Source organism: Dromaius novaehollandiae, chromosome Z (genome assembly GCF_036370855.1).
Source record: "Dromaius novaehollandiae isolate bDroNov1 chromosome Z, bDroNov1.hap1, whole genome shotgun sequence".
NCBI classification, from domain to species: domain Eukaryota; kingdom Metazoa; phylum Chordata; class Aves; order Casuariiformes; family Dromaiidae; genus Dromaius; species Dromaius novaehollandiae.
This window is the reverse complement of record NC_088132.1, coordinates 38,423,271-38,541,041: the sequence shown is the minus strand read 5'-3', so window position 1 is coordinate 38,541,041 and position 117,771 is coordinate 38,423,271. Positions and strand designations below refer to the sequence as shown.

The window sequence follows — 117,771 nt, the reverse complement described above, 5'->3', positions numbered from 1 at the left end:
CTTCTAGTCAGGAAACTAGTCATTTGGAGAGTCCTTGAATAGTGAGGATTACTTACTGGGAAGTGTCATTTGAGAGTTGCTAATGTCTGTTCCTCTCTTCCTCTCCCATGATTCTTTTTTTTCTTCTTTAATTTCAGGACTCCGCAATCTTAGGCAAAGGAAATAAGATGAAACACTTGAGGAAAGGAGGATATGTGTGAGGAGGGCACAGGGAGAAGAGTTACTATTAGGATAGTTGTCATCTATAATCTCTTCATCCTAGCATTAAGATGCCAAATTTGCCTAGGGGGAATTGCACGGAGACAACAGGAGAACAGAGGAAAAGAAAAAGCTAGGGTGGGGGGCAGAGAGAGAATAGAAGTGGCCAAAAAAGCTTTTTTTTTTTTTTTCTTCTTTCTTCAAAGACATGTTTAGTTTTAGATAGACTGAAATCTGATTGTGAAAATAACATTCTCATTCAATCATTTATTCAAAGTGTGGCCTGCTTTACTGATTAGAACTTGTTCTAAGCAGTCGTCATTCTTGTTGCTGTCGTCTCTGTGATAGTGAAAGACTAAGATGGAGTCTGGCAACTACAAGTCAGAGTAGGAGTATATTTATTTATTAACTTATTTTAGCTTCTGGATCAAATTAACTTAAGAATACAACCCAAGACACTGATACCTGTAATTAAAAACAAAACAAAACTAAAACAAACAAAAAAAACAGATGAAAACCTACAGTTCCTAGAGGACCTTTCTGGGTCTGCTTAATAGATGAATTGGAAGGCAGCCTATGTAACTGTTACCAGTATAGCTCAACCCTTTCACTGTTTTGCTGTTAAGATTACTAACGTGATTTTAATGGAAGTCTACCCCAGCTAAAATCTAGCTACATTGAAACTATATTCTATTCTCTTTGCTGCTTTTGTTTTGGGAATCATTGTGTCATTTGTGCAATTAGCTTTGAAGAACAAGAATCCTGGGTAGTACTCCTGTTCACTTCAGGCTATCTGTGATTTGCACGGATGTTGATTTGTGTTTTAGGAATTAATGTTCTTAAGGGTTGTCATTGTTGTTGTTGTCCCTAAAGGTGTGAGAAAGAAAAGAAGATCCTTGGTCTGTCAGCCATGTGGAGAAATCCTAATTTTTCTTTAGCTGTAACTTTCAAGATTAGCTAACTAACGATGATACATTGTGCAAATTAAGTATTTAACATTCCAAAACTTATTGATGTATTTGAATTCAGCTCAGCCTGTAATCTGCCTTGTTCCTCTTGGCTGATGCACAGTCAAAAGTTCCATTATGTACTATTGAATTTGAAACCAGATTAATGTCTCAAACTTTTCTTTGTTAATAAGTTATACTACATTAGGGAGGAAAAGTAGCTTTTGGAAATTATTGGTTATTTAGATTACCAACAACCGCAAATAGTGCAAATTTTTTCCACTGGCTTCTTGTCAGCATAAATGTATTATGGTGTAAATAGTGTCATTCTTATTGTCTGTCCTTTTTATATTAGGTGAAGAACAGAAATTAAGCATAGAGATTGGTGTCTTCACCAGAAGCTAACATTTATGATAGCATGAAAATTATCCTTTTGTGTGCCTACAGTTAACACACTACTTAAACCACAACTTTCTGTTATTATGTGGGCTGACTTTCTATGGGAAAAGATGTCTAGCAGAGCATGCTTTGGGGAAAAATGGGATTGCTTATTCAAGCCCTTTAGTCTTCACTGCATTTTAAAGATTTGATATGTACAGCTAAAGCACTATCAAACAGTGCGCTGGGCCTGGGAACCAAAACCCGTTTGCTCTCATTGCCCCTGCCCTCAGGCAGCGCTGGAGCTGGCCTGGAGCCGCTGGCTGTCAGCAGCTGCTGACGCTGGCTGAGGAGCAGTGTGGGGCAGGAATGGGAACCTCAGACTGCCTAGCTTTGGTTTCGGGTTGATTTTTATTATGTATAGCTGTTACAGTGTTTTAGTTTTGTTTTTTGTTTTTTGTTTTTTGTTTTTTGTTTTAAGTCAAAAGTATTCTGTTTTGTATCAAATTCTCCAGGTCTTTGCCTAGAGCAAAATATAGCTAAGTATAGCCAGCAGTAAAACAAAAACAGGGGGTGGGGGGAGGGAGGAAGAGGGCTTGTAACACTCTTTTCCTCTTGATGTTTCTAGGCTAAGAAGGAATGAGATTAGTTTTCAGAAGGCACTTCAAAAAAATGCTCTTTGAGACACTGAGCATAATCATGGAGGTATGATATAAGTAAGACATAAGAAGTCATTTATTTTGATTCATGTCTGTTTTTAAGCTATGCTGTTTATACTTGAATCTGCTTATACAAGATTAAACCCTTTATGAGCAGGAATTTATAGCAGTAGCTGCTCTTTTAAAGATCTGTGAGAGATAGTGAACTTCTCCATCTGACCACTGAAAAACTGTCCCAGCATTTATAAAACCTTATAAGGTGAAGTTTTAAAGTATGGACATCTAGCTAATACAGCTGTGGTTTGTTGTCCTCTTGTGGTGTATCTAAGTGGTTTGAAACTTGGGGGCTGCAAATTCGTGTGAGGCCTGGAGTACGGTATTCCGCTTTTGTTTCAGCTTTCAGCGCTTTCGAGTCATCAACATAGCTGCTTTGGGCAAGCGAGAAGTTTTATCTAACCTCCCAACGAACCATCTCTGTGATCTCTGAAGCGGTTTGGTTTGCTCTGCTAAGTAAGGAATTAAGAGACATTTCCCCGGGAATCCTCACAGTACAGCCAGTTTTCCTCGGCTCTGGACAAAACGTGAACGTCAGGGGTTTCCCAGCAGGAAGCATCACAGGAGACTGGCACTGTGGTCAGGGACTGGTTCTCCAAGTGGTTTGAGCTGGGTGAACTTAACACTACGAATTCATCCCTTTTTGAAGCTAAATGATGAAGCTGTTCTGGATTTTTTTTTTTTTTTTTTTTAAATCCTTCCTCTCCTCGTTTGCGGCTGGGCCCTCCTGGTCCTAAAAACCGCGCCGCGCCGGCGGCACTGGCCGCCTCACGGCCGTTGCTCCGCGGCGGGTGTGGCACCCCGTGACGCACGCGCCGCCCGCCGCTCCCGCCCTCAGGCCCCGCCCGGCGACACGTGGGTGGTGTCACGTGCCGGCCAGCCGATGGCTGCGGCGGCGCCGCTGGCGCGGCTGCGGCGGGGGCTGTAGGGGGAGCGGGCGGGACCCCTCCCCTCCCCAACCCCCTCCGCGCCCGGCCCGGCCCGCCGCCGCCATGGAGGTGTTCATCCCGTCCTTCCGCTACGAGGAGAGCGAGCTGGAGCGGGGCTACACGGTGAGCGCGGCCGGGCGCGAGACCCCCGCGCCTGGCGGCGCGGGCAGCGCCGGGGCCTGCCGGCCGCAGCGGACGGGCCGGGTCTGCCCCTCCCCCGGGCGGCCGCTGTCGCGCGCGGGCCGTTATAACAACCGCAGTAGCGGTGGCGGCGGCCCGTCCCTGCGCGGCGCCGGGTCCGGGCTCCCGGCGCAGCACCGGGCCTGCGGGAGGGACACGGCGGCGGGGCCGGGGGAGGCTGGGACGTGGCCCCGGGCGTCTCGGCAGCGCGCACGCAGACACCCGGAGGAGGGTGCGAAGAGCGCGGGGACGGGCTCTCCTCAGCCGGGCCCGCGACAGCGCCCGGGGTGCTGGGCGCGAGTCAGAGCACGGCGAACTGTGCCTACCTGGAAGACGACACTTGTCCTGTGAGGGTCGCTGAGCAGGCTGCCCAGGGGGGTCGGGGGGCCTCCATCCTCGGGGACCTCCAAAACCCACCTGGACGCGGTCCTGGGCAGCCCAAGCTGGGGGGCGGACCAGAGGCCTCCGAGAGTCCTGTCCGACCCCAGCGATCCTGCAGCCCCATGGAGCTGTTGGGATGAAACGCTTTTTCATGTGTTTCTTGGTGGATGTATGGGATGTGCTGACCCAAAGGCCAGGGCACTTGGCTAAAGGTGGATGTTCAAAGATAGCTTATTATATTAAATGTATTCAGTAGTTCTGAGCTGTTGAGAAATGCCAGGGCAAGTCTGATATTACAGCATAGACAAAAGATTGCTCACTGTAGGGCATGGTTGTTTAGAGTCCAGCTGCATTTCTCCATTGCACCTTTCAGAGGAAGGCAGCCCAGTGATAAGCTCATCTACCTCATGCTGATGCTGTATATAGTTCGTTCTTCTTCTGTATTGGTAAAACCATGCTAGTCTGCATAGATATTTTCAAGTGCGCCATGGGCAGTTTGCCTTTGCTCATGTGGTGGAAGTTTGTACCTCTACGTGCACAGGAGTTGTAGGTTAAGTCAAAGGTGAGCCAAATGTGAGGGCGTTGTTCTGCTTCAACCTCTCTGACCTCTAGGTCATTCATTGGTGTCAGAGCTACAAACTGAACTAGTGAATTTTAGTAGTAGTGAATTGATATTTTTATAGCAATATGTATTTTTAGTATTTATTTTTAGTGTTTGTATTTATTATTTATTCTTAACAGTAATTCTGTCTGTGAATCCTGTTGTCCAAAGGATTTGTTTCAAATTTTATAAATGTTACATGGATGCCTGATGTGTAAGGCCCTGTTGACTAAGCTTCAAAGAGATTAGACTTGAAACTGTATCTTTCTAGAAAACAGATTTTAATCTTGAAAGTGAAACAATGTGCTTAATACAGCACTGGTTGTCTCAGGTCACTGGTGATGAGTGACTGTCATGCATTTGAAACTTGCCAGTATGAATGTGGTCTGGTTCCATAGAGACTAATAATTGTTCTTGTGTTGATGAATTGTGTTGCCTCTTCAGTCAGCTGAGTGCATTGAATCTCCATTTTACACCCCATGCGAACCATGATGCTTTAGACTATCAGATGCATTAGTTCAAGGATTTCACTGAGCATGAAACAGTGATAGCAGTCACAGCTAAAGTTCCTCTGGGTCAGGCATCCTTGTGGGAGAGGATATGGAAGTCTCTTCTGATAATAATAGGGGGGGGTTGGTTTTAAAGGGTTTATTGACTATAGGTGATCAAGGCATACTTTAATGCAATTGAGAATATGCTACATTATTTAATAATTTGCATAAATCTTGTACCAAGCAAAGGAGTTCGTGACTGATGCAAATGGATGTGCTGTAAGCATTCCCTCCAGCAAAACAACGGCTCGTGAGAGCTTGACATTGCTTACTGTTGCTGTGTACTAGCTAGGAAGATACTGTGTGGAAAGAGATGTTTACATAAGAAAAGCATTGACATAAGAATTATTTTGTATTGAGCCAAAAGATGATTTAGCTTGATGAGTTTTTTGAATAAATGTTTCAGTGTCCAGACCATACCTGCTCTCCTTTTGGGCTTCTCTATGTGGGAGTTAATGGTCAGAAGAAGCTGTAGTTTCAGTAGATACCGCTATAAACTAGAGTGTTGCAGGGTGTTGAAGATAAAAGATCTTGTGATTAATTAGTCCATTTAACCTCTGTGGGGCTATTTGTACATGCTGAATTTTAAAAGTTGTGGTAAGAATAGAAGGTGACTCTGTGGAAGTATTGAATCTCTTTGAAATGTAACCTCTGAGTTTAAGGGATAGGTAGAATCCAGGAGTGCTGTAATACAACAAAGTGTGTTATTTCTATGAAACAGTATAAGTAATTCTATTTCAATTATTTTATATCATGCAGCTTATGTACAGTGTTAACATTTAAAACAAGGTATGGTGATGGTCATAGGAGTGCAACTTACCACACTTTTTACCATTCTCTTTCCTGCAAGTGATTATTTACTACTTAGTGTATCCAAGCTCCAAATGAAAATGTTTGCTCAGAGTGACTGAACCAAGGAAATATTAGAGATGATGTGATTAATGGTATAAAGGGATGATGGTGCTTGGGCTGCACAGAAGTTTGCTAGTGTGTCAGTTCCACGCAAGCCGAGTAGCGTGCCAGGAGGTCATGAAGACTGGTCTTCCCCTCTGAGTGTGAGGGGTTGTTACAGAGAAAGTGGGCTGAAGGAGGGGTTTTAAGAAGCACGGTAACAGGTTTTGTAGTTTGTTTGCTAGAAACAGTGCCAGCCATCTCCTGTGTTAAGTGAGAGAATGGAAGAAGAGTGACTGGAGATCCTCTCTGCAGTGGCTCCACACAGCTGAGAAAACACGCTTTCCTGTTTCCTTGGGCGTCAGGTTGTCTTGGGGAGGACGGGGTGCCTGCTGAAGGGAGCAGCTCCAGTTCCCCTCGTGTTCATCCTGCCACAGCTTATTCTCGCTGGCTGGAAAGAAAAGGTGGAAAGGGTGCTTGTCCTCTTCTTTAAGGAAGCCTGTTAGCACCTTGCTGGTTGTTCAGCTTGATTCCACAATGCCTGTTGCTTTGGATGGTTTCCTTTTTCTCCTTGGTACCTGTAGACAGCAGTGGGAAAGTGGAATAGGCAAAGAGCTTTCAACACTAGCTAGCTATAGAAGCACAATACACTTTTGGAGAGAGGGTGGAAGTAACTTGCCACAGAAACCGCTCCCTAGCTCCAAAGGGAAACCTAGGGAGAAATTAAGAAGTAAAAGAAGCTGGGTCTTGTCCAGTGAGAAGGTTGGTCAAAGGAAAGAAATGATTAGGAAGAAAAAAGATGGAAGTGTCTGCAATGCAACACTTGAGTTAATGCTCTGTCAAAGAAGTATACGGGGAACTTGTTTCCTCCTGACTTTCTTCTGGGAGCACAGCTTTACCAAACCTCTCTTCATCTGGTGTAAAACTCTGAAAACTTTTTTTCTCCAGAATAGTCAAGACTATAGTTGCACTTGCTCCAGTTTTGTTTGGGGTATACCTAAAAGGGTAAAAAAGAGAACAGGGAATATGTCTGTTTTCCTTTTGGCAATTAGATTTCATTGTCAGTTTAAATTGATGACACTAGCTTCCAAACTATTGAGCCTGTGCTAATAAATGCAACAGTTGTTCGTAATTTGGCAGTGAATGACCTTTAAATGTAGACGCTTACTAAGGGTATCCCTAGGGAACAATTTAACTTCAAAATGACACCCATGTGTTCTTGTTATCATTTAAATATGCTCCTTTTGTCAATAACAGAATAATAAATACTAGTTAGATTTCTAAAGTTGATTCAGAGGCTGGGAAACTTGCTGCATAAATTAGTGTACACTTGATTTATATTGACCAAAAAAATTTTACAATGGTATGTTGCAGGTCAAGGTGACATACATTTAAATGTGTTGTAGAGCAGAGGTTGTGCTTGACTGACACATGTGCTTACTGCGTTTTTAATTAACACTTTAATACTATTCCTCAAATTGCTTCCAAACTTTCAAATGTTGTGGAAGTAAGATGTGACCTGTAAGATTCTCAAGTACTGTGGTTTTTGGAAAGTTGATAGGCTTTATCTCATCTGTAGAAGCAACAGTGTAATTACTAGGCTATACTCCTGCTTATGGAAGTGCAGAAGTACAATGACTTGAAGTTTTTTATAGCTTATATATTCAGGCATTCCTTAATGTTGAAGTCCATGTGCATAGAGTCAAAAGGGGAATTTGTTAGGTGTTCTTCCATATGAAACCAAAGAGTGAGCTACTATAGCATATGATAAATGTAAGAGATTATAGATGGAAGGCTAGTGCTATTTTATAAGTACTGATGATATAAAACATGGAGGGAGTAATTATGTGAATGAGTTTATGTAAAAATAACTTGAGGTATTGCTGTTATAACCCTTTCACTGACTCTCTGGACTGTGCGAACTTGGTAGTTTTAAAAATCTGAACAGGCTCTGTATGTCTAAAGTGAGTAGGAAATTTGCAAGTATTAAGGCTTCTTACTTACCAGTCTGATTTGTGAGAGCTCAACAAGTGTTACGTTGTGTCCCAAATTCTGTTGCAGTCAGTGATAGAGCAGTTGCTCCAACACAGTTCACCGGATTTTCAAGAAATTTAAACAGAAAAATTAGACCCATTTTAGCAACAGTTGGACTCTTTCTGTTGCCTTCACAGAGAGCTTTGAAATGTTGTGATTTCCCTGCAGAGATGCCACAGCAGCTCTGTACAGATATTTTCTCTCCTGCATGGGAACATGAAGAGTGTAAAGATGATTTGACAGACGCCATTGGTTTTGTAATGTTAGAAAAATGCTATATGAGACAATTGGTTTTTCAATTCTAATGAAAAAAAAGCATTAGTAGATTAAATAAAGCTGGTGACTTAGGCTAAAGATTGCTGTGGTTGAAAATACTTTTTGTTGTTGTTGTTAACTTTTGTATTTGGCAGCACTTTGGTATTGGTGATGAAATTTCTTCTCTCCAGTTAGTTTTCCTACTGACAGACTTCAGGTCAGTGGTATAAAACTGACTATTTTGTATGCAACAGGAACTTAGAGTATAAAGTAGGACAGAGAATTTCGCAGTGTGCGAAGAAGGCAGCTAAGTCAGACACTGGAAAAAAGTACAACCAAAGTGAAAAACTGACTGACTGAATGTATCCATCGCAATCAGTTAAAGCCATTTCTGTGTGTATGTTTAATCTGGTTTGGGATGTTGATGGATTAGACAGACATGTAGCTCCTGTGAGCTCTGTAATTGTGCATATGCTCAAAAAAGCCCTCATTCATAGTCACAAAATCCTGGTGGAAAGGGCCACGTAAAATTCCTTTGAGCGAGCAGTCACTTTCAATGGTTTCTGTAGGGTGTTCAGAAGCAGGATAAACAGCAGCAAAATGATTACCTATATGAATTTACGTCTTGAAGGAGCAAGAGTTACCACATATTCTGCCAGGAAAGCATAACTGCAGAACGTCCATTTCCCACTTCTCTCCCAAGGCTTACTGATTTGTGTTTTGATGAGGAAGTGATGTGTTCAGAAAGATCGGGCGTAACAGAGCATTCAAACGTGTCACAATAAAGATATATTTGAATGTCATTGAATCTTTGAGAGGTAGTAGTAGTAGTAAAATGTTGTTAGTATGGCACAACTAATCAAATTATTTCATCAGAAGAATTCTTGCTTAACTGCCTGTGCTGGTGTTTTCTGCCCATGTAGCATAAAGTTATGATACTTGTAAAATCTAATGAACAGAGCTAGTGTTAAGCATACATACATTCTTTGCTTCCTGGGAGGAGTGAGGACAGGCTGACCTTACAAATACAGCAAGAGGGAAAATGTAATAAGTCTCTCCCTTTTTTGTTATTGTAACAAACATTGTAATTGACCTTTGAACTTTTTATTGACAAACACAATTGCATTTCAGGTTTAATTAATAATTAGTCATCATTGTAGTGGCGTTTATGAAGTTATCTTGGAATTTTAGTATTTAATGATACCAGTTTTACATAAGGTAGTTAAAAAGCTGAAGATGTGTGTTTCACCTACGGTACTGACTAAGTTATTAAACTAATTAAGCTGATACTGCAGGATCAATTTCAGAAAATTGTGTTTTTAATAACAAGTATACATTTTTGGAAATACTGGAAATTTTAAATGACAATTCTTCAAAATTCAATTCAAAATTATCAGTTGGAAAATACCATCAGATACCCATCTGCTTATGGATATTAATTTTTGCAGTCTTTGTGAAGAACGTTATCTGTGCTATTAATTTCCATGAATGGACTCTTCTTAACCTTAAGTGACTCTCTTTTTAAGTAACTTTTTGAGATTTTTATATGAAAGAATTTAAAGGTTGCTTATGTGGAGGCTGAATGTGTATATAGATCCATCTTAGTGGTTCACTGATGATTCTCTTGGAATTCACAAGAAAAAGAAAAGAAAAGAAAATGATGGATTTTTATAGTGCAGCCTAGTGACCTTACTAGGAATAAGGACAAAATTTAGTCAGAGTCTTGATCCAGTTCCCCTTAAGTCAAGAAAGGTCTTCCTGGCACACTGGGAATGATGAGGCTGTGGAGAAGATGGGTTTGTAAAGCAGATGGCTTGGTGTTTAAAATTCCTGTGCTGCATTTGGCTATGGTGGAGGCGATGGAAGTAGTTCTGTTGGGCATGCACCGTGGGAGCGTGCTAAGGGAGTCTTTCCAGGTACTGTACTCTTAATGTTTTTGCTGGGAATATCGATTATTTTTAATTGCTTTAGAAGAGCTAGAAGAGGAGTTATATCAAATTTTCATTTTCAAGTTTTGGTAAGACTTAACTTTCTGTGGTTTGGAGAAGACTAAAATAGCATTTTGTAGAGAATTTTGAAAGAGGATTTTTGATGACAAAGCGGAAATGTTGTCATTTACTTTGAAAATGGCACTCTATTTTTTATGGGAAACGAAAGGATAAGTGTAAGTACTCTGTTAAAGGACTGTTTATTTTTAGGTTTCCTGATGATAAATATCTGGTAGTTACAGCATGACTACTCTCTTTCCTGGAACAGTTATACCTAAATATAATGTTATAAGCATGTCACATTTCGTAAACCATTAAACATACTGTTTTGTTTTGTTTTAACAGATTATTTGATGTGCAACAGTGATGCTTGGATATTTTGAGGAGTTAAAATAAGATGGGACAGAAAGAGCATATTATGAGAAAGTAGCACTATCTCCATTTCCTGTTCTAAAACATGTATCATTGCCCCTCATTTTTCCTCTGCTGGTGCAGTGAGAGCTCCCCCTCCTGTTCAAAACAACTTTCAGCACTAAAAACCTGTAAATAGGAAATCTTGCCAAGACATTTTTGGATGCCAAGCACCACCTGTCTAGATGGAAAGAAATACTTATCAGAAATGACAATAAAACCTCTGTTGCATCTTCCATTTCAAGTATTATAGACATTTGAATATCATATCTGTGGGTCTGGATTAAGACCAGGGCCTCTAGGTGAGAGTTGTTAAATTGTGTGTATAGTACACATTTTCTTGGCATGAGAGTTTTACAGCTTGCTTTCAAAAGACATTGCCTGCATTGGTAATGCTTTTCTGCCTGATGAGTTGTCGTGACAATTAATGACTATTCTTTACCGTATTATCATTGTTCGAGTACTGGGTTCTTTAATATAGTGAAAATGGTACAAGACTTCTATTTTAATCTTTTCTCCCACTAATGCCCCTTGAAAACTCTGAGCTAAGAATTACTCATCTATCTTCATTGTTTTATTTTTTATACTCATTGTCCCCTGCTATGTTTGATTCCTTTTTTAAAAATAGGTTCTGTTTTTATACTAGGGCAGGAAAGTATTCATATGCAGCAGTATCCCCCGATTGGAAAGTAATGAAATCTGAAGCTTTCCCATCATCTCTTACATAAGGACAAATTAAGAATCTTGATTATGTGGTGAAGCAATCAATTGTTCAGCAGCAAGTTTGTATTGATTGCAGGCTACTGCTTTTATGAAAAGTGGTCACTTTAGTGAGCATTTCAGCTAACTGGAGTTTACTTCTGGTCTTGCACAAGACTGTTTCTTTGCATTTAGATTGTCTTCTTTACCCTTTTTATTTAGTAATCAAGCCTCTTCCATGAACAGGAGTCCCTGGTCGTGCTTTTTCCTTGCAGTCAAGCTGTGATGGTAATACATTCTAACTTTCTTGTTCCTCTGAGATGAGGAAACATAAGGAACATATCTTCATTTTAATTGGTGATTAATGGACTAATAGATTTATAATAATGTCATGGAATGTTACAAAAATATTTACTTTGATTAAAAGTTGTGAGAGGGTATTCAAAAAAAATGAATACAAGTTTGAAGACCGTCATTATAGAATCAGAAAATATATTGGCCTATTGTTTTTCTGATTTCTTCCACCTTCTAAGAAAAATTGTATCCTGGGATGACATACACTGGCTGAAATTCCAAGAGACTTGATTCTTAAAAGTAAGTTAGAGAACATTTAAAAGCTAGATTTTAATTAAGGATCCATTCTCTCTCCAAAATATAAGAGCTTAGCTTCATTTTCTATGTCATAATGAGGAAGCAAAAAAGGCAGTAAATAGCTAAAACAGTCTATTTTTGATATTGAGTAGAAAATACCAAACACCTTTCATTTTGCTGATCACTCACAATGTGGATGTGTGACTGGCAACAACATAATCCATTTTTTGCACTGTTTCCTGTGAGTGTTTTAAAATTCCTGTTTGACACAGATTGCAAAGCTCAAGTAGTTACGCAAGTATTGCTGAATATGCTGCATTTTTTTCCTTCCGTGTTTTGCCTCCATGTCAAAATCTGTTCCTTCGGTAGTTTCAAGTTTTGCCTGCCTTTGGCAGAAATGTTGCAGTGTCAGACTTCCAGGTTCTGCCATAAATTCTTTGTGCCAGTTAGGAAGAGGGAAAGAATACGTGTAGATGCATTTTAAAACGAGTAGCTTGGTAGTGACTTGTTAGGAGCGTTAGTGGGGATAGCAGTTCTCTCCTCTTAAATCAGACGATCCTTATGTTGAGCTGAACTAGAGACAAAATAGGGGAATATATTCCAAGTTCAGTACTTTCAGTTAAGAAAAGTCCTTTAACATTTTCTTCTTACCTTTCGGTCTGTGATTGCTATTATATAGTTGTCTGGAAAATAAGCATACAGAGAAATAGGAGTCAGAAGCAGTTGAATGTTCTGTAAACTAAGAAAAAATGACTGCCATGAAACCATGAAAGCCAGCTCTGATTCTTTTGCTGCTTTTTTTATGTGAATGCTGTGATATCATCCCTTTTCTATTAATTCAGTGGCTAACATGACATCCACAAAAGCAAAGCTTACCCTGACTGCCTAAGTGTTTGAATAATACATTTTGTGAACTGGTGTAAAAAATGCAGTTACTGTGGCTTTGAAGAAGATTTGGTGTCTGGGAAAGTACTGGCAACATGCTGCACATTCGAAACTATTTTTTGCTACTTGCTAAATAAATTGTCAAAAATCACTGATTTGAAAGGGGGTAAAAACCTGCTTAAAGTAATCACAGATATAACTGTTATCTGTTAAGGGCTAAGAACTTAATGCCCCATTTCTCAAATGAGTTTTTACAATAACAAGATAGCTATATCACACTCTTAAGTGAAAAGCTCATGAACTTGCCTGCATGGTTATTTCCAACCTCTACTCTTCTAACAAGCTCCCAAAGTTGTTGTTGCTAATAAAAGTGGAAAATGGACCTGATAAAAATGTTTAGTCTGCAGGGCTGTGTTTTATTTATCATATCACAAAAGAACAATGTTTTGTTGCATCGTGGTCAAAATAGAAGCGACCTTGCTTGTTCGCGAGTGCTCAAAGCCTAGAGATAAGAGAGGCAAAATAATAGAGTACAATAGCAAGAGTGTAGTGTAATTATTTGTGGCTTGTCAAGTGAAGCCCTCTCAGGCCCCAAGTGATTCAAATCTGGGAACTCTGCACAATTCCGTACACTCACCGTAGCCAGCATCAGAGAAATCTCGCCTAGCTTCTGCGACAGTACTGAAATTGCATCAGTTTGTCATGCACTGAGCATGCCAGCTTCACACAATATCATTTGCTTGCAAATGGGTCTGGCCCCAAAGCCCTGAGACGCATTCTTTGGTATCTGACTCTTGGCCTGTGATTTGTCATGTCTCTAGCGCTATCAGCGTAAAGTAATTTTAATAGATTCTGATGGTTTGCTTGTGGAAGGTAAAGAATGCACTACAGATTGTGTCAGGTAGCTTTCTATGGCATGTAACATGGTAGAGGCCCTCATGATGGTGATAGCCAAACAAAGAGTATGGAGAAACGAGAACCCTATTTTGAGTGGTATTTAATGCCCCCCTTCTCAACACCCTGCTGCGGGCATCTTTGCTAACTCAGCAGGTTCAAGAGCTTAGCTGTTTAACAAAGCAGTGTTATTTGTGCTTAATAGTTGTTTACAGGTGGAATATATGGAAGAAAATCAGTGGCATTGTTTCTCCTTATTCAAAAAGAAAAATGCTTCAGTAAGAGGTGTTAAGTAATTTCCTGGGACTAGTCTTTTTTTTTTTTCTTGGTATTTAAGTCCGTGTTAATTATTTGTCGATTTAGTGTTCTCTACATAAAATCCCTGTATTTTTTAACAGTTGTGTTCTTTAATGCTGTAAGAGAGAAGCTTGAACAATTTACAAATAGTCTCTGGAATATAGATTTATGAAAAGATACTTGGTTGGTTTTGATTACAATAGTTACTTGGGAATTGTTGAATAACAATCTTTTGACTTGTTAGGTAGCTTACCTGCATATTATGGAATAAGCATATGACATTTTTTACTCTTCTTTTGACACCACTGAGATGAGATTATTTTACCATTGACAACTCTGATCTTTGCATCATTTTTTTTCAGCTGACTTCCTTAATTGATTACTGCTTTGGTGTTGGAGCCTGCAGCATAGCTCTCCTGAATTCTGCTGACACCAATCGATTAATGTGAAGGTGTTACTGTTAGTGATTTCATCTAAGAAACATTCAGAACCATGTCAGTAATCTGTTTTTAAAAACTGCCAGGTCATTGAATCTTGCAATTTGGAACATGTTAGTTTGGGTTAACAAGGATTTCTCTGGAGAGCAAAAAGAAGAGCAGATTTTTATTCAATTGTTCTACATCAGTGTGGCATACATGCTCATGCTTAAATATTTAACTGACTGTTTTAAAAATGTTCTTATCAATATTCATGGTATCTCTGAGGAATTTATTAAAATGCTTGAGCAGAAAACCATTTCTTTTTACTTTTACCTAGGGAATTTCTGACAGCAGTGTAACTCTGAGCACCCCGCTAGCAAGTCTGCGCAAGTCTGCCAGTTTCTTTCCCACTTCGCCTTCCACATTTGCTTAGCAGTTTTCCTTAGCTAAGCAAAATGTTGAAATGAGCTTGCATTTTTTTCCTCTTTCTGTTCTAAATATATTCAAAAAGATACTATCATGTTATACAATTCCTCAGGGAAATTCTATATTAGGATCAGAACTCACTGTTCAATATTGTAAATGAAAAGAGAAGGAAAGTTTCTTTTAAAGATTGAGGTAGATCAACTGTTGGAAATATGTTTTGTTTTTATTGGTGAGTTTTTTGTAGCATGATTTCTTAAAACAGTGTGGATTTTTTGCAATTTGATAACTGGTGTGTGTTATACATGCATCAATAAAACAGCTGTGCTGTATTTTCTAGTTAAAACATGCTGTCAGTTGAAAGTACAAGGTGGTTGATTCTTGTGCAAATGCTATTTACAGTTATGAATTTTTCTTGTATTAGAAGCAAACTAAATGGTTAGCGACTAACCAAGCACCAAAACCAACTAATTATGTTGATCAATGTCATCCTCTCATGTTCAGATGGAGGCAGAAAGTAGATGTGCATGCACACACGTGTTTGTAAAACATGGGTCACTAACGTCATGCTGTTGCAAAAAAGACAAATCCATATCAGGATTTTTTAAAGAGGAACATAAAGTATGAGAGAGAAGTAGTCCTTACCAATGCCAAGTGGAATGTAACCCAAGCTGGGAGACTGTGTCCAATTCTAGGTACTGCAATCCAAGAAAAAATGCAAGTCAATTGGAAAGGGTGTCCCCAGGCGAAAGCAGAGTAGGAGAAGGTATGACACTGCTTTCTAGACATTTGATCAGTCAGAAGTGCAGAACAAACTGGGGGTGGTTTAGCTCTAAAACAGAATATGCTGAACAGGAACTTTGTAAAAAATCCTCAATAACGTAAAAGGCTGTTGCAAAGAGGAAGTAATCAGTCTGTGGATTGGAGATGCTGCACAGTTATGCCCTGCAATTTCTTGTCCTATCTACCAGAAGCAAGAAATATTCTTAAGAGACGGTCTTGAATAACAAAGATACTGCACCGTGGGAATAGGATATAGAATCTTTGTCTTTGCAGGGCTTAGATGTTTCTGTCCAGGGTAAGAAATGTGGTTGATCTTGCCTGGAGAGAGCAGTTTGAGCTAGATAACTCTCAGAAATGGAGGACTAGAATAGAGCTGAGGGGATTATCGGGTTAGTCAGCACTGGCAAAGCAAAAAGTCTGTTGCATATGCAGAAAACTTGCGTAAGCAAAGTCTGTGGAAGTTCTGAAGTCCAATTGGCCATGTCCCAGCAAAGTCTTCCTAAACCTTTCATCTTCCTCCCCCCAGTAAGCCTCCACTTATAACTTAGTGATTTGTTCTTTGCATTATTTCAACAACTTGAATTCTATCCATTGACTAATTTTTTCCTCGCTTACCAGTTCTGAAGCTTTCTAAAACTTTTGAGAGTTCACCCAAAGTAACTCTGTTCTCTTCTCCTGTTCCAGCAGTGGTTCTTGCTGCTGTTCCCCACCTTGTTTGTAAAAAGATTAGATTAGAGTCCTAGTTCCTTCTGAGTTGACAGTTCTTGTGGTTTTTGTTGGTGTCTCATCTCTGGTCATGGAAGATAAAGTAACAGATAATAACAAAGAACCTGAAACTGAAAGCTAGACAAGCTTGGCATTGCTTTCTTTCATGCTTGGCCACTCTCCTGGACCAGGATCATAATGCATGACTTGTACACAGTCCAGTGCAATTAAGAGGGTTTTCCTCCTCCTTGGGACTGTTAAAGCATATCTTGCTGGCATGGCTGCTGAAACAGTCATGAGCTTCTCTATCTCTACCTGGCTGTAGAAGAAGAAATGTCTCTTGTTCAGTTTGCTCAAGGGACCCTTTTGCAAGGTGGTCCTCTTGCTGAGAGCTGCTTTCCTGCTCCCAAGGAATTTTAAGTTTTGAGATAAGAGGAGTGCTTGGAGCAGACTTGTGTATCCAGATTTTTTTTTCTTGTTTAAACACTGCTAATACTGTTCAGTAAAGCATTTGTATTCAGTATGTTCCTGATCTAGTACTTCACATTTGCAAACAGCAACAGTGAAGAATTGGACCAGCTGTATCTGTTTCCATAACTGTACATATACATAGCAATAAAGCCCATAAGGAGGTTCAACACTTTGGGGAAAACTTCCTCTGTGTAAGGCAGACTAGAAATTAGGAAAACTCAGTGCCACTGTTACCTCTGCACACCCCTTTCTGTGTATAATTTCTGCCATAAAATACGTGTTTTCTAAATGTTTAAATTACTAGATGGGTGGCTTATAGAGAGGCGGCTAGATTGGTGGCTTATCTGTGAAGCAGAAAGCAATTCAGGGACAGGAATGACTTTGGACACCATCTGATCAGAGCTCCAATTTCTCAGCCCTAGCCCAGCCCTGTGTCCTCATCTGCCTGCTATGAAAGGAGACAAGCGTGATTTTATAGAAGAGAAAAGCTGTGCAGCAGCCTTTTTGCTAGAGTTAGCATCTTAAAAGCAAAAATGTATTCTGCTTGAATCCTGACTCATCTGAAGAGGCATGAAGGTAGACTATGTGAACTTGGGAGGCTGGAAGTCGCTTCAGGTTTACTAATAACAGAAATCACAGAGCAGAGACCATGCAATTTGTGTCAGTTACTGCCAAACAATTGAGGAGCTGATCAGAGAACTGTATTTTGAGGAAGAGAGGAGTATGTAAGGGGGATTTGTAGGGCAGCCATTGGTGCTGTGTTACAGCCTTTGTCTGCAGAACTTACTGTAGGTATCATAAAATCTTGTGTTTGGTTAAAGAATTATCAAGTATGTATTTTTAACTTTGTGGGGTGAGCAGCTTCTTGCCAATGTGTGCTCTGGTATTCAAAGATCAGTGTCATCTTTTTTTTTTTTTTCCCCTGTTGTTTCTTACATATCCACTGCTAGTGTGGACACCTTTCTGACCTAATGTAAGAGACATTTTGTAATAAATTTCAGGAAAGTTCTTGTATGCTTGTTCCCATGTGCATTCTCTTGAGTGCTAATCTATCTACTCCATTGCATCTCAGACCACATACTTTGTCAGAAGTCACAGATGGAGCAAGGCAATAAAATAGTGCTGCATCACCTGCCATTCTTGTTCTCTCTTGCTGCTCTTAGTCTGAGACATCCGCAAATAGCTTAGCTCCACTTTATACTCAGCATAACTCATGTATTATGTTTAGACTTAGCCTACATTTGACTTGTCATGTTTAGACTTAGCTTTTTGCCCTTAAAGAAAGGTTCAAAGAACCTTCTGTGGTTCCTGCAAGAGTAATACTTAAAAACAGAGGCTTTGGTGTAAAATGTTGCGTGTACAGAGGTATAGTGATGTGCCTTTGTCCTCAACACTGATTATAGACCCCTTGTATTTCACTGCTGTCCATTAATGGGGCGTGTGGTACTAACTGAATCAAAAATCCCTAGTCTGCAATAATTGTGGTTATTAACAAGGGATGTGATTAAGGTGAAAGAAGATTTTTATTCCTCACAGCTCAAGCAGATAATATCTATATTTCTCAAGGCAAAAGGGTTGTGAGCTTATAGTGGGTAATGTGAGAAATAGGTGACAACAGTCAACATTTACTCAGTCCCCAATTACAGAATTTATAGATTTGTTTGACAAAAGCCCCCTTTTTACCTCCTGCATTGTAATAGTTCTCAACGTCTAGTGGATAGTGAAATATGATTCCATTAACAAATCATCAACAGACTTCCAGAAGATACTGGGGACCAATTTATCAGCTCCTCTAGAAAGCAAGTTAGTAGCTAGATAACTTTGTGTAGCAGCTGACAGCCTTTGACTATCAGCCTTTCGGAGGCACCAATGCTGGGTCACCCCAGCACTTAACTAGAATGGTTAAATTTCTTTTCTTCCCTTAGGTATAATTTCAGTACAGCCTTATCTAGAGAGAGTTAGCAGGAGACAGAAGCTTTAGCTGTGATTGCTGACTTGCATCCAGGCCTCACGAGTGGCTTTTATCTGAGAGTTCAGTGTGTGCACAGACTGTCCAGCCAGACGTGGAGAGGGGGTTTTGGACACTGTGGAGTAGTTTCGGATGCTCTGAGGCACCTACTCTCTTCTGCGGCCTGAGAGCACTCTCTGAAAAGGAGGTAAGTGCAGAAAGCTGCAAGTCACCTACGTATGCTCTTATATCCATGCAGTCACAGCGTGGCTTTGCACTGCTGTACAGAGATCAGGGCTTGGAAACCAGTGTAGATTTGAGACAGTAGTTTGATCAGAGCAGCCTGCTGGCACAGTAATGATTCTGGGACTGGAGCTGGCTTGATGGAAGCTTTGACATCTCTGCACTACTCTACTGCTGTCGGGGTTTCTGGTAGACCCAGGGCCCTTCCTTTGGTGGAAGACAGCTTAGAAACTTCAAAAGTCCCCGTTCCTGATATACTGGCACCTGTTTTGCCAAGCAGACTGTGCTGGGGCCAGAGGTCTGGAAATCCCTCAACTTTGGGCAGGGTCTGGGAAGGTTGGGCCCTCACTTCTGCAAGAGGAGGTTGTAGCCCAGCAGGGCTCTATCCTGTAGGTTTGTCCCAGAGCGGGAAACGTGATGTCCCTGGCCTCAGAGACCTCTCGCGACTTGGGGCAGTATTTCTGGGGAGACCCAGCTGGAAATGGTTTCCCAGCCATTTTGAATGGAACATCTCAGGTTTGATAAGTCACGTCATAGGGAAGCTTTCTGCCAGATTTAGTAGCGAGTATCACAAGTTGGGTGGCTGGAATTAGCAAATGTTTTTGATATTTTTTGAATAAAACTTTTTCAGTGCTTTGTTTCCACATTCATGGACTAGGATGGTAACGTTGCCTACTTGTACTATAATGCTCATTTTTGTGAAGTGCCGGGATAATCTGGTGAGGGTGCAACAGAAGAATTGTTCATAAGGAAGTTGGTAATTGGTTCAGGTTAGGAATTAGCTGGCACTTACGAGGCCTGGGGTCAGACATGAGTCAGGCAGACCACAAAGACCATAGGATGCCTGTTTCTCAGCATCTCAGCATCATTCAGAGGACAAGTATTCGATTATCCCTAAGGTATTAAGTGCTAAGGAATTAAGTTGTGCGCGGACAGCTTGGTTTCTTGAATTTCCTAATTTTGGAGTGATTGACTTTTCACCTCAGTGTTCTTTTGCTATATATTTTTTGACATAACAATGTCTAAACTTACACTTTTACAATGGGTGTTGCAGTACTCTGTGTATTTTAGTGAAAACAATAGCAAAGTTCACTGTATAATTTTGAAAAAAATGTTGTTACAGACTTCTTAAATGTTTTATAGCATGTCATTGTTTTTTCTCTTATTCTTCTTTGTGTAACATTGTAAATATTTAAATATGGCTCCCAAAAATAAAAACTCTATAAAATGTTGAGCTGCTGTTGAAGGCTCTAGGGATTGGATGTGCTAAGTTAGAACTGGTTGAATGCATTTTAAAAATAACTTTCAGCTGTACTTGTTCGCTTCAACAGCTTTGACTGGTGGTCAGAAATTTCAAGGCAGCATATAGGCCAAACTGCTTGTGACCACTATAAAGTTCAGAGGTCCAGACTCTGCCTTCATCCAGCTGCTCTTGAATAGTTGGAGTTAATGAGGTTATTTGCAAGCTCCTGGTATGAACAAGTGCAGTGGAACACTGGTCTGCCTTGGTTTAGGCGTAGTGGAAACTTGCAGTAACTACAGAATAATCTTTGCTTTTAATTTTCAGGAATTTGAAAGCGGAGACAAGAGGTTGGATTTCTGCCCTGTTACTTAGGCTTTCTAAGTGAAGGTTTCCTTTCAAGTTGAAAACAGTACTGCTTTCTCTTACTAGATTCTTAGAATTAATCCTGGCCAAAATGAAGTCCAAGGCAAACGTTCTTTTCATTTGGTCCATCTCCTGCACACTTTTACTCTGTAATTTTGTGTGTGTGTGCTATTAAAAAGCCTGATGTTTGAAGAAATGCCCTTAGAATACATGCTTAGCATAAGTGTTGCTATTTTCTAATTTTTATTGATCCTAGTTGGATACTGATTTTTATGTAAAAGTGTGTGTGTGTGTATGCATATAAAATGGGGGAACATTCAGTATTGTGAATAACCTTACTCTTTATTAATCTGTGAATGTACTCATATTAGTGTTAAAATCTTGAACTGTCTTGCAATTATTTAAATCAATAGTTTTAAAATTAATGAAATAGTATAATAGATGATAAAGTATGTGTATTACAGAGCACATTATTGGTCACCTGGCTTACTAATTACTTGTGTGTTAGACCAGATGGTATTTAGATAAATAATTAGACATGTCTGTGACCTTTTTATGTATGACATAAACAGTAGCAAGCTTAGTATGATTCACTGGGGCTTATTGTAGTAGTTGCTATTCTTGTTAAATAGGAATTTGAAAAGTGTAATAGACCAAAGTTTGTTTCTCCAGGTGATTTTTTTTTCTTTTAAGAAAACTTCCTGGAGAATTTTAAAATCTCCATAATATTGTGGCTCTTGGCCAAAGATATTGGTATATCGTATGCTTTATTTACAAGCCATTTACTTGATGTATTTTATTTTAGTTAACAAGAAGAATGAATTTTTAAAAGCCCGTAGGAATCACTGAGGTACTTCTGCCTCTAATGAGCTATTAGTATCAGTCATTCTGTAACTTGAATAAAGTAGGCAAAGGCTATGTCTGAAAAGTTACTGGGTACTGGTGACTGGATACGAGTTAACTGAGGTTCATTGTGCGGAGTGACTGTATTGCCAGTTTTCAGCTTTGCTCAGATGCTTAGTGGACCAGTAGGGGTCACTGTGTGCATTGAATTTAGGAACTATATAAGACATTTTAATTTTTTTAATTAAATATTCTAGCACACTTAAATCAGAAATCCTGGAGAAAAATATGCTCATTATTTATTATGTTCTTCTCTTGTCTTTGAGTTGGGAGTGTCTGTACCAAGCATATGTAATAGTTAAAATTTTATGAGCTACCTGCGAAGCGTGGCCGTGTCAGAGACTGGATGTCTAACTTGATACAGTTTTGGAAGGGTCTGACTTTGAGTGAGTCAGTCTTCAAAGCCTGCTGAAAAGCTGAGTGGTCACAAAGTGGCTCTCGCTAGAGCTGCCATATTTCCATACTTAAACGTACTAAAATGCCTTATGGCTGAAAAGAAGATGAAAGGTTGGTGAGACAGGTAGTGGGCCACATAAATGCTTCAGCGATGTTTTCTTCCATTTCACTCAAAAAGCAAACCCATTTTTAACAAGTCTGGTGGAAACATGCCAAGAATGTTTTTGCTTTTAAAATGCATATCTTTTAAGTGAAATAGATCTGTTCTCTCCCTTTAAGTCAGGTGGTTAATAGTTCAACTAGCTGATAATCAATGTGGTAAGTTCAAACCAATGTATAAGAACCATCTGTTTCCACAGATTTTCTGTGATGTTAATGTTGAGAAATCTTCCCCTCTCCCTTCCCCCCATTTGTAGATAAGTATTTAAAGTATTTTCTATATAAAGGTGAATATGTACAAACATACGTATCTTATTCCTTTCATAAGTGGTGCATTCATCCAGTATTGAAGGAAATATGAAGACCAGGAGTTGTTGTTTGTAAGATTTTGGGCACCTAGATTTCTTAAGGAGGGATACATTGCACCTAATTGGATGCAATTAGCTATGCTGTTTGTTTTCTTATCCTTCAGATGATTTTTTCTTCCCCTCTTACTGCAGTAGTTTCTGTGCATGTGTTATTCTGTGCTGCATTTGTGCCTTCTAGAGCTTGCATACAGAGCTCAAGCCTTATTTCAAAATATGTTGAAGCTAATAAGAACCTTCATCTTAAGTGGTCTGTGGATGAGCTCCCCCTGTTTTCCAGGAAAGCCAGCCAAGCCTGATGCCCCAGCTGAGATCCAGGAGCTGAGAGCTCAGTTTCTGATTCAGGCAAGTCACTGGGATCTGGCAGCTCACTGCAGGAAAGCATGGAGAACCATACTGAATCAGCTGAAACTGAGATAAAGAATAGGAACATATTTTTACTTTTCTCTGTAACAGTAATATTAATACTTTTTGCCGCAGAAGCTGCCTATAAATTGGTTAGTTTCTGTAATACTCCCTAATACAGCAGCAGATGGGAGCAGAAAGAAGCAATAGCAAGATATTAGGCAACAGCGTTGCTTGTTTTTCTGTGTCTGCTGGGATTTGCTTCATTTGATTTCACGGGCAGTAGCTGAAAACTTGTGCTGATCACTTTTACACATATGCCACTCCAAGAAGAGAACCAAAGATCTGCACAAGGGTGTGTCTCTAGGTTTAAAAAAAAAAAGGTTTTTTGAAATTTTAGTTATATTACTAATATGCATTAGAGTGAAGAATATCTTTGTTTCTTCCTTTCTGTAATTGTCATCTTGTTACTAAGAATTGTATAGCAGTGAGGGAAGAAAAGGAGTGAAGAACATCAATTTTTTTTGTTGTTTTTTTAATGAACTTTTTATTTTACTAGGTAAAGTATTCTAAAAAGTCTTAAGCACAGAAGGGTCTTCAAAAGACTATGATAAATTTTGATTGGAATAAAATAAAAACTTTAGCGATCCTATAACAAAGTTGTGAGCATCTTTTCAGTAATGTTACTTGAATTCATTAACAAAATTACTTCACTTCAGTCTAGATATTTCTAAAGTAGCATGAGAATATTTGTTTTTCTTTCTTCTAATGCTTGGTCTTTGCATCTCCAGTAAAGTCATTATAGTTTAAATAAATTGCAGCTATACTTTATTCCCTCTGCTCCCAAGTATGAGAGTTGTTTTGGTCATTTAAAACCTAGCATATCTTGACACCTTTATATGTAGCCTTTATGTCCTCAGAACTTGTCTTCAAAATGAAAGCTTGCTCTTATTTTTCATTTCTATTAATTTTCCTCTTTTAAAAGGAAATCTGGTGTTCAGGTATAATTGTAAACCCATCCAACATAAGTGAAAAGTTAAGTTATTAAAAACCCAATCTCTAGACCCAAACATTTTGTAATACAGTTGACAGCTGACAACACTGAAGCCACTTAGGTGAAGAGGAAAGGCTGTTACATCTTGCAGTACTAAACCTCTTACTGGTTTTAGGGGTTATTAGTTGTACACTGATCTGTGTATAGAAAATAAATTAATAATTTTGCAAGGAGCACAGTAAGAAAGTTGAAACTGGAGGAGGGAGCAGAAAGCAGCATGGGACGGCACTGCTGGAGCTGTCCTGGATCTGCTACCTGGGAGCCAGGGGTGGGACCCCTCTGAGTTAGGTGCCTTCGGGCCCATGCTCAAGGAGCCTTCCTGCAGGACATGTTTTCAAATGGAAAGATCCAGTTATGTGATACAGGTTGTAGTGTCTCATGCTTTGGGATTCAAGACGCTAGAGAGAACTGTAAATTACCGTAAATAGGTAAATCACGTTGTCAGTGTTTGTAACTACGTGCATTTGTTTTCTTTAGTGTTTTAGGATTCCTTTTTAAAAAGTGTTAAGTACTTGTTTTTTTGTAAACCTTTTGTAAGACAACAGCCTATGGCACTAAAATTTATGCCTTTCCACTGACAAAATAAGAAGTCTCTGATGCATGATGAATTCAAATATTAGTTTTTCTTTTGACTTTGACTTAAACTCCATAGAGTTTAGCTAGGAAAACAGAAAAGTCATTGCTTCAGCTAGTGTGCCTGTCTGGAAAGAAATGATGATACTGCTACAGGCATGCTTTGAGCAATGGCTCGGGCATTTACCCAGTTCATATATCCCCGTCATAAAGATTCAGTCTCTGTTCTTTTGAAGCCAGGTGCAGTGATGTAAGCTTTCTGTGAATCATTCACAGGGAAAACAAGTCTTTTGACTCTTCTAAAATAGAACAAATGCCTGTGATGTATGTTTCCCTGTAATGAAATAAAAGAATATTAAAATAATGCCCCTAAATGTGAGCAAGTCATTTTGATTATCGCTTGCTGCTGTTAGAAAGGTTGATAATTGATTTAGGAAAGTAGAAGTTGAATGTAAAAGGATTTAAGTAATAACATTATCAGGTGTGGCAATCGTTGTATATTATCAAGAAATTGAAGTAGCAAAGTGTGTTTATTATACCTCACTTTCAAATTCTGCATATCCTCTATGTATCCATGCAACAGCCTGTCATGCAGTCTCTGCTTCCAGTCCACTTAATTCCCTTTCCGTTACAGTGGAAATATGTGGCTTCTTGCTTTTCCTGTGAGAACTGACTCCAAGGTATGTCCAGCAAAATTTGGGAATAATTAGTACTGAATAGTACTTGATTTTTAGGGTGGCTCAGAACAGATTAACTTTATTGAATGAAGAGAGAGAGATTTCTCATACTTTGGATGGCTACTTTGTACTCCAGATGGAGCATACAGCTCTAGACCCAGGGTTCATCTAAAAGTAAGTTCACTTTGGTTTGGGGTTTTTATTTTTTTGCTAATCAGTTATGAATTGCCACCGTCATCAGTATCAGTGTCAAGGCTTTGAGCCCAGATATTTATGCATATCAGACGACTGAGATGAAGAGAATTTCCTGTTTTCTCTATAAGCATGAAGTGCAAGAACAGACTTGGAAAGGACAAAATGTAACTTGTCTGCAACTTCTTGTCTAAAGATATTCTTCTTGATAATTTTGAGTTCTTATGAATAAAAGCTTACGCGGTAAAAAAGACTTTATGGCAGGAATGCAGAAAATCTTTGTTTTCTTTGCTTTTAAAAAAAGTAAGTAACTGCTAAAATAAGTTTCTTAAATACACATAAAATAGCATCTTATTTAAACTGTCCATTGTCTGGAATGCTTCCTCTTCCCCTCCCACTAACTACAAGAAGATTACAGAGTTTTCAGACGTTTGGCATTACACACGTTGAATGTTTTTATCTTCCTTTTTCCCCTTAGATCTGTACATGTTAAATATGTATGTTTTTGTGAATGTGCAAGCAAATGATGACAGCTAACCATAGTATCTGAGATGACACAGTTACTACTAGTTATAGACAGAGCTGGTTGTGGAAAAATATTGAGGAGAGATTTAAAAGCCAGTTGGTAACTTGATTAATTCCTTATTTTCTTTTTTCTGTACTTGTTGCAAACATCAGCTTCTGGGCTGAAATTTTCAATCAAAGGTGACTGGTACACACTGAAGTTTTTACATTTCGGTAGGATCAGTTTGTCTGCTTCTGAGAAAAAAACAAATAGAAAAGGTGTTTTGCAAGGGTTAATAAAATAAGTTCAGTCTTGTAACTGTTGTGCCAAGGAACTGTAGCGCTTCCCCACCCCCCCCCCTTTGGAGGAGAAACAGCGAAGTTGTATTAGAGTGGGAAAAGTCCTTTGCTATCTACCTGAAATTTGATCCAAACTTTGCCAGGTGTTCTCTGAAAAATCTCGATTTACTCCAAGATTTTTCTCATAGTAAAATTCTTCTACATTGTTTACATTAACTGTGTTACAAGAACGCTGGGAAATGAACAAAGCTTTTCTTAGAGTTGCTGTTTTGGTCCGAAAGAAGTGTCTGTGATGCAACAGTTGAACAGAGGATAGCATTGTTGCCATCTTTTTGCTTGTACTTTCATGTATAGGATAGTCCATGTTGTTTCTACCAAGAAATAGCAGAAAGATGTAGAGCCCCTCTGGTGTTTTTAAAGCTTGGATTTCTCTAGTTCTATAGGTCTTGGGTGCAGTCTGAACATCTGGTCTCATGCTTCTTGTCTAAGTGAAGCAATAGCAAATGCCTTCTCTGAGAGCTGAGTCTCTTATTGCTTTCCATTTTAAAATGGAAAGAAATTTCCAAGTGTCTGAGGTGGGCAATAGTTTTGTTTTGAATCTGAAAGCCCTTTTTGATTATAAGCAGTTGGCCTGAATGCCAGGCTTAGCTTAGGGAGGCTGGGCAGCACTTACCCATTGTGAAGAGCGACTCTTGAACCATCGGCATCTTTTTGCCCCCTGGATTTTCTTTTCTTTAAAACAAAGCCCTGCTCACTTCTCTCTGCCGAAAGATATGAAATGGAGGACGAGTTCTTCTGAGGTCTGTGCTGTCCTTTGTGTTCCTCCAGAAGTTTCATGATTTCAGGTTTGGCAGGTACTTGTTTTAATGTGCTGATTTTTTTGGAATCATTGCAGTTTACTTTGTGCTCATACTGCTTTGGGTCTTTCACTTAGACTAGTGGTAATGTTAGATTGCGTAAGGAGTGTTATCAGAGTGGTTGTATGTTATGATTACGTACTTACAGGTTACTCTGGGGAAAATGATTATACAATAACATGATTTTCTGTGTGCTAAGATAATAAGATAACAAAAAGACGAAAGTAATAAAAATAAGAAAATGAGCACTTTAGCTGTAGGAGAGTTTGCATGGGGAGCCTGTGCCCAAGTACTGTTTAGCATTTAAATCAATATGGTTTGAAAGACTCTCATGCAAGTTGATATAATAACCTCTGAAATACTAATGATCAGTTATCACTTCCGTTGGGAAACTGTACCAGTCCCAAGCATAAAAATGGTCATTTAAAATGTCTTTACTAAGCAGGACAGAATTCTGCAGAACTAAATCTTTAGTAGATGTGGCTCCCTAAATGGTAATTCCATCTTTTTTTAAAAGGTCAGCTCAATTAGATTTTGGCAAGATTGAGTCTTCAGTGTCGCTTAGTATATTCGTCAGGACACATTGGCTGGTAGTTTGCAAGTGTTCACAAGCACATCGGGTTAGTAATACATTGGTAGCAGTACAAATAGATTGTCCTCATCACCGCATAGACAAAACACTCATGAGAACTGTGCGATTCTTTAAGCACTAGTGGCATGATATAATGAAGTTGTATTCCATTAAGCACTCGTATACTGGGGAGCAAAATGTCATCACCTGAGTGTGGCTGCATTTCTGTGATACAACCTCATCTGTTCCGTCAACTAGTTTTGCTGTGATCAATAAGCAGTTTTCTGTGGCCTTTCACTACTGTCAGATATCATTGAATGATGTAAATACGCGTCAGAAACTAGAAACTTGACAGCTCACCTAGACTGGAGAGAGAAGCGTGGGGGGGGGAACTGCTGGAATAGACAGAAATGACAGCTGATGTCTGCTGTGTATAAATGATTTGATATTGCTGTGGACAAGACTTTTCATTTTCCACAAACATGCAACAAAATGATTGTGGCTTGTACATGAGTCATTCATCATTCAAAAAGGCTTTTTGTATTATAGGAGGACACTGGTCCCCATGTTTTAAATGGCCTACTTACAAGTTAGGTCTTATTTTATTCTTCTCTTTTGAGATCAACTTGTGGGTTCTACTTGCAGTCTACTGGCATCTGTTGAAATAAAGGAAAATTAAGTAAATACTGAAAGTATTCTTCTGGGCAGTATACAGTGGGATTAATTTCTGGCCGTGCTAACATACTCTTTGAAAGCATCAAAGAATTCACTTTTTCCATATTTAGTTGCGGGATCAAAAGACTGAGTGGTATTTAATTGTAAAGTGATTTAAAACAACTTTTAAAAACTGACAAGGTAGGGGACTATGAGAAGAAGAGAGTTATTTTCCACAAGGGTGAATGCTAGCTGCAATGTAGTTTTATTCTCATTTCCATTGATTGATTATACTTGATAATTCCAACAATGTATCAACTGCTGTTGGTGTTGCACAAGGAGAGAGCTCTCTGCACTGTTCAGTGTGTTGCTTTGTAGTTGCTGCGTTGTGGGTATTGCACTGTGGAGCAGACTCTTGCTCTAGTTTTAACGCAAGTTAATTTACAATACAAGTCCCAGACCAAGTTTTTTTGTGAGGAGAGGAAGTTTCTGTGATGGATGGTTGGAGCTAGATAAACATTTAAGCTGTCCTAATAGGAGGATGGTACTTGGCTTTCTGTCTTAGGGTTGATTAATCCTTCCTGTGCAGCGTACACAGCTACCATATTTGCTAGCACATAAGAAGGAAAACGTGGAAGTTGTGAATCAGAAGAGAAAGTAAATGCATTAGTAAAATGAAATCTATTTTTAAAAAGTCCTTGGTTTTAACAATCTAAAGTAATACCTGCTTATGTATAACAGACACCTGTACTCTAACCTCCTCCCAACAGCAATCTGCTCTGCTGCCTTGGGTCACTTGGTTGCCCTCCACCTCTGCTCTTGCAGCTGCTGGCAAAAGCGCTTGCAAGATGAGGACTTTATCATTGTGTGATTGTGCGTGTGTGTGGGTAGCAAAGCTAACTATCTAGCATATCTAGCTGAGGCTTCGCTACCTTAATAAAAATCATCACCCACTGATGTTCTTCACGCAAATCAGATTTTTGTATGGTAAGAGGAGGAGCTCAGGAGCCCTTTGAGTTCAGTGCTGTGCTTCGCTGTTGCAGGCTTTGAGTGACCGCCATGTGGCTGCTGCTCATATCGCTGAGATTTGACCTTCACTGGTCCTTTGCTGGGCTGCCACCACGGTGTGTCTGATGATGTCTCAGCCGAAAGGCCTCAGCGCAGCCTGGGCGTCAGAGCGCCCCTGAACGTTCAGGCTCCTGGGTCAGCCATCGTCACTACAGCTCTGCAGGTCTTCCTACAGGGCTTTCAAAAACTGCTCTTCTGCTAGCCTACTCCTTAGCTTAGTTTCCTCCACGTGATGTACATGGACCTTTCCTGAAGGAAAGGATATTACTGGAAAGCCTCTGTGCAGGCTGATTGTTATTTTAAATTGGAAAATAATTTTGAGCTGATTTCTAGCCTGCTTATCAACTGACTTGGAGGCAATATTGTTCCTTTGCAAATGAGAGACGGTGATAAGTCTCTTATCTTTCTGGTAAGTAAAATGACCAAAATGATTTAAATAACGGCAGTGTGCGTAGCTTGCGTGTCGCAAAAACACAGAGTGGGATCCAGGTCTCTATAGAGCTGTTAAATGGGACTTTTGTCATTGACCTCATTTTGGCCAGGATTTTACCTGCTTTTTGAGGGGGAGAAAGGGAGCTGATTAACTTCACAGGGAGGGGGGCAAAATCATTATGTAGTAAGATAATATTCTAGCTGCTGTGTCTTGTGTCTCTCCACGCAAGTGTCAGGTGAGGATGGTTATTGTAATTCTCTAGAAGCTAGCAAAAGGGCTCTGCTGCAACTTTTAGTGCTTTTCTATGCTTTCGGATACTTTTTAGGTTTAAACCAGTCTACTGTATATTGTCTTCCTGTTAAGTTTTTTGACAAAAATCACTTTTATTTCCAATATTTGGTTGCTAGTACTGACAAGTGAGATTAGATATCTCATAGTCCGTTATAACACCTCCAAATATTCTGACCTCCAGAATACCTTGAAAATCCCCAAATGAAGAGGGTAAAATGTCACTTTCCTATTGCTCACAATCCCACTCTTGATGCAATGTTATGCTTTAGAAATACTTTTTAAATCTATTTTTGCAGTTCTGAACTAACCGTGCACCCTAAATAGACAGCACAATGATGTAAAGATTAAAACTCATTTGAGATAACAGGGAGTGGTGTGGTCAACCCAAACATACTATCAAAACAATTTTCCATGCTATTCTGTTGTGTAGTCTCTCTGTGTTTCTTGTATATTAAAATAAATGCATGGACAGGTGGTTGTGGTTTTTTTTTTTTTTTTTTTTTTTTTTTTACAGGTTTTGCAGTGTTTCTGTCAGTTCAACTTCTTGTTCCTTATTAAGACTTCGGAGATACAAAGATACAAACCAGTAGCTCAGTAATTGCTTTCTTGAATCTGCCTTTAATAATTACATTTAGTAAAGCTGTATCGAAAATTAGAAAGGCAGAGACTAATGGAAAACTAGATTTTTCACTGAATTAGAAAGCAAGACAATCCATATATTGACAACATTTCAAGTTGAAACAGATCAGGAAAACTGTTTTGGACTGTCTGTGCAAAGAGGCAAACAGAGGCCTGATGTGCAGTGGCATCTGCATTTTATACAGGCAGAGAAACTATAAGAGATTTCATGTAAATAGGTGTCTTGAGAGGGGACATTACAAATGTGATTTGGGAGCAAGTCGTTTGAGGTTTTTTTTGGTCGGAGGACCTTTTTTCTTAGCATTAACAAAAAGTCTCAGAAGTACAACTTTGGACTAATTAAAATACCTTGAGAATGGGAGGGAGAGGAAAGAGGAAACGTTTGCAGTTCTTATTTTAGACTGGACCATAATCTGCAGAAGAATGTTTGTCAAGGTTTTATGACAGCGCTACGAGCCACTCCGCATGAAGTGGGTAGAAGAAAAAGAAGGTATTTGATCATCGTTCAGTCATTACTGAGACTTTCCACTTTCCACCAAAAAATTCAAGGCATTTCAATTCCCTTTTTAAGAACAAGCAAAAACATCAAAACTATTTCCAGACTTCTATTTCTGATATGTTAACTATTTTAAATGCCTCTTATTGCAAGCAGTCTATCTTTTTTCTTTTTTTCTATTTTTTTAAGACAGTATGTTCATTAATAAATGGATACTTGTGCCAGTTGTGGTACTTTGAAAAAAAAAAAACAAAACTCTTTAAAACGTAAACAGATCTTATGGTGTAAATAGATCACCCTGAATCTGTCTGGTATTGGTTGGATGTAAAAGCTTGTGCTTATAAGATTTGTATTTTAAAAATAAGTTTATTTTCTGTTCCATTTCCATATACTTCCCCTTTTCATGTAATGTCTGAACTGTTTTGATAAAGGTCATGCAGGTACTTTTATGTCTTCTGTAGTGTTTTTGAATTGGGTCTTATTTCAGTTATCCTTTTAATAGACACTGCTCCTGAGGAAGATTATTTTAATACCTTCAGCTTTTTTGCAGATCATCATTTTTACCCAGCAGTATAGTCCTATTTACCTCATACACATTTAATGATAGTTTGTTTTAGCAGTGTAATGCTTTCTTCTGCCGCTTTCTGGGAGCATTTTCAGAATTGAGCCCAACACTTCTTACCTGAGTCTTTGCGACGTTTGCATCAATGTGTCCTCAGTAGAATGCAGGGATTTTATGACACCTTGGATCGATTTCAGATAAACACAGAATAATAATATTTTGCTTATGTAAATGTGTACAGTTCATTCATTGGATGTTAAATTCAATTTACCTTAAACTGCTGCTGAATTTTCAATTTTCAGTATGTTCATAGAACATAGGTGGTTGCCTTTGAATGCCTCTGAAAATGGAGAGGCATGGATCTTCTTTTACTGGAAACTTTGCTTTAAATCCTAATCACACAGCATGTTTTTAATAACATTTGTCGTATTATTTACCTGTATTAATCAGTATGTGCTGTGTGTTTGCAATCTGATAAGCTTCTCCATTAACCTAGCGACTTTTATGGTGGGCTGAGAAAAGCAATTGTTGCTAGTTAACATCTGAACCTTTGTTAAGGCAGCGTGTTAAACTGTTAGGCGATAACAATGAAGAAGACGTAATTATTAGATCGCCACCAATCTGGGAAATTTCACCCTTGTATATACAAGCTATTGAAACAGCACGCTAGTATTAGCCTCATGTGGAGTGGAAGTAAGGAATGTGTAAGAAAACAATGCTGAAGTTACAGAGGGATGAAAAAGAGCTACAAAGGTGAGACATGCTTAGGATTGTAGTCTGATTGTCAGCTAATGTCTTGAATTTTTTTTTGAGCAAAGCAGTTATTTGTAACTTAAAAAAAGATTTTGTAGATTGTGAATAAATTACCAAGTGTCTTTTGGACTTGACATTTTCTTCCATGCCTGGTGGAAAAGGTGAAAGACTCTTACTTAAGAAGAATAATGTGAAGTTAATGGGAATATATACAATCTCTCCATCCTACCACCCTCCTTCAAAATGTTGCAACAGGATTTTCACAGATACAGCGGACTTGGGATATGAGTGGATAAGCTGGAAAAGAAAAAACTTTTCAAGGTAGTTACTTTCAACAGCTGAAGTGCTGAGAGCTGCTTGATAACACAGAAATGTGGGAAGCAGCTGAATTGCATACACCGAGCATGTACGAATTTGTGACAAATGTTTTGAGAAGTGCTCTTTTAAATACTACTGTGGGCAAGAAAAAAAAATTTGTGAATGTATAACTAGATCCTCTAACTGTCTTAAAATAAGCATAGAAAAGGAAATGAAAATTCTTATCTCTTCACTTTGTCCCTGACATGGGAAGACCTTTCATAGAATCAGTAGTTTAGGTTGGCAGGGACCCCTGGAGGTTGCCTGGTCCAGCCCCCTGCTCAACACAGGCCCAGCTAGAGCAGGTTGCTCGTGATCCTGTCCTGCCACGGTTTGACTTTCTTCATAACCTCTCTGGGCCCCTGCTCCAGCGTTTCTTTCTGACACGGCTATTAAATAGGCCGTATTTGACATTAGATCTTGTGACAGGCATATTTTTCTAGAAACACTGAGATTTACATGCAGTAATTTTCTATCAGTTCTTGTAAGTAATTGGACAGAATGAAAGTTGATAGAAAACATGTGTGCATGGGGGGGGTCAGTATGAAGAATAAAACACTGCTGTTTTATGATGTTTGAAAAAAATTATGTAGATTTGTTTTTGTCTGTATTTTCTGTGGAATAAAAATAGTTCTGTCTATTTTTAGCTGAGATCATCTATCTCATTAGAGGCACTAAGATTTTTTTCAATATTATTCCGGGAAGAAATGTGTGGTCTAGAAATTAGATTATGCAGTTTGTGGCAATTCTCTCTGTTCCTGATAGGTAGAGTTTTGCAAGCTATTTATTTTGCAGAGTGATGTGGTGACACATTTCAGGGGAAGATTTTTTTAGACACCGAACATATTGGGTAATAGTTATACAATGCAACAACTGTCCAAAGCCTTTCAAGTCCTAGGATTTTCTGAAATCATTTTGTAACTATTATCTTGTCATTTTAAACTACAGTAATACATCATAGCTTCCTTTAAGACCGTTACAAATAGTATCAGTCTTTACTGTCAGAAATGTTATGTTCACTTTTACAAGGTGTTACAATTTTATGTAATATTAATGGTCAGTATTTTTTAAAAAGCATATATCTCTGAAAGCTATTATGTAATACAGAAAGAAGAAAATAGCACCCTTTTAACTCTGTAGCAGTTTTTTACCCATATATCTTAATGAACTAGGTCACACTGTTTTCTGTGAGTTTAAAGGATAATGTGAAGCATTTGTTCCAGTTAAAAATCCTCCATTGGATTCTTTTAGTATTTGCCAGCAAGTGCAGTGGTTAAGAAGTTTTGAGAAAAATGGCATTTTCCCTGGTAAATATTTCAAGAATGTCTTAAGTTTGAGTACTACTTGTTGATTTCTTTTTCCATTTATGTAGCGTCCACATATCCCAAAAGCACTAGCTAAAGCAAAATTATGCAGTGGCTCATGGTTTTGCAGGTCAATGTCTTTTTTTTCTTTTTTTGAGACTTTCCTCTCATGAGGTAGAGGAGCAGAGAGATGATTCTGACAGTCTCCTTCCCCAGGTAGAAAAATCAATACCGCATTTTGTGCAAAAGCCCTGCTACGTCCTCCTCTACCTCTTTAATATACTCTGGGAGGAGCTGAGAAATACCAAATCTACATGTAGAACAACAGTAATTCCTGCAGCAATGCAACTTCTGATGTTAAATCAGCTAGGGTCCAGCACTGACAGTGCGTGTGGAGGAGACGATTTTAGGGGATCTTTGGGCTTGTGTGTACACTGTTCTTCTTTTTCTTCTTCTTCAGATTTTACATGCAGCTCTTATTAGAGGCCCTTCCATGTTAGAGTACTGTGGAAATGACAAAATCAGGAAGATCAGCAAGTACCAAAGTTAGTTTCTCATGTGCCAAAATAGGCACCAATAAAATAGTATGTATAGGAGAATGTGCAGTCTGTGTAGGTGTACGCACATCATGTGTCTGTGCTTTGAGTCCATTAATTCTGTGAGGAGTTTGGGCTTTTAACCTTGGGCCTCTGAATCATGCCTAGGTTGGGATGCTGAAAGTAGGGTATCCTAGGGAAAAGCCTTAATTAAATTGTTCAGCTTAGTTGGAACTGCTTGGATTTTAGGTCTAAAATTCCCAAAGTGCTCATGGTGTTACCGTTTGCCTTCATCAATACAGAAAGCAAGGTCTCATGATTGTTTTCCTGCCTTTTTTTATGTATTAGTTATTGCACAAATTGGCAATGAGGTCTAGAGACGTTAAGCCCTTTGCTCTGAGGCTCATGTTCCCACAAGACTCGGTCGTGCGTGCTGAGCAAAGCAGGTGCTCTGCAGGGAAAAGCAGCGTGTGTCTAACCACCACAAATGTATATGCGCAAGGACACTGGATTGTGGTTGTGTGAAAAACTTAACTGACACGTCTGATGTTTGAGTACTTGCCCTCACGGCCATTGCTGCTTAAGGGTTTCCCCATTCTCACCTTTCTTCTTTCTACCCTGGGGAAGGCCACTGGGAGCAAAGGGAAGGGATTGCATCTTCTGGACAGGTACTGATCCCATATGCAACCAATGGATATGGAGCCTTCAGGGCCCTGATATAGAGCTCTAGAATAGGAGACACCTGGATTTTTAACATCTAGCTGTTTTTCTAATAGTGGAGGGAGGGAGAGGATTTTCATACCAAGGAAGAAATGCAGCAATTTAAATTTCTGACATGATAAAATCACAGATTCCCTTCCAGGTTACAGGAGAGGGAATGCTTCAATGAGAGCCCTTATTCCTGCTATTCTCTGCTTAATTTAATGCAGTATCATCTTTTCAGGTATTGTTTGCATATGCCAAAGCTTAGATTCCTGTCCTGCATCTCTCATAAAAATTTAGAATATCTCCTGCTCTGCTGCTACCTAATACCATAACAGCTCCTGGTATTGATGTAACCACAGAAAAATAGCTGCTGTTGTTTCTGTAGGTCTGAAACTTGTGGTAACTTTCTGGAGATGCCATAAAATGAGTTCAGTCAGCATGTAGGCCCTGTAGAGCAAGAGAGCACTAGCAGTGCAGTTGCCATTGGAGAACCTACTTTTCGCACATACTCTGAAGGTTTGTTAGCATTAGGCCTTTCTCCAGAAGTTTATAGGCTGGCCAAAATTGCTTCCCAGCTGTCTTCCTGGCTTCCTTGTCTACATCTTGGAGAACTTTGTGTAAAAATGCTTGGGTTATTTTTGTTGTTGTTGTTGAGTTGGCTTGTTTTTTGGCACGAGTAAAATAAAATTTATTTTTCTTTAAATATGTGCTTGGACTGTCTTAGCTGAAGCTTTCTGAAAATATTTTCTGCCTGAATCACATACCTGGTATGGAAAAATCCAAGTCCAAAAATTAAAGGTTGGCAAAACTCTAAGTAACTGAGAACAGAGTCCTGGAAAATATTAGATTAGTCTAATTACTTGTATCACTGCCAGTAACTCACATAAAATATTTTATTAAATTAACTCTATCTCAGTTCCTCTTGAAATGTTATTAAAATATTAATTAAAAATAGCAATAGTGTGTGTGAGCTGCAGCGAAACAGGAAGGCAAGAATCAGCTGACAGTAGGTAAGTGTCGTTTCTCTACCCTTTAAAATTTCTTACCCGTGAAAAACGTGTGGGTGAAAGGAGAAGTAAGCAGGGAGAGGGACTGCTTGGAATGGTGCATAGTTGCTTGCCGAGACAGTTGGAGATAAAGTGGCAATGTATAGGATAAGGTAAGTTGTATTTTCTCTGCCCTCTAAGTAGAGAAGTTGCGCTTTCTGTAAACATGTAGAAGAATCAACTTTCACTGCAGCAAAGAAGTTAAAGTAAACCGAGCAAAGTTTACATTCCTTCTGCAGAGGGACACTGGAGGCACACCATAATAGAGTGTTTGTAAGAAAAAATATTTGACAAGTTATTTATGGCAGTGTTTTATGTGGATAGAAACTACAAAAGTTTTTATATTCTTTACAAAAGGTGAGAATCAGGAAAATACCAAGATTCAGGTAAAGTTGGCATAGGAGAGTAAGTTCACAATAAGGCAAAAGGAAACCCTGAAGCATGAAAATCAGGGAAGAAATGATACTTAAAGTTGTTTGTACTTTTTTCTTGATAGTATGTTTAAGTTTGTGTGCCAGAATTTAGGATTTTAAATGTGTATTTTTTATTTAAACAGGTGACTTGATGTCTGCAGGTGATGAACATTCAAAATTTTCCACTAGAGTATAGTAAGGATTTCTTTTACATCCTATAAGTAGGGCATGATAGGTGAACTCAGACTCCTAGAAATGGCAATGTGGATGTTGCTTTCTCAGTGTGTGCTATGTTTAGGAATCTCAGTTTTTATTATTGAAGTATCCAAGCCAAGTGGGTTGTTTTTTTTTCTTTCTCCTCTCTGTAGTTTGTACTTGGCTCCTGTCTTCAGTTTTATTTCTCCTTTGAGGAAAAGGCAGGCAGGCATAGATTTCAGACCTGGGAGTGATACTTTTTGAGTCAGACACTTTTAGTTAGCACTTGGAGATTGGTGTGTTGTATTATCTTCAGTTCAAACAACAGTCAGTTAATAGAACATTTAGCACTGTTTTCAGTTGCCTGTTGCCTGTCACTTTGTTTGCAGTACGCATGCTTTTATTTGCATGTTTCCAGCATCAGATTCAATTTATAACTTAAGGTCTTTCCGAAATGTGTTGGATATAAAATACTTTAATCTGGGTGAATATATACGTACAGGCATGTAATTACTCAATATTTGCCTTACTAACTTCAAGTGATTGAGAGGCCAATTAGAAATTAACATAATTCTCACTGAATCAATTTTAATTGTCTTTGAAATGATAAATATTTAATTGTATAACCAGTGTTCTCTGATAGGTTATTCAATCTTGTATCACAAAATTGCTAATAGGATACTGGAATTCCATACCTTATCCTGGGTATTGATTTTTTTATTAGTATTTCCTCTGCTTTCGAACCTGTGCAACATGTTGACGTAATTGCTCTGCACGTGGTCTCTCTGAGCAGGGCAGACTCTCCCTTTTCTCAGGCATTGGTGGTTGAGTCAAATTCTGCGCCACCTTAGCTCTCCCACCAATGCCAGCGTAGTTCTGACTGAAGTGCCTTTGACTGAGCTACTTCCTGGCTACTGACTTCCTATAGTGTTATACTATAACCCTAAGGAGAGCCAATGAGAAAATATTTTTCGCTCGTCTGCGTTCTTCCATTGTGCTCAAGTCGGGATTTGTACTCGAGCCTGAATCCCTCCAAACTCCTGGCACAAGCTGTGCAGCTGGTGCTGGCCTCATCGCTGCGCTGCTAGCAGTGCCCCAGCTAGGTTACCTCCGGCCTGGGAGTATCTGCGTTTGTGGTGCCCATCACACCGGAAGCAGTCCGTTAGTCACGGCGTGCAAATTCCAAAGTGTAAAAACTTGAATTTTGATTTTGGCTCTATTTATGATTTATTTGTTTGTGATAGCTGACCTCGTAGCTGCTTCAGTGCTTGAGCCTTGGCAATGGTATCGTCAGTGCTGTCGATGTTTTGAGTTTGTTGTTTCCATTCTCCCCGCTTGCCATCTGCATAAAGAACCGCCTTGTTTTCTGAAGTTGGATGTGTCGGTGGACACATCCTGGTAACCTATTTCAGGTCTTCTCTCAGTAGTAGCAGGCGTATTTCCAGTAAGAAATGAAACTACCTTATGGCTTTTGGAGCTTGTTTCTTCATCCCACTTTGAATTTTTGTTCAAAAGGAGATTAACCTGGCAAAGGGAATCTTTCAGTGGGATGGCATTCTTTGGTAAATGGATATAATGGCTCTTTTCAGAAACAGATACTGATGTTTGCACTAGAGCTCTCAGTTGTTTGCAAGAATAATCCAGTAACATGCAATAGCGGAGATTAGTTTTCTATTTCTGAAGGCAGACCAATGTTAATTTAGTGGAAGTTGGTATGAGTTAACGTCTGGAAAGCAGGTGCCTGAAAATGTTGTGTACATCCTGTCTACTCATCTTCATTATGGACAAAGTTGCATTGGAATCCTCCATTTCGGGGCTGAAGACAGGCTAATCCCAATATTTAAATGTAATATATGGAGGCTCTTTGCTAAGCTGCACAGGCATTTGGGAAAGCAACCTTCTTTGACTATTTTGACTACTGCTTTTGAAAAATGATTTGGATGAACTATTTATGTTGGCAGGTAAAGAGGAATAGGGAGAAAAATGCTTCCGAGGTAGATTATCACAGAGGCCCTAAAAAGGAAAGATGCAAGGATAGGGTATACAATATTTTTTTGCCCTGGTATTTCACTCACTGTGAAGAATGTGGAGTTGATTTTTAATCGTTTGTGTACACTGTATCTTGACTAAATACTGTTGTGTGTTACATTCCTCTGTGTTCAGTTAGTCCCTAGCAGAGAAAAGGGCTAAATTCACATATAGTGGCAGACATGTAACAGAGTATGAGATGCTCCAAAGCCAACTCCTTTGAAGCGTAATGCTGATCACCCTGCTTTGGGCTGTTTGAGTTTATTTCTGACTGAAGAGTGAAGATCTTGGGTTAGATGGAAGGTGTTTCACTACATGTAGTCTTTGACAGCTGTTCAGCTGTTCTCAGAAATAGGTGTTTGTACTGAAGGCAGGCTTAGTTCTGTCATTAATGCCTTGTGTCAAAGCTTGGAGGAATAGGACGTGGTATCTTCCTCCTGCCTACAGCTCTGCTCGCACGTGACCCTCAGCCCTGTTGGGCATGCACAGAAGTGTCTGGACTTGGTATTAGCTGGGCCATTAAGCATTCACCAAAAGTTATAAGCTTCTCAAAGGGATGTTTGAAGAGGCCGATCACTGTTCCCTGTCAGCACAAAGGATGCTGCGCTTCAGTCTAGCGGTGCCAGAGGCTTGTTGGTAACTGAAGAAGCAAGTGGTAGAAGCTGGAGGGGGCTGGGTTATTAAAGGTTATGTGCTGTCTCATTGTATATTTCGTTAATGTGCTCTTTGACACCATTTGACATTTTTGTTTGTAAACCTTCAATATCTGTGCTTTGAAGGCTCTTACAGCACCTGGAAGTTTTCCAGCAGGCAATTACAAATGGAAACAAAGTAACACAGACTTCAAACTTCTAGAAAAACTGGGTCTTGTGTCTAGTTTCCTGCAAAACGGAGTTTCTTGCAGCTAACTGGGTGCTGTATGGAGCACTTTGGTTTTAGTCAGGAGTTATGTTTTGCTTTGTAAAGTGAGAGGATTCTTTGTAGACTGTCCAGATTAAACAGTAAAGGATTTTGTGACAAAACGGAAGAGTCCCTACATTTCATCAAACTTTGAATTCATCAATATCATATAAATATTTTTTTGTCGCCAGATTTTTTGTAGTATTCAATTTTTTTGTCCCAGTGAATTATTTCTATTAGAAAATGAATCTCTTCCATTAGAAAGAAAAGCTCATGGATGTTCTACCACTGGAATACTTCTGATAAGAGACATTAAGATGATTCAGTGCACAATAAATAGAGCAGGCTAATTTTCTTCTGTGAAAATGTAGGCATTAGAATATGTTAGGATCTTTCTTCTGTAAAAGATCAACATCTTTTGCCTTAAGTTTGGCTCTGTGGATGTTAATCAAGTTAGGTGACCACAGTAACAACCAGTTTTTAAAAGGATGACATCTGTGCAACAGTTGTGTTCTGCAGGATTAATGAAGAAAAAATATCAAGAGCAAGTCAGCTCTTGTAGCTTCTTGGTTTGGTTACAAATTAGATTTCCATAAGTCGGTGTTCCACTGGCAAGGGAGAGGCTTTTTCGCTTACAAAGCCAAGTTAGTTATTTTTCAGGAAATGACAGAGAAGTTCCTATGGGAATTTATGAACCATGTGTTTGGAAGAGATTGGTTTAAAGTGAGCTGAAAAAATCAGAAGAGTACTTACACTTATATGTCAGCTACTCTCTCATTCAGCAACAGTGACAGTTCCATAGAAAACCTTCCCAGAGCTTCCTATTTGGTAGGATTTACTGTCTCACCAGGTTCCAGTGCACATGGTTTTACTCTCTGTTCCTCTAATCCCTAAGGCATGTGACGTACATGTCTCAAAGGCCGTCTCCAGAAAGGAGTCCCAGAGTCCTGTGCATGTCTTTTGTATGTAATTCCTACCAATAACCATCTGTTTTATGGGTGGAGAAGGCTCATACTGCAAAAGAGCACAGGATAGGGTATATCCGTAGTTGTTTTGTGGTATCTGTGGGGAAGACAAACATATTAAAAGGTGCTTGCTGTGAAGAGGCTACCATTTGGTTTAGGTAGGATACAGTAACCCAGGTGAGTGTTAGTGAGAAGGCAGATTTTTCAGTAAATAAATGATGGAAAGCTAAATAAAGTTAATAAGGAGAAATTTGAAGGCAGAACAGCATTTGCAAGAACAACATATGCTTGTGAATATTCTTAAGTGCAGAATTTTGTTCAGTAATGACAGTCCATGGTAGATTGTAATAACATGAAATTTAACAGAGCAATTCAGTGAAACAACATAGTTGTCTTCTCAGTAGATTTGAGGGTAACAGTAGCAAATTTATTTCCTATATTGTAAAAATTAGTAAGGCTGTTTCTTCAGGCCTAGTAATGTCAATTAACTGCTTCATTTAGTCTGGAACTATCTGGATACATGCTTAAAATCCTTGAATTAATGGTGTATTTTCCTGTGGTGACCTTTCTCTTTCATGGACTCTGGACAAAGCAATATCATAATTGCATAATGTCAAGTCTTGATTTCCGTAGTTAATAAAACTAGGTACTATTTTCTTGTGATCTAACTTAATGAAGTAGATGGTAATTGGGACTAAGTGGAATGATCTGATTTCAGATCACAGTAGCTACTGGAGTGTTTGGGTGAGGGAGAGGGGCAGTGTGTAAATCCAGCCCAGCTTTTGGGCTGACTTTAGGTAAGACAGAGTATGCAGAAGCATAACAGATCTGAGTGTCTTTGGAGCCCTTGTTTGTTAGGGAAATGCTGATGTTGCATAGAGCTGCACTGTCAGAAATCCTGGCACTGGCACAAGGAGCAGCTGCCTGGGCCCTTTGCAGAGGATGAAGTCAGAATAAGTTTATTTGTTTTTATTTTGGGGATTGCATGGTTCAGTTTTACCAAGGCTGCTGTGAAGTTTGAGTCAGCTCTGAATGCCGCCCTCATCCTGGCTGCTACTCTGGAGAGACTTCTGAAGTATGGAGCATGGCCATGACGTGTTTAAACCCCTGAGATACCAAGTTGTTGCTGAACCTACTTGCAGCTGTGTGCTAGAGCAGGCATTCAGGTATTCCTCCTGACTGAGGACCCTCATTTTCCCCTGCATCGGTAGGATGAAAACAGGTTTGAAGTCACCTTTTGATCTTTACCATATGCTATGGTCTTGTTCTAGTCATAGCACAACTGAGACAGAAAATGTGCCGTTGTCTGAGCAATAATGAAACACTAAACGTGTGGAAATCCTATTAGTGTTTCACAGACCGGAGCTGTCATTTCATTTGTTCTGGAATTCCTTTGATATGGCTATGACAAAGGTTTAAGGTTGAGTTTCTTGACACTTGAATGCATTAGCTATTTCTCAGTCAAAAGTCTGTCAAGTACACTGAAGCATCTAAAGGGATGTATTTATTTCTGTAAGTAATATATTAAATAGTATTGGTAAGCTTGGTCTTAAGAGAGAAAAGCATATTGACAGAATTCTGTGGGTTTTTCTTTCCTGGTGAATATTAGACAAATGTGTCTGTTTTCTGTAAGCTTCTCGTTTTCTGCTTCTGGTTTTTGTATCTCCTCATTCTAAACAAGACTGCTACAAATCTTTCTCTCAACTGTAAGTTTCCAGAAACTTATATACTTTGTAATTAATTTTCCCTATATAATTATGCACAATCTGATAGTATTAATTTACCATTAATTATAAGCTGTGTAGTTTATGGAATTTCCGTGAGTGAATATAAAAGTATCATCTGTGTATTTCTCATGTAATAGAAAACTGGGCTGAAAAGTAAATCCCTTTTCTATTTAGTCTCCCTCCTTGTCCTGGCCATGTTTGTCATTCTTTTCTGTTTTTGATTAAACTGACAGAATTACTAGAACTGCATATTTGTACATCAGATTAGCTGATAATAAGATGTCTATCTGCATTAAGTCAAAGCATTTAACATTTGTAGGACCTGAAGGAAGGTAGTAAGATTGTGATTCTACACAGTTCTTTATATGTATTTAAATATCTGTGGGCATATAGGGAAGCATGAATGGTTGTTGTTTGTCTTATTTGTTCCTATTTTCTTCCACTTAGGTTTTCTGTCTTGGAAATTCACCACGATGCATACCAATTATTTGTTTGTATTTAATACATTTTAGTTATTATGTAGTACCATTCAAGTGCTGCAGTTTCTGCAGCAAAAAAAGAGAAATACAAGACCAGATGTTATTCCCCTTGAAAAAAGTGAAAAAGGGCAATTCACTTAGAGGTTTGATAACAATCAAAAATCAATAAATACAGGAAATTTGCAAAATTAAGCATATTCACTGCCAATAAGATATGAAAGGAATGATTTCCAGTATCTATATGTGTTCAATTTCATTGGAATAAAATGGAAGGGAAGAAAAGCAAGAATAGGGTTTCTTTTTAAAAAATAAATAATAAAATTATATATGTATACACACACATATACACACACACGGAAAGTTTTTGAAATATCTCATTAAAAAACACCTTAGGAGCTCTTCTTAAAGAGTTTTCTTCACAGTTTTAATGACTATGACTTTGGAGTGAGAGTTTGCAATTTTGATAGAAAAAAGATCAGCATTATTCAAACTGATTACTGATGCAAAGATATTTGTCTCATACCTCATTTATGTGGGTTAAACTCTGTTAGAAGAATGCTTTAAATCGCTAGTGATCTTCTGGCGCTGTGCAACCGTCATTGATAAGTGTTTTAGTAACCAAGAAAGGTGAGTCAGGGTTTTAGAATACTTGTAAAGAGAGCTTTCCAATTGACGTATTCATATCTGTGATACTTTCTGTCCTGGTGAAGATGAAGTGCAAATCTTTCAGTGAGGCATAATTTCTGGTATTTCGGCAACTGTGGGAAAAGTGTTTTACTTGTCCTATTCAGTGATTAATTATTGCATTTTTCATTTAACTAACCGTCACTTATAGAAAGCCATACCTCTTTTCAGAGTTATCTGTTTGCAGAACACGAACATTTTTACAAGGAAAGTAATTTCCTTGCAGTGTTACTTTTTTTCCATAGTTCTTCCTTCTTTATTTTGGCACTTTCACCAGTTTCCTTGCATTGTTTTTCTGTCAGGGTCTGCAGTTGCTCAGTCAAATTTGTGTGAGATTTGTGCATAGCTATTTTTAATCCACAGAGAGATCCCACTTCTCTTGTATGCAAGGGTATCTTTCTGTCTTTCCCACACAGCCGTGTTCTTGTGGTGAAACGGTGACGCAGAAACTCACTTCTGTGCCTTGAGGTTGCTCTTGTGAATGGTAATCTGGTAAACTTTGAGTCTGTGCTGTCTAAATGAAGCCATTAACAGTATGAAGCTCATAAGCACAATGTGGGCTATTTCACTTAGCTCTGTTTCTGCTTTATAAGTTACTCTGTAAATCAGTTAAGTATTTGGAAGCATTTTAATTGAAAGCATTGAGAGGTTGTCCAGTTAATACATTTATCACAATTACTTTAAATTTCAGAAATACAGGTGCCACAGTGCATAGATTAGAAACTTGGAAAAAGTGGTTTCTATCTTTACTTCATGTGCAGTAGACCTGTTGTCTGGCTTTGCAAATGCTAAGACTGCTGCCGAAGCAGAAGCCCTGCACTCTGGGCTGTAGGAGGCAATGTCAAAGCCAGGATATCAATACAACCAGTTGATGATATGAGGGCGCAATCTAAGCGGTATCAGTGCGTATGGAAAGCTGAGAGTCTGTGTTCTCCTGTCTTCTGTGGAAATGACCACCAGATACATTCTTTAGTTTATTGGACCTGTCTCCTTGCTACCAAACGTTGTGTAAACAGGTATTAAAACTTTGCTGAGATTAAAAAGGAGTTTGAATAAATGGACACATTTTGGTGTCTTCAAGCCATTTGTGTAATTCATAAGCAAATGCTGAAACACAGAATAAAATAGATATCTGCTTTGAAACATAAGTCAACAGGGAGACTTGTATTTCCTTTTGTCCGCTATTCCAACCCTTCTCCGTTATAAAGTGAGGCTGACTGACTTCGGAGGGAAAGACATGTCTCTGAAGTTGCACATGTACGGCTAAAACCAGAACGGGACTGTGTAAGGCAAGCTGTAGCTCCCGAGGGAGCCCCTGCGGCTGAGGCGGGAGCCTCGTGGCCTGCCCCGAGCCACGGGGCCAACCCTGTGCCTGCCAGAAGCGCCAAACGAACAGCGGTGCTGAGGCCCCTGCCCGACTCGGGTAACGGGGGTGTATGAGTTGCCAGTAATTGCTGGATATTAAATATCAAGTTAATTCAAAACCATCACAGCACCTTAACAAGGGTGACTCCAGGTCACTGCCAACTTAACTAGCTTCGTATTCTGCTATCCAGCCTTCCCACCATTTTGTCTGTGAGGCTCCTTCGATGCTACGTATTTCCTATGCCATGGAAAGCATTTTGTTCCTCGCAGAACACTTTGAAAAAATATTACTTTCATACAGCGTGTGGAATATAAGATGTGTATAGTGTTTTCACCTCATATAATTAGAATGTTAAGTCTCAACTCAAGAAATAAGTCTCTATTGATTTTTTCCCCCCTTCCCTCCCCCCTTGCATGTGATCCTATTTACAGCTCTGAAACTACAAAATATTCCTAAAGGTGTCTTGGAACTTTCGCAAGTGTAACTAATTTCTGGAGAGAAATTGTTTAATAGCCAATAGCTGTTCTCCCAAAATAGTCTAAATAGATTAGGAGGGGAAAAAATCAATACACCCAAATAAGGTGATCTGCTCCCAGTGATTAGGACAGAGAAATAGTCCTTTTCAAAGAAGCAGAATGTAGCACAAGTTATTTTGATGGATTACAAAGATCCAAACTAATTTCGGTAGTGTAAACACTGGTGCAAGATGACTGTGGTCCCATCCATACCACATTTGAACAAAAGTAGACATGTTTCAGTCTGGATTAAATAAAATGCTGTCTGTTTCTAATATGGTTTGGCTAGCCAGTAAGAACCATAGCATTTTTGACCTGTGTTTAAAAGCAGGTTCTAGTGGACAATCAAAAGCGTTTATTCAAATGATTTCTGTATGTTTGCTCTGATCAATGCTAGCTGGACATATTGTGACAGAAACCCTTTTTTTCTGCATTCAGGCATAAACACCATTTGCAAATTTATTTAAAGGACTTTTGATATGGCCTAAGACTCGGGTCTTGATGTAATCATCTGTCCTGAGCGTGGCTCCTCACTGTCCTGGAAATAATTATTTCCAGCATTTGCTGAGCAAACCAGAAAACAAAGAACTCCTGGATAGACCAGGCATCTTTCTTATATGGCTTTTCTGCTGCTCTTGTCTTCATTTAATAGACTATGTTTTCCCGAGTACTTCAAAATATTTCTCATCGCTTGCCCTCAGCACTGACCCTGCGACCTGAGAATCAAGCAAATGTCATGTTAGTGACTACTAATTAGTGAATCCGGCAAGCTGCTTCTCCTGCCCTTTCAACCTTCCCCAGCAGCAGCTAAAGCTGTCACATGTATCATACAAAGAAAACAAGCCTTTGCCATGGTGTGTTTTTTTTTCTTTTCTTTTCCCCTCCCCTCCCAGAAAGTAAATGGTAGTACAAGCTTGACTTAGACCACAGAGGAATATGCAGGTTAGGAAGAAGTTAACCTACAATGCAAAGTTTGCATTTATTTCTTTTTTTTTTTTTTTTTCCTCTGTACAAAACATACTGCTTTGTTTATCAGGGACTTACTGAACGTGTGCATTTGTTGGCATGCAGTGTTGTAGGAGGCAAAAAGAATGAATACTTATTTCTTTTCTCTCTTGTCTTTTTGTTCGTACCATCTTTTTTTCCCCCACTTCCAATCATATTAGGTATTCTTGAAAGGGAATATTTTAATTTTTTAGATCTTAATATACAATAAACAGTCCAAACTTAACTGCCTTTTTGTATGTTTGCTGAACAAACTTGTTAGTAGGATTTAGCCATAGTACTCATTAATTATTATTGTGCTTCTATGCCTCTTGAGTCGTCATGGTTTTTTGGGACCAACTACTGTAATTAAAGGAGTAAGATGCAGTATAGTCACAAGCATGTCACAGAATTGTTTGCGCAAATAAGGTTAATCTTATTTTTATTATTTGCAATTTTATAGGTCTTTAAGATAGAGGTGCTAATGAGTGGAAGAAAACATTTTGTTGAGAAGAGGTATAGTGAATTCCATGCTCTTCATAAAAAGGTAATTGTCTCTTTCTTTAGTAGATGTAGCTTCGTTTTTCCTTAGTTGATACCTTTCCTCTCACTTGAAATTGTTACTATCTTAAATATGTCTTGTGATAGATGTCTTCCCAAAAGAGCTGACAACTTTGTTTCTTCTGTATTTCCTTGAAGGAGTGGAGGACTTCTCAGAGGTTTCTTACTGTCCTTTTCTTTTTGTTTATTGTTTATACACTGTATTCCTAAAATGTTCTGCCTGTGGTATTTTTTTTCTTGTAAAATCATGAAATAAGGCACATTCCTATAGTGAATAAATATGGTTTTGGTTTTTATCTAATTAGGCAAATAGTTTGTTAGTTCTTAAAATGTGTGTTGCTAACCTGCTAACTGTTGCTAACTTGTATACACCCGGAAGCTGGAAATGAAAAAGACCAAGCAGACTTTCTTATTCCACTGCTCTTTATAGAATGAATGTGATATAAAATAGCTGCTGAGTTTATCTACAGACTTGTCTTATTAAAGGAAACTAACTCCTGACTGCCTTCAAAATTGGGTAGCCACTAACTATTCTTTAAATTATTTTGATCCATGTTAAAGTATCATTTTTCCCCTCCAGGCTGCACTGGATGTTGCTTTTACAGCTGTGTACCTGTAGCGCAAGTTTTACATCTATTCTGCCTTATAGGGGGCCTAGTAATGTGAATGAGACTTCTGAAAAAGCAGCAGCTTACCGAATGTGGGGCAAGGATGAAAAGCGTGTGGGCAGTCCTCCGTGCCTAGGACCTGGGTCACAGGACATTTGTGTGCACACTCAGCTGTTTTCGCTGGTGCCGCTTGCCTTTGCTATGAAAAAGCTGTGTCCGCAAAAGGCAGCGAGAGATGCGGGGAAGAGCCCCAGGACACAGCACCTGATGTCGCAGTGTTGCAAAAGCTCACCCACGGCAGCAAGGTTGCTGGTGGCCTTGAGTCATTCAGGGGGGTGGCTTTATCCAGGTAGCAGAGAAGGTGGGTGTTGCCATCTTGTATGGGAGCATGGATAAATGTAAATGTGGGGCAGCAAAAGGCAACTCCTGTTGACTCAACTGTGCGTTGGCCCTTGGAAGTTCAAAGAGCAAGAATATATTTTGCTTTATGGCACAGTAATTGGTACGTGCATGTATTTCTCAACTTTTTGCACCTAGCCCCCATTGTGATGTTAGCTGCCTCATTTTAATATACATTTTCTTGTTTGTTGTTTTAATTCAGATATCTCTCAGGTATTTTTTCCCTGTTGTGTTCATATTGAATACAATACCTGATGAGCAATAGTGTCAGAATCAGAAATACCACTGCCCAGTTACCCACGACCCAGTCCTGCAGCACATTACATACATGTTTTACTTCATGTATGAGAACAGTCCTGTACTTGAAAGTAAAGCAGGTGAGTAGAGATTACTGGAGCAAATAAGCTAGGAAACACTAAGAGGGGAGAATCAGGGTTTATATCACTAGAACACACCTACACAAGTATACTGTGTCCTCTAGTTGTCTAATTTCTCTGTAATTTTTGAAATTGCACAATTTAGTTCCTGTCTATCTCTCGTTTTATGCTTTACTTGGACGTTTCCCTCACTGCTCCACATAAATGTTGTGAGTGACTGCGGTCCTACTCTAAGCTTCGTCTCCTTGCAATTCATCTCCTTCATTCCTGTGCAATAGCTCCTTTCTTTAAAGATTTCTCCTTAGAACAACAGGAAAACCATAAATGATGGCCTTTTTCTCTCTCCTCAGAAATAGTAGCAAAATAAACAAACCTGAAAAATGGGAATTCTGACAGGAAGTTCTTTGCAGCACTGTTCAATTGGTTACATCTTACTCCTCATCTGCTTGTTATCTGTTTGAAATACTCTACAGGCTTGGCTGGCTTTTTCTTGCTTGTTTTCTGTACAGTTGCAAAGCACCCAGCATATTTTGGTACAACATACTTATTGCTTAAGTCTTATTTTTAGTTGTAGTAAATTTTTCAGTAAACAAAGTGGTTGAACAGCTCCTGTTCTGAGACTGTTTTTTTGTTTCCAGAGTTGCAAAAATACTGCAGAAGGTCTCCTATAGTAATACGCCAGGCAGTTTCACCTTTGTTTTTTCTCTTTTTGTTTTCTGTTAGAAGAAGTGGAAAATCTCAAAGCTCTATTAAGAAAGTATATTTGTCTTTTCTACAATGGCATAATGTGTATTCAAACAGTTTTTACTGAAGAATATTTTGAATTTGTATCTCACTCGTGCACAGTTTACATCATATGGCACAGTCTACACTGGTCTCTATATACCAAATGTGCTTTCAGCATCCCAGCAGAGCATTTTATTGTCTGTTCCTATTTTCCACTTTAATTTACAGTACAAGTTTCACTGTAAAGAGCTGTGAGTACATGGCATTTGGGAAGGTATCTTTAAACTTACTTGCGTATTCAAGGTGTACTTAGTATTGGAGATGTCTCACAGTGAGTAGTAGAAGTAAAGCCTTTGTTGGGAACAAAAGTGGTAGAAAAATGGAATAGAGGCTATAGGAGAGGTGGTTCCATTTGCCTGATAAGAACATACTACACTGGCATTGTATGCAGGAAGGACTCCATTATTCATATAAGATAAGAGATTATTCATTCATCAGAATACCAATTAATGGTTTGATACACTTTTTTTTTTTAACAAAGCGGTTTCCAGAAACAAGGCTTGCTTTGTCTCCTTTCTGTGTTCACCTTTTCCTACATTCCAGTTAAGTAGAAAAGTTAAATCCTACTTCCTCTGCGATCTGGCTATAGTGAAAAAGGTTTAAAATCTTTTCAAGCCTGGTATGATACATTGGGAGTACCAGTTACTGCTTTGATAGAAAGCATCCGCTGCCATTAGCTTTCGTTCTATAGTTTGCATAGGCCGTTACTTTTGGCCTGGTTATGAATGGCAAGGTAGGCTTTTCAGTCTCTTCACCTTTCACGTTACAATACTGTTTTCAAATCTGCACAAAATTTTTGTTATTTTTGCTCAAACAGATCTTTAGAAAGAGTAAAACCCTTTCTGTCTGTAAAATGTAGCTGAAAATACAACTGTGTATTTATATTTATTCCTTATTTTCTTTTATATATTTTTTCCATTTAAAATACTGGTAGTTCTCTTTTAGTACCAGAATGTTAGAAGGTGACAGTGTTATGACAACTGCAGTGGAATCTGCAAAAATATTGTTTTACATCTTTGTTTGCAGGTTATTTATAATTTTAAAACAATTACTATATACTCTAAATTGTGTTGACTTTTCACACTTGGACAAATAGTTCTTTAATTGACAATTTGAGCCATCTTTTAAGCTTGAGAAAAATAGAGAGAGACAACAGTATTTCAGTTAGGCATTAGGTCAGTGTTACAGACGGGGAGGTATTACAGACAATAATTGTCCTCAGATAAATAAGTATTTCATGAGTAGTGGACAGGTCTGGAGCAATATGACTAACATAAGCATATTATGCAAATCTCCTTAGGTATTATAGTAATCATTATTATTTTATAATGTATTATTGGATTATTATAAGCTTAAGAAAGTGTGCTTATCACTTTGTACATCTGTATAGTATGGACATTATACCTATGCACAGTACGTATGCCTGCACATTTTAGCCCTTGTTTATTGGATGCTTTATATCACAGGGTCACAGAGCAAAAAAGGACTGTTGATCATCAGCTGAAGTGTCAGCCACAGAGTATTTATCTTGTAAGCAGCTAAGCTGTGGTGGAAGCCTGTATTGTTTTGGATTTGTCTCTCCTCATCTGAAGCAATTTGTTACTCATCTGCAAGCGCTGTCATGGTTTGCAACAGCTATGATTGTAGCTTCTTCAACATTCCTGATAAATTTAGAGTTTTAGAGGAAATAATGGGTTTTTATACTTCAACTTTCAGATCAGTCAGTAAAAGCACACATTTGGGGTATTTTTTTCATTTCATGTTTAATTGTAATGTAGCGCACTTAAGAAATAAGGAAGTTGAAAAACTTTTCCAGAGCAATTGAGGTTTCCTTGTTGGAGCTTCGTTACTTGTGATTGTAGAGACGTTGATATGTTGGCACTGCTTTTTCCCATAGTGACATCTCAGCAAGCTCAAAGATGAAATGTAAATTCTCAGTCTCCCATGGGTATGCATGTCAAAGTCAATTTTCAGTTTCTTTTCTTGCATTCCTTGCCTCGTGTTTACTCAGAGGCAATATCCAACAGAAAGACTGTCTAATGTCACCTTCTATTAAAATGCAATGGAGTCAGTTCCAGTTATTGTTTTTGCCCTTTAGTTTTGAGGAAGATGTTAATTTTTATTGGTTTCGAAAATATTTCTCTCTAGAAAGAGGATTTTTAGTGTTGTCAGAATATATGTTTGTGTGTGTTTACAGGGACACATGTATGCACATACACACACATTTCCTGATATATCTGTAAAAGCTTTCCCCGTGGGAATTTTTAGAGAAACAGTTGTGGAGCTCTTAGAAATATATTCAGTAGCAATCTTGCTATTGGTCTGTATAAACTATTCAACATAAATGTCAATTTATTGCTGCAGCTTGGGAGGGAGGGTTATTTTGCTCTCTTGGTTGCTAGCTCTGCAGAAGACCGGTTAGCTCTCTGCGCTATACTTCTCCCAGCTGTTCATAAATGCTGAAACATGGAGTAAGAAATTATTGCAGTGGTGCTTTGTCACTGTCCTTATCAAGGTAATGTCCCAGCACTTCACAGTGACATTGCAAGGCGTGATCCCAGGTTAATAAATGGGGAACCGAAGCACAAGACAGGCTGATGCTACATCTCCAGGGCGTTCATGGCTGAGCTGGGCATTGAATCCCCCTCTCTCGTATGTTCTGGATGCACCTGCCTCCTCAGCTTCTTCCTCGCCGTGGCTGTGAGTCGAGCTCAAGCCACTGTGCCACAGCCTCTGCAGCTCCTGGGTGACTTCCCGAGGTTCAGCCTCGTACATTACTGGTGTCTCCCGGAGTCTGAGGTTGTCACTACTTTGTTTCAGTTTGAGCCGAGGCTCTCCTCTATGGCATGGGGTCCTCATTTTCAAGTATTTTCACCTAGCTGCTGCAGTTTTGTTGTAAAATTTCTGAAAATTTGTCAGGATTCTTCTTCACTGAGAAGGGCAGCTGGGCAGGAGAATTTTTGTCTGCAGCCTGTAGGTGTGAAGAGGTATAATCAAGTCTGTTGCTTATTTCACTGAGCTTGATGGTGGGTAGCGTGATTGCAGTACTGTTGTCCTTTATGTGCAGTTATTTTACCTGTTCTGTCTCATTTTGGCCATAAATGTGTTCAGGGGTTTGTCTGGATTTCTTTCTCTTTCTTTGTCTGCAGCTCAAGAAGTTCATAAGAACGCCAGAGATTCCCTCAAAGCATGTCAGGAACTGGGTCCCAAAGGTCCTGGAGCAGCGACGGCAAGGCCTGGAGTTGTACTTGCAGGTGGGTGTCTCCTTTCATCAGTGTGATGGTGAAAGCTCTGTCCGCATTCAGAGTGGTAGTAGGCAGAGCACTTTGAAGATACTGCGGGTATTAGGTGGGTCTTTTATTGAAAAGCAATTTTAGGTGTGGGAAGTGAGTTACATGCTTAGCAGCGGTGATAATTTTTGTTCACTTAGGATGAGTTCAGCAGCTGGAAAACTGGACTGCTTCTATTTTGTTTCTTGTTCTGCCATTGGCTGCTGTCTAACTTTGGACAACCTACTAGTACCTCATTTTCCTGTGCTTAAAATGGGGAGAATGTTATTCTTACCAAAATTGTTTTGACTGTACCAGTGAAAAGTGCTGCAGAAGAGGAATCAGGCAGCTTTATTACTCGTCTCTGTTTAAAGGAAAGAATCAGCTCGACAAATTCACATCCCTGTACTGTATGTGCCTGTGTCTGAATTACTCATCTAGTGGAACTAGGCACCTGTCATCTCATATTCGTCTCATTCTGTTTGATCACTTGCATTTAAAGGGCCAAATTCTACCTGTTTGGCTTAAAATTTTGCCACAAACCATTAAAGGAGTTTTCAGGAATGACTTGGGCGTATAGATACCTAAATACAGAGGTGATAAATCCCTTGCTTTTTAGTAGATGGAATTTCTACTCTCACCATGATTGTTTCAAACACTTTCCTCTTAAAAATTGGAGAAGCCTGGTGGTGTGGTTCCACAGCCATTTCTCTGGTGATAAAGCCAGATTAAGGTATTTCCATGCACGTTTCCAGTTCACTGCACCTTCAGCTGTACTGATGCAAGTGTTGTTTTATTAAAGGGAATCATGGAAATGATCTGAGCCAAAAGATAATTATTTAGGGAGGAGGGTAAGAGTGAGAGTAGAGCTTTTTTATTTGTACTCAGATCATTTCAGAGGTCTGATTTATGTCATCATCCACAGTTGCAGTGGCACAGCTGGAGGAGTGGTGAACTGCAACATAATGGACAGTGAATTGCCATCAAAGAAAATGGATGTTGGCCTGCACTGCTCAGGAACCTCCCTGATTCTCAGGAAGGTTTGTAAAAGAAAACAGATTGAGGAGGAGGAAAGAATTGTAACGTGATGTTAGAAAGTATTGCCTCTGACATTAAACTTCTAAAAAGAAGTTTGGAAATACAGAGAAAAATACAGTTTAAAATTTCTTCCAAGATATGGGGACAGTTTCAGGCAACTTAGTTTATTTTTAATATCACTTTTTATTTTTAAATATTTCATTACTATTGCTATATTGAAACATGTAGCCCTTTTTTTCCTTCCTGCTCTGAGTTTTATTGTATTAGTGGCATCTAAAAAATTACATGTATTACGTGAGTGGAAAAAACTGGTCTTGGAAAGACTTGCGTTTGGAAAAGGAGTACGGCCCTTTTGTTGGTGGTGGCTATCAGCACATCTTGCTCAGTTGTTGGTAGGTTTTTCTCTTAGACATTTGCTGTGACTTTTTCCTTTTTTCTGATTTGCATAAAACTATCTTTTGAAGAATATCATTACTAAGGCACTTGTATTTATTTCTATTATGAGGTTGATTTTGTTGCAAAGGTATAGAGGCAGATTGGTTAGCACTTTTTAATTGCTGATAAACTGTAAAAGAACATCCCCCTCTACTGGAGGAGTTGATTAACGTACATTCTTGTAAATTTAATTAACTTTTTCCATGTTGTATCACTAGTGGCTACCGTAGAAACACAGAATAGCTTAGGTTGTAAGAGACTGCTGGAGGTCATCTGGTCTAACACCCCATTCAAAGCAAGGCCAGCCTCTAAGCTAAATCCATACTAATGTGCATAATAAATTAAAAAAGAAAAAAAATATCTTGCAAGCGGTCATTAATTTTAAATTTGCTAACAGAAAACAAAACTAATCTACAATGAAATTTTAAAATATAAAATAATGAGGTTCAGATTTTAGGAAGCTGTAGGTTCATATCAAAGCATTGGAGTTGTCAGGTCTTTAAAAGTGCCAAGCATTTTCTAGGACACAATGTAGGAACGTGTTACCACTTCAGAAGATGTATGGTCAGATTTCAATTTAACATCATGTATATAAAATATTGCAAACATTTTCAGATGATACTAAGGAGAGTTAGTCTTTACAAGCAGTTTGATTAGTACCATGGTACTGCTAGCTACCCATTTCTGTAGCTACTAAACCATTATGGTAATTGGTTTGTTATTGTTTTTTCAGAAACAACTGGGATCTTATGCAGAGGTTGAGCATTTATGCAGATGTTACTTCCAAATGATTTGTTTAGTGCAATATATATTCATTTCTTATTATATATTTTGCATCTTGAAAACCTGTATAGGCATCAAGTGATGTGCCATGAAGCTTGCAGACAAATACAGACCTGTATCAGACATGGTCTGATCATGCTGTTTTTTTAATATAATTTTAACCAAGTAAGTATAGTCCTCTATAGTTGAAATTTGGATGAAAATTATTATATCAAATTTATAATTGGTGTCAAGGAAAGCAACAAATTCCATTGTTGTAAGATGGAAAGTACTGCAATTGTCAGTACACTGTCATATCTTTGAGGTCTTTTCATGATGAAACCACCCTCTTCATTTCTTTTTTTTTTTTTTTTCTGAATAGCAAAACTATGAATAAGCCAAATATTAGATTGTGCTATACAAAAGTTCATTTTCTTAAATTTATTTCCATCCATTGTCAGCAAACATACATCAGATGGCTTTTGTGGTTTTGAAAGACAAATGGGTTTTTTTTTCTTTTTATAATGGATTGATTTTCTGCATAGAATTATGAAAGACTGGTTTATATATTTAAGTGATTTTCATATTTTACAAGTTTGATTGGAACTTACAACTTTCATTTTTAATACTGTGGAACAGTTGACTAGTAAGGACTAATGTATTTATTCAAGAATATGTATAGTAATTCAACAGCACACACAGTAATATAGATTGCTTGTGAACAATCAACTGACAAATGGAAAAGAGGATTGTTCAATTTATAAGTGGGGAAAGAGATGCAAATAAGTGAAAGACAGAACAGGGGCCCAGACACTCGAGCAAACTAGTATGAAGCAGTACGCTATTGCTCCTCTGCTGATCCATGGTAACTGTCCCCATGCATGATCTTAACCTATAGCAGGTAGGACTTGATTTGAGCTGGTTTTGTCTCCACTAAAAAGCAATCACTTGTTACTGACATGGGAGGAGGGCTAAACCCATGCTGATTACCTTGTGGCGCTGTCAACTAAGAGCGCTCTCACAGTCACCCCAAATCAATTACTGTGTGATACAAATTTTGATCTCATAGAAACTTATTTCTGTATCTGAGCTTGTAACTTGTAACAGAGCAGAGATTAGCATCCAGCTGTTTCTGATATAAAATTTTTTAAATAAATCATTGGATTACACTATCGCTGACAAAAATCTCTCTGAAAATAGTATTAGATTGAGCTAAAACTTTTAATTTAGCTATAATTTTTTTATGGTTATGAAACTTCTTCTATTGATAGATTCCTTGAGGAGTTTGATGTTGCGAAGAGATGGAACATACAAATTTCAAGAAGGTGGTTGTATAGGGAGCCTCCGATTTGAGACGGGCTGCCAGTTGGACTTGCATTAAAAGTCTGTGATTGCTGATATTACTTCTGTGAGTTTGGTGAAATGTTTGTTTACTTGAAAGTAGTAGAAGTTAGAGACGAATGTGGAAGATGACAGGACAGACTGTCAATCAATATTGTAGCTTTTGGGTCTTTTTTAAAATCTACTGTGTGATCTCAGACTGACTGTTTATCACAAAGTAATACAGAAATATGGTCTCCTCTGATAGTGTATTTCAAGAAGATACAGATCACTTGATATGCTCCCTCTTGCACAGATACTGGTGTGCAACAACAGTCAGTCATTTGGATGGAGCAACTGAACAGGTAGCTGGGTTTATCTTGGACTTTGGAGACATGATAGGAATTCCTAAGGACAGCCCTGAGGGACCTTATTTAACTGGTTATTGAAGCCACTGCAGCTGTGCTGTCAATCTGATCAGTATTTGTTGCAAGTAGGTTTTATGATTTTATATGATTTAGTCTTGGAAGAGCAGGTTTTTTGGACCTTATTCCCAGTGAATTGATAGCAGGGAGGAATCTGATCTAACCACCTGCCCTCTTCTGATCTGGAGTTAGGTCATTTCCTCATGCCAGTAAGCTGATACTGGACATTACTGCCATCCAGTCTCTCTACCCTAGGGAGTTGCCCTTTGACAGGTCTGCCTTTTAGAGTTCAATGGAATAGATATTTTGTAGCCCTTCTGGGCAGAAGAAATCCGCTCATTTGCCTATATCATCAGTCCAACAAGATAACAGACACAGTCAACAGAATCCACCCTGAAGTGGCACCTACATCTCAGGATGGGACTGTATAGCCACTAGTGTTTGCTGAAATGATTTGGTTATGCAGAGGGGTTTCGGAGAAGGTACTTATTTCTGATGAGCTTCAGGATGCTAACTCATTTCTTGTGGTATAAGTGATCTGAAGAAATTGTTCTTGTGACTGGCAAGATTCTAGTATATAACAGTGTTGTAAACCTTCTGAACTGCTCTGTCTGTCTGTAACTAGAGATAATACGTAGAGCTAATCTTTCTCCCTCATTTGGGGTCAAGAAAACATACTTGGCTTTTATTTAGTCTTGAACTTTTACAAAGAGAACAGTCCTGATTCCTGGAGATAAGATTGGTTAAAGTGGTGCTTGGCTGTGAGACTTGAAAATTTGGTAAACTTCAACATTCCAGCAGTTTCAGGAATCCAGATCTTCAGAATGAATTATGGAGTTTATGCAACTGGACTACAGATTTGTTTTCCATTTAAGGAAATAATCTCGTGATCTGAGAAGTACTTTGACCTATATTTCAGTATTCTCCAAAATGTAACTCCCTTAAAGAAAGAAAGAAAGAAAGAAAGAAACCTACCAATCCTTCCTAAAAAGATAAATAAAACAGTATCTGTTATGATTTCTGCTGTTAAGAAAGTAGAATACAATCTTATCCTCCTTAACTGTCTTCATTTCCAGCAGGGTGGAGTTAGGAAAACAGAGAATATAGTGATGAATACTGTGTAGTTGCTTCATGAATAAGTTCATCAGAAGTATAAAGGAGATAATCACCCATTATTATATTCATTTTCTTACCCTGTTTTGCGGAGCAGTTCAATAGCTGAAAAAGTGAAGATGAATGAGATATTTCTACAATTGGTGACTGCAGAAGGAAAATGATCTTACTGAAAATTTGGCCCAAAATGTCCTTTCAACTGATTTTCTTTAATTGCTTCAATAAATGTTGATATTAAAGTCCTTGTGATAACGTTTGGAATAAATAGTCTTTTCTAATTGGACAATGAGCATGAGCAAATTAATAAATGTGGATGAAAGGTTTAAATAACCTCCCCTGGGCCCAGAAAAATACCTTTTTAGTCATCAATCTGAATTTTTGCATTCTAAAGCTATTGAACTATCTTGATTTAAGTTGATCTAGCTGTGTGCTGTTACTTTGAGAAAATTTTGAGTTCAATTAAAAAAAAATTTAATTAAAGTACTGAGGGGAAGTTTTTGCTGATTTGGAAAATATGTTCTGGAGCTCTGCAGAATGAACGCAGCATTTCATATTACAACAAAGGATAAGACTCTTTCACCTTCCTTGGCTGCCTGTTGTTGCCCCTTTTCACTGTCATTCTGAGAAGTGAGATACTTTGATTTCTCAGGGTTTTTTTCTCTAATTGTGAAGAACAAAGAGATTTCCATCACTTAGTGAGAAGTTTAATTAGTTCTTCACTGCTTGAATGATTTCATTTCTGTTGGCCACTCGCTCTTTTAACAAGGAAGAAAGCGAACCCAGTTGTTTATAACCTTGGTGATCCTCGGGAAGAGTGAAGCAGTCTGGTCTCTGCACTCAGAAAAGCTATCTAGACTCCTGATGCCCAGGTGCAAGTACTCCACATTGTACATTGGCTAGAGCTTTGCCTCTCAGGAGCAGAATACTCCTCTGTTAACTGCAGCTGAAATCCTGCTTCAGTGCTGTCCCAGTTGGAGGAGAATCAGATGATGTGTGAACGTGGGGAAAATGAAATCCTAGTGATGCACAGTTTTATGCTATTTTCTCTTCTCTCTGTGATGTAAATGAAAGAATGTCTTACAGTAGTACCTAAAGTCAACCTGAATTCTGCTAGACAGAACCAAAGCTGGGATATCATATAAAATGAAGGGGATTTTGATTTGTGGGTTATTTGAGGCTGATGTGGGCCTCTGGGATCAGAAGCAATCTACAAGTGCTTTCTAATGGAAACAGTTCTTGGCTTTGTGTTATCAATATTTAAAAAGAAAAAAATATTATAATTTGTAGGAACAGAAGTTTTTGAACGTGTGCTGTTCCTGAGCCTTTCAAAAATATTGAGGTCTCTGTATTTAATTTGTATACTTTCATGAGGAATTCCTTTGCTTTTGCCAAGTAAAAATAAATCAAGTTGGTTGCTATTTAATTCTGGAAGTATAACAGCAAAGTGATCATTGAACAGTTAAGCTATTCAAATTTTATTTCTGTGCAGTTCACATTCATCACATTTATCCATTTGTCAATTTTAATATTCATTACTATTGTTCTTTCTCCTTAATAGTCTCAGAAATGTATTAAGAATTTAGTTATTCCTGTAGACCTATGTGTCTTTGCCAAAGGGTGTTGTAAAGGCAAGAAGTTTAAATTGGTTCAAGGAAAGACTGGAAAGGCTCGTGGAAGAGCAGTTTACATCTGGCATAGAAAATTCCTGAGCTGAAAATAACTTTGGAAACTGGTAAAGTATTAAAGGAAAATATCTCATATACTTGTCTTGCTCATACTCTTCCTTGGTATCTACTTATGGCTGCTTTTGGAGATGGGTTACAGTGCTAACTGGACCTTTGGTCTGAGGCAGTACAGCCTTTCTTAAATAGTCCTAAAAATAATTAAACACACCCTTCTGTTTCGTCTTGTTATTAAATTAAACATAAATGTGTTTTCATGAATTGAGGCTCGTATGTATGGTGAGCACTAACCTTAAAAAAGGTTGCCACCATTCCCGCGTGGTTGAGTCATAGTGATACAGCGAAAAGGTGCACAAGTCAGATGCCACTGTGCAGAACCTCTTGTAAAGCTGTCTTGTAAGCCTAAATGCTTAATGTGCAGGAGGTAGTGGGCTGTATATTTAAAAGCTGAACTCACAGGAAGACATTTTAAGCTCTAACAACTTTTGGGCAAAATGTGAACCTTTTTTTTTTTTTTCTTCTTCTGCACCTTATTCTGTGCATTTCTGACCTGTAGGTGTTTTCTCACAAGGCTTCTATTTAACCATTCACCGTATCTGAGAGAGAGAGACAGATAAAAATCACTTCGACTTCCTGGTGTCATTCATTAACCACCACAAAGATGTCTGGAGAAACAGTCCTTTGCTTTGTCTTGTGTGCACAGACTTTAGTATCTATTTTTAACTAATTTAACACCAAAGAGGCTTATTTACAGCAAAAAATTCCCATCAAGCACAGAGCAGATATTTATCTTCCTGATTGCTGTTTCTGGAAAGGAGTTTTGTTTTAAGTGCAGGTAAGTACAGTGAAAATAATGAATCTAGCTTTGTGAAGATGCAAGTGAAAGTTGAATATAGTGAAATAAGATTTAACTGATGTTTTGCTGAAAAGTCTGTTGAATCACCCACATGTATTAATGGCCTTGAAAATTCTTTGTTATCCAAAAGTATTCCGAATGTTCCTCCTCCAACTCTATTTAGTGTGCAGTAATCAAGGTTGAACTGTAGCTATAAGGAGCTCTAGAAGCAATGGTATGATAAGTATAAAAAGACAAAATGTTCTTTGTCCTCATTAAAGATTGTGAGCAGAGTGTTAAATAATATTAATGGCTGGGATTGTCAGTACTTAACAGTACTTTCCTAGTACAAGTGATTTTATTGATCGATACAGTCTCAATGTAACAGGGCAGATTATTCTACTGATTTTATCGAAACCTTAACTAAGTATGTTAGTGCACCACATATCTTTAAATAGATCTAGATGATGATGTAGATTAAGAAAAGCAGACCACCATCCATCTTTTTTTGATCGGTTAATAACTTAAATCCATCATTGCTGCAACCAGCTGTTTAAAGATTCTGTTGTGCATACATGTTTCTTTGGTGGTGCGGATACGTAGCTGGTTTTAGATGGCTGTTGGTTTTAAAGTGTGTTTGACGGATGTAGGCTTGCATATGTGCTAACAGGAGGTAGAAAGCAAGGGAAAAGAGGAAAGCAAAATAATTTTGCAGATAATCTAAAGGAGAACCACTTATTAAGAGTGCCTTTTTGCAAAGGTGTTTCCTGTGGAAATATTTCAGGCTTTTTTTCAAGCATGCCTAGGAAATTTAACTAGTTTGTGTTTGTTTTAAAAGTTACAATTTGCTTCATAAGTGGTGCTACTCTGTGTTCTACAATTCAGGTTTTTTCCTTTATCTTCAAAAATCTGCTTCTTTGCTGATAGAATTGTGCTGCATGAACCTCACTCTTGTTTTGCTCTTACATATCAGAACTGATCAAAGTAAATATTATTCAATTAAAAGCATAATTTACATTAAAAATCATGACAGGTTTAGAAGCCATTTGTAAGTGCTCATTCTCTTTTAATTGTTCTGTATATCATAACACTGTAGTGTCACAAGCTTTTGCCCCAGCTAAATTGAACATCAGACTATACTAACTGTGTCTTTATACACAGCAAGAAATGCTTCCTGTCATGACCTGCATATGCTCTAAATAACTATAAGATATTTTGAGATGGGAGACAAAGAAATGAAGTTCTTTGCTTAAGATGTCACAGACAGTTAAAGCTGAACTAGAAATATTAAAACTTGATTTCACATTTTCTGGCTCACTGCTGTTGTCACTGTAGTCTGCTGCCTGTCAATCATTCTAGGATCTGTGATTCCCTCTAGAGCAATACAAAGTTTGGGGATACTTCTTTTATTTAGTCATGATAAAAGGAAGAGTGGTCACCTTCCTGGTCTAGGAGGCAACTCCCCATTTAACATGCAGACAATAATTTATCTTTTTCTCTTAATGAATATTTAATAGGTTTTCATGAGCTTGTCTGTTAAAAAAAAAAAAAAAAGTCAAACAATTTTTGTTCATTATAGTAAAGGAAGGAGAGAGCTTCAGTTCTTGCAAAGGATCTTTATTATCCTGATCTGTATTATAGTAGAATGACTCAGTTTCCCCCATCTTTTGAATCAGTCCGTATCATTCTAAACGCATTTTCCTTTCCAACTGTGTGCTGTTTTACATAAGCTAATTCTTATTCTGTAACATACAAATGGTGATTGCAAGTTAAATCTTAAGGTCTTTTTCTTCAAAACTCTTCTGTAAAGATACTTGATAAATTAATTGCCAGTGAAGGGAAAATTTTGTTCTCCAGTGAAAGTGTGTTCTGGTACTGCATGCCTAACTATTCTGTTACGATTGTTCAGTAACGCGGAGCCTAAATTATCAGGTGGTTTAGACGTAGATCTGCCAAATGGTTGCATTTATGCAATTTGATAGGGTTCTACTGCCTTCACTCTTTGTGTGAGGGAGGATCAATTGTTAATATTCTTAAATCATTTATAAACAGCCCATGATGACTGAGGAAAAGTTAATGAGGAAGTGGATAACTGAGGAAAAAAGTTCATGAGGAAATCCTTTATAGCAGGATTTGAATTTGCACAGAAGACACAGGCCACATCAGGAGGTGAGAGGAAGAAAACAAATATTGAATACTTTGAAGTATCCCATGAAAACTTTAGTGTTTTTTATTTGCATTTGTGTGTGTTATTTAGTGCAGTATGTATATTGTAGTTTTCAATGTACTGCAGACCATTCTGAAGGACCCGCCATTGAGAAACTTCTAACAGGGTTTTACCTGAAAGATACTGAATTAAATGAGCAAGAATTTTTAAGCATCTGCTTTAAGGGTGTTGCATGGAAAGAGCACAGGAGCAAAAAAAAATTCTCTGTAAAATTCTTTGGCTGCCTAAACAAGAGGTACGAACTGGTCTGGGAGTAGTTCAGAGAAGTAAGCAGACAGGGAGGCGACTGGTCATCTTCAAGCAGGTCATGGGAAGGTGGTCGGTGAGCCTTCTGCTTTGGTCCTGCAGTAAACAAGGCTTTCCTGCTTTAGAAATAGTTCTCTTCTGTGTGTTGCCTTTTCTTGGCATTTATGCAGTCTTCCATGTGTTTTCTGAAGGATACGCTGAAGAATTTCAGGGTAAATTAAGGGGAGGAGGTCTTATGTTCATAAGGTAGCACAGGAAAATTGCAAATACTTGTTATGTTGTGATAACACTGTTGTCTTCCACACATACCAGCACTGCTCGCCACTGTATTTCTCTCTTCACCTGCTCGTTGTCTCTGTAATCCAATATAATGTGGATTTAATTCAGAGTAAAAAATGCTCGTTTTACTGAAGCTGTTGATTGTAGGACATCTTGATTGAGGCAGACTTGACTTTAACTGCATGATATTTAGGAATAAATGCGCATTACTAAATGATGCCTAAACTTATACGTTCTGATACAGGTTTTTCCTGTTGCTGTTCCATGAACATTAAAATCAAATTTTTGTAGTTTCTTGTTCTGATAAATATTATGATTTGTATACAGCAAAATCTTCAAATAGTATCAATATAAAAATTGAGTTTTGTGATGCAGTTTCTTTTTCATTTCTCGCAACTATTGTTGTCTTTAATATACTTTTTCTTGTTCTATAGGTGAAAAAAGTTTGCAGAAACAACGAGGGAAGTAGAAGTAGACCCTTTAATTTCATTAAGCACATTGTAACTGGTGAAGATTAATGTATATATCTCTTGCTAATTCTTTTCAATTACTTAGTTCATATAAATTCCCAAACCTTGTTAATTATGCTGATGTCAAGTGGTAATTTTTAACAGTGTTTCCACAGCAAGGGAATTTTCCTGGTGTAACCTTGCCCTCTTGTAGAAACTCTCAGCAGATTAGGCATTCCGCCTCTAGTCCTTGCATTTTCAGCACAAGCCCAATTGCTGCCGACTGCCTGCCACAGGTACCCTGGTTATCGTACGTTTAAGGGATGCAGGTTCTTCTGAGAACAAATAAGGAAAGATTAATTGTTTGTTTTGTTTCATCCCAAGAGAAATGCAGGAGCTTAATCAAGAAAAATAATTTCTTCTGTTGATTTGGCTTATTTGTGGAAAGGGATAATTGTGTAAAGGCAGGCATAGAGCTATGCATTTTGAAAGAAATTTTGCCATTTACCTACTTGGAAAGCAAGGATACAGCAAAATGAATGTAACACAGCATTGGAATTGATGGGGATGGTTCACATTTCTCATAGTAAGTAATTTGGCTGCTGGGCTTTTATTTGCACCAATATTGCTAGGTGGTATTGTCATTTGTTTTGTCTGCTTCTTTGGAAATTTAATCAAGGAGACAATAGTAGGGGGAAAAACGCTTTTCCAAATTGTCCTTAATTGCTAGAGCACGAAGTGAGCTAAACACTCTGGTGTTTCCAATTAAAGAACTTGTTTTCAGCAAGCACCATTAAATCTATCTTTCTCAATCTGATAAATAAGCTATCAAAGAGTGGAACAGATTAATTGAGAGCAATTAGTTCAAAGCTTAATATAAGAGTCAGAGTAAACCGACGTTGTCAATGAATGCAAATTTTACATAAAGCAATAAGAAACACTGAAGCAACAAAATAGGGTTGAGAGTAGCCACTAAAAACAAAGGGAAATTTTATTTGTGGTACAGAAATTAGCCTTGTTTCTCTCCACAACAAAAGCACTAAAAGACATTTATTTTCAAGGCCTCTGTTTCAGGAATGTCAAATCATATTTGACACCTTTGCTACATACATATCTTCTTCAAGGAAATAAAAGAGACGGGAAAATCACAGATATCACAGTTCAGGGCCGGTCGCAGAATTTACTTCCAATTGTATCTAAAACTCAGACCTACAGCACATCAGTTTGTTACTGTATAGTAAACATAGTAATATCTAAGTGTGGTTTGTTTATGGTTTACATTAATAACCGGTAACCCCTAAGTTTGCTGGAGACATCCGATTTTGATGCCTTTTCCTTCTTTTCATGTTCCCTCTTTAATCCAGGGGGGTCTCCCTAGTGACGTGCACCTGGGCAGTTGTGGCGAGTGTTTCTTTCTCCCAGCTGTCTGTGCATCCCAGCTAGCATCGACCCACTTGCTGCAAGTAGCTTCCTCCACGTGGGTCCTCCGGATATTTCCCTTAGTGACAAGCTGTAGGAAACGGCCTGGGTTTTCCCCCCAGAGTGGCAGCCTTTAGCTTGTTGAGAATGGACATGTCAGCATGAAGGTCCTGCAGCAGCAGAGAAGAAAGCCTCTCTGTCATGTAATGTTGAAATAAATGTATAGACTTTGAGTATTAATATGGTCAAAGGAAGTATTCCGCATTGGTTCAGCTGATGATGTTTGTTCCGTTTGTAAGGCTTTCGAATAAAGTGCTTGTAGATCATTTCATCAAGAGGAAAGTAGGAGAGCATATGCCTGATCTGTTACACACTAAATACACTTTCATTTCTAAATCAGTGTTTATAGAACTATTTTAGCTAGGTCAGTTGCACTGCTAGTGCAGCTTGCCTAAACTGACGGCACAAGTATACCAGCTACTGCAGCTCTTAAAGCTGTTTTCCCAGAACAGGAGTTTCTATGGTGTATTTGTGGCCTTTAGAGCAAATATGTGGCGGGAGTCTACTTTTGTAGAAGTACAGTTTTAAAATGGTTGGACAAAATTCTTTCTTCTTGTGCTGTTGCAGCCCACTGGGTATGTCTATTCTAAGAAAATCAAAATGTCAAAGATAACTTTCCGCATAGGTGTTCTGTGAAAATGTCATTTCACTTGCAAGTACCTTACTGAGGGAGGAGTTCTTCCATTTTTTCAGTGTGTTATATTTCTCATCTCCTGAATATCATCATCAGTAGGGAAATACAGTGTTCATAACTGTGATAGTGTGGTGTCATTTACTGCGATAATAGACATATCATAGACATGGCATTTGAGCACAGATCAGTTACAGTATTTTTCTTTGTATCCTTGCCAGCAAGACGGTGGGAGATGGTAGTTGTATTCTGAGTAACTGTGGTTTTCTGACCAGTTCCCTGTAACTTTGGCTTCTGGATAATTTTTAGTATGCCTCCAAGAAATCTTGAGAAAGTGAGAAGAGGGCAACCTCCCTCAGTTTCTTCGGATGTCAGGGCATCCAGATTTCCAAGTGCTCTTTTTGGCATGGGAGCTGGCCTCTCACACCTCGTTCGGTGGGGAAAATTTCTTAATGTAACGTTTCAAAAGCGCTTGTGTAGCAATAACATGGCTGTAAAGCTACAGAGGAACAAAGACCATAAATTCACAGGATTCATAATCAACAGTCTTGTAGCCACCAGCATTTTAGTAACTCACTAAATGATGATACCTTCAGGTGTTTCTCTGAGCATTTGGAAGCTCAGTCAAGGTCACAAAGTGATACAGGCTAATTGTTTTGAACAACAGTAGTTGTTCAAAGATATGTAACTTCAGGATTAGGAAGCAGTTTGCTGTTTTTGTAATGACATTGTATTTATATGCTTTGTAATGGTGCCTATCTGCTTTACTGGTGGATCTCTATAATTGCTAATTTGCAATTAAATCCGGACAAGTTTAATTATATGACCCTAATTTGTTATCCAACTTTATTGCAAGAGTAGGTTACTGTAGCATATTGCGTATTTTTAGTAGTGGAAATAAAGGTTAGTGGGTTTTATGATGAATTTGTGCTCTAATGATGCAAGAGGTTGTCAATAACTGTGGTGTAGTGTTGATATTCAAGAACAGTATTACTCATGTAAGAGTATGAACAACATTTCAGTGAAGAGGTCTAGCAGCCAGATATACCCTTAAAAAAAAAAAAAGTGAGTATGACCAAAAAAACATGGAGCCCAGTTGCGTCTAGTTTGGACTATTATTTTTGCCTGATTTAACAAAGAGTGAGATTTACAAATGAAACCAGAGGGAAATCCAGCATCAGATACTGATGCTGAAATATTAGACAGGTGGAGAAGCTTACACTTGTTAATGTGTGGATGGAGACATCTAAATTATTTTGCCTGTAGTAAATTTGCCATTTTCCTAAGTCTCCATGCTACCATTTTTGTATCTGTAGTTGATTCCTTTACGTTTGTATGTCACTACCCATCCTTCCACCTTTTTGGTTCTTTTCTGAAATTTCCTTTTGTTGTCTTGACTAATTCATTGGATCTAAATATCAGTCACAGTGTTACATATTGATGATCACGTGTTAAAGGTCAGCCCAGTGTTCAATCAACAGAGAAGGCAAATTTTTCTGTAGATTTACAGGTTTTTTTATGACTCTCTTCTGAACCCTTGATACTTTATCCACATCCTGCTTTGATTTCTGGGCACTGCTACTCCAGACACATTTGCGCTGATGGCATATTCCTCTTTTATTTGCTTATCTTTCTGTCCAAAGCCTGACTAAGCTTTCTGTACCATAGGATTGTAGTACTGCTCTTGAGACACCAGGCAATGTGACTAAAAATAATAATTTATGCTTAGCTTCAGATGACAAAGCTGACTTGTAAATTAAACCAGAGCCTTCAGAGGCAGAATAACCACTGGAGAGGGTGCAACCCAGCCTCTTTGCAAATTTTTCTTGCGTGGGAAACCCAGAGGCCGCCACTGTGCATCAAAAATGAACAATAAACGTAAAGAAGGTAGCTGACTAAAAAACTCAGAGTATGTGGTGGTCATGATTCCCAGCTTCAACCTCACTTGGGAGCTTTACTGGTCAAAATTAAACAGTTCTCTGCTGAGTAAGGAGCAGGAGCACTTGCTAAATGTGAAAGTAACATTGGAAACAGGAGATTTCTAGAGAGTAGCTTGATGTTCTTGCAGTGTTTTAATGTTACAGTAATTTTTAACGGAAATCCAGGTGGTTAAGTTAGATCTGTTAAAGGGCTAACCAGGAATTTTGTTTCTCCTTTTGGGAGAAATAATCTCTCTTTCAATAACAAGAAAGTGGAGAGTTTTAGCCAAGTCAGAGCGTTAGCTATAGGATTGCTTTGCTGTGATAAATGTAATCCTTTGACTGATGCTGCTCATTTGTCTTCAGCACAGAAGAGGTTAATAGGCATTCACTGACCAAGGAAGGTTGGTCTTTTTTTCACAGGTAATTGCATAGTTCCTTGTCTTCATCGAGGAGCGCCTTGCTAGTGAGTTTTGGGAGGGACAAGTGTCAAGGAGCAGAAGCCACAATGAAGTACCTGTGATTGAGCAAGGATTACATTGCTCCGTTAATTCTGTAAAAACTTGTCAGTTTGCCACCCAAATAAATGCCTAGAGTGCGTAAAACATGGAGCAGAATGACCTCTAGAAGAAAAATCAATGGCAATTCATATTTCATATGTCTATAATTGCTTGTGAGAGCATGGCAGCAGTTTGTTTATAAAGCACCTCTTTCTGCCAGGGACTGTTTCGTGACTTTTTTTTTTGTCTTTGTGGTGGTGATGCCTTTCACGGATTGTGAATTACAGCCATATGTAGCACCAGACGAGTTTTGGAAGTTGATTTTTATTATTGTTTTCACATTACCATCCTCAAAATTGCTGCACTGGGCTCTGTTTGGACCAGTGCGCTAATCTAGAGTCACAAGCAAACTGTGCTCTAAAACACAGCCATTTCTTTGCAAGACTCCTGAAGCTGTTTTTTGCGTTCTTTTTATAGGCAAGGATTTATCCTCTGTGAAGTTATCCATTTGTTAGTATTTTAACCATCAAACTGAATCCATTGTGTGGCTTTCATTTTGAAACAATTTCTCGGAGAAACAGGGAATTCTCACACAGTCTGCTAATTTGAAGACAGAATTTTGAAAATATCCTCCCCCCACCCCGCTTTGCTTTGCTTTGTTTTTCCATTTTTTTAAAGATGCTGCTGTAAGATTTGTATCTCCACTGAGGACTGAGATGTCATAGGGATAGAGAAAATGCCGCTCACTTTATGGATTACTGTTAGGTCAACAAAACTTTGGCAGCATTGATTAACTTGACAGTGAGTACAGCAGTACATTTATCACTTATGGCTGTGCTGTAGAAAATCTAATAAGAGGCAAACAATTCCCTTTAGAGCAGTAACAGGTTCACTGTGGCTAACGGTGCATGCACTGGAAATTTCTGACTTTAAATTATACCCTTGCTGCTAGTTGGGTCATTGACTCAAAGCTACTGCACTTTCTTTACCATGTTCTGTATTATTAATTTGATCAAAACTGTTTTGGTTTCTATAAATGTGATTAAATATTGAGGTTCGTATGGGCTTATATGCTTTTGTGTAGAAGGCAGACAGAAAGAGCTTGATCCAAGCTCAGGAAATAGAACAGGGGGCTGCCAGATATAGCTACAAATGTTTGAATTTGTGCAGAATTATAAGAGAGAAAATTTGAAATGTTGCTCACAAATCAGCTGTAATTCTCAGATTTAAACGAACCTTACACTCAGTCTTGCATTAAATTTGGTTGGTTGGTCAGTCAGGTGACGTTTAAGAAAGTCTGTTTTCATATCTGCAAATATTGGCTTTATTAATTACCAGTTAATTACCAATTAAAAATTCTATACAAGTTGATTTATAGATGGGTCCATCCAGTTGTCTTGTTTTTGTAAGAATTATGAGAACTGAACAACTGATGAGAGATTTTCTTTCTCTCCTATATATGAGTGCTGCTTTTTGAATGAAAGTTAGTGTTTGGTTCTAACAGTTTCATTTTGATTACGAATTTCTTTTTTTTATGCAGTATTGTTTAGGTTGCTTGTCGTAAATCTTTCCTGGAAAGTTCATGGCCAGTGCATTGGGAAGTGTCTCTGCTTTGCAAATATATAGAAAATACATTCTTTAATTAAAAAAAAAAAAAAAAGCCTTGTTAATTCTCTTAAATGGAAACTCCACATAAAATATCCTTTTACAGAAGTGTGCCAAAGCTTTCTTGCAGTTCAGGGAACCAAAAGTGAATGAAAGCCGGAAACCTGGATAATTGTGCTTCTGTAAACAAGCAGGAAAAAAGAATGAATAAAATTTGATATAAATGGGGATCAGAGCATACAGTGTGCAACTCATTTTGCAGCTTTATTTTTGTGGTATATTTTGCAAATATTTTTCTCATCTAAACAGTTTTTTTGTTTTTTTTAATATTAGGATATATAGTCCACTAGATTAGAGAGCCTTTGTTGAGTCATTTTAAGTACTTTGTATTATTTTAGGAACCAGTTTGAATTGGAGGGTTTGTTCTGCAATATCTATAAAATGATGTTGTTTTCTTTGTTGGGAGAGAAGTATTCTACTTGAATCAATTGTCAGGAGGCTTAATGTAATAAGGCAGTTTGTGGTCTGACTAAAAGAAACACTGTGCAAAAGAAATTCCCATAGCAGTTTGTTTTTAACAGAAAAACTGAGTTCACCTGAAACATGAATACATTGCAAACCAAGACTTAATAAGGTAGAGTGGCTTTTTAGAAAGAAACAGAGTGGGTTGCTGTCCAAAGCATGCCTTGTAATGGCTATGATTTAACTAAATAGCTGTGTTAAATGATAGTATAGCTCTATCAACAGCATTACAGCAGGTTCTTTGTTGCAGCAAATTATTGGACGCGCTGACACAATACCCTTTGCACAGCGAAGGAAAAAATTGTAATTAAAATAATGCATCCTGTTTCATTCTCCTTTTTTAATTTGCAGGATAAAAGTTGTGTTTCTCACTCTCCTATTGTATTTTAGAGGCAACAAGACACATTTCCACACATTTCCAGGGTTCATACAATAGAGAGTTACCCTACTGCCTGCCTTACTGAACAGAGACCTGATATTGATTAACTATCACACTGGCATCAGAACTACTCTTAGGATTCAATTTTTTTGTTGTTTTGCATATTTTATTGATCAAAAGTGGTAAATGAGCATCAAGCGTGCAAGAAGACGATGAATTGTTTACTTGCATAAAATAACCTTTCAATAAGGGAAGATGCATTGCTCACACTTTTGGTGCTGTTCTGCTGCCCGAAGCAGATGGCATTCAGCTGCTATTGATTTGCTCCTATAGTTACAGAGCAGCTTGTAACAAGGCGTGCTCATTTTGCTGAAAGAGAGGAGAGTTTTTTTGCTGGGGTGGTGGGAGTGAAAAAGGAAGGACAGTTTCTTCATAATTTTTTTAAAGGGAAAACAAGGAAAACCTTCCAACTTATGCTACTGGCCCTGTGCAAACAAAAAGCAGGGTCTGTATGCTTGCAGAGGAAGGGAGAGTTACTTTCCCTAGTTTTGGCATTTCTGAAAGCATTAATTCCTACTAAAAATGATATCCACTGCAGATTGAATTCATGAACAGGCAACTACTTAGGACTGTAGAAAGCATCCAGAACTCGGTGTCACAGAATTTACACCACAGCTCTTAGCTACTTTAATTTTTATCTATTCATAGTTTTTCCTACATGTGTAAAGACAGTTGACTCCTGAGCAGGACAAAATCACACTGCAGTATGCTGGGCTGGACTCTGCAAACAGCTGGTTTCACTGATGAGTGAGAAATTTGATCATTCTCCATCTGATCTCTCCTGTAACGTTGGGGGGAGATGAAAAGAGCCTTTTCTGAAAGTTTGCTCAGAAGGGTATTTGATGCAGCATTTTGGCACTAAAATACTACTGAGAGAAATCTTCAATCACTTAACAGATTTTAGTGAAATGTAGGTAAGCAAAAATACATTGTAAAAGAGGCAGTTCCAGTAAAAAGAGCACAGGAATACAGGGATGGTTGTTTTAGAAGAAAGCACTTTATCTAGCTACTCGAAAGGCTTGCTTCCAGCAGGAGTGGTAGGTACAGTGCTGCAGCTACAAAGTGCAGAGCAGTCTTCCATCAGGCTGCTCTAACACAGAAATGACTCATCCCACAAGATCCGCAAGTGTGGTAGCATGAGGGTTAACAAACTCAGCTTCTGGCTGGCAAAATTGGACCAGCTAAATATTTTGAGAACGTGAATATCAAATATTAAAATCTTCCTTGTCCCTCTGAGTGTTCTGCAGTGGCTTCTATTGCTGGAAGGGTTTGCTGCTCATTTTGTATTGGTTACTGTTCTGTCTTGAGTATCTCCCTGCTCTGATAGTGTTTGGAAAAACAAAATAATTTACTCCGTTATAACTGTCTTGCTCTCCTTTGTGTCATTTATATTCTGTTCCTTTTCAGTGTAAATAATCAGTGAATTATGACTCCTGACAATTCTCACAGCATACTTACATATCAAAAATTTAATTTGAATGTGCATGTTACTGTTAAAATATGTCCTGCTTCATCTGTTTGAGCTTCTGTTGTTCTTTGATATAGCTTCCAACTTACTTGTTTAATTTGTGAAATGCTAAGTTTTTATAATGCCCAAATAGTAAGATGTCACTAACTCTCAGACACTTGTTTCAAATACTTCTGTAGCATAAAGAAGTATGAAGAGATTGTCTGATTCTTTGCTTGAATCCAAAGTAGAAAATTGTAAAATAAATAAATAAAAATTTGAAGAGAACAAACCTTGGTGATTTTTTTCAGAAAACAGATGTGTTTGAATCAATGGCTAATACTGTCAGAGCAGCATTACTGCATTGTTATAATTTGTTTGTGTCTTACTCTCCTGTGGGGCTAGGGAAATGTTTTAAACATAAGGATTATTATAAACAGAAGTTAATTTATTAAGATCTGAAAAAGCTGTATGTTTCTAAAGGGGATTTTCTGTGTTATGATGGTTCTACGAGAAAATCAGTTGTTTTCACAAATTAAATATATTTTTGTTCCATTCCTGTGATGTCTGTCTATACTGTTACAACTGACTTCTGTTTTCCTCAAACTATCTATTTCTCTCATTTCTGAGTTTACAAGTGATTGAAACTTATTTTGTGCTGCTTTGCCCTTGGGTAAGCAGCCACCTCATTTAACTCCAGAATTAGGGTATCACAGAGTAAATTGTTAAGATACTAATTATTCAGCAAAAAATAAAACAGATTTTTTCCTTGGTTTTGCTGCTAAAGATAAGTAAGTGTCTTGTAGATGCAACATGTATTAGTGTATTTTCTTTTAAAAGCCAATTAAATTTGATGTGAGCTTCCATGTTTGTAAAGTTAATCATAGACATTTCCTTACCATTACTCTTCCAACATTGCAGATTCTAACAAAATAGCCTAGAGTTCTTGTTTGAGAACACATTTTTTGCTGAATGGGCTACCGTGTCTCCAAAAAGTTTTTTTTTTTTTTTGATGCGTGCAAGTCTAAATATATTTGGTCAGTTAGGTTGCCCCTTCTTTACCTCTGCAAAAATGACACAATGAGTTCGTTAACCCCAAGTGCCGTGAAGTCCCTGTGCTTTTTGCATTCTCCCGTTCGGACTCTGGAGTGGGTACCTGCTGCTTAGTCTAATTAGTTTCAAAGGGAACATCGGATCATTTCTCAAGAGTTTACTCTGACCCAGAACCTCTGACAAGAAAATATCAGGGAGACAAAACAAGAAAAGTTATTGTAAAGTCGAATAGCATTTTTGTTACAGTGCCTTACACGAACAACGTACGTGAGGAAATCGTCTTTGGAAGAGGATGGTTTCTAGATTTTTGACATGACATTTGCATGAAACTGTCATTCTTGCAGAGAGCAAGACTGTTTTCATAGCTCACTTCATCAGTCTTAATCCACCGCCTGGCCCTTTCCTTGTTCCCAGCAAAACCAACAATATGAATTAGAGCTCTGAGACATCTTTCTTGAGGAGTAAAAAAACAAATAGAAATGCTATTTCAGGGCTGTTCTTAAGTCTTTCTTGGGGCTTTAAATGCTTTAGGATTTTTGTGGGCTTCTTCAGTTTGTTTGAAGCTGTTTTATTTGACCAAAACCATGTTGTTCGGCCAAAAAATCCAACACCCAGTCCAACATCCGCCTCTTAACAGAGTGGGCTGGGTTGTAGCGCACTCAAATGGGCTCGCCCAGAGGGTGCCTCCGGGGGGGTCGGAGCGGGTCGGGGCGCTGCAGAGCGGCTCCTCTTGCTCTGAGTGCTGGCGGAGCCCTCGGCTGCACTTGCCTCTCTGCTCTGCAAATAGTGAGGTGCAGCGTCCTTCTTTAAGTGTAGCGGTTTCTTCACGCTTATTCATAGGTTTCCTCTTTGTTAACGATCATTTACAGGCACTGTAAATGTAGTACAAAGGAAATATGTCAGTGGAGGAAAAAAACATTCTGTACAAAAACAGGTGACAATTTTTGCAAACCCCTCTTTGAAGTGCAGCATAATTATGAGCAAGAAAGAGAGTGATATTCTGAATATATTTTAATGTCTAAAAGTTAAACATGAAAATACTTACAAAACACTGTAGTTATTCTGCAGCTAAAATATTCTCTACGGAATTGTGTTTTTCAATGAAGTGTGAATTATTTTAACATATGGTACAGCCTGTCTACTTAAAACATTTAGTAAATTTAAAAAAACCCTTTTCTTTCACTTTTAGTTCCCATGCAGAGGTGTATTTTCTCTCAGATAATTTTTATTCAATACAGCTTAAAGAAAATGAGTGCTATTTGTTTCAAAGTGATGTTTTAAGATCTCTTAAAATATTTGTTGCCTTCCATTAACTCCCTTCTGTTTTATCTTCACTTTGTGATAATTTTATTTGGCTTTACACATCTTTAATGGGCCTGTTTCTAAAGTGAGACTTCTCACAGCCGAGAGTGAGGGAGAAGGGTTGGATCATCATCCCTGTATCGCCCCTGCCGCTTCAGTGCCTGCAGCCAGGACTGCTGCCTGCTCACAGGGCCTGAAATACATCTCTCCTCTCCTCCAGCCATCTTTTTCAGCCTGAAAAGCTCTCACTTATTTTTGTTGTTGTTTTTTTTTTAATCTGGAACTCGTCCCGTGCTTTGGGTAGTCCTCGTTGTCCTTCTTTGAACCTGTTCCAGCTCCACGGTATCCTTTTTTAAGGATTGGAATGACACATGTTGTTCAAAGTAGTGAGCAAACCAGGAAATTAGAGAACAGCGTTATGTTCTCCCTTTTATTTTGATTTCCTTTTTAACAATTTCTAATCTTTTTTTAATAATAGTTAATAACATTTTTCTAATAACTTCTAATAACTTATTGATTCCTTTTCTAATAATTTCTAATAACCTTTTTGTTTGCTTTTTTAATTGCTGCTAAGTTTATATTTTCATGGATCTATTGAAACCCTCAGCGCTTCAGTCCTCTGATCACTAATGCTCAGCCCAGAACCCATCACTGCATATGTTACTTTTTTCGGTATATGCATCACTTTACACTTGTCTCACTGAATTTCAAGTACCATTCCATCTCCCATTATTGAGTCTTGTAAGATGTTTCTGCATTTCTTCACAGTTGACCTTTCTCTTTACAATACTAAATAGTTGGTATTGTTGGCAAATTTTGTTACCTCATTGCTAAGTTCATTTTCCATGTTGTTTGTTAATGCATTGAACAGCATCAGTCCCACACAGATCTGTGAGCAGTGCCACTGGTAACATCACTCTGCTGCAAGCATGGGCTGTGTACTCCTATGCTATGCTTCACTTCTAACTAGTTTTTTTTACCTTTGGAAGCACCATGTCTGCCTGGTTTCCCTTAAAGCCTTGGGTGAGGGACTTTGTTAAAATAAGCCTGCTGGAAATGCAGATCGGCTCAATCAACAGGGTCACCTTTATCTGTGAGCTTGGTTGTCTCTTCAGGGGTTTCAGTACTAATTTGCCCAGTACCAACTTGCCAGGTTGTAAATCCCCAGATCTCTCCTGGTAGTCTTTTTCAAAATCAGTGTTTGCTGTGGTTCAGTCCTCAGGTTTGGAAGCAGCCATGAGCAATGCGTTACACAACGCTTTGCTTCCGCAGTTTCTTCTGCAAGGTCCTTTGGAGGAGTATTGTGTGGTCCTGCTGACTTGTTACTGAGCGAATGAAGCAAACGCCCTTCTGTGTATTTCATGACTTCAATTAGAGACATCCTCTGATGAGGATCCCCCCCCCCCCCCCCCAAAAAAAAAGGAGTATGTGATTTAATGCTGAGGATTCAGAGTTTAAATCTGGCAGTGAGAAATGCTGCAAGGGTTACCACTTACTGGAAAAACAGGAACAGGCACTAAACCCCCAAATTTAGAGCAACATTCTTAGGATTAAAAAAAAAAAAAAACCTTGAAAGTTTGGAAAATCTAGTACTGACATTTCCAGTAACAGCTTTATTTGCATTAGAGTATGCATTTATGAGGGTGTCTTTAATTACCTGCTCAGATACTGCTGCATAGTTTTGTTTTCCAGTTAGACCTCCGCCTAATGCACAAAGATCAACATGGGAAGAGAGCAGTATCTGATTGCGTGAGAACCACAAACGCACTGGTTTCCAGACTTTCCGGGTGTCCTAATTTGCAACCTGAATAATTTTCTTTTATTACCACTTATTTGTATGTGCTTATATGTTTAGCTCCTTTAAGATTAGAAAATAGTGCTGCAAGTTTAAATTTCTTCTGCTTTTACCTATGGGGTTTTTTTTACTTTGTTTGTTTCTTTAGACTTAACGCAGTAGCTTTCTTCCAAACTGTTTCTCCCTGTACTCTAAGACCTTTCAGGCGTAACTACCTAATTTCTTTCACATCCTAGAATGTGTATCTGCTGGATCTACTGATTTGTATGTATTATTGTCTAAAGCACTCCTCCACCTGCTTGGTATCAGCAGCATTATTGACGTAGTCTTAATTACCTGTTAATTGTTCATTGTCCTAGTGGTCCACTGACTTTTAAAAACCACTTCTGTTCAGCCATTTTAAAATCAACGTTTATTTTGGTGTCTTTGTCATTAATGGATCTGCTTCCTTAGTGTACTGCCTTTTCCTGTTAATTATTTTTAAAAGCCTTTCTTGTTCCTGCCAAGTTTCTTGCATAGCATTAATTCATACTGCCTTTCTGCTTCTCTTCTTTTCCTTTGGCTCTGTTGATTTTTTTCATTTTGGTTGCAGCTTTGTCTTATCCTCCAATCCTTTGAGCAGTGTCTCAGGAAACTGTATTGACTGCCTCTGCCTTTAATTCTTGTTTTGCAAAGGAAATGTGGTCTCTTGCACTTTGTTTCTAATCTCTCAAGGGCTAGTTTCCCACTTTTCTATGAAGAGAGATTCACTGTTTGCTTCCACCTCATTATGTTCACGGTTTTCCAAATTTTTTTTGTAATATTTTGTTGAATTTTGTTGTTTTGTTCTATTTTTCACATCTGATGGGTTATAGTTGGCCTCAAATCAATCCACTTAGTTAAGCGTAAAATGGAACTGTAAATCTGTAATTAAGTAACCCTCTAACTAAAGTACTTACTACCTCAAAACTTAATTGGTAGTATTTTTAAATCGAAGTGAGTCAAGTGCTCTAAAATTAGGTTAGGTAAGGCTTAAGTGAAAATGGTAATCGCTTATAGTCACTGCCATCAACTTTTATGCATATCTTTAAATGACTGCTGGACCATCATTATTCTCTGTGGAGCTTGAGAATGGTATGAAAGAAGTATTTGTCACACAGGAGGTATCTGGTGAGCTCAAGTTCACCAAAAGTATAATAAATTGGTTTGATAGTTGATGTGGGAATTTTTCTACTATTCTCCAGTCTTGAGGTTTGGGGGTGCAGATTCCTTCAATTTATTTACTTATTTTACATTTGCGACTTTACACAAAGTCCAGCCTTTCATTTCTATTGCTATTATTGCTGTCATTAACTTTCAGGTAATATCTTATGGATCTTTGTTGAGAGTGTTTTGGCATATAATACTGTCAACATCTTGTTTCTTTTGAAGCTCCCCTGTATGGATGATACCCCCCACACATACACTCTGTTGACTTTCCCCTGGTGTGTGATCTGGCGGCATTAGCTAGCTGGTACTTTTTGTATGGCATCATATCTGTTTTACTGTGTGTGTATTTTCATACTTCATGTGTCCATATGCAGAGTTTAGTTGATACTTCTTTTGTTCTTACAAATTCATGTGTCGGCCAACCTTTCCGGTGGTAATGGAAAGTGGAGAGCCCTTACTGTGATAATTTAAGTGATATATTTAGAAATACTCCTTGTTGATAATGTGCCAACATTCTCACTGAAGAAGAAGAGCAAGTTTCTTCATTGTTCCTCGCACTGAGTAATATAAAGCATTATACTGTATCTGCTATTACTTTTTTAGAAAAAGGAAAGCTTGCTCTCAAAAGTCTGCTACCTTCATTTACTCTACTTGGATTTTAGTTAATATGTTCTTTTGCTAACCTTTTTATCATTTCCTGGGACTGTGTAAAGCAGCAGCAGGAAAGCAGGTTAATAGAAGAATATAGACTCTAAAGCGTTCTAAAAGATGTGGGTTTTGGTCCCGGTGGAGACTGACACTCCAGCCTACTTACTGTAGCTGGAACGTATTGATTTTCTTCTCCCCCATTTTTAGCTGCACCATTGAATTAGGTATTGTGAAGCATCTTTCCCTCTGAAGAGAGGAAAAACTGTCATGAACTTTTTCACCCTAACAGTACGGCATTTCAAACTGAACCAGATTGAATGGAAAAGGCTGCAAGGACTCTTAAAAAAAAAAAAACAAAAAAAAACAAAAAAAAAAAACTTATAACTTAGCTCCCCACTCTCATTTCTCTCCCTCACTGACGGGTGTTCCAGTAGCCTTGAGAAAGTATGATAGATGATCATAAGAAAGGAATTTTTAAATCATTTTTTAAAAAAACAACAATAATAAAAAGAATTCCCTGAAAACAAGGCATTCCTGTGGCATGATCTCCTAAGGTTAGCAAAGTAGTCTTGCTCAAGTTTTCAGCAAGATGTTCAGTTACTGTTATAATTGGCTGATGAGTAGGTTTGGACCTAACTAGAATGCCAGTGTTCGATTTCGCAGTGTCCTCTGTGAAGATATGTCACCATTTACCCTGGCTTTAGTGACAATTTTCTAAAAAGGAAACTCGTGGGAAATCATTATGCTGTTTATATGTCTCCCTTGTTGGAGAGCATTATCCTGTGATATTTTAGCACTGTTTTCCACTGCATGATGGCATCTAGCTAAGGTTAAGGCAGAACAAGTCCCTTTGCAATTTTGCGGCTATATTTTACTGGCTGAAGGAGAAAAGATAACCTACAATTAAGTATTTCGGATGTCACTGAAAGAACATGTGCAACTAATCAATGACATCCTTAGGGAACATGATTTTATGAAACTGATAAGGTAGAAAAATTGGGATTTTAGTGATTTGTGTTACATAATAATAATTGCACCCTTTCAATGAAAAAGACATTTCTGCTGATGTAAACATCAGGCGTTCCCTTGTGGTTTCTTTTTTCTGAAGCATGCAGTAGTTCATTAAAGTGTGACAGTAACGGATAAACACCCTTTACGATTTTTTAAGAAAATATGGTGCTTATGCTCTTAGTTCAGCTGAAATCAATGAGTTTGAAAAATGTGTTTCTGGAGTCACTTCCCAAATCACTTGCTAGGGGCTGTGTTAGGTGTTTTAGTTCTTTTTTTTATTTTAGGAAGGAAATATGCATGCTATGTTCTTTTTTCTTAAATTAGCCTATTTAGCACTCTGGGGACCCGCATTTGAAACTCATTACTATGATCTTGGTAGAATTCAGATGCACTGGAAAAACACGTTACTAATAGGCTAACTGTGAGTTTTCATTTCTTGGAAAATATATCTTCTAAGTTCCTTGCTGCAGAACATTGTAGGCAGTAGTCGTGTTTACAAGGCAATGTCATTTTTTCACTTGAACAAAGGCTACGTTTGAGCGCACTGCATCACAAGTAATAGATAGCGGCTTAGAGATTCACCTGCTGGTTCATTTTCTGCTCAGCTGTTATTTAAAGATGGAGTTTGCAAAATATGCGTTTCTTCAAGTTTTTAGTCAGTGGTCAAAAATCTGTGGTGATATCCCTTGTTCTAAGTAAATTAAACCAGTTATGATCGCTTTTCTTTCTAATTTAAGAGTATTTATTGAATGAAAGAATATGAATTTGAGATTACTTCTGTTTTTCCCCTCATGTCCACTTTGGGCCACTACTAGAGGTAGGAAATGTGGCTAGACATACACAACTAATGCAGTGTGACTGTTCTTTTGTTGTCCCCAAGTGTTTTCTCTTTTCCTTCATTTTCTAGTGTGTAAATTGAAGGGCTGGATTATCTGCTGGCCCTTTTCCATTGAAGCCTATGGAGGCAGATAATTTGACCCTGAATTAGTATAATTAACCTGTGGCTTCATTTATTTTTTTTAATTCCTTAAAATGAACATCACATTACATTAATGGGAAAATCTTCCTATGTTCAATGCAATCATACCTCCCTTCATGAAATTCTGGAAATGACAGAATTCCACATTAGCAGAGGCAGGGTGCAAAATACAGTGCTGTGCAAAATTGCTTTTGCTTTTTTGCAAACTCTACATTTTCAAGTTTACTGATCGCCACGTAGAGGTATTAACAATTAACAAGCTACTTAAAGAGGACCCTGAAATAAATGCTATTTCCTTAAATCTTTTATTAAAATTTCTCTGCTAAAATCAGGGCAGGCCTTATAGCTGGTTAGTGGGGGATTGGGTTGACTTGGTGCACAGCATAATGAGATATTCATCTGGAGTGAGTGGAAGTAGCAACAAATAGGTTTGTTAGCATTGTCAGGGCTATTTCTTTTTATACAGTGATGTATCTTTCTGTTCTTCCCCCATCATCGCTATTCTGCTCAGCAGCCTCAGCCAGCAACTCAGTTTTTGGAAGAAGCTGTCAAGAAGTATGAGGTTGCACACAAGTGTGGGATGCCCTTAAACATCTTTATACAACTTTTTAGTGGTTCTCCATTGCATATTATTAGTGAGGTGGTTTTGTTTGAACAAATCATTCGTGTTGTTATGCGATTCACACACCCTCTGAATATGCATCCCCCTCTATCCTTCCTTTTATGCATATCTTGAATGCAGAACAAGATGAATTTTGCAGCAGCGGAGTGCTGATTTTACAGAATGCAAATGAGGTGGCATGTAATGCAGCATCCTCATATAGAGGGGAACTGAAAGGCTTAACACTTGCCAACATTTCAGACCTTCCCGTTTCTTCCGTAGGAGCTGATGTAGCCTTTAAAATCTACAGTAGAACAGTTGAGAAGCTGCACTCTTTTGCCTGTTCTTTCTTTTTTCAACTTGTTAGTGATGACCTCAGCTGTTGTTGAAGAAATGTCAACCCTGAATTCAGAGCTGGGAACACAGCATAAAAAAAAGAAACTGAATCCCAAATATCTTTGTTTTAAAATGTATTTCTCTCTCTAATTCTGTCTATATTTTAGGTAATTGGCACACTAACTGGGTTTTAAATATGCAAATAACCAAGCTGTTTGCTACTGAACCTTGGAGTTAGACTGATTTGAACAGATTGGACTAGGTTACCTCTACAGGTCTCTTCCAACCTAAATATTTTTGTGATTCTATTATCCTCCACATACTACTGCATCTTCCTAGCGATGCTACGATGTGAAAGAATACGCATGCAGGAATAAGTTATCTCCTGAATGTAAGCAGAGGAACTATTACCAGTCTTGCTGCTTCTTTATGTGGATAGTTTTACTTGTGCAAGCAGTTTTGTTTAATCAGTTATTTATGAATTTAGTAAAGCTTCTTCCATACATATGTTCAGTCTAAGATCAGGCCTGTATGAAGGAAAGCTATTCAGGGAAGAGCTTGTGGCTTTCATTTGTCTGTGAAGCACTGTACTCAACTACATAGATCTAACGTGTGCTATCAGACTGTATAGCAGCATGAACAAGTAAATAGGGGCTGAATCTCTCAGATGAGTCATTGGTTGAATTTATGAACTGTTTAGTCTGTCTTCTGTGAAAATTAAAGATCAGCAATGATTCTGGAGCTGCTTCTGTAAAACTGTCAGAGATCTATCTTTTTCTTTAAAACTCATTCTTTCATGACAGATATGTGCCTAATCATCTCGTTTACTTGCTATGTATTTTTAAGTAAGGGTACTGCTAATTAATTTACTCAAAATTATAAAATCATCTCATCAGTAAAAAAAGAAACGAGAATGGAGTCTAGCTATTATTGCTATGGAAGAACGTGGCGGGTCTAGAGAGACAGCGGCTCCTTGGTGAGAGCTTTGTTGTTAGGGATCACAGCGTAGGTGTAAGGAGTACATTGTAAGCTGATCTGTCAAGCCAAGCAAGCAGTTTGCCTTGTTAGCATTTACTAAGGCATGCATTAATAAAATTGTACAAACTGGAGACTTCCTTTCTCCCCTGATGTGCCAGACAGGAATCTTCTGGGAGGTGTATGTGAAAGCACTGAACTGTAGGTGCTTTATTTTATGTTTTACACAAACAGAATTTTATTCACAAATGACTGTGCCAGTACCTTAGTTTCAGAATCAGACACCTCTGCTTGAGATGCATCAAACTTGTCACTGGTGATGTAGGTGAAAATATCTCCCATGGTCTAAGAATGTAGTAGCATGAGCCGAATGGTTTTATGTGATTCATTAAGAATTGGGGTTTCCCAATTGAAATGAAGCAGTCCATAATAAGTAAAAAAAAGACTGGAGAAGAATTGAACAGTGTTGCAAGTGAGAAGTGTTTTAGTAGGTTGAGAACTGTGTGATATTTAAAATATGAAAAAATCTTGGTTTTCTTATTGTCCCTTTTCTTTATTACAGACAGTCATTTTAGAAAATGAAGAACTCCCTAAAATATTTCTTGATTTCCTAAATGTTCGCCATGTACCTACCCTGCCAAAAGCAGAAAGTTGTGGGTAAGCTCTCATTTACTGAAAAACATATTGAGGCCAAAAGGCCCATATCCATTCAGTGCTGATGCAATTGCATTGACTTAAAATGGTCTTGCTGCCAACTCTTACACAGTAAAATAAATGGGCATTAGGTTCATGTTAAGTATGTTTATATATCCCCAAAAGGTGGTAAAATAAATTCAGTCTGTTCAAAGAGAGAAGTGAGATTTAATGTAATATTCTTGGAAAGCAAAGGAGAGTTTAGATGAGGAGAATACATTTTTTTTGTAGATCTTGAGAGTATCTATTGAAAGGAATTTTCAAAGATATTCATAAACACTCACTACAATTGCATGAAAAGCATTTGTGTGTGTGTGTTTTCTGGTTATTAGTATTTGGATGAGGGAAATTTATTCTGTGACCATCTTTATGACCCCCCCCCCCCCCACGTATGTTTGGAAATGGTGTCTTTCATCTCTTTGTTGGCATCTGCCTCAATGGCCATGTTGCCCTTCCCCTGGGAAGGGTTCTTGATCAGGGCGGAAGAAAGGAAACCGAGTATGGTTATGATTAGTGTAAGGATAACAGAAATTCCCAAAATAGTGTAACCAGAAACTCCTGTATTCTGCAGGTGTAACGTTTGTAAGGAGAACAATCTCTTTTACTAGACAAGCTGACATAGTTGGGAAGTCCAGCAGTGTTGTCAGAACTTGTTCCCAAGAAAGCGATGTGGCCCTTTCCTGCTTTGGGGGAGTTTCTGGGCATTAACAGCAGAGAACTCGCACTCAGGAGGAGAGCTGAAGACGCTGTAAGTGATTTTGAGGCCCTCCTTAACTTAGAGCTGTCTAGGGCCCAGAGTGGTCCCTCCACCATTGTGCTTCTGGTCTGGCGTACAGAGAACTGAGAACAGGTTGGAGGGAAGGTCTGGTTTTTCTCACATGGGAGTACATCTGCATTTGCCTTTCGGTAGGATGCAAGAATGCAAAAAAAATTCAGCACAGTTTTAAGTTATTTTCTACCTCCTTAAATGGGTAGCCTTGCAAAGGGTAATTTAGGTCTACATCACAGGCCATGATTTTTCCGCAGACTTTTGGCATTGTTGTTTCAAAAGTGGGTTGTAAGATCAAGTTTGGAAATTATTGTTCACTTTTAGGACAGCTAATGTTAAAGATCTGCAGGAATTATTCTACTTACAACACCCTTATACAATGGCTTTGAGAGTGTTCATATCATAGCAAATATACACCATGTGCAGTCTGTGTAATATTGTCAGTCATGCCATTCTCAGCAGTTGAATGAAACTATAAATGTTCAGTCCTTACTGTCCAAAAAACCCCAAATTTAAATATTCAATTTTTAGTGATCTAGGGACAAGCTAGCAGACTTGTAGTTTTCGCTTGTAGTTAATGATGTCAACCAATACCCTTAGTGGAATTGTATCCTATCACTGCATATATAGATAGATATGTATGCATGCAAATTTATTATAGTGAAATGGATTGCTGAATGTCACTTCCAAGCAGTGGTTGCAAAATGATAAGGTCTCCCACATTCATTTAATCATGTTGCATTATGCAGTCACTGACCAGAAAAAGGATGCTCCCTTTGGTGGTTGTTAAAGGACTTTTTTTTTTCCTTATGAAGTTAATTTTATTGTAATCAAAGTTTCCTCTCACTTTAATTGCAGCTCTTTTGATGAAACAGAATCAGAAGAATCAAGGTGAGCTTGATTTCTATTCTTTCTAGGTTGTTAGGTTAATAAACTACTTGAAATTATTGGTGTTTCCTGTATTCGTTCCTTGCAGTTGTCAAAATATCAATAGTTTAGCCTTAAAACTAGATATCTTTGTTAAATATTGTGGCTGATTTCATCAGCTTAATAGATCCATTTGTAGTATGAAGTGAGCGTGCATCTTGTATCGAGAAAGTTCTTACAAAACCGTAGTAGGACAGTGTCCCTGAGCGTTTCTACTCGTTGTAGTGTATTGTTTGTAGCAAGATTTATCAGAAGGAATTAGGGGTTTGGGTTTTCTCCTACGCATTTGGTAGAGCTCTGTATGTATTTGGTCGCATGACTTTGCAAGCGTATGTAGACAGCGGAGCAGAAAGAGCTGAGGGTTCCCGTTGCCCAAGCCCCATGGGAGACAGCTGTGTAACGCGCTGCCAAGGGCTTCCTCCCACTGGGTCAGGTGTGCGACAGGCAGATGGAAGAACAGCATGAAATTTCCAGTCTGTTCAATGGCCTGGAGACTGTGGACACTGGTCTTAAATAGCCTTGTGAGGTAGCCTGCATTACGCTGTGTACCACAGCGCAGACGGGGTGAGGAAGACCCAGAGCTGGCTGCAGGCTGCCCCTCCAACGACGCGACCTGTTTACCTCAGATTTCACATTGATGGTTTCACTTTGGGGCTGAGGAGCGGCGAGCATTGCTCCCTGGAAATGGGGTCTGCTCCTCTTGACAGCCGCGGCATGCTGAGACGCGCTGACACTACTCTCGAGCAGCTTGATCACCTCGCTTTATCAAAGCTAGTTTGTAGAATATTCTGTTTACTGTCCCTTGATACTGACATCCCTGTTCTTGACCTTTCCAGCAAACTGTCCCACCAGCCTGTGCTGCTGTTCCTAAGGGATCCATATGTCTTGCCTAAAGCCAACGGTAATCAAACCTGTCATCTGTTAACAGTGCTTTACTGATCTGACCCTGCACCACATAAACCACATTATTATTAATACGGGCCTAGTAAAACGACACCGGTTCAAAATCTAATAACATGTCAATAAAGCAATAGTTCTTACGTAAGAGACTGTTAAAACCCTAAGTGGGATGGATGATTTATAAAAGGATGGAATTTTTCCCCCAGTTGTTTTCTCAGTCAAATCTACTGAGAATTCAAATCAAAAGACTAAGAACATTGCTTTTCTTTTTTTTGTTGTTGACCCTCTGGGCTGTTTTGCCTGAAGCATTTGAACTAAGAGGCCCAGTCCTTTGTAAGTGCTTTTTCCCTAAACACCAGTCGATCTACTGTGAGTGTGTTTGTATTTCCATTTCTATTATTACTATTTCTTATCATTTATAACCTCTAGAGTGCTTTAGAAAAAAAAAAGAATGTATACTTTAATTGATGAGTTCACTGGATATTTATACTTTTAATACATGCTTCAAAAGAGTGTTTGAAATAGCTTATTATCAACCTTTTTTCTTTTCTTTTTTTTAAAAAAGTTCTCCTTTCTTTGCATTATTAATTCAGAGAGCTTATTTTCTGTCTTCTTTCTAGAATTAAATATGTGGAGAAAATACTATTTCTAGTAGTGCTTTCTACCTGGATTTGTCATTTTACTTGGTAGAACTGTTACTTCTACTACATTTTGTGTTAAAAATGTTTGGTTTTAGGTTTTTTATATGTTCAAATACAATTCCATAGGAAAATTTTCTCCCAGAACTGTAAATTAAGATGTTTAAATGTGCGGTTTTGCTTGATTTTACAAAATGCTGTGGGTTGAAATCGAGAGTCAGGTTCTTGAGCTGCCTTGAAAATCATGGCACTTCTGAGAGTAATTTGGGGAAAGGACAGGTGTTTGCTTTTAGTTTCTGAGCCAGTGATGTGTACTTCCTCCACGTTTTCAAGGTTTCCATCAAAGCCACAGGGACTGGGATCATGTATTTTGAGAAGGTTAGCCTTTCTTGCAGGCTCTGTCCTCATTAGCAAGCAATGTGGCCCAACAGGATCGAGCCCTGGAGTCCTACTGAACCTGAAGTCCCAGGTCTAGAGTGAAACAGTCGGTGCAGAGGTCCTGCTTCACCGAGGTCCACGCTAGATACATTCCAGGGTTTTTTGCTTGTTCACTTGTTTTTACACTTTGGATTAGCTCTAGTCTGGCCAGGTGGCTGAATGCCCCTTTGAGGCTGGAGGGCAGAACACGAGACCAAAGCCCAGTGAGCAGAGTCACCTCACAAGGTCACTGCTGACCCAAACTACACCACTAACGTAGGCACATCTGTGCAGTTACTTCTGTCTAAAAGTTTGCACTGTGCTGTGATGCTAATACTTAGAGTTAGTAACGTTGTGTGCCTCACTCTTAATAAAGTTTAACATCCCTTTTAATTACTAACTTGGATTCCTCCAGAGTAGGATGTAAATGGTCAACATCATTTCATTTCATGCTATTCCTCTCTATTCTAGAGAGAGAAAAAGTGGAATTTATGTACAGTTAGCCTGAAGCATGAAGATAGTGCTTAGTTTCCAACACACACGTAAGGTTTTTCTGTATGACGACTTTTCAAGATTTGGCAGTTCTGCGACAGTATTTCTTTCTTCCCTAATGTGTACTCTGAGCATGCCTAAGCTTCCTTATATTGAATTCGTTAGGAACTTTATAATGAATTTTATAACTGCTCCTTTTAAGCAGTGCTTTACTTTGGATCAAAGATAAATGCCACTTGTAATGCGTGACATGTTTAAATATTAAACAACTTTAGTTAATGACATCTAAAACAAAGGGCTTTTCAGGCCTTTGCCAAGGCTTTTTTTGGCTTTGACACATAGCGTTTAGAATTTCATACAGCAGGTGAATATTTTTCCTTGTATTTGGAAGACCCTAAAAAAACCAAATTCACTTGCAAGTTATTTTTTTTTAACTTTTATGAATCAATATAAATTAGAATGTGAGTTTAAGTCTTAAAAAACAAAATAAAAAGGTGGGGGGGAAATCAAGCCATAAGTATGGAGGTTATTCTGTGTTGGCTCAGTCTGGTTATAAAGAAGCAAAGCTTTTACACTGCCTTGGCTTTTTGCATTTTAGCATTGGCTTGAATTTTGCTTCCTTTCCCCCCCCCCTCCAGTTTACAGCACAGAGAAAACATAAAGGAGCTTTCTAAAATTTTCTCTGATAGACTTTGATAGATTGAGATTCCTTTTTAAAAAGTAGTCATGGTTGTTCAAACCATGACCGAAAGCACCTGTCCATTATCAAATAACTGTTCATTGTATTTACTCTTTGAAGAAGTTGAATTATGACAGTTGTTTATGTCAGAAGTGGAGTTAAGTCTCTCCTGGACACAGGAATGCCTGTGTTAACATTTTCCAATAAAATAGGAAATGGTGTAATTGTGGGTTTTGTAATTAAAAAAAAAAGCTGTTTCTGGGACATAATACTCAAAGAATTAAAATTTTTCCTCATTGTACTGTTATTTGTCTTTATAAAATATTGTGCTGCCATTATTTTAGCATTGTTGTGTTGCAACATAATTTTTCAAAAATAACATTCACAGTTACAAATATCATTGATTTTTCAGACTCACTTTTCTCATAACAGCTGTGCACTTGAATACATCTTTTTTTGTGTAAGGTAGCCGCTTCTTTCTAAATAAAATGCAAAAGACCAATTATATCCTGTTTTGAAGAAAAATGAAGGAAAAATCTAAAATGATGCCTCAGGAGTTGAAAATTGTTCTGGTGATTCTTTAAGCCATGTAGGGGATCTGTGAGACTGCATTTCAGGGTACTTGTACATTAAAATTAAATTAATATGCTTGATTTTTTTTTAAGCAACAAAGCCTCACAGTAAATCTGGTGCTGTAAACTTGTATCATTTTTTTTAATCAATATTCATTTTCCCGTATATACTGTTTGTCCTATATATTATAGAAGAACCAGTAAAAAATGGTTTCTGAAACTTCAGCATATAATTTAGCATGAAATCATCAGACTGCTCTTACAAAGTGTATTTTTAATACCACTAATGACAATGGCATAGGGTTAGTCTAGCAGAGCTATTTGGGTTAGCTGAGCTTGCAGGACTTCAGAAATCATTACTGAATTCAAAATATTAATGAGTAATTTATAATGATGACTGACTATCAGAAATTGGGAAGAATTATGCATGTATTGTTTGTGGTGGAGATTCAGTCATAATAACATCCTTAAAATCTGTTTGTAAAATCTTTAATACTGTAGAATCACCTTATTAATACCTGCTAGTTTTAATACCTATAAGCCAATAAGAATTTTTTCTTTTTGAGTCCTGATCTACTTATTGCTCAATGTTTTTATTTTGTTTTTTTTTTCTTTTTTTTAACCTTCAAAGTGATTTTAGCAGAAGGACTAGAGGCAAAAAATAATTCTCACCCATATTAGGTGATCTAATTTATCAAGTATATTATGATTTTAATGGAAGCTGCATCTCACTCTTTTCAACTATCTTGTAGGTTGGTAGCTGAAGGAAATATTTGGTTGGAGAGGGAAACTGTTTATTCTGATACATCTTCTGGGCAAACCCATTTCTTTGGCTGTTTTAAGATCATAAGATAAGATCAGAAATTCTTGCTCTTAATGCCCAGTGATTAAAGTAACCCCTTAATTAAGAAGGCAGGAGTTGGTGCATTTGAAAAATGTTTTCACTTCAGTAATGTACATCCTGCCTTTCCTCTGTGTGAATCTACTGCTGTCTTTCATTGGATAATCCTTTCATGGTAAATTTAAAATGAAAAGTAAGTGTCAGTTACCACTACATCTGTGGTAAGAATATAGTGTTTTTTCTCCTTCAGATATTATAGGATGACTTTATGTAACATATGTGACATTTTATGTTGATTAGACAGCCTAAAATTTTCCTGTCTCAAATAATCATCTCTGATGGTATAGGCATCCTCAAGTCTGTTCAGTCTAAACGTTGCTGTAAGCCACAATGGAAAAACAGCTCTGAAGTATTCCCAGTAGCAATCTTGGAATTCCTTCAAGTATATTGAGATTTTGTTAGAAATTGAATTGCCAGTGTAATCCATCTTCCTTGTGAGAAAAGATTCAGATAAAGAGCTGGAGCCTAGCAGCATTAAGTATTAGAACATCCCTTTAAATCAATAAGCTACAAATCTGGCAGCGCATTCATGCAATGCCCAGTGCTATACTAAAGTGGCTTTAGTGCTGAAACAGCATTACTAATAGCACATCCCCAACATGGATAAACAGTTGAGTGATGCAATAACCTAAATTATACTAGGCCTTACCTTGTTAAGTTCTACAAAAACATTTATATTGTATTGAGGTAGATAAGAAAGCAAGGGTTTTTTTGTTTTTGTTTTGTTTTCTTTTTCAGATGACTTTCCAAATGTAGTTATAGAAGGCATTCTGCATGGAATATTTTATCCTCATCTACTGCCCAGGTAGAAGTGGCATGTGGCTAGAAGAAGCTGAAGCAAGTCTCTAAGTCATGTTCAATGGAATTAATGGGAATAAAATTCTGGAATGTGATAATCATGCTCAGAAGCAAGAGGGACAGCCTCAGTTTAAGTTCAAGCATTATATCTTTTTAAATAAAATCTATGTCATAACTGCTGCTTTAAAAAAAAAGATATGGAAACAACAGTATTGAAGTTATTTAAACCTTATATGCTCTATTTAACACTAAAAGCTGAAAGTCATACACTGAATTACACTAAACTTTGAAAAGAATTGAAAGTTTTACTAATTATTTCTGGATTTCTATCATAAATTACACTAAACCTTTTTGCACCAGGATTTTTCCCAGCACGTTACCCATTGCTGGCAGTGGATGGATTGAAAGTGCTGGCACTGAAGAGAGAGTGCAAAAAAGTGATTTTAAAAGCAAGAAGAAATGGAAGTAACTTAAAAGTATTTTGTTCATTTTCTTAAGTTATTTTAAAACTCCTCCTTAATATTAGGTTGGAAAAGAGCCAACGCATGTATATGGAGAATTTCTATTAGAAAACATGCTTATACATTTTGAAATACGTTGCTCTCTTCCAGGAAGTTTTCTAGATTTCAGTCTAAAGGATTTTATCTACCAGATTTAACATGGCATTTATGAATCTCATTCAGTTATGACATCTCATGTATGTGTATGTTTACTTTTCAAGTCAACTCGCAGATTGTATTCCATATCTTAACATTTTATGAATCAGTGCATACGTCTTTGTGGTAAGCTGAAGCAAGAATATGATTAAGTAGTAAAATAAACTAAAATGTGTGTGTATATATATATATATATGTTCAGATTTAACTGGAAATTTTTGTGTTACTGGACATTACAAAATAAATTACTAGAACATGAATGTACTTTGTGCATATCTGTTCAAATAAGACATTTCTCAGAGCTTGTGCCATCAGAGGTGGTACTTACTTCTCCACATGAAGCATGACAAAATACTTGGGTGTCTGCTGATTTAAAACTCTCAGCACGATGCTATCTCAAGATTTATAAAGCTGTATGTCTTGGAAAAAAAGAAAAACATTTTTCAGTATATCTGGATAGCCAGTAATTCATTGTGTTAAGCAGAGGAAGGGAATGTTGCACAAAAACAATAATGGCAAAACTAGGCACTAACGCAGTGGAGAAGCAAGGGTTGCCTCCTGCTGACTATGCAATCTATTTTAAAGCTGCTTGGGGCTGGTGAAAAGTTCGGACTTACTTAAAAAGGACACCTGTGATTAGAGCCCTTGTCCAAGTAGCAGAACTTTCTCTACTGTCTGAGGGATCAACCTCCAGGAAAGTGTTTTTAGCTACTAGGGCAAAGCTATTTGGATGAGGAAGAACAAGGCATTCCTGCTCTTACTTCCAAACACTGCTTCTCAGTGCAGCTTTTTAGTGACTTTTTACATTGAACCTTAGTAGGGGGAAAAAAACACACAGCACAACCTGAATAGGGGTAAAATTGAAGCCTGATTGCCTAGTACTAGACAAATTCAGAGGCTTTCTTCATTCCTCTGGCTCCCTTTTGAAGAGGAGAATAATCCTTCCACAGGTCTTTGCAAAAAGCGTCAGTACTTACCTTCAGAAGAGGCCCTGGGGCTGTGGATGGTGAACCAGCAGAAGCAGTGCTGCAACTACGAATCATGTGTCAGGGTGCAGGACACCAGGTAAATCCCTGCCCCCAGTGTTTTCCTGTTCCCTTGGGGGGGGGGGGGGGCGGGGGGCGGCAGGAGGTACTTGCAAGCTGTGGGCTGGGTGATTGGGGCCCCCTCTGTGCACTGCTCACTTCCCTCCCAGACCTCAATGTATGGGCATCTCACGCAAGCTGCAGGACACTGTCCACTTAAAGGTAAGTGTCATGCTACCCAGTTTGTAGGTGGGTAAATCCATTACCAGATCTAGGCATCAGCTCTTCTATCTTAAATTTTAAAACACTGCAAACTCAAGGGAAAATATCCACATCTCTTTCCTGGAAAATATTAACATGTTAAAAAAAATAGTAGTACAGTTGTCTAAGTGGTATCTTATACTGAACTTGTTTAAAAGCTACCAATTAAGCAGTAAGGTTAAGGGTATTTAAGTAGCATTACAAAAATAATGAACTTAAAGATGCATCTCCAGCATACAGCAAAACTTTTAGTGTTTTGAAGCTGTATCTTAGATGACATGATTAGTTATGTGTTATAAAATCCATCGTGCTGTAAAATAAGGGCTTTTTAATCAGTTTCTAACCAATAATTTTATTTAACAATAAACTTAGCTGCTCTATCTCAATTACAGTATTGTATCTGAATACAATCTTTTATTGAAAGACTAGGGACTTTATCGGACACATTAAGGAGATTAGAGAGATTTACCACCCCTGCTCTTTTATTTCTTGGAAAGCAGCACCCCTGCATCATTTATTGAAATCAACTGAGATTAGAGAAAAGGCCTTTTGCAAAAAAAGCAGCTCTTTATTAAGTATTTGTTTGAAATCAGTTTATTTTTTCAAAACATTTCAATATTTTACTTTACAGGAATCTTAAAAAAATGCAGATATTCTCACAGAAAATGTTTTCAAATAAAATGGCAGTAACAAATATTGTAAAATTTCTAAAGACAATGATTTCATTTCAAACCTTTGAAAAAACAGAAGTATTTTGAAATTTCTCATGAAAGAATTTTTCTGTGAGTTCTAGGATTTAGTGGGATATGCCCTGAATTTCAAGGAGTAAAGCTTCCATGAAATTGTTATAGAAATAGCCATAATTTTATGTATCTGGCAAATATTAAGTATTGTCTACATATGGCCTCATAAGTTTTGAGGAGAAAAGTCAGTGGATAATTGAGATCAGTCAAAACTTAGGCCTGAAAGAAAAATGATTACATTTTATTTCCTAGTCTGGTTGTTAGTCTCACCAGTCACCTGCTTCAACTACAAATGGTTCCTTTACAGCTATTTTGCCACTGTTCACAATCACGCAGTCTTGAAGGGGGCGATCATGTTCATCTGTCTGCTGAAGCTCTATCGAGTGCACCACAGACTGTTTAAAAAAAAAAAAAAAAACCTCAGTTTAGCCAAGAAAACGCCAGTGGCTGAAGTCCAGTATCAGGTAAATAACTAAATGCTCTTAGCATTATTTATTTATTTATTTTAAAGCAACTTCTGAACAAAGACCTTTGCCATGTTGAGTTCTCCCAGACACTCTCTTTCCCCACTGTCAATTGTACCATTCTGCAACTCGCATACAGTTGACAGCACCAACATGGAAGGCTGTGTGCCCTTCTATAAAAACTCCTAGCCAGCAAAAACATTAGAAAGGAGCAATTGAAAATATCCTTTCACATGACTTACCTAGCAAACACAAAGTCTATCTGTGGTCTGTGAGCAGCAACTGCATGTAGAGATCATGACGGATGAGCAGTAGTTTTTTTCCTGATCATACAGCATAATTGTGCTTGTAAAAGTCCGATGACTCCTGTTACTCTCCTATAACCTACGCCCAGACGTTAAGAGTGGGCACCATGCTCTCCAGTATCTGGCTTTAGAGAGTTGCCAATTAATGTACCTCTGGCTTCAAACCCTAAAACTCTCCTCAAAATTTTTAAATTACTGCTGTAGCTGAAGGGAATTGAATTCAATATGAAGGATGTGGGGCAGGGGAGAAGTGTTTTGATGAGGCTTTCAGACTCTACATAGATTTGATTAATGCAACAGGTCATATTTTCCCCATTCATTTCAAAACTGATTAAGGGAGTAAAAGTTAAAGGGAAAACCAGATTAGTAGAAGTATAGTCAGTTGGAAGTACCATTTCTTAAACTGAAATTCTACTTGTCCATTGCAATCAGATATTTGATCAGTTTTGCAGCTGTACATTCTGAGGGTGCTGGTTATAAATCTTTTTTTCTTTTTAAGTAGATCTGTATATATATGTTTGCATACTTCACATTCACATCTTCTAAAAGCCTGAACAGTGGAAGTGTTACCCACAACTAGCACATGTTACAAAATTAGATTTTAGCTTGTGGAAATACAATTATTTCATGGTTAACAGGCTTAGTGAAAGAGGGACCTGAATTTATCCAATTTGTAGTATGTAAAGGTGTCAGTGTTGATTTTGATGGTTAGTGGTCTAAAACAAGAAATCTGACAGCCAAAGGGATGATTTCAGTTTCCATTTCTGTAATCACCACGTGCAATTTCAGTTCCAGTTTAAGCACTTCACATACATTTTCTACCTTGTCCACATTAGATAACAAACAATAAATTGTTTTGAATGACAATGGTATGATAAATTACACCCACACAGACATAATGCCCTGAGATTGGTCCCAATTTTCCTGGAGTAATCTTACCACTATTTTTTAACTTACCATTCCATCAAGGACTTTGCCAAATACTACGTGTTTTCCATCCAGCCAGGAAGGCTTTGTCACACTGATGAAGAACTGTGATCCGTTAGTATCTGGGCCAGAATTAGCCATGCTAACCCATCCAATTCCGTAGTGTTTGAGTTTAAAGTTTTCATCTGGAAATTTTTCTCCATAGATGCTTCTTCCTATGACACAAAATAAGAAATCGAACTTAAATATTTTTTTCCATTTTTGAACAAAAAGGGGATTTCTTAAGTATAAATTCAGGACTTGAGAAGATTCAGAGGTTGAGTAAATGCAGCACCATCATTGCTACGTCATCAGCGATCCATAACTAAAAGTACTTTGTACGTATAGGAAAGAAAAAGGAAAGCTAAAACACCAGCTATAGTGAGAGAATATACAAAGCTGATCATCCTTTAGCCTCTGAATTTAACAAGTAAGCTAAGTATCTTCAAAGGTCCTGCTTATATACACCACTAAATAATACTATACCCTGTCCAGCAAATTTAAATTAGGTAATTATGGCCATTCAAATAAGGTAACTCTGCTTTGTGACAATTTTAATATTTAGTTTTACAACTTTTTTCCCTAGTACATGAAATTGCTTTAGACATGTTTAGAAATACAGAGACCACATGAAAGTTAGCTTAAAAGAGTCAGTATGGAATTGTATAAATATTACGTAAGGATTTTGATGTTCCTAAAATAGTTTAGAAGAAAAAACATGAGTCATGTTTAAACCACTGTAATTTTGAAAAGAGAAGGTTGTCTTATTCTTTATTTGTACAGCGCCTAACAGTAAGACACTGTTCCCAACACACCGCCAGATACCATCCCAATAAACGGTATTAGCAGGCAAACAAACACTGCCTACCTTTAACGCTAAACTGTGTCTTTAGTGTTTTAGCCTTCCCCCTTGTTCAAATTGCAAGGAAAAGCATATGTCGTGTATGTTTTCCGTTCTGTCCCAGTGGGGAAGTCGCTAACATTGTACGCAGAAAGTTCAAATCGTAGCACCTGAAGAACGTGGTTGTAAAGGAAGAGAAGAAATCAGAAGCCAGAACGCATGCAACGCAAGAGATGCTGCACTGGGACTGCCCTCCGAAGCACCTACTGGCTGAACTGGTTTTCTGGAAGCTCAAGAGAGAGAAGTGATATAGATGGCCAGAGCCTACATATACAGGGCCACACCAAAGGTAAATTTATGGTTTTAAATTTGCTAAGAGAAAAAAGGGGAGGGGCACAACCCTCATTTTCTAATTTCTCTATAGCTGCTTTGAAATTGCTTCCCTTAGCACACTTCAGAGCGCTCCACCGAGCTGGGTGAGCCAAAGGGAGAGGACGGCCCGTGCCCTTCACGTACATCACCGTTTCCTTCCAGATTAGTTTTCTGCTGGATGACTCGACTTGGTTCATGCATAGATGCAATGAGTACTGGGGGCAAGGAGCAGAAGCACACAGCCAGAGCAGAAACAGACAGAAAAGATCTGCACAAATTGAGGACAGGGGAAGCCCTAAGCATACGAATAATCTGGTAATCCAAATATTTGCAGCTAACGTGGCAAAATGCTTAGGACTGTTTTGGATGCTTCTAAAAGAAATGTTTTCTTCATTTATTTTAGTTGCAAAAGAGAAGCAATGCTGTTTCACCCATCTATTCAGTAAACATTCAAAGGTGTAACAGAAAGGGAAGCTGGAAGATACTGAGCGTGTTACCTCCTGATCCATCTCCAACTGTAAAGTCCCCTCCTTGAATCATGAAGTCTTTGATCACACGATGAAATTTACTTCCTTTGTATCCATATCCTCTCTAAGAAAAGGAAATAATGCTTTAAGTGAATATAACATCCAGTCCTACACAGTCATAGGGGAATAGGCATATGCTGTGAATGGTCAGGTCCACAGGATATAGTGCAACCTGAGACAAACACTGACAGGAACAAATTAAACTGAAATGCAGGTGAGCTGTGCTGGCATAGAGCAGGTATCACTCAGGTAAAAAAAGCAAGCATCTTCCTTTGACTGATGTACTACTGATCATGGCACTTCTGCCTGCTACATCTGCAAGCTAGCGGTGGTAGACTAAGGTGGTGTCCAACATCTAATATTCACATTTTGCAAATAGAGCTGCAAGGCTTTAGGGATATGCACAAGACAGCACGGCCTCTGGGATGGCTCTCTCCCTCACCGATTCCACTGAATTAAGATGGACAGTTCACACTTGAAACAGCATTTAACAAATATTTACTTCCCAGCCCAAACTTAAGTACACGGTCAAAGAAAGCCACAGACATACTTCTCCAGTTGCCAGCACAATGAAGTTCTCCACTGTCTTTGGGACAACTTTTCCAAACAATCCAATTACAATTCTGCCAACATCTCTGTCTCCAATCTTCACGTCAAAGAACACCTGGACGTTTTTGCGAAGAAAACAAAAGTGATACAAATATGAGCGCAACAAAAAGGCCAAGCTTCTGAAAGCATAAAAGGGTAGGAAACAGCCTTTGCTGGTCTATGTTAATCGAATCCTTCAATTGCTGAGGGTGCTGTTTAAGAAAAATCTTCTCAGAGCTACCGACTTCAGATTATGCACAATACTGTGTGTGACCTGGTGATTATACATTTTAATTCTTATCTATTTTAAGTGCTTGGTGGGACTGCTCTGTCACAGGTTTGAAGGTAAGGTATCAAGAAGCTTTTTTCCAAATATGCATGTGTTTAGAAGGCACTGTAAGGAAACCGTATGGAAAAAATGAAATATGAAAGTAAGGAAGAACAATGCTGCTATTCCAGCGACATGAACAATTTCAAGGAACTATAGTACAGACACTTCCCCAAAAAGACACTTTGCTATGCACTCTTAATCTTCACTGCTCCAGGAATTAGTGTGTATGTGATTAAGTATACACAAAAGCCTAAACTTCATTCAATTGTCAAATAATGGGAATAAAACGTTCCTGCCAAAGCAAGGAGTTGTTTTCCTAAATACGAATTCAGAACTGCCCAGAGGAATAGCCAAGCTACACTAGAAAGCTCATTGCCTAAAAACTTTAATGTAGACATCGCTAAAAAGAATACTTTAAAAAGACAAATGAGTTAAAAAGCATTTTAATATAGTTCAGAATATATCAATGCATATTTGAACATGCAAAAATGTTCCAATGATTCCTGAAAATAGGAGCAGCTGTCAGGAAGAGGCATTTTGAAGCAGAGAAAAAGTCACATAAAGACTATTAAAACTTCTAGGAAACAGCAATGTGTATTCCTATGATGTGGTATTTGTTGTCCTTTGTGGCACTCAACCAAACATTACTTGCCCACAGCTCTAAGAAATTGGTCCGGTAACGATAATAAATGACCACAGCCTCTCTCCAGTGAATGTCTCTTTCATGCTCTCCTGCTAAACATTTCTACCATTTCTTGATCTCCCACATGGCTTTGACTGTTGAACTTTTGGATAATTTTATAATGATATATAAAGAAAATAAAATTCCTTTTGCTACACCTCATGCACTTCCTTGGCACCAGACAACATACTTCTGTAATGTGTGACTCCCAAAGTATTAAGAGCAAGTTTTCATTAATTTCTTAATGTGTTTGTAGACATACCTCGCTGAATTTTGCGGCCAGGCCTATCTAGGCAAGGGCTACTGTATGCATAGGCTTTCTAAACACAACTTGTTCCCTCTAGGCAGAAGGACTGCCTGCGATACATGAGCCTCTGGCAATGCAACTGGGGCTACTCTACACTATTCCTGGGCAGTAACATCAAATGCTTCTACAGAGCGCAGAGAGATCCAGTCGCTCACACGGGGAGACCTGGCCCAAGCAAAACGCTTCACGCGTGGCAGAGCTATGCACATAAGCAGCCAGCTTAGTGTTTCCAAGCAGCATTGCTTCGCTTATTCTGCATTTGTGAACAAAAAGTGAGTTCCTGGCCTCCCGCTAGCACTCCACATTCCTATGCTACGTGTTCGGTGCTCTGGGAAAGCACTGCGCTTCCTGGTTATGCACCACATAATGTGCCTGTGCGTATTTCTGGCCAGGAAATCCTACATGGAAATATGGTAGCCCTAGATGTCATTTTTGCAGAGAGAAGCCATCTTCTTTTAAGCCATCTTTTAACGTTCTCCGAAAAGTCAATGAGTATGCAGATACTAGCGAGCTGGTCAACACAGCAGGCTGGAATTTCCAAAATTGTCTGGCCAGATTCTTCACCAAAGCTGCTTAAAGAAAAGTTATTATATTTATATAAACATTTAATCTTATTTACAATGTGCAATAATAACCTCATAACTGGAAAAAAAAAAAAAAGGAAGTTGACTGTGAAAGAAAGATATCAGGATTCTTAGTGACCAGTGATAATATAATGACAAATGAAATAAAGTCCATATATACAAAGTACTGAATATTAAAAAGAGACTTTACATCTACAGTGAGGGGTCCTACCTAAATAAGCTACCACTGAGAAACAACATCTGGGGTCACCTGGAGCAGTTTGATGGAAAGTTTGACTCACTGCTCATGAAGGTCAGAGAAAGAAACTGGATATTAGAGGTTATTAGAACGGGAGGACGCCCAAAGACAGATGTAATTACGCACTGGTGCACATCTGCACCGTGCACTCGCACCTCGAGCACTGCATGTAATCCTGGCTTCTCCATCTCACACTGATACAACAGACCTGGAAAAGGTACAGAAAAGGGCAGTGCAGATGCACCTTCCACACGAGGAAAGATTAAATAAAACCGTGCACCTTGGAAGAGTGAAGAGTGAAATGATCTGACGAGAACATAAAGCTACAAGCGGCTTGGAGAAGGGAAACTGGGAGCAGTAATTCCCCATTTCCCGCAACGTAAGAATCAGAGGCGGGCGTAAAATGAAATCGGGGACAGCAGGTCTGAGCAAGCAACGTGCTTTACGCACAGCTCAACGGTGCGACGTATCGCTAGGAGATGGTGCGGAGGCCCGAGCGCACCAGACGTACAAGAAGAAGTTAAACCTCTGGACTGGAAGCCCATCGGCGGCAACGAAACTCAGAGGTGCGGGTACAGGCTACAGCCCGCGAAGCCGTGGCCGTGCCAGAGGGGTTTTTTAAGCCTGTCACGGTTAGGTATGAACCAGGCGGCAGAAAACAAGGTCGCGATAAGACGGCTCGAGTTTTAGGAGAGGAGGAAAAAGGAAAAGAAAAGAAAAAAAGCACCGCATGAGTTAAGGAACGGAGCCGAGTTAAAAAAGCCCAAGCGCCGCCACAAGCCGGCTGCCCGCCAGCGCTCCGAGGCGGGTCCCAGCCGCAGGGCGCCGCGCACCGCGCAGCGGGGCCCCGGCACAGCCCCGGGCCCGAGGCCGCTCCGCGCACCGCCGCCCGCACCCGCCCGGCGGGGACCCGCCGCGGCGCCGCACGCACGCACACACGGAGCGGCCGCGCCGCGACCCGCCGCCCCGGGCGGACGAGCGGCTCCAGCCCCGGCGCCCCGCCGGCTCCGCTGAGGCCCGGGCGGGCGGCGGGAGTCACCTTGGCCGTCACGCTGGGTCCCCTCTTCTTGAAGCCCGCAGCCGCCGGGGCCCGCGCCAGCAGGCAGAGGCAGAGGCAGGCGAGGGCGCCGAGCAGCGCCGCCGGGCGCGGCCCCCCACCGGCCATGGCGCTGCGGCCACCGCTGCGCCTGCGCCCGCGGCTCGGCCCGGCCCGGCCGGGCGGCTCCGCCCGCGCCATGTGGCGCGGCGGGGGGAGGGGCAGCCGCGGCGGACGGGCGTCGCCGCGCGGGTCTCCGCTCCCCTCCCCTCCCCTCCCCTCCCCTCCGCGCCGCGGCCGGCCCCGGCCCTGCTTAGCTTCCGCGCGGGGGGAGGCGGAGCGGGGCGCGCGCGGGCGGCCGTTACCGCCTTTTCGTGAGGGGGCCGCGGGGAGCCCCGGGGTGGCCGGGCGGAGCGGGCGTCTCGGGCAGGGGCCGGTACGCAGGGCTGCCCCGCGGCGACCCCCGGTGTGGGTGGAGTAGCCAAAAGGGGGGACCGGCAGGGGGGCTCGGAAATGGACCGTTATTCCGTTATCCCTGAGGTACTTAACGTGCTGCGGGGCGCCTGGGAGAAGTGGAAACTGGAATAACAAGCCTTTTTTTTGTTTCCTTTGCACTAGCAGTAAGGGGGCACAGCTCGGGGCCCACGTTTCTACCCTTTGCTTTAATCAGGAAAGAGCTGCACCAAAATGAATTCATCAAACGTGAACCGTTGCCTTTCCCGAACCATTGCCTGCCACAACAGGGTAAAGGGACCTTAGCCTAGCAAATGAGTTTAGCTTTAGCCCTGTTTCCTTCTCTACTTAAAAGCTGTTTGCGTTTGGGATCTATCGTAAATGGTGTTGCTGCTACAGTCCCTGGAAAGCTTGCAAATTTTAATTCCCACTGAAATTTGTGGCCTCCCAAGTTACAGAATAGGAAAGAAAAATAATTAGTAGATATTCAGACACTGCAAGCAAAAGGGTGACAAAGGCATATGACAGGTATATTCAGGACTAAACTGTGTAACTCCGTGGCTCAGGCAGGGTAGATGGCGCAGCACGTAGGCAGAGTTTGGTGCGGGCTGCAAAGCCAGCCTGGAGCTCAGGTGGAGCGAGGATGGGCGCAGTGCTGCTGCAGCTGCGCGGTTACAGCCACTGAACCTGACAGCTTAAGTCTGTGTCTGCATTAGCAAGTAGTAGGGGGAGATTTGTAGGACAAAGCACTTGGTGCTGAGAAGTTATGTCCGCACTGTATGCTTTTCAGGTGGTCTGTGTGTAGACCAAATGTCCGTCAGCAGTTGACGCGTGTTGGGTGTGCTGCTGGAGCATGTCTTCTGGTTTCACTTCACCCGGAAGGGATCCAGTTTCTGCACACCAAGGCCTCTCGGCACTGGGAATCGCAGCACAGTAAGTGGGGGTGCTCGAAAGCTCCGGTTCAAAAGTGCACTCCTGATCCAAGCCAAAATGTACCACGTGCATGGCCCCCTGTGCCTTTGACTACAGGCTGGTCGTAGACTCGGTTTTTCACATGTAATGTAACTTCTTTGCTGTTACTCATTCTGCCCCACTTGCTGCCTGCACTAGTACCTCTGATAGCAATGAGATTTTTCATCGGGTGACTCTAGTAAAAACTCAGTTATCAGACACAGCAGAGGATGGTGGTTAGTGATTCCCCATTGCCTGGCACCGGAGCTGAAAGGCGAAGTTTAACTCTTGTTTAGCTGATCTTGTTTAGCATCTCATTTAGCCATCAGACTGACTCTAACAGATCTCTGCTTTTCAAGAGCTGTAAAATACCCATAGTTGGAACTCATGGGTCAAAAAACCACCTGGGCTAATCTGGGCCTTAATTTTGGCACCTGACCTATGCAGTGGGTCCTGGCATTCTGTAAAACTAGGGACTTTTTGCACTGACTCACTCTTAGTGTTGAGAGCTACAGGGCTTCAGGGTATAATTCAAGACATTTACCTAGTTGCTCTTTAGCTAATTAGATCTGTTTATTTCAGAGCTAAAACCAAACTAGTTAATGTCCTGTGGGTATGGGAGTCTTTCTTTGATCCTCCCGTTAGTGGTTGATATATTTCACTCTCATGGTCTTCCTTAAATATCAGAGCAGAACTGAAACTTTACTGTTTCTTATGTTAGATTCTTTTATGTGTCAGTGCAGTTTCAGTGAACTGGGTATGTGTATATTTTCTCTGTTGGTATAATATGATTCAGCTGCCTTCTTTGCATTGCATCATCACATACTAATGGTATTTGACTTGCTAACTGAATTAAGATTTATTGTAGAAATACAGCAAAATCCAAAGATATGCTGATTTGTTGTAGTAGTTAGACATAAACTGCAGAAAACTGTATCACTGTAGCTGTGTTACAAAGTAGTTCATGTCTTTACCTAAATAATGAGGGAAAAAAAATTGCAACCTACGAATGTACCCCACCACACAGATTTCAAGCAGTTAAAAACCAGGAGATTTTGAAAACTTACTGTAGCATTTCCCCCATCTTAATCACTATAATCCACCTTTGTTATAGCTACCTGTTCAGTATTTATCTGCTCTTAAATTGCATTTACTATGCTTATACCAATGAAGACATGTAAGATGTTCATGAAGACTGTAAGGTGTTCAGAGGCATATGATAAAAATGGAAAAAGGTTCCTCTTAAAGCATATATAAGAGCATGTTAGTACTCCCCAGCACTCTGAAGGTAATATTTTTAGGCTTTGAAATGAGTGGGAAGAGACCTATAAGGGATGGAGTTTTTTTTCTATTCCGGATGGATGCAAGTCACGAGGAGATTGTTGACAGAAATGTAGGAAAAGATGGAGCAGTATCTAATTCTAAGTTCTGAATTTGAAAGAAGAAAAATATTACCCATAAGACTTTATTTTCTCAGAGCAATTCAGTTCAAGTAGTACACTTTTTCAAATCATGAGGTGCAGAGCGACATGCAATGGGTTGGAAGGACAGTAAAGAAAAGATGGTCTGACTCAGTGACTCCTTTTAATACTTTTAATATAGAAGAGTTTATTCACTGCAGATATGCTGATCGTCACTACCTACTGTACTGTCCAGAGTTTTCTTTACACTCATTCACTCTCTCTCAATAGAAATGTTGGGGCTAGGGGAGTGGCTTCTCTTTTTGGAAATGTGAGTGTGTTTTATCCATGTACAAGATGCTAGTATGGGCAGGGGGGGAAGAGGAAGAAATGAGATGTGGACTCTTATTAGCACTGAAGAGATTTAAAAACAGCAAGAAGAGACAGGATCTGTTTTATGTTACCTTGGAAAGGTTATGCATAGTGGTGATGCTGCTAAATACTTTTTGGAAGAAGATTACGTGATATTTAAAGAGAAAAATCTCTAACAGAGACAGAAATTTAATATGTTCATGAAAATTAAGTTTTACACAGGAAATCTTTTTCTGACTCTAATGGAACAACTGCATGTTCTTTCCCCTGGGAATTTGATGTCATGACTATCAAATTGAAAGTAGACAAAAGTTAGACAAACGATAGGGTTTGTACTAACTGAAAAGAAAGAAATCCTTATAATGAGACTAGAGGATAATATGTTGAAAATTTTGTGGTCTTCTTGTATTTTCCTGATTTAATTATTCACAACTACCGTGAAGATTTTGAAGGTCTCTGCAAACTGTTTATACAGGCAGACTGAATATGGTCTACTGAAAACCACACTGAATTCACTGTGGATTTGCGCAGGCAGTTTCCTTATAGTAGAAAAAAAATTGCAAAATTGGGGAGGATCTGCAAGAGAAGACCATTATTTCCTGTTCCTTCCTCCCCAGGCATGAACAATTTGTTCCCCTCTTCACTGCTGCTGATTTGAAGACTGTTATCATTTCTCCCCTCAATCTTGTTTTCTCTAGACTAAACAACCCCAATTCCTTCAATCTTTCCATATGGGTCAAATATTAGAGTAGGCGTCATCTGGCTGTGTAGTTTTTAGTTGAAATATTACCGTTATCCTTAAATGTGTGTAGAAGTACAGATAAGCACATTTTGTCATTTCTCAGAGTTTTGTAAATGGATCAAGTGATGTGAGGCTATTGTGACAAAAATATTAAAATACATTTGAACTATCTTGTGTTTGTAGTATGGTTCACAGAACATTCTGCATTTTAGTTCTAGCAGACATGCATTATTTTGGTGCTCATTGCCTTCTGAAGTAATCAAGCCTTTAAAAGAATAATTTGCCACTGTTTGACATCCTTCAATTTAAGTAATAGTATCTGTAATGAGGTGTTTCATTGCTTCTGATGGCCTTTTTACAATTTAAAGTGGGTATGGAAGAGAGATATATTAAGCGTATAGCATCTGACAGATTTTGATTTCTAGTAGTACTAGCGTTGGCAGTAATTCTAGCACTTCCTTTCAGCACTGGCATTTTAGTGAGCTGTGATTTATTGTAGTGATATAGAAATATTTCATATCCAAACTGCTCTAGTATATCATGTTATACAGGTAAAAAGAATTCTGGGCATGACATACGTAATAATAATGCTTTATAGTTCTGTAGGCACTTTCATCAGTGTTAACTGCTTGACAACTGCCAGGATAAAACTTGGAGTAAGCACTGTGTTCTGTAAGGTTGCTGTACTGAGCTTTTATTTTTGTATTTCCTCACTTTGATATGCATTTAATTCTCAAACCTGAAGGCATCAAAAGAGTATCGTCTTTACCACACATAATCTTGGCCCATATTATTTCACAGTGCCATAGTATTACTTGTCTTCTTTTTTTAATATATTGTTGGCAGAATATAATCATATGGTTAAAGCCCAGTTTTAATCCTGTAATGATTGAGAAATGACATTGCTTTATCTTATATATAGTCTGTATTATAATAAGAATAAAAGATACAAAGTATCAGGACCATTGTGACTGTATATAATGCTAAGAAACCACAGTTAAAACCAGCTTAAGGTACAAAAAGTGTAAGTCATGATATATGGCCTTCATGAATAATGAAGAAAGAAGTTTATGGGGAGTTTTGTTTGTATTTTTTTGTCTTTTCCTTTATGTGACTTCAGAAAGATGGAGTGTATCATATGTGCTGTCTCGTCTATTAAATCACTTGTAAAATGGCTTAGACTCCTCCTGTCATCTAGTGCACTTATGGAAAATAAATGTGTCCTATGCTCTGGATAAGTGTCTTCCTTTTGGTGAATAGTTTTCAAGCCTTTTAAATTTTGTATCCAAACACAATCTGAAGTGTCACCCTTTCCACTCTAATGGTCAAAGTATTTATTTAGGTGATACCAGCAATGTGTTTTCAAAATATTGCAGCTGGAGCCAGAATGGTTTTTGCTTTGAGCACATTTGTTTACAGGATATCAGAGCTATCTGTAATTGCACATCTCACTGTAGTGAGCATTTAGCACGTAGTCATTCATTTGATTTCTGTCTTTCATATAGTCTGCAGTCATGTAAGATTCCTCAGGGGGAAAAAAAAACTGTAGCAGTAAAGATTAGCTATAAAGAAGTGTTCGGTCAGTTTTCTTTATTTTCAAGGCAAAAAAAGCTAGAACTTCTTCATACCATCTGAAAATTGGAGTTTTGTTTCTCCAATTGTTGTTTATAATAAAGATTCTAGTTCTCCAGACCCTTCTGCTGTCCCTTAATTATGGCAGCGGTCTCACTTCTGTGGAGCTACTCGCATCTAAAGTTAATATGAAAGTGTTGTAAAATTGGGCCTTTGTCAATAACTGTAAGTTCCAGTAATCAATACTTCTTGTTTGATAATGCGGAAAGGTGCAAATCAGGATAGATGGCCTGTGTAATGGGCTCTTGAGAGAAAAGAAGAGAGAATTTCTGCCCTAAAAATACAAATGGGAAGACTGAGAAAGTTGAGAAACAACATCCCATGACAGGACTATGGTGAAAATTTGTCCAGTTTTGCAGTTTGCATGTGAGGTGTTTAATTATTATTAATGAATGTTAAATTATATTTTTTGAGCAAGGAAGAGAGAGGGCAGAGGGGAAATAGGAAAAGTGACAGAGAGGAAGCTCGTTAACTGTTTAGGAGGAAAGTGACAACTCAAAAGTATCACTCGGAAGAGGACTAACATGCTCAGAAATGAGAAGGCATGTGAATGGGTTTGGTTCACACCTTCCAAATAGCAGAGAAGACTGTAATAACAGTCAAGAGGAAAAGCTGGGTTTGCAACTCTTCAAGATGTAAGCGTCAATGGCTTCCTCTAGAGTTCTTGCTTTATGAACCATAAAGAAAATGGCCAGATGTTTAGAGAGCTTTTATATGAAAAGTGATAATGTTTAGAAAATACTTGAGTATCTGGAACCGGGGAGAGGACTCCATCAAAGATGTTTTTAAAGGGACAAAAAGATGCTGGTGGTTTGTTTCAAGCTGAGTGAAAGGTGAGGACAAATGATGTTTCCCTCTCCACTCACTCTGGAGCCTGCTGTGCTGACGAAAGTACAATGTTAGCTTCATTAGTACAGGAAATATGGCTCAGAAGATACTGAGGGAATAGATAGGTGTAATTTCAGTGTCCTCCTTAAAGTTCAGTATTGTTATCGCTGTGCTAAAAGTAGTATCTGGACAAGGCCCCATCTATCTAGTAGGTTCCTAATCTGTAAACTGCAGTGTAACTGAAAAGATAAATTTATTTACTATCTTACAGACTATGCTCAGAAAGGCATCTTGTGCTACCTACAGAGATTTAGGGCCAGTTCTTCACATATTTCCTTTTGACTTTGAAAGAGATTCCATATTTATGTATATATAGTTGTCTGCATACACTTGACTTGGATACCACCCTATTTGCTGAATGCACCAGGTCCATTGCGTATGTTCCATTTTGAAAATATTATACACAGAAGTAAAGAAAATATTTTATTACAAGTGTAATATTCCTTGTAGAGCGGTTGCTAATCAGAGATCACATTTCTGAGAAATGCATACCATGATCCTTTGTTTATACAAAATCGCTTTGTGTAAGATTTTGTACATTAAATGTATGTACTAGCTAAAGGAACTCTGTCAGGAATAAGTCAGGATCTAGAAGGGTGCTACTCTGGTGCTGCTTACAAGAATGGCGAGTGCTTGGCTATAAGCAGATATATATAGTTAGTATTTTCCCTTAGTGCCTTTAGTTTGAACAGTGTTAAGGTTGGTTATATGTCAAGTGGCGTACAGTGGTCCTCATTAAAAATTACTACATCACTCTATCTAAAAACCTACAGTGGTTTCTTGCGCTTGGAAAAAAAGCCCAGTGTCCTGACTAGCGTGATACAGTAACTCTGTACATACTGACATTTTAATGGTGTTTGTATGGGTGCAAACATACCATACAAATGATGGCCAGTGAAGCTATTCTTCTTCCCCTGTCCATTATCTATTCTAAGTTGATTCTGTCAATTCTAAGCGATTTCTTTTATAAAAAAATTACTCTAGAATGTTTTCCAAATTCTACATTTTGTGCCTTGCGGCTTGTTACAGCAGTTGCCTCTTTCTTTTGTCATAGGGTTTTTTGTAGTGCTAGTAATGAATAGTAATGTCAATGTGTTATTTTTCAGAAAGTTATTCTAAAATGAAAATAATTCTGATTCACAGTTTCAGAGTGGCAGTGAGACAAGTCAAAAGCTCAGAGGTGACTAGATCGTCTCAGCATTGAACTTGCATTATCAAAAGAAATCCTGAGAGGCCAGAGGTTGTGGAAAACTAGGGATTTTAAACACCTTGTTCACTTTTGGGAATGGACCTTCCAGCCATCGAGATGCTTTTCAGCTTCTTTTTTTTTTTTTTTTTAACTTTACAGGCTTAGGCTACTGGAAAAGAGTAGTGTTTTAAAGATTTTTTTAAAAATGTCAACAACAAATCCCCTAAGCCCTGAAGACTATGCAAAACATTTTAAGACAAGAACTCCTGACAAAGTACATTGGATATACATAATGCATGGCAATGCAATTGTCTGGAATGACTTACCTAATTTGCTCAAAGTGCTGTCACTTTTCAATATTTAATTCATCAGAATTTGATGCTGATGACATGTTTTTCACTTACTGTGTGTGTTTTTTAATTTCCTGTGAAGCAAGGCTGCTAACTCTTCAGCAGCCGTAACTGTATGCATTTGTGCTTAATACATTGCCACTAAATGTATTTTGTTTTACTGGTTAATGATTTTATCTACCATTAATATGAAGCACTGTAACTTAGAAAGGAATAAGATTTGTGAGTGTGTGCAAAGAATTTTGGAATAAGGAGCTCAAGGATCAGATGTGTTAGTATAGGTACCTTTTACTGGAAAATGCTCTTGGAAATATGACTTCATATCACGTTTTGTATACTGAAATGCTTAGTGTAATTACAGTTATTTTTAAATACAGCTATTTTTCCAGTCTTTAGATTGAATATAGTTTGCTGGATGCCATATTTTTGCTATGTGTGGAAGTGTACCATAATTACATAGCGTTTTGGGTGGCAAATCTCTCAGAGTTTTGGTTGTCAAAGTAATGGTTTGGATGATAAAATGGATTAGAGAATCCCTTTTATTTTATTCAATCCATTAAATTCTAGGTACTCCTCATTAGGGGCCTGTTTTTGTTTTTCTGTTCAAAATAGGCCTTTGGAGACTCAAATCAAGTTCTGCAAATTACCTGGAAATTCTGCATTACCTGGAAGCTGATTTACTCTAATGTTCATTTTTACGTATCTTAAAATATGTCCCTGTTTTTTAGCAGAAGCAGCAGCAGACTAGAAGCAGAGCAGATGTTTCTTTGATTGTATCTAGGGATATGTCAATGGTATTCTTAGAAACAGAGAGATTTTGGCTTGGCAAACAAGTGGTGGCATTTTTCTCCTCATTAAAACATCAGATTGATAAAGTCCATGTACTGCTCTGTTCCAAAATGTTCAGGCTTTTTTTAAACATTAACATTCTTATCATTTCATTGGCACTTCAGGCTTCTCGGGAACTCACTTTTTACAGATCTCTTCCTTCACATCTTTCCTTCCATCAACCTGACAAGTGAGAAAAAAGTCACCCCTAAGATTGCCAGTTGTGGCTGCTGCTCAAAGCAGGGGATTACAGTGAATACTTACAATTCAGTTCCAGGAAAGCTTTTTCCTTTTTGGGGCTATGCCCTGTCTCTCTCACGGTTGACAGAAAACCCAGCGCAGTGTTCTGTGTCAGATTTTTCTGACTTCAGACAGCATAGCCAGGGCAGTGACAGCTTTATATGCTTCCCTTTGTAGGAGAGCTTAGTAGTGTTGTAAATCCGGAGTTTATTCACAACTGTTGTGCTAATACATTGCTATAAAATCAGGCCGGTATATCATATGACGTGCAAACTACTGTTTTCACACTTAGAACACCAATCTGCAAATTTGAACCAGTAAATCTTCTTGAACGTGAAGACAAAATTGGTACTCGTTTCATAAACACATTGGCTATGTATATTATGGCTAATGCTGCAAATGTTCCCCTAGAGGATAAACAATGTCATCCACAGCTAAAGTGTTGTCTTTTAATGACATGGTTCATAAATTATAATGTCATTAGGAAATTAGATTCAAACTATTTAGGAAAGCAAAAGGGGTGCTGCAAATGTAAATTAGAACTTGGAGCTTTTTCTGTCTCTAGCACCAGCGTAAACTCAGTTCTTCAAAAGCAATGTTCACCTCTGTCAGAGCAGGATATTCAAAAGCACATGAGCAGCACATTTGTGAAGCCTTCCAGCGGGGGTGTCCTTGTTGGCTGACCTTCTCTTCCCTCTGTCCTCTGTCTGTGATGCTTCGCCATTAATTGCATTTTCTGTCTGAATAGGATTTTTACATATCGTAGCGTTTGAGGCAGCCTGTAAGGATCGGCTTGGCTAAGGATGTTTTTGTAGTGAGACTATCGCTGTCTACATGTGGTCTTTTCTGGCAGAAGGTGTGAGGAGTAGAAGAGACATTTCACAGCCAAGATCTGATTAAATGAAGCTGATCCATAGCTGTGTCTGAACTTCTCTTATCAGTTCTAGGAGGTGCCGTGATTGGTGCTTCTTTCTTCAGATCTGGAGGAGGCCATTGCCTGACTACAGATCTTATCACAAGTGGTATTTCAGCCATGGCCTGAATGAGCAAAATTGTCAAGTGTCCCAACCCTAATTTACAGAGGAAAATAAGATGAGCATGGCTTTCAGGTCAATTCATTAGAAAGAACAACTGTGAGAGCTGGGAGAGGGAGCAGGTCATCTGTGAGGGACAGCTAAGACAGACACAGGTTCAGACTGTGGCAAGTCAGGGTAAACATGAAGTAAAGGCTTCAGGTTTCCATTCCAGATTCTCCCACTGACTTTTTCTGAGGTTTAGGGAGTCTCAGCTCATCTGCCCTGTACAGTGAATTATATTGCTACCTCATTGCTACACAGAGATCAGCAGCCTAGTTGCAGGTCCCATCAGGATCCATAATTTTCAAAAGTTACCACTGGGGGAGGAAATGACAAGTCCTCACTGGAGCTACTTCCAGCAGTACAACAGCAGCTGTATCTCTCTATTCCAGTGGATGCAATTGCTACTGCTGTTAAGATAACAGAATGCTGACAAGTAATCAGGTGCACCTAGCTCATCCTGATTCACAGCAAGGCGAAAATTGTGCTGGCCTGCAATAAGATGCTTTCAATACCTGGCTGAGATACTTTTTCCTGACTTTATACCAACCTCCATGTCATTGTGTGAAGCATTACCATCCTGTCTGACACAGGATAATCAGGTAGCATCAGTGCTACAAATACCTTATTTAACTTTTAGATTCCTTGGAAACTTCGCCTCTTCCAGCTGGACAAGGACCTGGTAAAGCAATCACTGGATTTTGTTGAGGTCTTGAAGAGGTCTCAGCTACTTCAGGTGAAGCTGCCTGGCTGAGGCTGTAATGAGCACCTCAGCCACTGAGCTCCTATCTAACTTTGCATCTACTTTTCAGACTGGATCCTCTTCAAAGTCATAAATTGGCTGAGTGAAATGAATGAGGTAGAAAGCAGCTGACCATCTTCCCTAAACTGGTGATTTTGTTACCTACTAATCTTACCTTTCTGTATGTACCTAGCAATAATGTCACTCTTGCAAAATCAGCAAATTTAATAGAAAGTATATTCTTTGGAGAAGGATTTTCCCTGGCATTCAAAGTTACAGAAGCTAAAGAGGTGCCTTGAAAATAAATGATTAAGCTCCTGACACGAGTAATCCCCGCTGCTCTCAGTGTCACTGTGCAGGTAATAGCTATAAGACTGAGTGCATGCCCAGGATTCAGGATAAATGATGGGAGTTAGTTAAATTACTTGTTTCTAAAACTGTAGTCCACTAACCAGTTGCAGATTGTCTGTATTTTGTTTTCTGAATAACAAATGTATTTGGAAAGCATCATATTTCAAAATAATGGAATTGTTTTTTAACAGAACCCTTTGTTTCCTAAGGAAATGTGTTCCAAAACTGGAGTGGGGAGGGGGAAAAAGTCTTGTCAAGTACTCCAGCATCTTTCCACGGAATGCTGCTATTTCCAATGTACACAAAATCAACACCTTTAAAATAATAATACTTCATTTTTTCTATCCTCTTATTTCCCTAGCTGCCATTTGAAATGTTTCTCTCTTCCCTACATGTATATCCATACCCGTTGTTTACTATTTCCTTGGGTCTTCTTTCTTAATAAGCTTTTTAAATTTGCTGTAGCTGTTGCGCCCTAATATGTACAGACAAAATACACACCTCCAAAAAAGCTGTGGCTCTCACAGAACTGAGAAATGGTTGTATGCAATTATAGATAATTATAGATCATGAGCTGGTTGCTGTTTAATTAAGAACATTAGCCCTGCCAACTTGATAAGGTAGCAGACCACAGTCTACAACCTGACAAGAGCCAGTCCAGGGGCCGGAGAAACAAGCAGGCTCCATATAAGAGGACTCTGTGACTGAAGAGCAGGAAAAAGGCTGCTCAGGCTGTCACAGCCATCTCTGACACAGAGCCGACTATTTATAAAAGCTCAGAAGCTGTGGTGGCAGTTCCATTGCTCTTACAAAAAATATTGGCAATTGAAAAGAGAGTTTGATATTTTGACAATTTGACTTTGAGAATGAACTAGGAATGTTACAGACTAGCCTGGGAGGTTCTGCGAGAAACTTTGAAAGAAAGCCTCTGAAAAGAGTAGCCTTAAGTGCATGTGAGAATAGAGCAAGTGGGCTAACAGAGGTGGTGAGTGCCTGGCCTGACTTCAGGTGTCATCACAGCTGCCATTGACTTCAGGAGGCCTGAGATCTGGTGTCAAGAGTGGCTTGGGGATCTAGTTCAGGCTAGTACTGCCACGACCCCGGGAAGGACTATATTCAGCTATATCAAATCTTGTGTACATAAGAGACTGCATCACTTCTAGCCCTGCCTTATGATTGATGCGATAAATTCAATAGGACTTAGAGAGATTTACTCTAGCTCATCCTGCAAATAAGGGAATAATTAGGATGATGCTAGTTCATTTTTCATATCCTTTCTTGCAAAGTTTAAACAGTGAAATAGCAAGGAAAAGAATCAGTGATGATAAACAGATGATGTTTGTTTGAAGGGTGTTTCTTTCCCCCAAGAAATGGCCAAAGAGCAAAAATGAAAAGACAGAAGGAAGAAAATAATAAGAACAAGGCCAAATCACACTTGAAAATACAGACTTTTAATATTACCCTCTATTTCCTGTCTCACTTGAAGGCAAGAGAAGTGTGCTATGAAAGTTTTCAGGTGACAACACATAGCCTTAGTGGCTACTTTCCTTGACTCTAATAGGAGTACTGCTGAGAAGGGATCATATAAAATCCAGTCTTTACTCAAATTCTGGTTACTAGGATATATTGAGATACTTTCTTTCAGGAGGAAACGTGTTCAAAATATTTCAAGAATTGAAATCTTCTTTATTTCGAAGGATTATTAGTATGAATCGTGTAGGCATAACCTTTTTTCATTAATATAAGCGATTATAGATTGCTTATTTCCATTATATTCACTTTTCCTTCCTTGCTGAAATTATATTTTTATTCATTCACCTTTGTCCACATATGAAAGAAATAGGAGTAGCAGTATTGGACTTTGAGGAAAATGTGAAAAAAATAGGGTGAAATCACTTTGATTAGACTGGCATACTATTTGGACACAAAAGGATTCTTTCAGCAGAAGGACTAAAGCAGATGTATGGGAAATTGCCAGCATTGTCTGAATGTGATTAATTTGCCAGTCACCTAAAAGCTATTGACAGAACTATCTTGCTCTTTATGAAGTGTGGCAGAACAGTAGGCCAGGAGATGAGTACTCTAGATATGGAGCTGTTTTTGGAGTTCACCTGCTTTTACTGACACTTTTTTCCCACCTTAAATGTAGTGTCCAATCAGCAACCATGATTATTCAGCAAGACAAGAACACGCCATAAGTTTTTGTGGCGTCATCATCAGCCGAAAATGTGACTTCCTTATCTCCAAATATGAAGCCATCATGATAGCATTGCATGCACAGATGACTGAGGGAGCATTTCCTGCTGAATTTCAGGGGAGGAGGAAGGGGCATTGTATCAAGACCTTTTGTGTTTACACATAAAACTTTTCAACCAGGCATCTCTGAACTAGATAGGATTGGACAGAAAAGATACTGAGTCAGAGTGGTCACTCGCTTCAGATTCCCTTATAAAAACATTAGCTCCCAGTTTTACATTAGGCCCTTGCATGTTGCTGTATGTTATTGAGGATTAGGCAATGGTTATATTGGTGAGGAGATTATTCTCTGCCTCCATAACTGGAAATGCAGGGTTTTGGGGTTTTTTTTTTTTTTTTTTTTTTTTGATGTTTCTTAATCTGCACTCCTTAATCTGCTCTTCTCCAAGGCCTTTTCCCCAGTCACTGAAGTGGGGAGCTGATCTATGTAAGAACCAGAGGAGATGGTACAGGGTCTAGCACGTTGTGTCACTGCTGCGAGGTGCTGCTGTCAGCTTGGCCTGCAGGGAGGCAGAGTCTGCGAAGAGGTATGAAACTCTCCAAGCTGACGGCAGTCTGTGTGCACAGCAGGACTAGGGGATTCAGAAGCTGCGCTTGTGGTGCCATGAAGATGCCTTTTTGTGTTACACCTGACCTGACGGAATTGTGGAGGGTTGCCAAAAGAGGTGATTCCACTCTTTCTTCTCTCTTCCTGTCCATCCCAAGCTCTAGGCAGTCCTTTATTTCGTTTACAGGGATCATGCAGCTGCACAGAGAGTCAGATCAACCTGCTGATCTAACGGAAAAGTAATCTTTCTTTTTTTTTGTAGATTAGTTATTTAGTGGATGAGTGAACCAGACCAACTCATTCTAAAGCCTCATGGTGGATCTGGTATTAGGGTGGTAAAGGGAAAACAAGGCTGAGAGTGGAAGAAGCTTGCTGTTAGGTAAGATTAAACTGAACATGTAGGTGCACCCGTAGATCTAGCCATAGATATCTAGGAAGGATGTGATGCTAGCATCTCACAGTCTATTTGACCTTTCTGTACCTGTTTCTTTTCCACTGAACATTGACATAATGCTTTTGTATTTTTCTTTCCAAAGCATTGCAGAGAGAATGGACTAATTTAATACCCCAGTTTCTTTCAGTATGTGGTACGTATCCTAGTGATGGCTTGCCACCTTGCACTGCCTTGCTGATACCAGCTTCCTTTTGTCTTATTTCTTACTGCCTTTTGTGTCTCGTTAGCGCTACAGAACTAGGCTAATGCAGTAGGCTTTCTGAATAGAGCAGGTAGGAATTCCTGTCCCCTCACAGGACTGAGGCCTGAGACAAAAAGGTGAAGAGTTATATAGGTGGCCTTGTTTTTGTTTTGATTAAAACATTCAGGTAGTTGAGCTAAAACATGCAGCTGCGCTCTCACACACGCACAGTTCTTGCAAACAGCTTTCTTGCTGCTCTGCTTTCTGAGCTGCCTGCTCAGAATTCTTCTCTATAGCATCACTGTAATTTACATTATTAATCTAAATTGTTAATTAAGATAACAAATCAGGAAAAGTGGTTACTATCTGGCATCCTAATGTTTTAATGCTGGAGTGGATGATTGGAAGTGTACTAACCTCCTGAGTTTGCTGAGAATTTGAACTGTCACCTAGTGCTTAAGACCCTTTCTGATGACAAAATGCACAATAATACGATTTCCCAGTGTGTCCAACTGCACTGTATGATTTACCCACAAGAAGAAATACCAGAATTGCTGCCATATGCACTGTCTTTACTCTTACAAAAATAAACTCTGAAGCCATTGAGGGTGAAGCAAATTGCTTGGTTTCCTAAAATAGGACAAACACCAACATGTTATCCTCTTCTTCATCATGCAGAAGTAACTGAAGAAGTCTCTGCTACTAATTAATATGGAGAAAGCATAAGAGAAACAAGGCAAAACCTATATGAATATGGAGGTAATTTAGGAAAGGTTTTGCAATATGCCATTAAACCCCCAAATCTTGCATGTCCATCTTGCAGAGTTAGCTCCAAGAACAACATCGTACTCCGTGATCTAGCTGTCACGAATAGGACTTTCAGTAGCTTTACCAAAGGCTCTATTCATCAAATTTAAGGGCACAGGCAAAGGAAATTGATTCACTTCTGGACCACTTTCCACTGAATCCACTGCAAAATTCATAAATTAAACAATCTGAATGCTTAAGTTCTGTAGCTGGTTCCAGCCACAGTTGGACAAGACCACTGTCCAGTTTTTCTCAGGCTTTCGGATGAAGTTGTCATCTTTGTGCTCCATTCTCTCTGGAAGAATGTCATTAGTTCATTGGGAATTATTATTGCAGTATGCACCATGTACTTCGTTTATCAAGCAGTGATAGCTGAAGAGTGTCTAGCACTCTTAGATCTTGCCTCCCAAACAAGACTTGTGTCCCTTGTGACATAGAGGCTCTTCCTGCATTGGAACAATTTTTGGTATGTGCTATGATGGTCTGTGATGGTCATTTGTATTGCTATTTGATTTTGTTTTCTAGGTTTAAGCTTTCTGTTTGTTTCAATGCCATAACAGAAATGGGGGCTACAGCTGAAGCCCAGAATCAATAACCTGAAAGTTGAAGTTAGTGGTTGTACAGACTCTCTCCTGACAGCACAGAATTTCTCTGCAGAATATATCTCCAAGGCTCTGCATAGTCTAATTCTAACTGTCTCTCTTGGTGATACTTCCTAAAAGATCAGTCGAGACCACAAGCTGTTTGGGAGAGACATACGTCATAGAAGATGCAGCCATGGAATAAAGTAAATGCTTTCTCCTGTGTTGTCAGTCTGCCTCAGTCCTGCACTATCAGCACAGGTATCATTTTGAGAGATTGCTCTCACCTTTTTTCCACTCATGCTTCTTGCCTAGGCACAAGCCTGCTTCCCAGGTGGTGCAGGAACCTTTTGCTCCATGCCTCCTGGATGAAAGGGTAGCGTTTTTAGAGTTATTCCCCCTCCCTTATTTTTGAGTTCATTTCCGATACTCTCAAAGCATCTCTGATTTTTACCGTGTACTTCTTAATTCTCATCTCTGTTTTTTTAAAGTTTAACACCATGCTCACACTAGTCAAATAACTTTAAGATAGTCTACTCAAAGGAAAACAATATAAAATAAAGCTGTTCTGTCATAAGTTGTCACCTTAAAAGTGCCAGAGGTGTGCTCAGCGCAATATAAGGTCATCGTTTCTTCAGCTGCTGGGAATGAAATGTGACAGTGTGACCTCTATTTGTGGCTGGCTGTAAAAGGCAGAGGCAGTAGGGGTGGGAGATTCCAGTGTCCTAATTCTGTTTCATAGTGATTATGTTTATATATGTGTACATAGCAAAAGTCCCCAAAATTCTGCACATATGTTCAGCTGTGCACATGACATTTGTTCCATTGATTTCAGAGAATATATTTTTATATATGAAGTATAAACCCATACTTACTCCGTGTAGGATCAAGACCTATTTTTTTTCCACTGACTTGGTTTTTTCATCTGGAGGACAGCCGTCTGCAATGTGACTGATGTTCCTAAGAGACTTTGTAGATAAAAACTGTGAGGGAGGTGCCGGTCGCCACTATTTCTTGTTACTTGTTTCTACCATTTATTCTTGGCCAAATCCCCACAAATCTTTATTGAATTAAGGCCAAGTAAAACCTAAATAAGGTTTTTGATATCTTTTTATGCATTTTAAACTGAACAGTCATCTACCAGACAAAAAATGCTTTCTGTTATATTATTGTTTGCCTCATGACATTCTCTATTTTTTCTTAAATATAGAAAGCTGAGCCATCTTCATAAGGTCCTAAGGGACATACCACTTCTATAGACTCCTCTTTGGCAGATGCACTCAAAAGTGAAGGTTCTGGACCATAAGTTAAATGCTGTTTGAGGACTTCTTGACTGCATGTACACTTACAAGTTTGGACCATATAAATGTGTACAGAAATGTTTTGAAACAAGCCAGATCTGCTTATTATTCCAACTTAATTGCTGAACGGGCAGACTGCCCTACTCTCTTGTAACTTTTTATTGCAGGGAAGCTGTCTAATCTGGCTCTTCCTCCATCAACAGAACTTTGTGAACTGTTCACATCCCACTTTGAGAACAAAATTAAGATCATTGGGAGTCAGCTGCCCTCTAACGAAGCTGCCAATACTAACAATTCTGTAATTCCAAATCCTGAGCCTGTCACAATTCTCAAGCTACAAATACTTTTGGCGTTTTATGCTCTGACACCTCAGGGCACTATTATGTTTTGCCAAATCTTTGGTCTAAATAGTTACAGTTTTTCTTGATTCTCTAATCCCTCTGGGTTCTCACATTGTTAATCTTTCTTTGATGGTGGAGAACTTCTTAATAATGCCATAAAGTAAAACAATTATCGGTCCAGTTTTTAAGAAAAAGATCTGTTACCAATAGAAGATCCAGCATGTTGCCATCTAATATTCAACCTTCTTTCTTTTTTTTTTAGTGAGTGTAACACACTGCAACTGTGGCAATATCTTTCAAAGCAAGATCTCTTGGCTTCCTCTCAGGCTGGATCCTATCCTCTGCACTGTGCAACAACACTCCTAAGAGTTTATTTTGATCTTCATACCCTGACTGATGATGAATTTTTTGCTGCTGCTGCTTGACCTCTCTATTTCCTTTGGCGTTATTTTGATCATAATAGAATATTAGGTCTCTTGGCAACCCAGATTGATTTAGCTTTTGTTTTCATTGAGATCTATTATGCACATAGTCATTCTGCCTTTCTCTTTCCCTCTCTCTCCTGCGTATATTTGCAGGCACACGCACTCAAGAGGATCTTGTACATAACATAGCACAAAGCAGGCAAACAGAAGTGCTTTGAAGATTAATAATTCTCTCTCCTGGCCAAGGTGTAGGTTAATTCACTGTGCTTTAAAAAATAGACGTAATATCTAGCA

The 117,771-nt window shown here is 38.8% G+C and overlaps 2 protein-coding genes across 3 annotated transcripts; one reads left to right on the top strand and one right to left on the bottom strand.

The window, feature by feature from the left end:
- The first annotated feature begins 3,077 nt into the window (after positions 1-3,077).
- On the top strand, positions 3,078-90,360 carry LOC112992369 (sorting nexin-24). 2 transcript variants are annotated; one of them, XM_026115375.2, is made up of 7 exons: positions 3,078-3,288; positions 46,881-46,964; positions 52,298-52,402; positions 82,221-82,315; positions 83,979-84,011; positions 84,884-84,948; positions 89,385-90,360. In XM_026115375.2, the coding sequence occupies exons 1-7, from the start codon at positions 3,229-3,231 to the stop codon at positions 89,453-89,455; spliced, it is 513 nt and encodes a 170-aa protein (XP_025971160.1). In that variant the 5' UTR covers positions 3,078-3,228; the 3' UTR covers positions 89,456-90,360. The 2 variants fall into 2 exon arrangements, with proteins under 2 accessions (XP_025971160.1, XP_025971162.1); XM_026115377.2 differs by lacking the exons at positions 3,078-3,288; positions 46,881-46,964 and adding an exon at positions 53,343-53,457.
- A 1,573-nt stretch (positions 90,361-91,933) lies between these two features.
- Positions 91,934-99,574, bottom strand: PPIC (peptidylprolyl isomerase C). Its single transcript, XM_064501300.1, has 5 exons — positions 99,374-99,574; positions 96,155-96,268; positions 95,575-95,668; positions 93,856-94,040; positions 91,934-92,524 (listed from the first exon to the last, which is right to left on the bottom strand). Exons 1-5 carry the CDS (start codon positions 99,569-99,571, stop codon positions 92,396-92,398), a joined length of 720 nt encoding a protein of 239 aa, XP_064357370.1. The 5' UTR covers positions 99,572-99,574; the 3' UTR covers positions 91,934-92,395.
- Between the last annotated feature and the right edge of the window lie 18,197 nt (positions 99,575-117,771).

Excerpts from the sequence above, each read along its gene's own strand:
- PPIC (XM_064501300.1), bottom strand. The coding sequence starts at position 99,571 with ATGGCGCGGGCGGAGCCGCCCGGCCGGGCCGGGCCGAGCCGCGGGCGC. Across the intron at positions 96,269-99,373 it reads GACCCAGCGTGACGGCCAAG|GTGTTCTTTGACGTGAAGAT; the intron begins GTGACTCCCGCC and ends AAAAACGTCCAG. Across the intron at positions 95,669-96,154 it reads TTGTGCTGGCAACTGGAGAA|AGAGGATATGGATACAAAGG; the intron begins GTATGTCTGTGG and ends TCCTTTTCTTAG.
- LOC112992369 (XM_026115375.2), top strand. The coding sequence starts at position 3,229 with ATGGAGGTGTTCATCCCGTCCTTCCGCTACGAGGAGAGCGAGCTGGAG. Across the intron at positions 82,316-83,978 it reads CCAAAAGCAGAAAGTTGTGG|CTCTTTTGATGAAACAGAAT; the intron begins GTAAGCTCTCAT and ends CTTTAATTGCAG. Across the intron at positions 84,949-89,384 it reads TGTCTTGCCTAAAGCCAACG|ATGACTTTCCAAATGTAGTT; the intron begins GTAATCAAACCT and ends TTTCTTTTTCAG.